At 41.9% G+C, this 144,179-nt stretch overlaps 1 protein-coding gene across 1 annotated transcript; it reads left to right on the forward strand.

The window, feature by feature from the left end:
* The first annotated feature begins 15,716 nt into the window (after positions 1-15,716).
* Positions 15,717-77,670, forward strand: LOC126419471 (odorant receptor 43a-like). Its single transcript, XM_050086659.1, has 4 exons — positions 15,717-16,537; positions 37,761-37,860; positions 71,599-71,754; positions 77,617-77,670. The coding sequence occupies exons 1-4, from the start codon at positions 15,717-15,719 to the stop codon at positions 77,668-77,670; spliced, it is 1,131 nt and encodes a 376-aa protein (XP_049942616.1).
* Positions 77,671-144,179: the final 66,509 nt, after the last annotated feature.

Below are 144,179 nucleotides of genomic sequence, written 5' to 3' on the forward strand. Positions count from 1 at the left end.
GTTTCAGATAAGAAATCACGAATCCTGTCCCACAACTAGGACAGTACTCACTCTATAGGAAATCAATTTGATTAGATGTCTTTTTTAAGGAACGCTGCCAAAAGCCCTCTGGAGATTTATAAATGTGCACTCAGTATGAGATTCCCTGTTGATAGCACTCATTACTTCGCGCGCATAAAGTGCTAGTTTAGTTTCACAAGAACATTTTCTGAATCCATGTTGACTATGTGTCAATAGACCATTTTCTTAGAGGTAATTCATATGGTAGAACACAGTGTGAATTCCAAATCCTACTACAAATTGCCGTCAGCGATGTGGGTTTGTAATTCATATAATTACTCCAAATTACTTTCTTGAAAATGTAGTGCCCTTTGCAACTTTTCAGTGTTTAGGTTTGGATGTTTCTTCGAGCGTGCGGTGTAATACGATTGTTACGTATCGAGCCATTCCGTCAGCGTACTCAGAAAGTAATCTCATAGGTATACAATCAGGACGGTTACTACTATAAGAGATCAAACGAAGGCTTCTCACGACCGATTGTCTTAGTTGCTTGTGTGTCTTACGGATTCTGTGGTAGTGGCCCACGAAGCTTATAGGTTCTAACGTTTCGTCCAGAGCTGCCGTCAGCATCGTAAGAGGTACCTCTGGTTCCGCTGAGCCCGTCGGACGACAGGCATACTTGCCGCGAAAATGGGGGATGGTCGTCAGACATAATGTTCGTCAAACATAAAAGATAACTAACTATGGAACTGTAGTCTGTGAAAGTTTATCGTCTGTATCACGAACTACAACTATACAAGCCGAAAGAGTTTCCAGCCACTAAGAGACATGAAATTTTAAATTCCGCCAGGTTGCAACTAGTGTGCAGTAACCTCCATCATACAGTGGTCAGCCAGAACATTGTAACCATCTACCTACTATCGATATAAATCCGTCCAGGCGACAGCAGTGTCACCTGGCGAAGAATGGCTGGTAGTCAGACGCACGCATGGTGCATGTAATTTAAGAGAGCGTGCTGTCCGTGTGTAGAATGGGGAAGGGGCGCGATCTATGACAGTGGGAGGCCACGACCCTGGGACCACAGATTTACTTCGAAATTTGTACACCTTTAACATGCCATTAAAACTCCATAATGTGCAAGTTGTAAGATGAACTACTCTGGCAATACCGAGAAAATCGTAAGAGAAGTTTTACGCGTCGATCGTATGCCTTGTATATCTGCGCGTGGGTGCTGCACGTTAGAGTTGGTGGTGGCCAAACGACGAGTGTTTCGGGCCAGATAAGCCTAACGTGGAGAAGGCGACGGTTCGATTGCCGGTAAAACATAATTTCTAATCTATTCGGTTTCCATGACTGGTCATATTATTTTATTTATATGACATTTGAGATATCATATAATTTGAAAAAGACTACGTGTAATTGCATGAAGTTTTAGTGAATTTCTTGTTATTTGACAACCTACCATTTTTAATTAAATCTAATAATTAGAACAAACATATTTATAACTGTCAACAAGGAAAAGAAGAAACGCGTAGAGTTTTCCAGAAACTGTATGCCTGTCGTGGTTTGAGAAACGCCTTAGACATGCAGTCTGGTGAGGTACCCGTAACTACTTTGTACCTCGACGCTTCGAGCTACAAATACAAATGCAGGCCTCATTTGGCAGTTAACCCGCGTAGCGGTGAAACATTGCTAATGTAGCAAGAGCGAATGGTGAAGGCGCAAATTTTTGACTGTTACAGAATTTACACCTGTACTACAAAAATGAAGGTCACTCCTGTCCTTTGACTACTGCAGATAACGAACGTCATGAGGATTCCAACCATCGCCTCGGCCACAACTCTCTTGCAGAGTGTGAACACCAACCACTTGACCAGACTGACTTCTTACCGCTGGCATCTTCTCACAAATACATCAGTTACATAGTAGACCTGTAAAACGCATCTTGCGGAATTCTCAGAGCTGTGCATCTTACTACTTCCACATTACGTCGTTTCAACGGCCTATTAAAAGTGTACAAAGTTTCAACCAAATCCATGATCCCCCCCCCCCCCCCCCCCCCCGCCTTGTGAGTTTGGCCAAGAGCAGATTGTTATGGCCCATAGGCTCGGCACGAGTATTCCGAATCACTTGTTCGAGAAGTGCTGTGGTGAGTGTCTTCAGCAAGTGGCGAAACCGAAGTGAAACCACGTCCAGACATCGTAGGCAGGGCAGAATGATAAAACGGGACAGGCGGCGACCTGTGGAGGAACTAACATTAGACTTTTATGCTACCCAGAGTACAAGTATGTCTGAAAACACAGTGCACCGAGCTCTCCTTACGACAGGTCTCCGCAGATGACGACTCATGTACGTGCCAATGTTAACACCTCATCGGCAACTATGACTGAAATGCATAGATGACCAGCGCCGCTGGACGTTATCGTAGTGACAGAGCGTTTCATGGTCTGATGAATCATGCCGATGGGAGTGCGCGAATCTGTCGGCTTCCAGGGGAACAGCTCCTTCACCCTGTACTGTGTTATTAAGACAGGTGGCGGCGACCCCATTATGCTTTGGGAAACACTCACGTGAACCTTCGTGGGCCCAGCGGAGCTCGTGCAAGTCACCATGACGATCAAGGAATATCGTACACTGGTTGCAGACCACGTACATCCCTTCGTGACGATCATGTTTCAATTTTTCAACGAGATAACGCGCCATGTCATAAGCCCAGGAGTGATGGATTGGGATGAGGAGCACAGTGGTGAGTTCCAATTGATGTGCTGCCCTGCATCTCGCCAGATGTGAATCCTATCGAACACGTCTAGGATGTGATTGAACTTGACGTCAGAGCTCACCGCACCCCACCTCCCGCATCCCCTTTTTGAGTTACGGGAATTACGTAACTTGTGTTTACAGGTGTGGTGCCAACTCCCTCCAGCGACCTACCAAGGCCTCACTGCTTCCATGTCACGACGTATCGCCGTTGTTATCCGTGCCAAAGGTAGACGTATCGGCTATTAGGCAGGTGGTTATAATGTTCAGACTGACGAGCGTATCTCACAAAATAATGTTCCAGAGTGTGAATTACTTATACTGTAAGTGCAATGGAAGATTTACCACCTGCCTTCAAGATTAATGTTTCTCAAAATTCGCTTTACGCGAATATCGGTACTGCACTTTTAATAAAGTTAGTCTCTTGATGGTCTGTTTTATATCTTTTCCGCTGACATCAACCATACACATTAGCAGGAAAAGTAAAAAAAGTTAATTTTTTCTTTGGTGTTACTTGTTCCCGCTACGTTCCAGGTGGAGGCTGGATTGCAAAATTTCACTTTACAGTCAAGAAAATTTAGAAACATGTGCAAGTACAGTTTTAAAATATTAATATTATAAAATATTTGCAGTTTTAAATTATTAGAAAGAAATGTTTTAGACTGGAGATGTTCAAATTTGATGATGTCTTTTGAAACAAAAAAAAAAAAAAAGAGAAAAAACTGATTGCATTCCCATAATAAGAACGATCCTGAAGCGAGAAAAGGAAAACGAGAGATTCAGTTCAGTCTGATGGAAATGATGATTGTTAGGGTAGGTATCCTTGTCTGGGAGGACAAGGCTGTCGAAGTTACATTGGGAGAAGCACTTTGTAAGAGTACGGGTGGTTGTATGTGTTGGTACCGGCTCGGCAGGACGTTAGGATTGATAGGCGGGGAGAAGAGACTGTAGTGTCGTTGGAAGTCACGTTTGAGTGTTTTACAGGTTATACAGAGGGGTTCGATCTCCATAACGTGAGAAGAAAAATCAGATTATTTGGTAAAGGATGCGAGTAGGAGAAGCTAACAGTTCATGTATCAATTCATTTCGTTAATAGGCAAATGTACCGCATAGTGTTCTATTACACATCCATATCAATGACAGGAAGCGGTCACAACTGTGAAATTTAATGAATTGCAGTACGGATGTTACGTATGTTCTCGCTCACTTTACGTTTGTGCTGTTGTGAAAGTAAGGTTATTGACTTAGTGATGTCATCGCGCTTATATGTGATGTCATTATTCTTATGAGAGATCTATTCTCTGTTATCAATGGTATCATCATCCTCTCTCTTCTTATCTCTCGTCCCTACTTTCCGATAAATTATAGTTAAATATTAAAAACGTAACAGGCAATGGAAACTGTGAGAACTTCTCCAGCTGTGTTCATGTTTTGAATGGAAATACATTGAAACGCCAAAGAAAGTAGTATAGGCATACCTATTCAGTTACAGAGATATGTAAACAGGCAGAACACGGTGCTGCGATCGCAACGACTATGTAAGACTACAAGTGTCTGACACAGCTGTTAGATCGGCTACTGCTGCTATAATGGCAGGTTATCAAGATCTAAGTGAATCTGGACATGATGTTATAAACGCGCACAAGCGATGGGACACAGTGTCCCCGAGGTAGCGATGAAGTGGGAATTTTCCCGTATGACAATTTCACAAGTGTACCATGAATATCAGGTATCCGATAAAACATTGAATCTACGACATCATTGCGGCTGGAAAGAGATCCTGCAAGAAGGGGACCAACGACGACTGAAGAGAATCATTCAACGTGACAAAAGTGTAACCCTTCCGCAAATTGCTGCAAATTTTAATGCTGGGCCATCAACAAGTGCAAACATGGGAACCATTCAACGAAACATCATCGATGTGGCTCTCGAAGCCGAAGGCCCACTCGTGTACCCTCGATGACTGTGAGACACAAAGCTTCACGCCTGACCTGGGCCCATCGACACCGACATTGGACTATTGATGACTGGAAACAGATTGCCTGGTCGGACGAGTCTACTTGCAAATTGTATCGAGTGGATGGACGTGTACGGGTATGGAGACAACCTCACGAAACCATGGATACTGCATGTCAACAGGGGACTGTTCAAGCTGTTGGAGGCTCTGTAATGGTGTGAGGCATGTGCAGTTGGAGTGATATGGGACCCCTGGTATGTCTAGATACGACTCTGCCAGGTGAAACGTTTGTAAGCATCCTGTGTGACCACCTGCATCCATTCATGTCCATTGTGCATTCCGACGGACTTGGGGAATTCCAGCACGTCAATACGACACGTCACATGTCCAGAATTGCTAAAGGGTGGCTCCACGAGCACTCTTCTGAGTTTAAACACTTCTTCTGGCCACCAGACTCCCCAGAGGTGAACATTATTGAGCATATCTGTGATGCCTTGCAACGTGCTGTTCAGGAGAGATCTCGTATTTATGGATAGCCTGCAGAATTCATGGTTTCAGTTACCTACAGTACTACTTCAGACATTAGTCGAGTCCATGCCGTGTAGTGCTGCGGTACTTCTGCGTGTTCGCGGGGGTTCTACACGATGTTTGCCAGGTGTACCAGATTCTTGGCTCTTCAGCGTATATAGACAATGTAAATGGTAATTCAGTTCCCAGAAAAGTACGAAATATAAATATACCTAATTAAAAATACTCAACGCTTATCGAGGCAGTGGCGTTTTCTATTTTCCAACGAAGACGGCAAAGAAGGAACTCTAACTTTGCAAAACAGTGAGCTGAGGTCGCAGATGAAATCAGACCTATGCCTATGCTGGTGTCACTCATTTCAACAGGGCTACCTGAGGATGTAGCTGTCTCTTTTCAGATGGCCTCTAAACACGTCCACATTTCTGTACTACTACTTAATCCCTACAGTAAGGCCTCATTCATATTTAGCTGAGCTATAAGATTACTGAGGTGGATTAGACGCAGTCTAACTTTCAGAGCAATGTCGAGAACACAGTTTTAATCATTCAAAAGAACAAAACGTTTTACTTTGCACAATATGATGGCACGTGAGTCTGAGACATATCAAAAAGAACAACATGGTCATTAAGATTATTGTCACATATATAATTTGTTTCATTCCGACACTCATGTCAAGAAAACATCACTTGTAAAGACTAAAAAGCTGTGAAGTTTCTCAAGGGAAATGCTATTCCATTTTTCCGTAAAACTGCCATGTATGCCAGCAACAGCCGTCAGCTCTTTTTAAGTCAATTGTGCCACGATATGGTGCGATCTTTTTGATCAGTCTTAAGAACGTGACTGTAGCTAGAATGATTATTAAAATGCAAACAAATTTTTGAAATAAAAAGTTTTTAACTGTATTAAGAAGTAGAAAATAATCTGCCTTAGCATTCTGGGGCGCATGCAGAAGTAAGGAGGTAAATTATTCGTACATCAATAACGTATTGCATGTATCTCATATTTCTCGATATAAATCTAACTTTTCAATAGCGGTTAAAAATTCACAGTCATAAATCTTCAGATCTATCTGCATGGGGTTAGGAACCTGTGTTATTTTATACTTTTTACGCTGATTTAAACGTGTGTTATACTAAAAATTTATTTTCATTAAAATAATTATTGTCCGCAGCTCGTGGTCGTGCGGTAGCGTTCCCGCTTCCCACGCCCGGGTTCCCGGGTTCGATTCCGGGCGGGGTCAGGGATTTTCTCTGCCTCGTGATGACTGGGTGTTGTGTGATGTCCTTAGGTTGGTTAGGTTTAAGTAGTTCTAAGTTTTAGGGGACTGATGACCATAGATGTTAAGTCCCATAGTGCTCAGAGCCATTTGAACCATTTTTTTGAAAATAATTATTTTCCGCTTCTTACTCTTGTGTGTTACTTTTTCAATCGATTTCAGACATCTTGATGAAATTCCAACAGAGACATGGAATACATTTCTGTTTTATTTCAATTTATCTTCTCCTTAATTCAACCGATGTAATATTTCTTCCTACGTCTTTACCCCGAAAATATAAAAATTCACCCAGTTCTGACCTGTATTGTACGTTTCAATCTCTACCTCATCAGCAAGATAGTTTTAAGTGAGTTTAAAAATTTATGCTTAACATACAACCAGAAAAGAGAGGGAGTTGATGGAAACGTGGTAAAATGAGTAAAATACATACAAAAATAGGTGGGAATTGCAACTCAGAATTACGCTTTTATATCGTCCCTGCCACACCAAATCTCAGAACTAGGTATGCTGTGGTCCTTGTGTGTCTTAATGTCATAGTAATTTTTTCTCGGGTTGCAACTGATGCGTGTGCCCAGTTTGGTGGAAACTGCTTCAGGCATTAAAGAAATGTACTTGTTAATCTAATGTTGTCGCAGACTCTTTCTGCCACAAGCTAATTATGTGCTTCGCACCTGTAGGCAATCTAACTCTATCTGCTAAGTACAACCATCATGTAGGAATTCAGTTGAAGATGCAGTGCCCTGCATTATGCTTCTTCATAACCCTGTCTCTACCCCCTCCCTACCCGCCTACAGGTAGGTGAGCCTTACTCCCACACTATTGCACTGTTATCCAGTTCTGTGAGCCTTACTCCCACACTATTGCACTGTTATCCAGTTCTGAATTATGTTTAAAATTTCAAGTCTTTACCTCATCAGGTTGTTAGTTTAAAATCAATTACAATAATTTGTGCCGAACAGGCAGGCAAGAAAGCGAAACCGTTCCTCAGTCTGCGCCCACTACGTATATGCTGCTGTTTCTTTTAAATCAGTTTCTGTTATTAATCGCAAATCTCACAAGAAAACTGAGACATTAGATGGTAGAGTAAGAATCTCCAAGTTGTGAGTGAGTTAAATGCACATATGGCTCAGTTTTAAAGCATATATCCAGTTTACACCTGTATCAAATTGCCCCAAAATATCCTTAAATATCACAATTTCAATTACAAGTAAGTATGGTAAATAAAAACAGATGTATTGTGGTTACAAACTGTAGACAATATTCATACCTTAAAATTAGCTGAAACTAACTTCTAAATGAGGTCATGATAGTGTGATATCAACGAGACCATCCCATCTGTCTTCAGCTCCATAAGTTTGTTGTCATCAGTTCCAACGTAGATATAAATTTGAATGTTAATTATATTGTGTGTTAGAAACTGAATACAATGTATTTATTGCAATTGAGAATTGATCGTTACCAAGAATCAAGAGGTAATTCTGTCTAGAGCAGATATTCTTATGTTACTTAGTTCATGATCTGAACTGGTGAAGGTAGTGCTTCTTTTTATAAACGAAGGTAATTTAGAATTGATTTTTGTACTTAAGAGAAATTCATTGAGGTTTACTAGGAAAAGAAGCAAACCTGTTATCTGATCTGAAAGAACATTTCTTGTTCCAGAACTTCAATAGTATTACCTGTTTTGCGGCAGTGCTTATAAGCAACTTTCTGTTTTCTGATCTGTTATGTACGTAAAGCAGAGTGCATGTGTGAATGTGTATGTCTGGGATTTCCTCTTAAACATCTGGATCAATTTCAACCAAAGGAGAATTTGCAGGCCTCACGAGTATCAGCAGTTTGGCATTTACGACTTCCTAGTTCCAACAATATGGTAGATTTGGGCAAAATCGTTATTTTTCCCAGCCTACCCTGCACGAAAATCTTGTATGTGGGGACAGTGTTGGCCTGCCAAATCAACTTGCTTCACAGGTCAGCCTATACGTCCACACAAGTAGCACTTTGCTGGAGCCCGAAATGTAGGGTACCCAGCACATGTGTGTTCGCATGGTATCAGCCTGCTTTATTGATCTGCTTTGCATGGCGGCCTGCACATCAGGAGCAAATATCTGATTTTCAAGCCCCGCATGTATAGCCCGCCCGGCGTGACCAGTGTCTTGTGGGAGCAGTATCACGGCATGCTTTGTTGAACTGCACTGCAGGGGCTACGCATTACTATGAACATGCTTGGGGACAAGTTGAGAAGGACGGATGAGGTGATGAACAGAGTACATGACAGGAAGGAATGGACAGAGAGAGGGGAGGAGAGGGAAACACATGAGGCAGGTGAAATGTCTATAGTGGAAGGGTGGAAAAGAAAGTGTTGGAGGCAGAGATGGAAAAAGAGATGGGAAGGAGTATATGATCACAGGAAGGGGGCGAGAAGATGTGATCAGAGAAAGAGGGTGGAGGAAATGGACAAAGGATGGGAGAGGAGTAGATGAAGAGACAGAGAGTATGGGGAATAGGAGACACATAGAGTTGGCATGATAAGATGGACGCTGAGAGGGGGGTGGTTCAAATGGCTCTGAGCAGTATGCGACTTAACTCCTGAGGTCATCAGTCGCCTAGAACTTAGAACTAATTAAACCTAACTAACCTAAGGACATCACACACATCCATGCCCGAGGCAGGATTCGAACCTGCGACCGTAGTGGTCGCTCGGCTCCAGAATGTAGCGCCTAGAACCGCATGGCCACTCCGACCGGCGAGGGGGGTGGAAGAGGTGTGTTAAATATATGTTTCAATCGCATATTTGGGAAAACCGATAAGGATAAGTGTTAGTCTTAAATGAGAGTGAAACAACGTAATGCACGAAAGCTTTAATTGCATAGTTCTGTAACTTGTTTAGCACTACATTTACACAGTTTGAAACACTTCTTTAAGTAAAAAAGAAAATTACCTGATTGTGTTGGGTTTCTGTCAGCAGTTGTTACTCAGCAGTGGAAGAAGCACTCTAGAAATATCAAGGCAGTTTCCATAACGTCCATTGGTAAAAGGAAAAGGGGAACTTTGTTCCCACCTTAAAAAAACAGAAGTCGTTAATTGTTGTTGATTACATTAACAACATACTCTTTAAGAATGTAATAGTGTGTAAGTAGTGTGAATAACCTGAAAATACCTTTTAGCACACCCTTAACGATATCAATGCACTTTCAAATAAAGTATACTACCCACCTAAAGACTACAATAAAAATATAAAAATCCAAATTCTTTTAATTGTTGTTGACTTTCACTCTCAACATACTCTTTAAGAAATATTAATGAGTAAGACACTGAACCTCGACAAAGTGAATAGAAAATTCATTGGGCAAAGTGACATCTACAATTAAGACTTACGTTTTTGAGGTAAGTTTACCTGAAAAATTTGAGACATATAATAAATCTGGTAGAAGAATACGTTAAAAACAATAAATATTTTTTTCTAAAATTTAAAATATAAATTAACTGACTAGATTAAAATATTTTCAAAAGGTGGGCATAATGTACCTGTCCCCTTTCCCTTCGAATCCGAGGTTTAACAAAACATTATTATCTACTAATAAGTAGTACACTGGTCCTTCAAATATTTTTGGGTACACAGGTATTCTTCTATCTCCACAAAAGACGTTATCACCGAATATTTAAATCTGATTGGGTGAGACACCTACTTGAAAAGATGTGTTAGTGAAGTAAGGCCGCCGGCCGGAGTGGCCGTGCGGTTCTAGGCGCTACAGTCTGGAACCGCGCGACCGCTACGGTCGCAGGTTCGAAACCTTCCACGGGCATGGATGTGTGTGATGTCCTTAGGTTAGTTAGGTTTAAGTAGTTCCAAGTTCTAGGGAACTGATGACCTCAGAAGTTAAGTCCCATAGTTCTCAGAGCCATTTGAACCATTTTTTTTTTAAGTAAGACCTCGAGCCCCTGACTGCCAATCCACTCTTTGAAAACCGCGCACCAATAGCACTTTCCATTTCCGCAATATTTGCCGTCCAAGTTTGAAGTGCTTCACCCTGCATGTACCTTTACTTCAAAAATTTCATAGTTTCTGCTCGGATACTACATTCAATATGTCAGGCAATATTTTACTTTTATCCTAAAGATTTTAATTCTATTTGATAATGTCATGCTATTGGTCTTTACAATAACATGCCTTAAGACTATTATTTTACTCACCATCCTTCAATTTTGGCTTTCAATAAATTCTAACGTTACTGAAGCGTACGCTGACACTTTTTCACTGATACCTCTGAAACGTTAGCATATCTGAATAGAATAAATGGCAATCCCCTCCCTAGTCGGCAAAGACTATCTACAGATGAAATTCTCTGAAATGTACACCTACAGATTGAGACTCACTGGCGCTTCAGCTTCAACATGGTGTTATGCATTAGAAAGGTAAGATGGAAAGCTGTCGACAACGAGATCATTAGGGGCGATTCATACGTTGGGAGGGGAAAGCTTTTAACCTCCACCGATTTAGGGAATTCGCAAAGAACTTAAATCTGGATGTCCAGATTGAGATTGGTGCATCATTCCTCTTCAGTGGTTAATAACTGTTCTGTGGTACGCACTACAGCCTTCATTAGGGACTACGAATTATCCAATAAAAACTTCCAATTCAATCGTACCTTTTTCCACGGTTTTTGATTCTGTTGCTTGTCTACAACAAAACTTTTGACGAAATGCTTCTAATTATAGTACATCTGTTCCCATACTTCTTGGTCCTACTACTTTACTTTAAAATTATATTTATATATGACTTGGATGCTTAGTGATGTAGACGAAGCATGTTATAAAGACTATTAATAGTTTGGTGTTACAGTCAGATACAGAAAGGAGCGCCTTGGAGATGTTTACGCGTGCTCTACAAAATTGTACCGAGCAAGTGAAAACATTTTCATTATTTGTCAGTGACAGTTGAAAGATACTCGTCAGCAAAGATATAAGGAGCGATCAAAAAGATTCGGTTTGCAGGCGTTGCTGCAGCTGATGTGCAAAGTAGAGTGACTCCGATTCGGGTGTATAAGCATCGACATGTAGATGAGGGATGAGTGTTGGATTCGTGCCTTTACGACTCGCATGCGGTAAACCCAGAAACGTGAATTATGGCAAACTTATTATCAAATGCGCCCAAACACGATCAAAGCGTTGCCTAAGGACAAACACCGGCAGACATCCATCGGAGTATGAAGAATGTGTATGGGGCAGCAAGTCTGTCGAAAACCACCGTCTTGGAATGATGTGCCAAGTACCGTGCACGTCGCTGTATTGCAAATGTTGTAACGTAGCACTTAGCCAGCTCAAGAGGGAGACTCTCGGGCATCCACACTATAGTCACGAACTCTCCCCATGTGATTATCACGGTTCGATCTCTTAAAAAATGAAGGAGCGATGTTGCATGGTGGACGATGATGTACAGCAGGCAGTTACTGACTTCTTCAAGCGGTAGGACACCGTTTTCACCAAGCGGGAATCTTCACCCTGGTGCAACGTTGAGTTGATTGCCGCAGTGCTCACGGCGATTTTGCCTGACTGGCAAATTGAGCCTGAACTATACGACCATAGAATGGAAATTTTTTCATCGTCCTTTATATATTTTGTTCAAGTGAACCATTAATTCGCCACAAACCTTCGGAACGAAAAAAGACAAATATATAAATCCACCTCAAAGCTCGAAATTGAACTAATTACGCAGTGCCACAACATTGGAGTTGTGTGATATCACACAATGTTCTACCAGTTGCTTTTAACGTAACTGCTGAAGGGCCTTCTTAAATTTCAGAATCATCCTGTGAGCGAAATTCAAATTAAAATAATCATAATGTGATCTATTTATGACCCCATCTCTAGTTATTGGATATAGGTTTCGCCTTTTATGCAAAAAGACTGTTTTTTCTCTTCGTAGCCAAACATGTTTCGTCACCTGTGTGCCATCATCAATGGATTTTGTTTAACGAAATTGTAAAAAGTAAGCATATTTTAGGATGTAACTGATCTAACAAAGTGAGTCCTAAAGACAGTTTTTGTTCATTTTCGTTCTTATCGTGATTTTACGTTATATTGTATTGCAGGACCATCAGTATGGTGACCTGCACTGATAACTTGTCATTTGCAAACCAATCACGATTTTTTTGAGTTAAAAAATCAAGGGGTGTGTTAGCTCACTGAAAGACTTCACATTTACATCATTTAGTTTGCAGATGACAAGCTATCAGTGAAGGAGACCATACAGATGGTCCTGCAAAACCATCTAGGCTACTGTAATATCACGGGAAGAATAAAAGACAAACAAAAACTGTCTTTAGGTCTTACTTTGTTAGATCAGCCGCAACCTAAAACACGTTCACTTTTTACAGTTTCGAACAAACAAACGCCACTGATGATGGCACAGTGGTGCCGAAAGATGTTTGGGTAACAAGAGAAAAAAAAAGTGGTTTTGCATAAAAGGCGGAACCTACACCCAATAATTGTAACTGTAAACACGGAAAAAATAGAAGAGCTACAAATCCAAAAGATAAATAGGCCTCAGTTTAATTGTTAAATAACAGTTGACAACTGCGATCAGTCTCCCCTTCATATAAGCACACTATGTGATAAAAAGTACCCGGACACCTGACTGAAAATGACTTACAAGTTCGTGGCGCCCTCCATCGGTAATGCTGGAATTCAATATGGTGTTGGCCAACCCTTAGCCTTGATGACCGCTTCCACTCTCACAGGCACACGTTCGCTGGAAGGTTTCTTGGGGAATGACAGCCCATGCCGGTCGGTGAGGTCTGTCACGAAGTCGGCGCTCGAAAACATCCCAAAGATATTCTATAGAATTTAGGTCAGGACTGTGTGCAGACCAGTCCATTACAGAGATGTTATTGTCGTGTAAGCACTCCACCACAGGCCATGTATTATAAACAGGCGCTCGATCGTGTTGAAAGATGCATCCCCGAATTGCTCTTCAACAGTGGGAAGCAAGAAGTTGCTTGAGCCCTGTGCTGTGAAAGTGCCAAGCAAAACAAAAAGGGATGCAAGCCCCTTCCGTGAAAAACGCCACCGTCTCCGAATTTTACACACACGCTGGCAGATGCCGTTCACCAGGCATTCGACATACCCACACTCTACCAACTGATCGTTACATTACGTACCGTGATTCGTCACTCCACAAAACGTTTTTCCACTGTTCAATCGTCCAATGTTTAAGCTCCTTACACTAAGTGAGGCGTCGTTTGGCATTTACCGGAGTGATGTGTGGCTTATGTACAGCCGCTCGATCATGAAATCCAAGTTTTCTCACCTCCTGCCTAACTGTTATAGTACTTGCAGTGGATCCTGATGCAGTTGGGAATACCTGGTCTGCCTATTGCACATTTCGACCATCTTCAACTGTCGGCGCTCTCTGTCAGACAATAGACGAAGTCGGCCTGTACGCTTTTGTGCTGCATGTACCCTTCACGTTTCACTTCACTATCATATCGGAAAAAGTGGCCCTAGGGATGTTTCGGAGCGTGGAAATCTCGCGTACAGACGTATGTCACAAGTGACACCCAATCAACTGACCACGTTCGAAGTCAGCTCTATCACGATATCCAGTGACTACTGAGGTCGCTGATATGGAGTACCTGCCAGTAGGTGACAGAATACTTTTGATCACATAGTGTATTTAGTGACAGGTCACAAAACTCACCTACCAAAATCAGTGCGAGTGGTGGCTCAATGCGTGCTGTATTCATCAGTGCAATATTTCGCATCATGGCAATGGAAGATCTCCTGGTATAGACGTTGATACAAATCGACAAAATGTGTGTCTCTATTCTCAGTGCCTATCTTTACCACGTAGTTAGTGATACCATCCATCCTATTTCTCTTCAGACTGCTACCCAAACGACACTATATCGCCATAAGGGCCTCTTTTTAAATGTGTATGCAGAATAGCTGATATTTCGTCTGCTCCGCAAATACTCCCAGGGTGGAGTACGAGTATACTAGTGACATAAACTATCGACAAAAGCGTGTTATGCCATTTCTACTCGGTTTGCCTGTACCTATGCTTTGCTCCTCTGCATTCCAATCAAACGGCGGCAAAACGTATGTTTTGTCTGTAAAACGATGTTGTTTTCTATTTTTGCTTACCCTTTGTACCAAATGTCTGTTATCATGCCATATTTTAAATAGTTTACTATTTCTTCAGATCCTCTTCCTGTGCTTGGAGGGCATAGCTTTTTAAATACCGGTACCATCCATACTAGTAGTCTGTAAGCAACTTCTTTTCCTGTTAAGTTCCACTTTCCTAGCACAAAGCCAGATAACAGGAGACTAGCTTTTGCCTTATCTAGAAGCGCCTAATTGTGTGGAGTAATGGGGGTCGAGTTTTTTCCATTCAGGCGTTACAAATGCGAAATACACCCAGTGTCGAAGTTCAAATGGTTGAAATGGCTCTGAGCACTATGGGACTTAACTTCTGAGGTCATCAGTCCCCTGGAACTTAGAACTACTTAAACCTAACTAACCTAAGGACATCACACACATCCACGCCCGAGGCAGGATTCGAACCTGCGACTGTAGCAGTAGCGCGGCTCCAGACTGTAGCGCCGAGATCCGCTCGGCCACTCCGGCCGGCAGTGTCTAAGTCAGATACAAATTCCTGTTGAATCGTAAATACTTGAGTCACAATTTGATACCGACGTCTCTATTCGGCACTACTAATGTTTCAAAAATGTATAAGACGAATATTTGAAAAGTGAATTTCAGGTACATATTTCATACAAGTGCTTCTATGTTCTTTTCGTACTCGGACAGTATGTCCGGCGACACAGAAAGAGGGAGAGGGAGAGAGACCCGTTACTTTTAATTGTGATGATCGATCAGTTTCTGTTATGTAGAGTCAGACGATGAGACCACTTTCATTTTCCATCCAATGTCGTGCTACATTGATTACATTATGTAAGTCAGTGTTGGCTAAATGCACTAAACGCTACATAATGAACTACCACGTTCAGCACTATTCTATAACTTGATACTCATTAACAAGCCGTTTACTTGATGCGATGGCATTTATGTATATACAATGTCACTGCAGTGTCAGTGGCTGTAAAAAGGATGAGCGGCCCCGAGTAGCTCTCAGACGTTCGCCTAATTTAAACGTGCTAGGATCGAAACAATAGTAATCAGCAGGACTAGACAAACTAGATGGCGAGAGAAATACCAGAGAGCATGGAACTGCCTCTATCCTGGGCGGATAGCGGGCAGTCAGTCCTCAAGCTCAACATCCGCCATCTTTGGTTGTGTGGTGTGTGGCCACTACCTGGTTCCTGGATATTTGAGGTGTACGGAGCTTTGGGGCTCGTGCTTGGCGTCTGGAACGCTATAGAGAGTACACTGGCCCTCTACTTCTGTTGGGGAGACATGGATGAGTCGACGATGGTATTCATCAGCACCTTCAGCATCGGCTGCGGTACTGTCAAGATGGCCTTCTTCATGCGCAGTCGGAGACAGTACTACGCGCTGGCTCGAAGGGTGGAGATGCTGGTGTCTCTGCAAAGTGAATTCTGCTCGGCAGACCCTGCCTTGGCTGACATTAGGCAGGGCTCGCAAAGGCGTGCCTCCCGTCTCACCATAGGACTGCTGCTCTTAATGTTGTCGCAGTACCCTTTGTGGTTCCCGATGCCTTTAATTGCGCGTCCAGACGAACGGCGCCTGCCATTCGCTCAGCACGGCTGGGACAACAACACAAACTTCTACGAGCTATCGTACGTCGTACAGTGCGTGATAGGGGCGTGGACCACCCAAATCAGCAACAGTGTGGACTTACTGTTCGTTAGCATCATGATCCTCACAGCTTCGCAGCTGCAGATTCTCACAATACGCATAGCCAGTCTCAAACGTGAGGACATAGAAGTAAAGCTAGAGAAAGGAATCAGTTGCGTGGCAGATCAGACGGAGAATAGTTGCAGTGATAAAATGTATGAAAAATTGTGTCAGTGCATTGAGAGTCACCAGAATATACTCAGGTACGTTAAATAATTTGAGTAATATCTTTCGCACAAAACTGGATGAGCACAATGATGTTAGTCCAAACCATACACGACAATGCTTGATTCCCTGGGAAACAGTATAGTCTATTTTTATTTTTATTGTCTTAAGATTTTTGACTCATCAATCTTCAGCTTCGTTTGATGCAGCCGTCTCTGAATTACTCTGCTGTGCCAACCTCTTCATCTCAAAGTAGCACTTGCAACCTACGTCTTCAATTATTTGCCCTATGTATTCCAATCTCTATTTTCCCCCACAGTTTTTACCCACTATAGTTCAGTCTAGTAACAAGGAGGATATTCCGTGATGTATTAAAAGATGTCCTACCACCTGTCCCTTGTGCTTGACAGTGTTTTCCAAATATTCCTTTCCTCTGGGATTCTGTGCAGAACCTCCTCATTCCATACCTTACCAGTCCACCTAATTTTCAACGTTCTTCTGTGGCACCACATTTCAAATGCTCCGATTTTCATCTTTTCCGGTTTTCCCACTGACCATAATTCACTACCATACGACGCTGTGACCCAAATGTATATTATCAGAAATTTTTTCGCCAAATTATGGTTTACATTTCATACTAGAAGACTTCTCCTGCCCAGGAATGCCCTTTTTGCCAGTGCTAGTATGCTTTTGGTATCCTCATTGCTCAGTCCGTCATGGGCTATTTGCAGCCCGGGTAGCAGAATTCCTGAAATTTATCTACCTCGTGATCACCAATCCTGATGTTAGGATGTTAAGCTTATAGCTGCTCTCATTTCTGTTACCTCTCATTGCCTTCGTCTTTCTTCATTTTACTCTCAATGTATATTCTGTACTCTTTGGACTGTTCATTCCATTCATTAAATCCAGTGGTTCTTCCTCACTTTCGCGGAGGATAACAATGTCATCAGCAAATATTATTATTGAATTCTTTCACTTTGCATTTTAATTCCAGTCTTGAACCTTTCTTTATTTCCGTTATTTGTTCTTCGATGTATGGATTGAACAACAGGAGCGGTATTCCACTGGTATTGTTCTCTCTTGACTCTTGTAGATATTGTGTGTTACCTGTATGTCCCTAAAGATTACCTCTATTATTCTCAGAAGTTCCAACAACTTACACCATTCGACACTAATGGACACTTTTACCAGGTCTACAAGTCCTACGATCGTGTCTCAACTTTTATTTTTAGACTTGCTTCCATTATCAACTACAACATGAGAACTGCGTCTCTAGTTCCTTTACAATTTCTAAAGCCAAAGTGGTTGTATTACAACAAAATTTGGCATTGCTGGCTTCTAATGACCAAACCTAATGAAGTACAATCTGAAGAGCGTTATCGCGAAATCCAGTGAGCTCTTGTCACGAGCGGAAGCTAAAACACAATTACGGTGACTGTAGAGTAATGCACTTCAACCTCCATATAAATGCACTTGGGTCTATGAGTCTGCTGCAGGTGAGGCAAATGATGACAAGGTATTTGGATACTGGGAAACAGATGTATATCTGCAAATAACACGCTTACGAAACGCTTGCACGGTATCTCGTAAACAATCAACGTAATAGTGTGGTAGTCCTTACAGAAGTAAGGCAGAATGGGATTTACTGTCGAGGACAATGTCATTAGAGATGGGAGTAAAAGTGTGGACTGCGGAACCGTGGGGCAGGAAATTCACTGCAACATTCTCAAAGACACAACTCTGATGTTAGTCTTAATTTGATTAGGGAAATCTAAATTAGCATTGCCAGACGTAGATACATTCCTTCGTTTCCTGCGAAATTCCAGCTAAGCGCCATAATCTTTTCATCAGTTTTCCGTGCAGAAAGTACCCACTACAAGGGGCGTTAAAAGGTTTCCGTTCGAAGGCCGTACAGTCGAGAATCGATTTTCCAATCACACAAAATCACCGCGAGCATTGAGGCAATCATTCTACCAACACAAAAGGATGGAGATAAACGTTTGATAAAACATCATTTCCTGCTGTATGAAATAGTCCGTAGCTGCGCGCTGTGCATCCTCGTCGACAAGAATTTTAGACCCTTCAAGGTCTTTTTCAAGGGACTAAAACTGTGGTAATCGTATAGCGAGGGATCAGGATTATAGAATGGATGTTCGAGTGTCTCCAACTTGAATTGTAGCAATTTACGCAGTACGACATTTGCGATATCGAGATGTGCGTCATCATAAAGCAGCAGCATCCGTTGGCGGATCTTTCCTCAGAAGTGGTTTTCGACGGTCAAGCTGGTCAAGCTGCCCCATACGCATTCTCGTTCTCCGATAGCCGTCTTCCGATATTTGTCCTTCCGCAGTCCAGAAAAGAATAACAGCACATTGGCCCTGTTTGCACGCATTTTGTAATAACGTCGTCGGCATGCACGTCTTCTTTCGCTATTTAAAGTCACTATTTCTACTGAGCCTTGTCTTTTTGCCCATTCGATACTCTGATGCTTTCATTGTTTCATTTCTCGAAACTACCCATTCAGCTGTTGTAGTACTCCTTTCCCCTCATTCAATCTTAGAAATTCGCGGTAATCTTCGACTCTTGTAAGTTACCTTTAATTTCCTTCCTCTGTATGTTTTCTTCGGTTTTAACCTACAGCCCGTAACCAATAATTTGGAGTCCACAGCTGCCCGTAGAAATACTTTGCAATTTAATATCAGCGTCGCGCTACTTTGCGGTACGTAATCTGCCCAAAGCCTTCCGTTGTCACCAGGTCTCTTCCACGTTTACAGCCTTCTTTCTTCGCTATGCTGTACGAAAAATTCTGCTAGGCGGCTTCCTATTTCATTTATTTCTCCCAGTCTATGTTCTCCTTATAGTTATCCTTCTCTTCCTTTCCTGCTATTGAAATTCAGTACCCCAAAACTGGTACATTTTGGTCTCGCTTAGCCATCTAAGAAATCTCGTAAATTTTTTTCGAACTCCTCATCATTTACAGAGGTAGTACGTATATAAAGTTGTACTACTATTCCAGGTTTTAATTTTGTATCTATTTTGTCTATGATAATGTGTTCACTGTGTTATTCATAGTTGTTAATAGTGGAACAGTATCAGTTGCAGTGCAGTCTGAATTATTGCCTGATCTCTTCAATGGTCAAGGGTCAAAGTCATCTCTCCTCATCCGCTTACTCCTACTCATACAATTGGGTGCCAGAAAAGTGACAGAAAATCCACAAATGAGAGTTTTTATTGGCTGTAGGAATTAGCGCAGCCCATAGGGTTGCCATATTTATCCTCCAATCCAGGTTAAGTGTTCCACAGTTCTCCTCCTTCCCTCCCCCTTCCCCATCCTTCCCCCTACTCTCCTTTTTATTGTGTGAGTTTCGTCACTTGTATTCAGTACCTCATCTTATCATCACTTCTACCCTGCACAAACACATGACATGTGGCTAAAATTTATACACATTTTATTCAGTAGAACGGCTTTTTACATTTACGTGCCAATGTGATTGAGTTTTAGGTTTGAAGGTATGGTTTGTAAGTTATAACAAGGAAAAAGGGTGAAATTTTGTCTCTGTCTTATCACAATATTTTCTTCGGTAGCAATATTTTAGTACAAAATGTTCTTGGATACAATGTAAGAGGTACAGCGTATATATATGAAGTTTTTGAACATCTTTTACTATCAGAATTTCGTAGCAATATGTCCTGAGACACTTGAATAATAATGACTAGAAGCTTACGTATATACGCAGCTTCGCTTTTTGCGTCCTTGTTTTTCAGGAGACACTTTTTTTAACACAGTTATCATTCTTTAATGGAGCTGTTGTCATGTTACAACATCCTTCTTTGATACCATTTGATAATAAAGGTTTTTTCCCATGGAGAATGAGATATAATAGTAATACTGGCAGAGATGACTAACAGAAGATGAAGAAACCATACTAAACACACAAACACACACACACACACACACACACACACACACACACACACACACACACACGGACGCGCACGAGCGCGCGCGTGTGCCGGCGCGCGTTGTATATGCACACCCATAAAGTGTGCAATCAGCGCAGATGTGCACATAGTATACATATTCGATGTATATACAAATAGTGTGCGGTCAACTCAATCACACATTTATTTACAATATGTCAAACAGTCCACTCCATTTCCTCTTCACTCACATACATATATAATTTTTACAAATAAGTACATCCACTCTCTCACTATCTCCTACGTGAATAGTGTGAGTACATGAGGTACCCGATTCCATCCTCACAAATGAATCGTTTGTTGTCGTGGCATGAGAGAACGATCTTCATTTGCGGTACAGTGTGTGACCTTATGGTCCTGTGATCAAATACCAGTTTGGTTCACCATTGTGAAGACTGAGGTGGAGTACAACCCAATTACACAGAGCAGGCACTTTTATTCATCAGTTCTTAGAGCCATTGAGGCCTCACGATGCAGACCCATTGCCTGTCTTAGGAAGGGATCTAGCTATATGGTACACATTGATTTCAGACCCAAAGCCCACGAATTCCACAATACGTGTGCCTGTCACATCTTTCATTAGGCTGGTATTTCTAATGGCATAATGCTTGCAAACAGTAAGATTATGTTATAATATATAGTAATATTCTGCCATAACGATTACCGGGCATATACCCAGACATATCAAATCTGTCATCGTGGCACCTTATTAATTCTAATGGATTACAACCATTCACCCAATAAATGAGCGTCCCCGTACCTATGTAAGGTGACTACTGGTCGACAAAATGAGTTTTCACATTTAGTACTAAAAGCGGCACATTGGGAGTGTCGGTAGGTCAAATAAACATATAGCAACATGAACAGATTTTGTAAATCATGTCATTATCTCAGTCATCTCCAAAATTTGGACTGGTGGTATAATCCCTTGCCCATTATTCCTCTTCCAGCAATAAAATATTTGATTTTCACAGTGGTTAATTAGATTAGCCATTGTCTGCCAAAAACTGCTGTGTTCTTGAGATAAGAAACGTCTTTTTAAAGTTACACATCTTGTGAGCCCTCATGTCAGTGTTAACATCATTATAGTCCTTAAACCATTGTGACTGCTTGAAGGATATAGCGTGGGTGACTGTAATCAGATCCACACCCAAACTGACGCATTGCTGGACGTTTCTCTGTTTATCCCCCTGCGTTGTAATCATCTTGGGCACAGAACTACTGCTCGAACTAGTCGCTCTGGACCCAGCGACAAACCCCGGTGTGCATCATGTGAGCTTTTGGGATATGGTGGTTCTGCCTCAATGACGTATCCTACACCACAGTTCACTGCCACATTCTTGATTTCACCTAATTCGGTGAACTATTCAACAGACAACAATCGAAACCTTTCAACAGGCAATGAAAATTGGATATTTGTGGTAAGTACTATGGGACCAAACTGCTGAGGTCATCGGTCCCTAAGCTTACACACTTCTTAATATAACTTAAACTAAGACTTACGTACGCCAAGTACAACATTCACATCCATGCTCGAGGGAGGACTCGAACCTCCGGCGACGAGAGCCCCGCGAACCGGAATACTTGCAAAATATTTTGATCAGCTTTATAACTGCCCAGTTTCAATTCATAAGCACACGCTTACATATGAAAACATATGACATATAGAACAATGTGACTAGCATATGAGCAATGGAGGAAATGTGCGTTTTAATAGAGCTAACTTGGGAATTTTACGCGCGCCCGTTTAGTAAACAGTGTGATTTACGAAATAGAAACATCCCGCATGGATGTGTGTGATGTCCTTAAGTTAGTTAGGTTTAAGTAGTTCCAAGTTCTAGAGGACTGATGACCTCAGAAATTAAGTCCCATAGTGCTCAGAGCCATTTGAACCATTTGAATCCAGGAAGCGGAATGTAATGTTGTTGGTGATTCAGTTGAATGAGATGTGTGTTTTTCAATTCTTTGAATCAGGGCACTGACTTAGTCATTTTTCAAGACGAAGTCAGCCAAGTGCCCAACTATGAAATGAGCATCATACTCATTCAAATTTTGGAAGAAAACGGATATGTGTAGCGGTAGTTGGCTTCTCAAGTTGCATGCATTATGTGCTGCACCGAAGAAAGTCCTTGTCAGATGACAAAAAATGGTTCAAATAGCTCTGAGCACTATGGGACTTAACATCTGAGGTCATCAGTCCCCTAGAACTTAGAACTACTCAAACCTAACTAACCTAAGGACATCACACACATCCATGCCCGAGGCAGGATTCGAACCTGCGACCGTAGCGATAGACTGAAGCGCCTAGAACCGCTCGGCCACACTGTGTCAGATGACAGTTGTCTCTACAAGCAGTCTCCGTTTTTCTATCTATAAGGCAGTCCACTGCCTTCTTGTGAATGCGTGCTGGTATGTAAATAAAACGGAGAAACGTTTTTAGCGTATTCTCCATGATAACTACGTACCAGTGTTGAATGCTGAAATGACGGTCAGCCGCACCAACTCATAGATGGAATGCAGCCGTCATTTTCCTGTGGTTATGTCGTCGGAATCTTGGTGTGAAATATTTTCCCCTGACGTCACTCACGTGAGATAAAGGATGTTTGTTTCTCCTGAGGGTCCACGCTTGACAATTGACAAAAGATGACGGTCTGGCAGGGACAAAAGGAAGTAATCAATCTGGTGACGAACTTAATGTGTCTTTAACATGTTTGCTAAAGAGTGCTCAATCCTGTAGACGGTATTTATAGCAGGCAAGTCACTTATACAATTCCTAATTTTTCCCCTCTGATGTCACCACTGAAACAGACATCATCCTAAATTTACGTTTGGCAGAAAATTGAAAATGGCCAACATATATATCACAGGGCATTGTGTTATTTCAGTTCAAATTTCCTGATGTCACACATATCACTTTCCTAATTAACGCCTAGTGCTACATGTAAACAGGTCCCCTGCGAGATCACAGTTTAAACAATTTCACCTAAAATTTGGTTGTAACTTATCTTAGGTCTAGTAGTGGTTTGTTTAAATAATATCTCTCTGACGTTAAGGTTTAGACAATATCCCCCTCCTCCCCACTCTCACCAGTTTCACATCACAGTTTAAACAATTTGACCCAGCTACCTTAAATTTCTAAATCAGGAGTTAAATTTTCCTATGTTGAAAATTGCAGGAAAATTCACGATATTACTTGCCCTGAGTTCAAACTGGCAAGAAATTTTGATGTACTCACCCTAAGTTTAAATAGTGGCAAGCTCACTGGGAGTCATAACTAAGAGTAACACTTGATGGGGGGACAGTTGGTTGTCAGAACAACAGCTCTTGGCCCAAGTTCAAAACTGATTAGCCGACTAGTGGAGCCTGTACGGTTGTCGCTACCGTGCAGTAATGGCTGGTTATTATGTGCTAATGAGATACATCATACTGAAAATACTGCACTAAAATTTTGCCATTCCTTTTTTAATGCAAACCAAAACGACACTAAAATTACGCTTTTTCTCTTTGCATGCGAGCCGGAAACCGCAATAGAATTATACTAATTCTCTTCGAATGCATGATAGTATGCAAATAAAATGGACGAAAACGTATTTTGTTGCCCTTTCTCCACGATAGCTACAAATCAGTGTCGAGTGCTGAAATGACAGTCATCCATGCTACAATCATCTCAGACTGAAGTTCTATTCATGTAAGCTGTTGTTCTACTCATTCTGTTATCAATCTTTCTTTTAATATCATTTTATTTCTCAAAATAATGAACTATTAGTTCAAAAAATGGTTCAAATGGCTCTGAGCACTATGCGACTTAACATCTATGCTCATCAGTCCCCTAGAACTTAGAACTACTTAAACCTAACTAACCTATGGACATCACACAACACCCAGTCATCACGAGGCAGAGAAAATCCCTAACCCCGCCGGGAATCGAACCCCTGAGCCCGGGCGCGGTAAGCGAGAACGCTACCGCACGACCACGAGCTGCGGACCTCAAACTATTAGTTACAAAATATAAATACATATAAACAGTTCTATTTATACATATAAAACTAATATATTAAAATTAGTTATAAATACTACCCTTGTAGGTATAGCTATAGGATAGATGACGGTAAAAGAAGCAAACATACAAGGAAATTTAGCAGCAATGTGTTTCCTGTTGGTGGCCTGTTATAATCTTCTAAAGGGGCAATTTTATGTTACATCTTTGGAGGAGAGAGAAAGATTTAAGAATAGCATGGCACGAGTTTGACCGATGTGGCTCACATGAAACTAGAAATTTCGGAATACTTGCAAAATATTTTGATCAGCTTTATAACTGCCCAGTTTCAATTCATAAGCACACACTTACATATGAAAAGCTAGAAGAAAATTTACCACCAGCTACCAAAGAAATTGAAGAAGATATTAAAACCTTATGAAGCATGTGTATAAGACTCTACTACAGCAGAAATTTTGAAATGGTGTCTACCTAAAGAAAGACATGGACTAAAATTAACCTTCCAGAAAATCTTGAAAACAGAAGCACTCCCAGGAAAGGGTAAGGTGGCCTTCATACATCCAGTACAACTAGTACTAACAAACGTTAGCAACTACAGAGGAATTTCTTTCCAGCCAGTTCCAAATAATACATTACACAATATTATACTAAATAGAGTAGAACCAACACTGGAGAGCGATGTAGGTGAATAGCAAGGCGGTTGTAGGAAGGGCAGGTCATTTTCTGAACAAATGTTTAATCTGAAGTTATTCACATGCCACAGGTTACTGAATTCAAAAGATGTTTGTTGATCTCAAATACTGGTATTGAATCAGTTGACAAAAACTCTAGATAAAATAAAACTGTGCGATTAGAGGCAGGTTGACAGCCCTTTCAAGTTCCTAGAATATTTCGACTGAATGAGCCGTAGGAAAAGGTAAAACGCTCTCTAACGATATACAAATAGAGTATGAGGAGTTTACGAACACTGATTAATGAAGTGGTTCAATAGCCCATTGGTGTTTTGCACTAACTGACCATTCGTCAGATTCGATTGCCTTTGCTGCTATATTTTTCTCATTTTATTTCATTCCTTGCAGTGTTATACTATTAATTACAGAGCATCGAGCAGCTGGCGCCGCAGCATACAGTTTTGAATGCAGGCAGATGCTCGTCTATTGCGCCCTACACAGCCGTTGCGCTTTATAAGCTGAAACAACATTCGGATGTATGCCAAAGGATACATGATTTTGCACTTAAACATTAATTTTATAACTGCCAGGTTTCTGACCTCTTAGCCGTCAAGAATGCGACGCTGTTAACATGCGAATGTAGGAAATCTGTTTCCTGTATTTACCTAACCAAGGTTCTCTTACACAGAGTACTACACAGTATGGTCGCTTAAGAGAATGAAACTACTGCCTTGTACACCAAATATAACATTAGTTCTACGTGACACGAGCCCGTTATAGGTTTCCGGAGGTATACGAGGGTTGTCCAGAAAGTAAGATCCGATCGGCCGGGAAATGGAAACAACTGGGAAAAACCGGCAGTGTCTCTGGTATGCCCGTCGCTCTTTTCAGTTTTGAGTGACCAGTGAACACGTAAATATGCGTACGGAATAGCGTCTCCCGCCACGTACGAGAGCGTGGTCAGATTTCGCTGTGTCATGCAGCCCACATAACACAATTGTTGAGCAGTTACTCCTTCGTGCCAATTCTCGGCCGCGCACTGCAGGGGCAATGAAGACGCTGCTGCAGCGTTTCTGATGAGAAGTGTTTGAACACCCACAGTACAGTCCGTAATTGGCTCCCCCTGAGTCTCATCTCTGCTCACAAGAACCGCTGGCTATGAAGACAAAATTTTTTCACAGACAATGAGCTGGAGACCAGTGCAGATAACTGGCCGAAAGCACAGGCGGCTGCTTTCTGTGACGAGGATATTGGAAATTTGATACAATATTACGGCAACGTTTGAAGTGGGAGCGGCAACTATGTAGAGAAGGAGGTGGAAGGTGTACCTCACTGTTGCAAGTAAAACGTTTCTCGTTTTCACTGTGGTTTCCATTTCGCGACAGATCGGAACTTACTTTCTGGACAGCCCTCGTATAACCATTTCGGAGGTTGTAGGACATTCACATCACTCAGTCAACCTTTCAACCTATGCTCAGACATCTGGGCCTCACATGTAAGTAAGAAACGGGGCAACAGTTTCAACTAGTTTCAGAGCATCCCAGTTACCCGGTTTCAGCTACTTTTGTATTTAATGGTGAACAGCATACTAGCAGAACATGCAGTAATTAGTAAGTGTAGTTTTAACGTTTGAAAGTACTATCCATTCAGTTATGACGTTAAAGTGATCCCATTTCTGCTACAGACACAAAACAGCAACAATTAGGAAACAGAGACCCTCACATGTTTTTCGACGAATACTGCTGTTTGTACGGGATGAACGTCAACAAAACCGACAAACTGCTGGGACTGATTCCTCTCTGGAAATGCAGGAAAAAAGGTTCTATGAACATTTGTCCAGAAATGCATCGTTGCCATGCTTGATGGTGCTGACGAATGACAGTTCTCTGACCAAGTACCGTGTGTCCTTCGTGTGTTGCAGGGTATGTACCTGACGTAGCGTGCTGCAAGCAGCAGAGTGATCCGCAGTTTATGTTTGGGCGTTTATGTGATCATGGGTGCTTTCAGACAGACGATAATGCAGGAAGATGGTGAACTGTGCGTACACAAGATTTGGTGGACTGGGTTCCACAGGATATTGTGAAGAACCATCTTACAAGCTGCCACTCATGTGACCCGCCAATATGGTGTAAGCATAAGGTCAGTTATGTGTATCCTGCATGGCAACCGCTACTATGCCTATCACCTGTAATCCAGTGGAAGCCATTTTGAACATTTGTTGTGACGTGGATAAGCTGGAGCTATGCACTGTGTTCCGGGAAGATTTATTGTCTTTGTACACGCGCCGTCTACGCGTTTATAGGACCTCTTCTTCTCCATTTCCTGTCAGGAATCCGTCACTACAGTTTTTCAATTTTATTATTGTTCACCCTGTGTAGGAATCAGATGTTTCCACAATATTCCAAATAATAATCAGACGAAGGCAGGGGTTCCTACCACAAGAAAAGGGCTTGCGTGGAAAGTATGGTAGCTAGAGCCCCAGTAAAATTTGAAAAGAGTGCGGTTATATAAGGACTTTCAATATTTTTGCAATTGAGATGAAAACGCTTCCTGGCCCATCCGACGTATGCAGACAAGGTGAGACAGCAGAAGACCCAATGCAAAGATGCTGATGAAGCTTTAACGCCATCCAGCAGTCCTTAGGTCGATATTTTAAAGTAAAATCATCAGATAATTAGTCAGTTTGTCTACAGCGCCCACAAAATTCCAGTCATCGCACCTATAAAAACAAAGTGAGCTAGTATTCAGGGGATGTTAAGTGATTCCTCACATAAATTGTAAGTGTTTTATGTTGTACATAGGACATTCAGCATCTGCAGAGGTTTTATTGTGTTGCAATGTTACACGTAAATAACATGCCAGAAATTCAGTGTATTCTACTCCAATGTACCATAGAGCTTTCCTGGAAAAATCCTGGATGTTGCTCCATTATGTCCTTGAAGCGAAGGAAGGCTGGACTCTTGGGGTCGAGTAGTGGTTGAAAATCCACTGGGGATGTTGCATTTGAAAATCCACTGGGGATGTTGCATTTGAAAATCCACTGGAGACGTTTCATGTCTTACGTCTAAGATAAAATGTTCGTTATGTGAGGAATCGTTTGAAAACGCATTGCTAGACTGCGCATTAGAATACATTCGTTTTTGTGGGAAGGATAATAGGAGTTTACGTTTCGTGATCATCCATCTGAAATCTCAACTGCACTAAGGCACACCTACCGCGAAATTCACTGTTAGTTAAAAATAATGCTATCACCCTCCAAAAGAGTATTCATCTGTACCACAGTGGACCATCTGCTTGAATCTATGGAATGAATGTAGCAGCACTATTACTCTGCTAGCTCAGTCACAATGACCACACATCTTTTAAGGACTAAGCTATTTTAAGCACTAACTTTATAACTGACTGTGATATAAGACTCAGTCGTGCAACTGCAGGCTAATGCAAGTTCAAGTTCATCACAAATGATTTACAAATCCTTTGACACTATGTGATCTCTACGTCCGTCGTTGATGTATGTTGAAATGATGGACATTCGCAGTCTAGTGTAACGAACTGTGCTGTCTTCCAACAGGATGAGTTGGTGTGGTAGAAAAGTTAAACTGTGGTACCTTGGTTTGAGCGTGTATATCCTTCGCTGTGATGGGAGTCTAATACATACAGGCATGGTACTTGAGCTACGTTAACCGTGCGTTATTTGCCATAGGGTGATGCAGTTGTCTCTAAACGAAGGGAAGGTTCTACTGTGAAATACTTTTTTACACTTCTAAAAAAATCTTCTCCATATAATCTGGTATACTTCGCAACCTTGGCCAGCAAAATAATTTCAATGCAAGCATGTTTTTGAAGAAATTACACATGCACTCATCATAAATGATTTAGAAACCTGTGGAAACAAGCAATGTATATGTGCGACAACTAACTCAACGCTCTTTTCTGTGACGCTTCTGAATGTCTGAGCTGTGTAACCATCTACAGGAGATAGGCAAAATAATGTGAACAGTGGTAGTAATGGTATGATTCTGTTTAACGGTCAACAACGTATGTAAGACTCGTGTCGCGCTGGAATGTGCGTGTTCAGTACGGACTAGGCATCAGGTCAGGTTGTTTACGAGTAGTGCACACTTCGTATTTTCATTCAGAGGCCGACGTCGACGTGCAGTGGAAGACCTAACAGAGTTCCAACGAGCGCAAATTGTGGGGGCCCGATTAGCTGGAGTATAATTAACCAAGACAGCCAACATATCTTTCAAGAGCAACTGTTTCAATGGTCATCACAGCCTACACAAAAGGAAATACATCATCGTGTGGACGTAATAGTTGGCGCAAATCAAAACTAAATTACAGATATCATCGTACGCTAACACGAATTATGTCAAACCAACACAAAACTACGGCCGCTAAAATGACTGCGTAGCCATCTTCGAGACCCCATGTCTACCGACGCTGTCCACCGAGGACTCCGTAAAGCGAATATTCATGGACGAGCTGCTATACCGAAACCATCAGTGACGACAACCAGCGCAAAGAAGCGTAAAACTTTGTGTCAGGAGTATAAATCCTGGACGGCTGATCAGTGAACACATGTCATAAGGTCCGACGAGTCAACGTTTCCCTTAATTCCAACAACGGGCCGGGTTTACGTCTGGAGAATCCCAAAAGAAGCCTACAATCCTGACTGCTTGATTCCAACGGTTAAGCATGCAAGTGGAAATGGGATGGTGTGGGCAGTCTTATCGTGGTATTCTGATGGTCTCATCATTACTCTCAAAGGCCGTGTTACAGCCGATGATTATGTGAACATTTTAGGTGATCAGGTGCACCCCATGAAATATTGTTCCTCAACAATGACGCCATATTTAATGACGATAATGCGCCTATTGACACAGCCAGGACAGGACAATCGTGGTATGAGGAGCATGCAACTGAACTGCAGCGTCTTTCCTGGCCGTCACAGCTCTCGGCCTTCAACGTTACCGAAACCTTGTGGGCGGTATTGGAACGCACTTTACAGTGCAGATTTCCGGCTCCCTAGTCACTATAGAATTTTGAAGAGTTTCTGATCGAAGAGTGGCGTAACATTCCACTGGAGACTATACAATCGTTATATGCCCGTATTCCAACAAGAACCGCAGCTGGTTTACGGGCAAATATTGGTACAACCACTTATTAATAAACCAATCCCAAGTAAGTACAGTGTGCTCACATTTTATTTTGTCTATCCCCTGTATGTTCCACCACAAATCTGTGACACTTGTCATCACACTTTGATCTTAGAAAATATGTTGAATAAACGAAATCACAAATAGCTCATCTCTACCGCAATACTTCCACGGTTGTAAGAAACACAATATCATGCAATTATTCTCTTTAGGTCTATCCATAAGGTACCTATATTTATCTTCCTTGCTGTAATATTGAGCTCATTATCACACAGGTTCACTTGATGTTAAATCCCTGATGACTGTAGGATAACAAATCCGTTGGAGATGTTGAATGTGCTATGTACTTCGTAAAATACTTATATTATATGTGAAGAATGGCTTAAAATCACCTAAATACCAGTTTACTTCCACTTATGGGCGGTACCACTGGAGTTTTGTGTGTCCTGCAGACCAACTGAGTTACGCTGTATTGACTTTCAGACGCGAATCTAGGACTGTTAAATAGCGTTAAAGCGTCACCAGCATGTTTGCATTGTGTCTTCTGCACTCTCACCTTGTGTACTTACGCCGGAAAAAGTAGGAAGCGTTTTCATCTGAATTGTAAAATTAAATAACTGCGCTCATTTCAAATTTTATCGGGGTTATGGCAAGTGTATATGCCACATAAGGGACTTTGTTGAGGGAAACACCCCTGCATTCGTCGGATTATTATTCAGAAATTCTGCGGAAACATCTGATTTCTATATAAACACCAGTATTCATTAAATCACGTGTGAGGAATTCTCAGTTTCCTAGTTGCTGTGATTTTGATCCTTTTACAGAAACGAGAACATCTTAATTCAAAAGATAGCACTATCACATGTTAGAATTACACCTTATAATTTCCACCTACTCTGCTACAAATATTGTTCCCCAACAAATAAAAAGGTAGTAAAAATTGGGTAACTGGTGTACGCTGAAACTAGTTGAAATTGCATGCCTCGTTTCTCACGCATATGTGAAACCCAGACGTCTGAGTATAGGTTTAAAAGTTTGCTATCATTTTATTGGAGTGATATGAATGTACTATAATTTCCGAAGAGAAATTGGATGTAAATTTCGTCACACACCCTCAGAAACGTATAAAGAGTTTGTGTCACATAGAACTGATGTTGTGTTTGGTGAACAAGGTAGTAGTTTCATTCTCATAAGCTACTGTAACGTGTGGAACTCCATATAAGATAACCTAGTTAGCTGAATATAGGTCAGGAGCTGGAAAAAGATTTCCTACATTCGAATGATAACAGCGTCGTATTCCAGACGACCAAGAGGCCAGAAACCAGGTAGTTATAGAATTAATATTTACGTGTAAAATGGAGTAGTCTGAATTCTTATAAACGGTTCCACTTTGTTCCCAAAACTCCAACTGGCTGATGAGCATTGCCCCATTTCTTCGAGGTTACTGCTCTTTTCATTGGGATACCGCTCTGTGCGTTCCGTTTAAGTGAATTTTGTGAATCAATTAATGATGTGCATCTCAGCAAACATACCAATATTTTGTTTCACTCAGTATCATCGCTGTATTCGATGTAAACTGTATAGGAATCAGATCAACACGTGTGCTATTCTTGCTGTCCACATACGATAAAAAGTGTTGATAATGAATACTACAGCCTTCTATTCTGACTGATGTACATTTTCGTCGAATCAGGTATCGTTCCTAAATGTATGATGAGCCACTGGTTCCTCCAGACTCGTAGTTGAAAACGTCCTCTGTATAACACTGCATCATGTGCTCTGTGACACTTGGGCGCCAGGATTTTGTCAGCAATTTGCTCATATCTGTGGAGAGTCACAGGACACAGCATAGTCTCTGGCAGTGGTTGTGGCGGCGGTGGCGGCATTTCGCCGTCTGGCACACCCGATGCCTGGCAGCCATGTAATACTGGTTTTGGACGACTCTAAGCTCCACGACGCGTGCAAGTGAGACTCTCCCGTTTGTTGTCTGTGTTCTAATGAAGATGACATTGTTCCAACCCTATTTCTACTAAACGTTGATAGTGACAACCATGCAGGCTGAATCAGCGTGCTATTCAGTTTCGAAGTTAAGCCAAGTGCTCTAGTTCTCATAACCATCTGGCTTCCTATCAAATGATGCTCTATATTTCTGACAACCAGCGGCCTTCCAATCATTTAAACTGACGGTGAGTAGATGTCGAATTTCTTGCAATTTTCTGAAATTTCCTGCCATTTTAAAATTAGGAAAAATTAGCTGTTGGGTTTGAAATGTAAGGTACCTCGGCTAAATTGTTTAAACTCTGGTGTTACTCTAGTGAGAAGAAGGAACTGACTTAACTTTAACACCAGAAAGAGATCGCTGAAACATAGCCTGAGTAGGCTTACGGCAAGTTAGATGCAAATTAAGCGTGCCATTGTCTAAACTGTGATATCAGAGAGGAATGGTTTAAACATAGCACTAGGGCTCAGCGTATAAGAAGTGATGTATGTGACACCAGCGAATCTGAATTACAGTAACAGGATGATGTATTATTTATGTGTTGGATATTTTGAATTTAACAACGGCCTAGCGTCAATGGTACCAACTGTTCCTGTCAGATCACCAAAGTTAAGCGCTGTCAGGCTGGGCTAACACTTGGATGGGTGACCATCCCGTCTGCCGAGCGCTGTTGGCAAGCGGGGTGCACTCAGCCCGTGTGAGGTAAACAATACAGCCCGGAGAGCGGTGTGCTGACCACATGTCCCTCCATATCCGCATCCTGTGATGCCTGTGATCTGAGGATAACACGGCGGCCGGTCGGTACCGTTGGGCCTTCCAAGGCCTGTTCGGACGGAGTATGGTTTAGTTTATATTGAATTTCCTGAAGAACTTAAACTTAGGATGACAGTCCGTTAAAGAGTGACATTGGCGTGGAGAATCCAGAATTTCTTCACAGCTATAAATAGCCTTTCCAGTTTCCCTTTGTCTCAAGGGAGTGACATCATCGGAAAAACCATCTTGAATTCTGTATGTAGCATAAGAGCCTAATTGCACCGACATCGACACTGCACCAACTTGAATTCTGTACTTAAAATAACAGCCCTACTTCCACAGTGATGTCAGGGGAAAACCCAGTGGCCATACTGGATTCGATGATTAGTAAAAGTGACCTACTTTGACTAACATTACAATGTGCTGCCTTAGATTTCCCACCAATTTACTGGACAACAAGCGTACTTCCACAGTGACATCCCGGGAAAACCCATTTTGGGTTTTGGAATTTTCTTCTAATTTATACTTACGATTGTAAACGTATTGGGCACAGCATCGAATACAATGAACAGTAATAAAATTTTATATAGAACGGTCTTGATAGAGTAAAAACACTTTTATTCATGAGTGGTGACTTGTTTTTATCTGATGTGGATCGTCTTTTTAGAGTAAAACATAATACAGGGAAACATGTAATATAATAAACATTAAGTTACTAAATTACTCGTTGCTATATTTAGTAATAACGTGTGTAGGCGATGGCATACAGCGGGAACGGTGGACACCACCCACTGCTGTTGACTTCTGACTATGTGGCGGCTTGTTTAAAATTTCTGTTTTCCCTGCCTGATTAAGAGACTAGTTTAGTTCCAGGATATTTTACCCGTGAGGATACCATCCTTCTTAAGACTTACAGTAGAGTTTCATGATCTTGGAAAATATAAATAATATCGTTTTTACTTCCCTTTGACCGTTATCAGTACCCACATAAGAAGGTCATGCATGTTAAAGTAATAAGAACAAATAAGTTAATCACTAGAGCAGGGGTGTTCAAAATTTTAGCTTTCCTTGGCCACACTGGAAGAAGACAAGCATTTTTTGACGAAGTATAATACACTAAACAAACACAAACACACACACACACACACACACACACACACACACACACACAGAGAGAGAGAGAGAGAGAGAGAGAGAGAGAGAGAGAGAGGGAGAGAGAGAGAAAAAGAGAGATGGTCAGAGACATATAGTTAACACTTTTAATAATTCAGTATTTATTAATTTATGATTGTTTATTCTAAAAATGCAAGATGGAATGAATTTGACAATTGATATACGAAATTTCATTCATAAATCTATATATAGCTCTAAACAATCCTCTTGGACGAACATCCGCAACTGAGCATTATACTATAGGTGGAAAATACCGCTTCAGTCGTAAATTTCTTTTATTATCACGAACGGTTTCGGGCCGTCATGATCCCATCCTCCGGTGTCGCAACTGTGATGTGGCCCCCGAGCACCGCGGTGGACGTGTACTAGGCCCGGTTTGCTACCGTAAGTAGAGGCTTAGAGAGCCCGAGGCCGGTCGTAATAATAAAATAAATTCACAACTGAAGCGGTATTTTCAACCTCTAGTATATGTAACTTTTTCTACCAATCGTGTGAGAGGTACTCACTTCAGGAGGACATTGATACTTGCTTCGGGCTGCATGCGGTACGCTAGCTGCGGTTTGGACACCCTGATCTGGACTGTTGAGCCTACAACTTCTGAAAAGTCTCCTGATCCTCTTTTAAGTTATTTAGGCCTCCTCCTCCGTAACTACGTTAAGGTTGTCTGTACTGTTGAGGCATTTAAGGCACCAGAGTCAGGAAACGTTCGTGGTTCATGTGGTGGACATCTCCCTAAGAGCTTAAAATGAATTGCATCTGCCTCAGTAGCTTGAATTTAACTGTTAATTTCACACATGGATATTACCAATGTCATATCGTTAGGTGTAACTTCGTTCTGTAATTACCATAGGGAAAATGTAATGTCCGTTGTTAGTATTAAACATATTTTTTCTCAGTCCACTTCCGATGAAGCAGAAAGCTTAGCACATGCATGGCCTCTCTTTGGCGTAGATTCTCTCCTTTCTACGACAAAACGGCGGAATTAGGCTCACAGTGCTTTGCTGTTCGTCCCTCTAATAAGATTATCCTCCATAGGCAGCAAGTCAGTTGAAATACTCGTATACGAAAAAAAGGATGAGAAATGTGTTGAAACAGGAATAGGTTGCATAGTTAAAACATAAAGCAAGGCTTTAACCTAAGGGAACACAAGAAAGCCGTTCTGTAAATTTATTGTAGGCCACGATATTCCTTTTGACACTGAAATACATCAGTTGGTTTCCATTGTCCTTTTATGAGTATTACAGTCTTGTCCCGTAATCTTGTATTTCTTTACTAGTTCTCACGATATGAAATTAAATTCCTTCATTCACAGCCTAGACTTTAACTCCTTCGACGTGCGAGTACGTAAAAATGATTAAATCATCTTTCTCTAATTGTAATTAACATTTTTCTCATCTGTAAGCTCCGAAAGACGTTAACAATGCTTCTACTCCTACAACCTCTACTCCTCCAACCTCTACTTCCTCCTCCAACCTCTCCTCTTTCAATAACATTGCTTCACGCCTCCTTGTCCAGTTAACTGGCAATAGCTCTTCGACTTGGATTCAAAATTTGATCAGAATAACAGTACTGATACAGTTTTCTTGTATTCGCTTGTACATATAACACTGATGAATGGACCTCAAAATATTTTAAAGACAGGCTGTGCTGCGGCGGTGTTACGACCAGTAGGTGCTACACAGTAAATCACCTTTGCGAGAGTGATCGTTAATGACCGATCAAAATCTTTTAATTGGTTGTTTAGTTATTTGTTCCAACTGTCTAATTCACGATAAACGCTCTGATGTGGAACGTGTCAACAGTACAAATATACAACACTTACAAACAACTAACTAACAAAAGTAATATTTATATGGCTTCATGATGAATATTTACAGCTTTTTTTAAAATGACTTATTATCTCTACTCAAGAACTCTTCTATAGTATAGAAGGAGTTGTTAAGGAGAAAGTTCTTTAATCTACATTTGAAAAAATCTGCTGTTGTTGGGCAGTTTATTTCCATGGGTAGATCGCCAAAGGATTTAATAGCTGCGTGCCAAACCTAGATTCGTTACAGTGTAGTACAGACCACTTTTCTGTCCATTGCTGTGCTGGTGACTATATCTGTTACTCTCGAACTTAGACGGACTGTTGATAACAGATTTAATAAGTGATTAACTGTGATTATGGTTAATATTCTCAACTAGCTAAAGAGATATTTGCAAGCTCGTCATGTGTGAACTCCACAAATAACGACAATTACTTTCTTTTGTGGAATGAATACGTTTTGCCTAAGCGATGAGTTACCCCAGAAAAGTATCCCATAAGACGTCAATGAGTGAAAATATACAGTATATATTAAGTTAGTGATTTTTGTATCAACGCTTCCAGCTTGGGTCTAGATTTAAAACAATCATTAACAAAAGTTCTACACTTTGAATCAGTCTCATAGTTGCTGGTTCAAACGGCTCTGAGCACTATGGGACTTAACATCGGAGGTCATCAGTCCCCTAGAACTTAGAACAACTTGAACCTAACTCACCTAAGGACATCACACACATCCATGCCATAAGCAGGATTCGAACCTGCGACCGTAACGGTCGCGCGGTTCCAGATTGAAGCGCCTAGAACCTTTCGGCCACACCGGCCGGCCTCATAGTTGCTCTTTGGCGTTGAAGACACACAATGATTACTTATGCGTTTGTGATTTTTGGCTAACAACGGTATATGAAGTTCAAAAGCTCCCAAATATTGACATACAAGTGTAGGACAACTTTACACAAATGTCCGTTAGCAAAATCACGCAAACTGCACTGTAATTTAAATTTTATAATCTGTCTTGAATTTTCTACGTGTTTACATTCATACGCTTCTTTCATAACACTGCAATATTCACAAGGTACTATTGCATATTACGAGTTGAAAAACATACGTTATAGCTATTTTAGCACTTACATATTAATTGTATGCATGAGGAAGCAAAGGTTTGCTACATTTTATAATTAGCTAAAGGTTTACAAATTACAATGATCATACAAATGGTGTCAGAATAGCAGTAGGAATATTTAATTATCTTTTCTTCATTTACTTTCATCTTACAGACATGTTACTGTATACCATATAAGACAGAGAAGCATTTCTTGTAAATTAGACGATTATATACTTCAAACATTAAAATCTGTAACAACAAACACTAGCATTATTTACACCACAAATGACGTAGAGTCCTTACTCAACAATTCTCAAGACTCAACTAAAAAATGATTACTGGCAATTCGGAATGTCACAGTTGCCACGCCAAGAAACTTCCAAATCTTCTTTCACTGCGAGTTACTAATTTCTGTCAGACAAAAAAATTTAATTTTGAAAATTTTTTGAGGAATAACAGACATTCAATTCAAAGCTCCGTAATACTGACTTATATTCTCAAGGTTATGGAATTGTTTGTTATTTTACTTTCCGAAAGGCACCATTTTATTGGATTACTAAATTTTCAAAATTTGTTAAACGGTGTATCGTTCACTGAACTTTTTTATTTGCTGTTGCAGGTTCGTCAAGCATTTGGAGAAGACAATGAGTTCCATAGTAATGACACAATTCAGCTTCAGCGTCCTCGTCACGTGTGTGTCATTGTTTCAAGCAACATACGTAAGATCTTCGTTTTGCAATGTTGAAAACACAATTTAATGTTATTGTGTGGAGGTATATGTCAGTATGCCTATACATGGACTGGTAGCTAATTCAGACATGAATGTTGTGTGTTCGTGGGACCAGATGAAATAGTAAATGATGATTGACTTCTTTCTAAGGAATAGCAAAGTTAACGTGTGTCCTTCTGCACTTCTCATTTCACTATCATAGCAGTTGTAGACTGAAGTATAATAAATTTATATTTGAATTTCATTTGCGTTGATTTATTCACATGTAACCAGTTCTGACATGTTGTGAAGAAGCAGTTATGGCCTTCGATAAAAAAAACGGGGGATAGAGACTCTGGCTGGGCTACATTACGGTCTAACCAGGGCTCTCCTAAAGTCGCCACAAGGTTTTACAGACACTGGGAACTGTTTCCTCCACCGCACGCGCGCTGGGTGAAGTGATACTGTCATAGCCTATAGTCCTATCATTTTGGAGTAGATCAAGAAAGTTGTTACCGTAAATATAATATTACAAACAAACTGAATGTATTCGGTAAACATTCTGTGCAAAGAGTCCTAGATACAAGAAAAAAATTACCTTTCCAGTGGATTGCATTCTCGCCCTGTTTAGTGGAGGTGCGTGAATGGCTCTAGAAAGACGTAATTCGGCAGTAATGTGTATTGCGCATGAAGTAAGTGGTCTATGTGCACATTTAATAATAACTGTCACAGTAAGCTGTTATCGAATAATCTCTTTTCATTCACTTTTGTATAAACCTGTCCAGAGTACCCACCATCGGTTTAAAATCTAAGCTTATTAGTTTCAACTTGTTTAGAATGGAATCGCCTGCAGATTGGATTAAAGGAAGACGTCAAAGCAGTTCAAAGACATGCTGCTAGACTTTTATTGATGGGTTCAGCCAACACTTAATTTTGGAAGAGATGCTTCTTGGATTCAAATATTGACACTGGAGAGAAGACCTTCTTTTCACGAAAGACTGCAGAGAAAAGTCAGAGAACCAGAATTGGCGGCTGACTACAAGACGATTCCACTGGCGCCAAACTACATTTCTCCCAAGTACCGCGAAATAAGGTAAGACATAATAGGACTCATAGGGAGGTGGAGAGACAGCCATTTTTCCAATGCTTCACATTCGAGTGGAACAGGAGGCGGAATGACTAGTAACGTTATGAGGTACCCTCCAATATGCACCGTATGGTGTCTTGTGGAGTACGTATGTGTAGATGTACATGTAGATGATGTACAGGAACTGACGGGCATCAGAGAACAGGTGTTGTTGGCAGGGAACGTGAACACGGAAACTGATCTCGGTTTTAACCCCGTGAATGTCAGTAAGTAGAGGTTGTGGCAGATTGTCGATGGAGATTCTCCCTTGTTGGTAATCGACCCTGAGGAGTCTACCTTGGAGGACTAAAGACACTGTTTACTTTGAGCTGCACCCATATAACGGCCCAGCTGGGTTGTAACGTGCCAATGCCGAAGAACCAAACATGATGATGGTGAAATAAAAGGGAGGTGGGCTCTGCAACCGAATACATGACTGACGACCTCTGTTCGTGAGATAAGCTCCTGGATGATACTGCTGCTGGTGCTAGGTATTTGTCCCAGAAACCCGAAAGATGACAACAATTGTGCGGCGTGGCGTGTGAGGAGGGTTGCCAACGGTAAGGTTATCCTGCCGACTGGCTTTTCCATAGGCGACCAGAAGGCAAAAACTGCAAGAGATAATAAGCCTCACCTGGCAGAGAAACTCAGAGAATGAGATCAGAAGACGAACCACGTGCAGAACATCGTGAAAACGCAGAAGGCTTCTCCCAGAGTAGATCGCAGGAAAGAGATTGGTGTATGAAGACAAAGAAAAGCCATTAGCTTCGGTTAGTTCCTCTGAGCAGCAATTTCGAACTCGCTTTTTCGATGATGAACTGCAAGAGGCGATAGATGTCGGACAAGTGACTCAACTGAGCAACATTAGATTAGAAAAAAGTTTTGTCCAGTTTCCTATCATCTTGTATGTGCCTGTATCATTCACTTACTGAACAATAAGTCTTCAGGTCCTGACAAGATCCTAATTTGAATCCCTGAGCTTAAGTACTGATCTCCTTCCATTGACTCATATCTAGCCATCTTCCAAAACCAAAGCCTTTCCTTAAATCTACATCCATACAGGTTGGTGATAGGAAATTCAGCATAGCAGAACATTCCCAACGTTGAGAAGGTCTGCGACAGGTTCTATCGTCGTGGCTTAATTTATGAACTGTCCAATTTACACAGTCCTGAAATGTTGTACGCTCACTACACCAATGATGTCAAAGCTTATGTTTGTGTTGAATTAAACATTTTGAGGTTTCATTTAAAAATGTTCAAATGTGTGTGAAATCTTATGGGACTTCAGTACTAAGGTCATCGGTCCCTAAGATTACACCCTGCAGGGCCCTAGACCGCTTGGATAATCCCGCGCGGCAGGTTTCATTTTATTGATACACTCTGGAGTACACTCTTCATCGCTGCATATTATAAGCATGTCGCATACAGAATGCAATGTGAAGACATATTGCCATTATATTAGGATATGTTAAGTGACAAGAAAAAGAAGAAAAGGAGAAACAGAGGAACAAAGATTGTGAGACTGGAATGAAAAGAGAAGTCATCAGGTAAAATTATGCACTAAGCACCATTAATTCATTGATAGCACTAAGTTTAAGGCATATGAAAAAATGTTGCATTCTAGGAAGGGACCTGGGATGTCAGAAAATTTGACATACATTTTATAGTGAAACAACATCAGCTCTTTATTATTATTGAGTGCTGTTGACAGGAGATCTCAGACTGATTCCATATCTCAGATTTGCAGAAGGCTTCCTATACCATTTCTCACAATGGACTTCTAACCAGCTGCATGCCTATGGAGGATGGTCTCAGTTGTGCGACTGGGTTTGTAATTTCCTGTCAGGAAGGTCACAGTTCGTAATCACTGACAGAAGGTCATCGAGTGAAAAGGGAGTGATACTTGGCGTTCCTCTGCTTTTACTAATCTGTATAAACGATAAAGGAGACGCTCTGAGCGGTAGTCACAGATCCTTTGCAGATGATACAGTCGTTTGCCGTGTAACTGAAAGGAGCCTGTTTCAGCTCCCTATCATAATTTTTAGCTGTAGTACTTAACATACTTTCAATTACTCCAGAAGATTCCTTTTATGATATTTGTTTTACATATTTCATAGCTGGTAGGAGGACTGCATAAGGAACCATCTCACAACTGATTTTTATTTTTCTGTTGCTTATCAGCAGCTTGTCTAATCCATCTTTTCATAAACCACATAGTGAATAAGCTCTGCAATATTTGGATTATTAGGATGCGCACATGAAACAGTAATTATCAAGGCAGTTGTTTTTATTCCTCCATGTCGCTAAATTTTCTTTAACTCTTGTTTTCAAATCTGGCTTGTCTGCTGACGGGGCGGGGGGCTGCAAAGTTCTTTCTCTTTTCAAAAGTATGTCATGAGTCACTCGATCCCGACCAGCCACCCCGTGCCTGAGAACGACGTCATCGGAATGGAGGGGCACGTGCTAACCGCACACCGCTCTCCCGGTTGCAGTCGGGTTTCTTCGCTTTTGAACCGCTAGTAATCCGTCGAGTAGCTCCTAAATTGGCCTCATGAGGCTGAGTGCACACCACACCAGTCGTCCTACAAAGGGAAACTCTCTTGCAGTACCGGGAATCGAACCATGGTCCTCCGTTACGGAGGTGGTCCAACATCTTGACCCTAATCAGTTTCCTGCAGAATGAATAGTTGAAAGCTAGGTAAAGTGTGGGTCAGTTGGAATTTGTTGTAATTATTAGAACTTTTACCAAAGTGGTGTATTTAGTTTCTAGTTTTCTTCTGAGCCAGCTGTAGAAACACTGTTTGCTGGTGTGCCAACCCTACGTACCATCCTCCTGTAGCATCCTATTAGCTAGTACAAATACTTGGATGTTGCGAGTGTCAGATGTTATTGCATTCTCTAGAGCTTCCGTGTCCAATCGTCTCTGGGTATTGATTCCTTGCTAATGAAACGAAGTTAAGAATGAGAAGATTTTAAACCTCCCGCTGCCCCGCCCCTGCAAGGAGACATTTCCTTAAGTTTATACTTTCGTTTTTCCCTGTATTCTATCCAATCACTGAAAGAAAGACCACTGCTTGCAAAATGAATGTCAAGATTTTGATGAAGCCCATTCCCTGCGCCGTCGTGCTGAAGCTTCAAATTTGATTTCGCTGCCGTTTTGTAAAAAGTTATTATTTCAAACATAAGTAAATTCTTTTAACGACTTCACACAACATTGTACACGGTGGAATGGGGATACAGAGAGGAACATCTGCTCTTCCCAAAATCCATGGCATGTGGCAAAGGGTGCATTCCGAAAAATAATAAACCAGATTTGAAAGGAAATCAGGGTGAGTAAGGGTAGAGATGTCTGTGGAACAAAAACTGATCGCTTTTATAGTACAGCCACCAGAAGATCAAAACCAATTGCCAATCGATTTAGGCAAGATACCTGTAAGGTGGAAAAAGTGGCAGTTGACTGTAAATAATGGGAGGTGTGAGGTCTTCTAAAGCCATTAAATTTCGGATACAGGATAAATTACAAAAATTTAAAGGCTAACTGTAGAACTAAACACCTAGGGATTACAATTAAGAACAACTTAAAACTAACGAACGGCATCGAGAAATTTCAGGGAAGGTCAGGTAGTTCTGTTTATCGTGATATATGAACAGAGTATTTCCGACCTAATATGCGAGCTGGTGTGGTAATCATTAAGATGGCAATCATTAAAACAAAGTAGTTTTTCATTGCAGCGCGGTCTTTGCACGAAATTTCAATCAACAATCTCCTTCTCCGAATTCGAAAATATTTTGTTGACGCCCAGCTACAAAGGGAGAAATGATCATCGTAACAACATAAGTGACTTAAGAGATGGTTTTTCCTGCGCGTTATCGTGAGTGGAAAGCTAGTGAAAAAGTCTGAAGATGATTCGCTGAACCCTCTTCCAGACACTGAAGTGTGAACTGCAAGGTAGTCATGTATATGTAGACAGTAATAAGTCAGAAATATCTAAACTAGATTTCAAACTATAAAACGTTTCCAGGGATAGATGTGGTCTCTGTCGACAATTTATAAGTTTTGAAAAGCAGACTGAAGTTGAAGAAATTTCAGACAAACTGCATTTAATGTCAAGCATGAGATGAAAACGCATAGATAATTAAAATTGGAAAGGAAATATTAAGCAATGGTTGACTCAGACATAAAAGAAATACAGCAGAAGACAAAGGTAGCTTTTTGGAATGAACAGTGAAAGAAGCAGGAAAATAACTAACGGATAAGACGCAGCCTAGCAGAGGTATTTGGATAACATAAGAGGTATTAAATTTAATTTAAGAAGGAAAAAAAACATAAAGACTGAATATGAAGCACATAAAAGATCTCTAAAAAAACCAGACCGTCAGAAAATGCAGAATAGCAAAACAGAAATGGCTACACGATGAATATAAAGTTATACAAACTTGCATGACATGTAAGTACATTAAAGAAATATTTGTAGAAAACAAGGGTAGCTGTATGAACATCAAGCGCTCAGATGGCAGTGCAATATAAGCGCAGAAGGAGAAGCTGAGAGGTGGAAGGAATACGTACATGAACTGTATAAAGGAGCGAAATTTAATGGCAATATTATGAAAGAGAAGAGGAAGTAAATGGAGACGAAGTGGAAGCGTGACACTGCGAGACGAATTTGACAGAATACTGACAGGCCTAAGGAGAAACGAGGCACCTCGAGCAAATAACGTCTTATCATAGCAATCAAGATCTTTAGGAGAAACAATCATAATGAAACTGCTCCATCTGTTATGCAGGGTTTATGAGACTGCCGGAACACCATCTGACTCCAAGACAATGTAATAATACCAACTTCAAACATAGCAGGTGTGAATATTGGTGAACCACTAGCATAGTAAGTCATGGACACAAAATACTGACACGCATTATCTACAGTAGAATGGAACAACTGATAGAAACCAATATGGAGCAAAATCAGTGCACGTTGTGGAGAAATGTAGGAAGACGCGAAGTAATGCTGCCCGTATCACTTATCTTGAAAGGTAGACCGAAAAATGCCAAACCACTTCTATAAGATTATAAATTTAGAAAGCTCTTTTGATATTTCTGACTTTAAAGCTTCTTAGAAACTCAGAAATTATCAGCGCTAAACTACATGGAATGAAAAGCTGTGTACGATTTGTACAGATACCACCCCGCCGTCAAAGGACACGAAAGGGATACAGCAGTAGAAAACTGAATTAAAGGAGTTGTGAATCATCCTCCATGTTATTCAGTCTGCAAGCACAGGAAGCAGTAAAAGAAATGGAGGCAAACACTTGACAAAGATACAGTGAGAAACATTAAACAGTTTAAGGTTTTCCGTTTACGATGCAGTTCTGACGGAGCTGGCAGCAGACTTGGAAAAACAGTTGAAGGGAATTGATATTACCTTGAAAAGCATACATAAGATGAAAGTCAACAATAGCACAATAAGGGTGATGGAATGTAGTCGAACTAAACAAAGTCATGGCGAGGTAATTAAATTAGGAAACGAGACGCTAAAAATAATTTCTATTATTTTTAGCGTCTCGTTTCCTAATTTAATTACCTCGCCATAACTTCACTATTTGAGCAGACAATTAACTAACTACGACAAATTGTTTAAAAAGAAAAGAAAAAGGAAAAAAATATTGGAAATTCATGCTGGGAATAACAAGAACAATGTTATCAAAACGCGGTATTTCTTAATATCGACTGTTAAAATGTCATTTGTGAAACCATTTGTCTGGAATGATGTAAAGTTATATGTTAATGCATCTAGTTATGAAGAAATGAACTTTGTTGCTCAACTTGACTAAAATGAGAGATTTATTGATACGGCACACCCTGAAACATCAAGGAATATTTGTTATGTTCTTGTGCCGCTGAAGTGTGCTTGTGTGTGTGTGTGAGGGAGAGAGAGAGAGGGGGTTTTGTGAGAGGTACCGTGAGGGATAAAAATTGTAGGGAGGGACTAATGCTTCTTTACACATAACAGGTTACAAAGGATTTTGGTTGCAGTAGTTATTCAAAAATGAAGATATTTCCACGGGATAAACTATCGCACAGATGACTGAAACTAATATTCGCCCTGAGTACCACAGCAACATCCTCAATGGTACTGATGATCAATGGAATTAGTAATTTCCATTTCAATGGGAACGTTGCCAGTTACTGATTTAAAGGAAGAATGATATCTTAATTAAATCATGTCTTTATCATACATAGTGGGAGGCCTCTGTTTTCAAGTAAGTTGAAAGTCTTTCTCCCTTTACTCGCTTAAATGATACTGTATAGTCTCTATTCAAAGTGTTTCTCTCTTATTACGTCAGCTCTTTTATACCACCTGTGGAACCCTTCCTTTCCTAAAAAGACGTAGGCTTTTTATGATTGTTTCTGCTATCGTATCAGGTTATCAGGTTACTATCTTTGTGTGTTTCTTACAAAGAGGTCTTAATGGGCAATTTGGTTACCAGACTTCACAAACGTATCTCTTGCGTTTGAGTTCTCTTGTGCTCTTCCATCAAATGCCACAGAGTTTCATTATCAGCGTATTTTCATGAATATTTCAACAGTTATTCACATGGAACTTCGTGCTAGTTTAAAACTTTGTGCCGGATCGAGGCTCGAAATCGCGACCTTTGCCTTTCGCCGGCAAGTGCTCTACCGAGGTAACCAAGCACGACTCACGACCCCTCCTCACAGCTTCACTTCCATTAGTACCTCGTCTTCTTCCTTCCAAAATTGATTTTATTATCGCTACCTCGATCTCTTATGTTTTCCATTTGTTCCAGACAGCTCATTATTTCTTCATTTTATCTTATATCTGCTGTCGTTTCTTATTTCCTGTCCACTTTGCGTAATTTCATATTCTGAAATTCGTATTTTTTGTCCTACTTGAGCCATTTTTCTTTGTAAAGTCGTACGGCACGATTGGTCGGGAGACCTCCAAGGCCAGGTTCAGCCGAGTAATTGGAAAGGTTTTTCGTGCCCTCCACGCCTACAGTCGCCTTTCCGTTGGGAAATATGAGAGCTGTGTGGATAAGTATATCTGTCATGTGTAGATGACTGGAATGGTGTGTGTATAGCGCAATGTCATGTTCACGTTGAACGTTGATCAAAGGAGTGAGAGGATGAAAGCTGTTGCTGGTACACATCCCACTCCTCTGGAATGTTGCTCTTTATGTTTATCGTTTATATCCAAATGATCTTTACTTTATTACTGAAAATGGTTTAGGCCTTTTAATTCATTTTGTCGCCCATCAAAAACATCAAACTTCTCTGCGTGCTTGTCCCAACTCTCTTGTTGGTGATTCTGTGAGCTTACTTTCTGAGTTAGCTGGCAGTTCTTAATATTTCTCGATATCTTCTTGTGTTTTCTTTTTCATTGTTTGTTTATAAGCGTGGTTATTTATTTCCATGGCTTCCTGTATTTTGTGATTCCATATTTTCCTTTTGTTTGCTTCTGTTTTCTAAGCTCTGCTTATCATTCATATTTCACCGTCAATTCTTCACACATGTACAGGGAGGAATACAATCATGACCTAAATCGTTTGTGATACAAATCTTTTATCGAGTTTTTCAAGGTCTTTACTGACTAATGACAGATTTGCGTTTTCGCTGACGTTTATATCACCGTCTTCGCGTTTGCACACGTCATCATGTGTAACGCTACACAGTACGTTGTACTGTGAATTATTCTCCTATTACTTGGGAAATAATCAGCAGTGATTGACTATCACCTTATTATCCGTGCAAATGTATGTACGTATCCATCTGTCAATAACACCACTTCCAAACTCACTTAAATCTTGACAACCTGCTATTGTAGCAGCAGTAACCGATCTAACAACTACGCCAACCACAGCGCCGTATGCTGCCAGTTTCCATATCTCTGTTTGAATACGCTTGGCTGTACCAGTTTCTTTGGCGCTTCAGTGTATTTTCATTCGTAATTTTTAAGAACTGTTACGTTATACCCATGGGTTTCGTGTCCGATAAAATGCTTTCAAAGTTTTCACAATCATCTACACGATGCCCTTCAAAAAATTCGTGCACTCGGTACCTGCAAATAAGAAAGTATCAGGCGTATGTGGCATTTATACAGAATGAAAAAATTAGATTGACAGCTACAAGAAAGAAAAGGAACTACGCAATATAGGGGATTAGTGCCGTTGACGATGGAGCAAAACATAGAATTGTAGCAAGACGGCAAGGAAATCAACTCTGCCTTTTCGAGCTGAACCGGCCGACATTTGCTTTAAGTGATTTAGGGAATTCACGGCAAACCTAACCCTGGATGGCTGAAGGGAATTTGCGTTTCTGTCAGCTCAAATATGGGCCCAATATCTTACCACTGCACTATCCAATTCAGTGGCGTCGATCTAAAGCAAGATAGTTCGATGTTACTTTCTTTATGCAGAGAAACTATCGAAGTAATTTTAGTACTGTCGGTTATCCTGGATATCTCTGACGAATTTTGTTGCTCTTACAGATAACAGAAATATTTCCAACCTAAAACTGGAAACTGACGTTTAAGCATTTGCAGTATTTAAATACAGGAGGATCACCATAACGATCTGGATATTGAGAAAGAAACAAATAAGGAAGCCCTAAAATATAAATGAGGAAAGGGAAATTGAAACATTTGAGACATATGCAGAGGACTAATAAACGGATGACAAACTGTTTCGAAGGCAAACTGTTGGGTGAAAGAGGCACAGGCAGAACACTATCAAGTGACAACCGGTGAAGGAGATCGAAGGAATTCCTGCTCTCTTAGGCTTAGACTTTAGAATAAGAGAATGCTGACATGATATTGTTTATTGACTACGGTTTCTTTTCACATCTCATTATTGAACTGACGAATTATTCTCGTACAAGTTTCTTACAGTTACATTTAGCTTTGTAACGTTGGAACCAGAATTCTCACCTCAAAATACAGACACGAGCTCTGTGATGCAAAATTTTCTTTGTAACTGGTGTTGTAGAGACTGAAGAATAGTTATTCGCTTGGACGTGACAGACTCTTACTGCGGTCAAGGCAATCGAGGCATCTGCAGCGATTGAGATTAAATCATGATAAACTGCCTCACACGTTGTCTCTATCAGACAGAGAGACAGTCAGCCTCCTACTGATCACCTGTTCTTTGCACCAGGTACGCTGCCGGATTCCTGTCCTTCGGATAACGATTCAGATATCTGGACTTCGTTATCATTATAAAAAGAAGACAGGGAAAAGATGCTATCACTCAGAGGACTTTTGAGGCGTAAATTTAGTTATATTTCGTAAACAACAGACAACACAAATTGAGGTAGCTCTGTTAGGAAAGTTACTATGGTCCTTCCACAAGTATTGCCATAAACGGTTCAAATGGCTCTGAGCACTATAGGACTTAACATCTATGGTCATCAGTCCCCTAGAACTTAGAACTACTTAAACCTAACTAACCTAAGGACAGCACACAACACCCAGCCATCACGAGGCAGAGAAAATCCCTGACCCCGCCGGGAATCGAACCCGGGAACCCGGGCGTGGGAAGCGAGAACGCTACCACACGACCACGAGATGCGGGCTGCCATAAATGTTCTTATTTTTATTTACACGTCAAGTTCCGTAGGACCGAATTGAGGAGCAAATCTCCATGGTCATGGAACATGTCAGTACATGAAATTACAAGATAAAAGTAATAACAGATAAAAATAAATGTTCGTGAACCCTAAAAAAGTCAGCACATGAGTTTAAGTAAACGCAATCAACAATACAACAAGAATCAGCTTAATTTTTCAAGGAACTCCTCGACGGAATAGAAGGATTGACCCACGAGGAAACTCTTCAGTTTCGATTAGAAAGCGCGTGGATTACTGTTAAGATTTTTGAATTGGAGTGGTAGATTATTGAAAATGAATGCAGCAGTATACTGCACACCTTTCTGCGCAAGAGTTAAGGAAGTCCGATCCAAATGCAGGTTTGATTTCTGCCGAGCATTAACCGAGTGAAAACTGCTTAATCTTGGGAATAAGCTAATATTGTTAACAAGAAATTACAGTAAGGAATATATATATACTGAGAGGCTAATGTCAAAATACCCAGAGTAGTGAACAGGGGTCGACAAAAGGGTTAGTGAACTTACACCACTTATTGCCCAAATCGCCCTTTCCTGAGCCAAAAATATCCTTTTAGAATGGGAAGAGTTACCGAAAAATACAATACCATAGGACATAAGCGAATGAAAATAAGCAAAGTAGACTGATTTTCACGTCGAACGATCACTCACTTCTGATACCGTTCGAAAAGTAAAAATGGCAGTATTAAGGCTTTGAACAAGATCCTGAACGTGGGCTTTCACGACAGCTTACTATCTATCTGAAACCTAGAAAATTGAACTGTTCAGTTTCAGTGATCATATTCCCGTTCTGTGAAATTAAACACTCAGGTTTTTTTGAATTGTTTGTTAGAAACTGTAAAAACTGAGTCTTACTGTGATTTAGCGTTAGTTTATTTTTTATAAGCCATGGACTTAGGTCATGTACTGCCCTATTTGAAACCGAGCCAATGTTTTACACAACGTCCTTTACTACTGAGTTAGTGTCATCAGCAAACAGAAATATTTTAGAGCTATCCATAATACTGGAGGGCATACCATTTATATAAATAAGGAACAGTAGTGACCCCAACACTGAGCCCTGGGGCAGCCCCCCACTTGACAGTACCCAACTCAGACCACACATCACAGCCGTTATCAACATTGTGAATAACGACCTTTTGCCGCCTGTTGCTAAAGTAAGAGGTGAACCAATTGTGAGCTACTCCCCATGTTCCGTAATGGTCCAACTTATGGAACAATATCTTGTGATCAACACAATCAAATGCCTCAGTTAAATCAAAAAATATGCCAAGCGTTCGAAACCTTTTGTTTAGCCCATTCAGTACCTCACACAGAAAAGAGAATATAGAATTTTTAGTTGTTAAACGACTTCCAAAGCCGAACTGTACCTTTGATAGTAAATCATGTGATACAAAATGATCAATTATCCTTACATACACAGCCTTTTCAATAACTTCTGCTAACGCTGATGGCATAGCGATGGACCAAATTATACAGGACAAAAAAAAAGTTCAACGAAGCTCTAATCGAGAACTAATCCACAGTGATAGAGAGAGAGAGAGAGAGAGAGAGAGAGACTGATTACAAAAATTCTACATCGAATATCGTAAAAGCAAAACACGGAAGTTGAGTGCGAAAACTGTAACAGCATGCCCGGTTAGCTGTGCCCAGAGGAAATGTGTCGCGGTCCAGTTTGCTGACCAGTGTGTGGATGGTTTTTAAAGCGGTTTTCCATCCGCCTCGGCGAATGCGGGCTGGTTCCCCTCATTCCGCCTGAGTTACACTATGTCGTCAAATGCTGCGCAAACACTTTATCCACGTACTCGTACACCATACTTACTCTATTATTCTACCACGGAGACATTGGGGTTACATTCGTCTAGTGTGAGACGTTTCCCGGGGGAGGGGGGAGGTTCCACTAGTGGCCGAACCGCACAATAACCCTGAGTATGGTTTGGGGTGGCGGAGGGGTGCGTGGACTGTTGTAGCCTGTCATTGGGTTGTGTACCACTGAGGCTACGGCGGGGATGAAGCCTCCCCGTCGTTTCTAGGTTCCCAGTTCAATACAATACAATACAAGCTGAAACAAGAGCGGCGCATTGTAACTTACATTACTGCTGATGGACTGAAGGTAATGGACATGTGCGTGGAATCTCACGTAATGCAGCGTGGCTAACCAACGTGATTACTGGTAGCTTGCGGTCATGGTACTCGATGTTACACGGGACTGCTCCCAATGTGATGGGAAGTTTGACCTGATGGTTGCAAACAATTGCATCCCACTGAGGCTGGGAGTCTTTTACTAACACAGGTAGCTCCCCAAAGTGCAGTTCCAAGGTAGGCGAAAAGACACCAGTAGCCAAATGGAGGGACGGCTCAGTCGTTTGAAGGTTAAGTTACTCGATATGTCAGCTCTAACTCTCTGAAGCTTGTTAGGAGTTGGGGTCTTTGGGCAACCACTTGCCCTGCTGTTAAAGAAGTGGCAGCCAAATGAAAACAAAACAGATGGAAAAGATTTAGCTCAGTGTTTATTGTTTCAAAAGCAATCGCCACAACTGTTCATAAATTTATCGCACTTGGTCGCAAGACTATCAATGCCTTCATTAAAAATTTTTTCGGTTGCTTACGGAACCACATTTGTACCCAGACGTGCTCCTCTTCCTCCTAGGCTAATCAACGTCCTCGAATGTTTTTCTTCATGGCTCCAAAATAAGGGAGACCGCATGGCGAGAAATCTGGTCCGTATAGAGGATGTGTAAGGGCTTTTCAGCAAAATTTGTACAGCGTACTCGCTACAACCTTGGCAGCATGTGGGCGGGCACTATCCTGCAACGGAATGACGCCATCGATCAACATTGCTGGGTATTTGTATTTGATGGCGCGGTTCAACCAAAGTGTGCACATGGACATTCAGAATTAGCTATGAAACGTCCCCTTTGAAAAAATTAATGCTCTGTTGATAAACCTCTTACATTATTTGATTTTCAAACAGCTGAGCAGAACTGAACGTACTCAGACATTTCGCTCTTTACCTATTCTGATCAACACTAAACTGACACACAATATTTTTTTGCGCAACGCAATCTGACTTTCAATAATCCCTACAAAAGAATGGCCCTGACTAACATTAAACTATACCTTTCACAAATCACTTACCTCACAAAAATCTTCGTTACTCGAACTACTGCAATACAGCGAGCGCCAATACTACCAGTTAAGTAAAAGATTCAAACTACTGAAGGCACTAACTACTGATAGGCATAGTTAGCAAATGAAAGATTTTGATAGAGAACCAACAATGTATTTACCTTAATAGTGTTCAAAGGTCATAATATATAGCAGTTCATGACATCCAGTCTTAGAAATTTACTGTCTCTGATGGAAACACGTCCAGATCATCCGCACTCAAAACTCCGCCATTTCTCTCCCCACGTCCACCACTGCTGGGGGCTCACCTCCAACTGCGCAACGCTACGCGCTGTTAACAGCCAACTGCCCAACACTACAATGGCGAATATTACAACAACAATGCCAACCAGCCACAGACTGCACACAGCACAGCCAGTGATTTTCATACAGACCGCTACGTGGCGTTACCAACATAAAAACCTAAACAGCTTACTTACACCTGCAACGGAATGACGCCATCGATCAACATTGCTGGGTATTTTTATTTGATGGCGCGGTTCAATCAAAGTGTTCACATGGACATTAAGAATTAGCAGTTTCAGAAAACTTTTATAGATCTTAGATATGTGTGTCTCTCACAGTCGCTGCATGATTCAGAAATTCCCTCTTTTGCTTTGTAATCTTTATAATTGTGGCTCCTTCTTTTATTTGTTACAGAGCACGGAACTCGGCTCAGTGCTCAAGTGCATCTGTTTCCTTCCTGTACCCGCTGGCCAGATCTACTTATACTGCTGGTCAGCACACAACATTACCGAACAGGTGGGTACATATTACGATCAGTAAATTGGAACCTGTAACCCTCAACAGCAAATGTTCAGATGAGTAACAGCTGTTCTTTGCCGGTATAACGCCCGTTTCATTGGTCCATATACAAAGTGATCCGCTTTTGGAACTTGTGGAACTTGGTGTTTCCAAATTTCTGAGTTTTTAGGTAGATTACAGAATTCTTCATCTAACTAACATCTGTCTAATATTTTGGTTCCAACTGACAATTAATTAAATTTATATTATTCATAGTGGATGCAGTTGAACTCCTTGACCGTTCCTTGATAGGGTGTAGAATAAGAACCGCTTCCGTTATGACTGGCAGCGGATATTATTCTACAAATTATGAATTACTTAAAAGACTCTCTTATTACATCACGTAACCTAACTTACGCACAATTACTTCTGTGTAATATATCGGTCTTGCAGTTTGATGCTGTCACTGGTTCGCTAATGTGCACGTAAGAGGTGGCGTTCACTTACAGAAATACATCTTGCGCAGGCAGCATTGTCACAGTACGCCATATACGTGGTTTTTAGTATCTGAATTAAACACTGTAAACATGATACGATCAGCTGATTACTGACCTCCTCTGTCAAGAAATGAGCTTCTTTGCATGTGTCTCCTTGAACGGTAACTCCTTGAGCTTCGAGGTCAGCGAAACAACATGGGACACGGACATAGTGTGTGTTCTGAAAGATGGCTTGACAATATTATGACAAGTGATTGATTCCACTTGAACAATAATCTCAGTAAATCCCAGTTTGGATTTGAGATTAGCTACTAAAATAAAAGTGCCACTTACAAGTTCACTCACCAAGTTTTACAAGCACTAAATAACAAAATAGCACCTGTTGTTATTTTCTGCAGTCACGCGACTGTATGAAACACATTTTCCAAGATAAACTGGAATTTTACGGAATTGACAGTTAAGTCCACCAATGGATAACATCATATCTAACCAGAAGAAAGCAGAAAGTTATGCTTAGAAATTCAGACAATCTAATCAGGGAAGAATCTTTCGACTCAGGAAAGAAAAATAAAATATGGTGTTTCCCAAGGCTCAGTCTTAGGTGCACAATTATTTCTTGTTTCTGTAACCGATTATTTCTTGTGATAGACAACAAGCTGGTTTAGTTCCTTTTGCAGGTGACACTAGTATTGTAATCAAAGCATACTTACACCAATAGAAGAAGTGGTAAACGATGTTCTTAAAAATATCTTTGACTGATTTTCTACGAATGATCTCAGTTTCTATTTCAAAAACCCAAAACACATTCACTTTTTCATTATAATTAGCGGGACTGACCGGCAAAGCAAAATGGCAAAGAAAGACTGAGTTGGGGACATATGCAAGGTTGAAAGAGCATGTATGACTAGGGGAAGTGTAGGTACCACCCACTGTATGAACATTAAGGGCTTAGACGACAAGCTAGTACTAAGCAGGGAAGGAAATGCTGAAAGGATGAAGAAATATACAGATAGAAGCGAAACAAACTCGAGGAGAATACTGTAGCAATTGTATGAAGAATTTGACAGATCTGGCAGACCCAAGTGGAAATAAGTATCTTGGAGTGTACGATATTTCCTAGGTATAATTGACGTGCTTGGGAGGGGCAGCCATGATAAAATTATTCCACCTGGTGCAATTATTCCACCTGGTGCAATTATTCATGGTGTGCAAGATAATATGTGCGAGAAAAGCGAAATAACCTCATGTTTCGAGAAAAATTCAGTGATTCCAAATCTAAGAAATGGTGGTGTGACAGGCCTGTATATTACAGAACTATCAGTTTATTAACGCATGGTAGCAAAATAATAACATGAAGTGTTTATAGAATAATGAAAGAAATCGTGGAAGCCAACTTCGGGAAAATTCATTTTGGATTTCGAAGAGATGTAGGAACACGCGAGACGATGCTCATCCTATGACTTATCTAGAATACAGGTTGAGGATAGCAAACCTATATTTGTAACATCTGTAGATTTAATGAAGAATTCCTGGACTTTTTTTGGACTTTTCAGATCTCTATGTGATATCCCTCATAGCTTGCCAACTTAGAGACTACATAACATAAACTACGTGAACTGTGGGGTACAACCCTGTCTCATTCGTTTTTCGCTCCCTTTTGTTTGAAAGAGCAGTTCAAACAAGAAGAGCATAATAGCTTTTGGAATTCGGTGCTTCGGAAAGTTATTCAAGATTAGGCAAATACATCGAATAACAAATGATGAGTACTGGGTATAACTGGAAGAAAGAAATTTATGATACGACTTGACTAAAAGTAGAGATAGGTTCATAGGACACTCCGTCACGCATTAAGAAACAGCCAGTATGGTAATGAAAGGAACTGCAGTGGGATAAAAATGGAGGGATCGTGGCTTGACTACAGCAAAGAAATTCATATAGACGTAACTTGTGGTAGTTATGCAGAGATGAGGAAGCTTGGACGAGATCTAGAATGGAGAGCTGCATCAAATTAGTCTTTGGACTTAACACCATAATGGCAACAACAGTTGCAAAACGTTTGTCGCTTGTGAAAGTCACAATAAACTCAGAAAAGTTTCAAATGCTAAAACTCGTAAATTTTTTGAGAATGATACCGCTCTAGGAGTTTGTGCAGACAAACTGGATTGTAATCTCTCTAGGGCTAAGTAATGAAGGCAGTAGTATAATATAAACTAAAACAACGTCGAATGTACGAAAGTGCATGAAATATCGCTCTCCATTACCAAAACCGAGAACGAGCACCCTTGAATCTCAGTTGGACGGCTCAGACTTCCTTTTCTAATAGAGAAAGTTGGCTCCATGAGTGCAGAGTCCATAGTTCGTCTTGCAAATGAGCCAGATCTCCATTTGATGAGTGGTAACACAAGGGCATACTGCTGGATGAGTGCGACTCCTACATGTCTACGGTGGTCAACTCGTTCCCTACGCTGAAGTCCAATCGGGCACACATGAAACACTCACGGCTGAAGTGTTTCAAACATGAAACCACCATAATTTATCGAAGGCTAGTGGTTGAGCGTTAACTGTATGTGTTGCTGCAAATCATTCTAGCAGAAGAAAAACTGTAAGGAAAATTACATTATAACGTCCCATCGCAACGTAGTCAGCAGAGTATATGCTCGGCTTATGGAAGGATGTGGAAGAAAGTCGGATGCGTCGTTTTCCGAGAAATAACACCCTTATTTACCTTAACACTAGAACCACTGCCCCGACATTTTTGTTCCATAGCAAAATTGTAACTACTCTTTCTTTTCTTATGGTTTTAGAAGATGTATGAGGGCACATGAACTGTAATATTTCTAATCAAGTTTATTTTCAAATAAAAGTCCACATTGTAAATTGCATAGTTTGTGTGAAGAGTAAATAAACACCTAAATCCGCCGACATGACATTTTGTCCCACTGAATAAACTCAGTGCCACTGAGACCTAGAAATTATATCGAATATATTCGCAGTTGCGAATATGAACAACCGTCAGCTGTATAATGGAATGACTAAAATGAAAATTTGTGCCGGACCATATGGCTATCACAGCACGAGTCACCGCCAGACACAAACATCCACATGTCGACAACGAAGCGTCTACAACTTGTACTGGAGTATCCATGGTCTATACTCCTCTATAAGGAAGACGTTTTAATTCAGAATTGCTTGCCCGATGTGTTGTCCGATTGAACAGAACATCATAATTCAGAACAACACAGGCACGGCAATATCAAATTTATCTGCCGACAGCGGGCAAGTGACTTTCCATTATAATGTCTCTCCTGTGCTGCAAAATACGTAATGTAAGGTACGAGTGTAGGTTGTAGAAACATAGTTGGCAACATATGGAAATTTGGGTCTGGACATGAGTCATGCTGCGATAGCCTAATGGTAAGGTGACCGCTAGTGATAAGCCCGAAAATCCGGGTTGAGTCCCAGTCTGGCATAAATTTTCATTGTCGACATTCCATTATACAGCAGACTGTTGTGCATAATCGCAGCTGCGAATAAATTTCATGCGTTTCATACCGACCGCCGTCATCGCAATGCTTGTTACTTCAGATTTGCATTCATGTCCGAAGGTACATTGCCTCGGAGCAACACATGGTCAGCTATACCGTTGCTGCGAGGGTAAGTAAATTACAGGGAGCACATAAAATCCGGGAGAACTTACAATTATTTATTGGACAAGAATGAAACACTGTATAGATATCATATATATGTCATTTTTAAGCGAAACTTTGAAAGTTTTTTTTTCATGTATACCGCCACAGCGTAGTTTGCTAATTTGCCGATAGTCAGCGCATAGCGAGTTCAGGTGTGGAGCGAGCTTTCTGTGTATTGGAGTTCGACAAAAACAATTAAGCTACGGCTGTTTAACGGTTGTTTAGAAACTAGTACGGTCACAAGCCACCAAAAAGGAAGGCCATTTACTACTGACACGACGGGTTGTTTGTGCCCGGTAAAGAGAAGTGGACGTCCCAGTGTGAGTGAATTGAATGTGGAGCGCGTACGAGAGACATTCGTAAGGAGTCCAAAGAAATCGGTGCGTCGCATATCCCGTGAACTCGAATTATCGCCAATGACAGTATGGAAAGTCCTGCGACAGAAACTGTCAATGAAATCGTTCAAGTTGGAGCTAGTGCAGAAGCAGAATGATGACGACAAAGAAAAGCGTTTTGTTCGCAGTTGCAACAAGCGCTGACAATCGGCAAATTACCAAATTACGCTGTGGCGGTATACATGAAAAAAATTCAGGGTCTTTGTTCAAAATGACATATGTATGATATCTTTTCAATGTTTTGTTCCTGTGCAATAAATAATTGAAACTGTTCCCAGACTTTATGTACACCCTGTATTATCCGCAATTTAGTAATATTTTTGTTTATTTTGGTGGTACTGTCGTTTCACGTTGATGACGCATACTTTGTTTCTTTCTTGTTATATCTTTTCAATTTTCAAGCTGCTGCGTTAGTTCCGTTATCGCTATCCTGGTGTCAATCATGGCTGCTCCGCCGTCTATTTGCACCGAAAAAGAGCAAAGTTCAATGATTCATTTTTTGTGGTCGGAAGGCGTATCGGGACCGAAAGCCATCGAAGACTTTCGGTACAGTACGGGAACAGTGTTTTGCCACAACGGAGTGTCAAGGAATGGATTGAAAAATTTCGATATGGTCGCACAAGTGTCACGCACGATGAAGGAGCCGGACGACCGTTTACCGCCACAAATCAAGAAACCATTGACCGTTCACGTGAAATGATTCTCTTAGACAGATGATTAACTGTTGACGAAGTTGCACATTGTCTGCAAATTAGACACGGTTCTGCCTACGAAATCATCCATAACAGACTTGGGTTGCATACAGTTTGTGCAAGATGTGTCCCAAAACAACTCGCACAGTTGCATAATCAAATGCGCTTGGACATCTGCAAAAAACATTTGGACCGCTACGGTAACGAAGGGGACAACTTCATAGACAGGATCATTACTGGTGACGAAACATGGATCCATCATTACGAGCCGGAGAGTAAACGGCAGAGAATGGAATGGAAACATCCAAATTCTCCGTGCAAGAAAAAGTTCAAGACCCAACCGTCCGCAAGAAAACTTATGCTTACGGCTTTGTGGGACGCACAATGTCCAGTGCTGGAACGTTATGGAGAAAGGGGCACAACAATAAACAGCGTACGTTACAGTTAAATGGTTACTGCCAGGCTAAAGCCTGCAGTTCGAAGCAAACGCCGAGAATTGCTGTCAAAAAGGGTTGTGTTGTTGCACGACAATGACCGTCCGCATACTGCTGCCCACACTGCTAAAACGCTCCAGAAACTCAAATTTGAAGTCCTGGATCATCCTCCATATAGTCCCTATGTTGCCCCTTCTGACAGTCACTTGTTTGGTCGACTCAGACTGGCATTAAAGGGCTGTCGATTTGCCTCGGACGAAGCAGTGAAAGAACCGGTACATTCCTGGCTTGCAGCTCAACCGAGAACCTTCTTTTATGAGGGCATCAGGAAGCTTGTACAACGATGGACCAAGTACGTTGAAACTGAACGAGACTATGTCGAAAAATGATGTTCTTGTATGTTTCCGATTTGATTACCATAAAATTTTATAACTACTTTGCGCAGCATAATTGACTTACCCACATATGAATTGTTGTTGGTCTTCTTGTAGTCTACTTCTACAGTGCAGCTACGGAACTGTAAGTGAGGCGTCTTTAACAAAACAAAAATATGTCTAAGTATAATCAACAGGGTCTGTGAACAACTCCCTCGGATGAGAATTTTTTTGTGTTGATAAATATTGAAGAAATTGAATCCGGACGAGAATACTGAAATGCTATTTCAGCTCACTTTGAGTAGGGTGTAGAACGAAGAACAGTGGGAAGCTCGGATGAATCAGAGGACAAGATGAGATTCTGATAAATGTCCACACGTATATAAAAGCGTAGAAAGCAAGAAACAGAACGATACTGAGATTATATATTTTTCTTTTCCTATTTTCTATTGAAAATCTGTTCATTCCAAAATTAACTCTAATTTGACTTATCTCTAGTTGCCGGTTGATACAAAGCACATAGAAAGCGTAACAATGTCGTCACGGTACAGAACACACAGCAGAGGCGGTTTGCCTCAATGGGTCGTGCCAGTGGTGTTATGTTTTACAACATAACAATGATGATCAGAATACAGCTCAAGGCAATGGAGATTGTTATGGGCCTGTCAAGCAGATATGAGTCACAGTTCAATCGTGCTGATGTTCACGACTTGTATTTCCTTTTCTGTTTGCATCTTATTAATATCAATAATGTGTACTTCCTATTTGTGTGTGTGGTCGCTCGCTAAGAGTAAATATAATTTTGGTTAATTTGAATCAGTATTGTCATTACGTAGATACGTAACCCATGAGTTGTTAATCATAAATGATGTAGTAAGAGCCACAACCACAAATTATTTATGGGGCCTTTTCTTTCCATATTACGGAGTCCATTGGATGTCAGTTTCAACTACGTTTCTGAAATCGTGGAGAGCGATCTATCTCTCGGTTGGCCTAGCCGACAGAGATCACGAAAGTGACCAAATAGCATACTACCTCAAGTCAGCGTCTTGCTGCCTCCAATGTCCCTAGGTCTGTTCCATGTATAAACCTTAAAAAATTTTAAAGCAACTGTTAGTGCTGATTAAATTAAGGTCTATGAAAAATTCTACCAGGCAGTTTCACCTTGTGTTCCTTTCTCCTAATCTATGATCTCCTACAGTTTTTCCAAATCATGCTTATCCTGATGCAGTAATCCAGCCACCCACCACAAAGTTTCGTCTGTTTTAACTAACTGAAATACTTCTTATATCTCACCATACATTCTTTGAATCTCCTTGTCATCTGCGGAGCTATTTGTCTTGTGAATTTTTACTACTGTGGAATATGTTGGCTTGAAGTCTGTCTTAGCTGCAATAATGAATTTACTGCGATGTTTGTGGTATTTTACCTGCATTCCTATTTTCTTAATATTATCAGCCCTACGCCTACCATACCTGACCTGTCCTGAAGTGCTGTTCTTTCTGCTGTCACTCTTCACTAATTCCCACATTCTCACCATATTTAACATCAAACTAACCGTTTCCAATTTAAAATTATCTAATGTATCTACCTGATTATGGAAACTAACGTTCCATGCTCTGACCTGTAGAATGTATTTTGTTAATCCTGATGATGAGGTCCTCCATAGTATTCCACACCTGGAGATACAAGGCAGATACCATTTTACCTCTTGAGTATTTTGCCGAAGAGGTTTCCGACATCAATCACTACTACAGCAGAGGAGCATGCCCTCAGAAGAAATAACGGCTGTAGTTTCTCCTTGCACGCAGCTGAGCAGTGGAAAGACAACATGGACCAACATCGGCTTCAAACCAAACTGCAAACTGAACTGAACTTCTGGCTAACTATAGAAAATGGTACTCCTCCTCCTTAGGAACCATGGGCTAGTGTTGCCACTCCACAGATACCCCTCCAGTGTGATTGCAAGAATGGTACGTATCGTTGAGGCATGAAAATAAACCCATCTCTTCGTCAAGGTCCATGGTTCATTGGCTTATATCCTTCCCAGTCACTCAGCTGCATATATATATATATATATATATATATATATATATATATATATATATATATATATATATATACACTTAGTTCAAGAGGGTCAGAATCTTAAAATCTTAAATTTGCGTAAAGAATTTCCATTCTATCAGAATGGACGCAACTAGATCCAGCGTGTTCGAATCCCAATTGACATTTTACGTCTTCCTTGCTAGCGTCAGGGTCAGATTTCTCTGAGTGTTTGTTGCAGAGCGCAGTTCCATTAATACATTTATTCGTTCACATGATCTGACCGAAATTTGATCTTATGATGTTATGAGGGAAGACTTCCGTCTTAGAGACGTCTCTCGAGAACAAAGGTGATAATCTGGCAAGACACTTTGTCGACGTTTGTGTGATTACAGCAGGACTTGTACAATGATTCCTTCCTGAGACAGAAGCACTTAGAACAACGGCTGTAAGTACAGAATCTTATAATAGTTGTGCAAATGAATAAAATAAGTGTAGAAATGACTGCTTTAATAATGATCAGCATTCCAAAAGTAAATTTCAAATATTCTTACAAAGAAGAAAATGTCGCCTCAGAGTATTTCTATTTTCAGTACCAAGTTTCTAAAAGATAAATAGATTTCCTTCAGTGTTAGAACTAGAAAATATCATCCAAGTCACACTTCGGATTTCTGAAGGGTTCTGATATTAATATGGCTATATAAACATACAATGAGAATGTACTTAATTCATTAGACAATAAATTACAGGCTACTGGTATTTTCGTGAACTGTCAAATGCATCTGACTGTGCAAATTGGCATATTATTTTAAGTAAATTAACATACAACGGTGTAACAGGGAATGCTGCAAAATGGCACAGCCGATTTCCCTCCCCATCCTTCCCTAATCCGAATGTGCCGATGACCTCGCTATCCGGTCCGCTCCCCAAAATGAACCATCCAATCAATATCTTAAATACAGAATCAAACGTTACTGAAAGAATTGTTTTTTCGCCATTCTCCTTCTTACGGAAACATCATAAACCTCACTGATTATAGAAATAATTCAGAAACAAAGATGGCTTAAAAACTGTTTACTGGATGACCGATTTCAACACACTAAAAGTGCCATCATCGGATCTGAATGTAGATTAACGTTTATAAACCATTTGGATATAACGATGCGTGAGCTGGTCTGCTTCATGCATCGTTATATCCAAATTGTGTGTTGAAACCAGTCATCCAGTAAACAGTATTTAAGCGATCTTGGCCTTTGAATTATTTCTACAACAGAGTGATCGCCCAACTAAGCATTATGTGTTCACTCACTAATTATCTTCCTAACATCTCGTGCTGCAAAAGGCGTTATTCAGGATTTTGACAGGTGTTCACACTGATGTGAATGGACGATTTAGCACACAGACTGTCGTTAACAGGAATACTTTTTAAACAGTTGTCCTCATGCACAGCGCAGAACGTTTCTATGCAATGAATACGTTGTGTCTGTGTAACTGCTCCAGAAAATTCATTCTGTGCGACATCGCAGAAGGTAAGTATGTGAAATACGCAAATATTCCAAGGCTCTTAGCACCAAACAAGCAGCTGGAAGTACAAAGAGGAAATGTTACTGAAATCAGTCATTTTAAAAGGTTTATAATACAAATGGTTCTGAGCACTATGGGACTTAACTTCTGAGGTCAACAGTCCCCTATAACTTAGAAGTACTTAAACCTAACTAACCTAAGGACATCACACACATCCATGCCCGAGGCGGGATTCGAACCTGCGACCGTAGCGGCCGCGCGGTTTATAATACACCGACGGAAAAAAATGACTATACGAAGGAGGAGCTGTGTGATATAAACGAAAGTTAACAGGCGTGTTTCTACATCTGAAAGATGACCTCTATAGCAATTTACTGCCACCTGCATAGGAGTGGCGCTAATAGCGCCACTAAGGGATGCAATTCAGGTTTGCTTTAAAAAGAGTTTATAAAGGTAGTGAGCATTAGTTACGTTACATTTGACGCCGGGAGTTGATGCAGTTAGAAATGACTTTAAGGCGACAAAGGCACCATTATCAACACCTCACTCAATTTGAACGAGGTCAAGACCTGGCTCCAGACGGCCACTTGATACTATCGAGAGGGAAGACCATCGTGTTTGGCGTATGGCTCTGCAACGTCGTACAGCATCTGCAGCAGCAATCTGAGACTCAGTTGGCAGCACAGTGACACAACGAACTGTTACAAATCGTATTAGAACAGATAAGCCCTCGGTCACAAATATTAAGTCAAAATTGACCAGGTTTCGACGCTACTATGAGCGTCGTCTTCAGAATTAGTGTAACTGTTCTAAAACGTATTAGGTATATAATACATTAATAAAATTAAAGTTTTTGCTGACTGGAAAAAGATGCAGTACTTACAAGTCACATATTAAAAAAGATCTAAGCTGGAATGGTGACGTCATGAATAGTTGTAAGTGAGATGGCGAGCCGCTAAAGGCCTTTTCCAGTCAGTACGAACTTTAATTTTATTAATGTATTACACTCCTGGAAATGGAAAAAAGAACACATTGACACCGGTGTGTCAGTCCCACCATACTTGCTCCGGACACTGCGAGAGGGCTGTACAAGCAATGATCACACGCACGGCACAGCAGACACACCAGGAACCGCGGTGTTGGCCGTCGAATGGCGCTAGCTGCGCAGCATTTGTGCACCGCCGCCGTCAGTGTCAGCCAGTTTGCCGTGGCATACAGAGCTCCATCGCAGTCTTTAACACTGGTAGCATGCCGCGACAGCGTGGACGTGAACCGTATGTGCAGTTGACGGACTTTGAGCGAGGGCGTATAGTGGGCATGCGGGAGGCCGGGTGGACGTACCGCCGAATTGCTCAACACGTGGGGCGTGAGGTCTCCACAGTACATCGATGTTGTCGCCAGTGGTCGGCGGAAGGTGCACGTGCCCGTCGACCTGGGACCGGACCGCAGCGACGCACAGATGCACGCCAAGACCGTAGGATCCTACGCAGTGCCGTAGGGGACCGCACCGCCACTTCCCAGCAAATTAGGGACACTGTTGCTCCTGGGGTATTGGCGAGGACCATTCGCAACCGTCTCCATGAAGCTGGGCTACGGTCCCGCACACCGTTAGGCCGTCTTCCGCTCACGCCCCAACATCGTGCAGCCCGCCTCCAGTGGTGTCGCGACAGGCGTGAATGGAGGGACGAATGGAGACGTGTCGTCTTCAGCGATGAGAGTCGCTTCTGCCTTGGTGAAAGTGATGGTCGTATGCGTGTTTGGCGCCGTGCAGGTGAGCGCCACAATCAGGACTGCATACGACCAAGGCACACAGGGCCAACACCCGGCATCATGGTGTGGGGAGCGATCTCCTACACTGGCCGTACACCACTGGTGATCGTCGAGGGGACACTGAATAGTGCACGGTACATCCAAACCGTCATCGAACCCATCGTTCTACCATTCCTAGACCGGCAAGGGAACTTTCTGTTCCAACAGGACAATGCACGTCCGCATGTATCCCGTGCCACCCAACGTGCTCAAGAAGGTGTAAGTCAACTACCCTGGCCAGCAAGATCTCCGGATCTGTCCCCCATTGAGCATGTTTGGGACTGAGGCGCCAGGTGGAAATGGCATGGCAAGCCGTTCCACAGGACTACATCCAGCATCTCTACGATCGTCTCCATGGGAGAATAGCAGCCTGCATTGCTGCGAAACGTGGATATACACTGTACTAGTGCCGACATTGTGCATGCTCTGTTGCCTGTGTCTATGTGCCTGTGGTTCTGTCAGTGTGATCATGTGATGTATCTGACCCCAGGAATGTTTCAATAAAGTTTCCCCTTCCTGGGACAATGAATTCACGGTGTTCTTATTTCAATTTCCAGGAGTGTATATACCTAATATGTTTGAGAACAGTTAGTCTAATTCTGAAGACGACGCTCATAGTAGCGTCGAAACCTGGTCAATTTTGACTTAATATTTCTGACCGAGGGCTTATTTGTTCTAATATAATTCTGACACGGTCACTGATCCTTAGCAGCTATGTTCAAAGTTTTATGTTACAAATTGGTTACTTCAAGGACAGGTCAGAGCCACACGGCCCTTAAGCCGTCGGCACACGGACCGCGCTGTCGAACGTCAACGTTGAGCGCGCTGAGTTGAACGTGCTGCTGAACGCTGAGGAACGATGCGACTTGTGCATACGGTACGTGGGCCCCAACGTGGTATACGCGATCGCAACGCACTCCAGCGGCAGTTGCGGGATGTTTCTATTTCGTAAATCACACTGTTTACTAAACGGGCGCCCGTAAAATTCCCAAGTTAGCTCTATTAAAAGCACATTTCCTCCATTGCCCATATGCTAGTCACATTGTTCTATATGTTATATGCACAAATAAAAACTTCAATGTCCATGTACATGTTTTAAGACGAGAAGGAAAGTATCATGTCCAATCAGTAAGGACGTAAACTTATAAAAGTTCCATTACAAACAGTGCGATACAAATTTTGCGATAGTTCTCCACGTAAGGTAAACATTATTTCATCATTCCCACATTTTAGTAAAACCCCAAGATCATTGTTATTTGATCACTGCTCCCACCCATTAGCAAAATCTTTGCAGCACATGAATTAAAAGCGTATAAAGATGTCTCGCTCCTTTTACTTTTACAAATAGCGAAAGGTGTCATGTAGATTAAGCCAATTCAACAAACTCACTCCTCGAAAAAAAAAGGTGAACTTATATTTACATAACATCAAATATTATAGTACATATTTATATTAAACTAATAATAAAGCATCAGAACCTATTAAAAACGCGAATGTTAGGGGGGAAAAAGAATTTGGATATGGGGAAACTTGAACCACCGCCGTAATACGCAGCAGCAATAACGCTACCCAATACGCTATTTTTTTTCTCATTTTGTTCGATGTTGTTAGTTGCATTTGTTCGGTGCGGATGTCCCAGGACACCCGTCAAGTTCAGTGTTGAGCCGTTGACTCCGTTCTTTTTATTACAGAGGGCATCTAACCCTCTGACCGAACACGCTAGGCTACCGTGCCGGCAATTCAGCGACAATTATACCGGGTGATCAAAAAGTCAGTATAAATTTTAAAACTTAATAAACCACGGAATAATGTAGACAGAGAGATAAAAATTGACACACATGCTTGGAATGACATGAGGTTTTATGAGAACCAAAAAACAACAAAGTTCACAAAATGTCCGACAGATGGCGCTGGACAGCAAAACGTCAGTACTGCTACCGTGACGGGTGAGAGGTACGCCGATATGTTACAGAATCGCATCATCCCCAGCCTGGCTGATAAAGACCTCAGTCCGTGCGATTATTGGCTATGGGGTTGCCTGAAGTCGCAAGTGTATCGTGATCGACCGGCATCTCTAGGGATGCAGAAAGACAACACCCGACGCCAATGCCTCACCATAACTCCGGACATGCTTTACAGTGCTGTTCACAACATTATTCCTCGACTACAGCTATTGTTGAGGAATGATGGTGGACATATTGAGAATTTACTGTAAAGAACATCAACTTAGCTTTGCCTTACTTTGTTATGCTAATTATTGGTATTCTGATCAGATGAAGCGCCATCTGTCAGACATTTTTTGAACTTTTGTATTTTTTTGGTTCTAATAAAACCCCATGTCATACCAAGCATGTACCTCTCTATCTACATTATTCCATGATTTATTCAGTTTTCAAATTTATACTGACTTTTTGATCACCCGGAATATCAGCCACTTCTAACATCCTGCCACTTCCTGAAAGCATTAATCGTAACTATGTTACTAATTGAAATTTAATTATAACGAATTGTAGCAAAAACAATGCGTTTTTGGTGGATCCTCAGTCTGTCGTTGCCTTCAAATGGCATACTCGCATAATACGCAAGTTACAATAATTTTTTTGCAACGAATATGATGTTTCTCATTTTATTGCAACGAATCACACAGTTAACAACGAGTTTTCGAGAGACTCTCAATTTTATGGTGTTCAGAAACGGCATATATACGTATAGGCTTGAAATGAATGCCAATATGGCGCCTCACAACTCCTTACTGAAGGGAGATGGGCGTGCAAGTGACGTAGGTGACGTTGTGCCATCTGATTGGTCAACGCTCAGACGCACGCTCAGAATATCTGACATGCTAGACATTGCTCTGCACATTCGGAAAGACTCCCGAACGTGCCATTCCACGTTATGACGTCAGAAACTCGGCACGATCAACGCTCAACGTACGGATGCACGGTCCGTATGCCGACGGCTTTAGTCTGCATTCGACTCACCCTAAAAGACCGCCGTTTGCGACTTCAGTGGTGTCAAGCGAGGGGTCATTGGGGGGCAGGGTGGACGTCTGTTGCATTTTCTAATAAAAGTTGGTTCCTCCTCGATGCCAGTGACGGCCCTGTCTGGTTAGAAGAAGGGCGGTTGAGGGCCTCCACCAATTTACCAGCGTGCTAGACACTCTGGACCTACACCTGCATTTATGATCTGGGGCGTGCTTCCTATGAGAGTAGGAGCGCTCTCGCGGCTACCCCGCGGACCCTGAGTGCAAATTTGTGCCGCAGTCTGGTGATTCGACCTGTTTCGCCGCAATTCATCAACAAAATTCCAGGGGTTTATACCAACAAGATAGCGCTCGGCCACATACTGCTGTTGTAAACCGACATGCACTACAGTGTGTCGACATATTGCTTTGGTCTGCTCGATCACCAAATCTGTCTCCAGTCGAGTACATGTGAGACATCATTGGATAACAACTTCGGCATCATATACAAACAGTGTTAATCGTCACCGTACTGACCGACTATATGCAACAGACGAGGAACTATATCCTACAAACTGACATCCGGTACCTGACCAACGCAGTGCATGCACGTTTGCATTCAACATTCTGATGACTACATTGGTTATTAATGTACCAGCATTTCACATTTGCACTAGCGCATCTCGCGCTTCCATTAATCTGTAATCTTGCAATGTTAATCGCTTAAATAAGCTGCCTAGAGAAATGCATTCCCTAAATTTCTTTACTGCACATTAAATATTTTCTGGTGTTACGATTTTCTCCGTTAATATACATATACATATATATATATATATATATATATATATATATATATATATATATATATATATATATATATAATCCCAGTGCCTATTTTAATTATGCATGTTTCTTTTCTTTTCTGGTGTTGTTGTTGATGATGATATAATTAGCCTTGTGCAGAATAAAATGAAATGTGTTTCATTCTATGTGACTGTCTCACATATTATCACTTTGAATTTTTCATTTATCACTCCTTTTGTTGCTGCAGCTCTTTTGGGATTGTTTACGATGATTGCATCAGCAACATTGAACTCTATTTCTGCTTTATCAGTCTGTGGAGGAAGTTTATGTGTGTTCAGGGCACAGAGAGAGAGAGAGAGAGAGAGACAGAGAGAGAGAGAGAAAGAGAGAGAGAGAGAAGAAATGAGCGAGTGAGAATGGGAGTGATTTCGGAATTGAATCGTGGAACTCCAATTGTAATTATTCCCCATCCCAAAAGAAGATTCATCATGTACTTGCGAGGTGCCAGGGCTAGCAGTGTATTTAACACTAAATTCTTCTAGAATCTTCATTTGGAAATGATGCTCTTAAGCCCCCCCTTTTCTAACTCCAACTTTTGCTGTTGCACATGCATTAAGAAGAAACGCAAACTGACTGTAATCGACCCTGCAAGTGGAGTAGAAAAGAGTTTGGCACCTGCAATAATTTAATTCGATAGAAATTAATTTGATAAAGGAAAGTTTCATTAACGTAGTGAGAAATGAAAGGGTTGCTTTACCGATCCACCGAATGAAAGTTCTGTCCAAAATAACAATTTGATTTATTATGACTAAACTCAAAATAATAAACAAAACACATGAAACATTTACAATACGTCAAATTGGATACTCAAATAAATGCTGTGAAGGTGAAGCTGTCCATAAACTAGATTGCGACATTTATGACCAAGTGGTATTTGGAGCCAATTCCTTGCAACTCAAATCTTAAGAGAAACACCCAGCCAACCCAACATTAATTGCTGCTACAGTAGTGAGAACTAAGACAATGAACACCCAAGAGAGAACCACATTAGAAAAGACGGGAACAGGCACGCTCTGCTGAGCTCTGATTGTCACATAGCAAAATTCCCTGATTTGCCGGTGCTGTGGATTTACATCACCAAGCTGTCTTCTTAACTGCAAGGACACGATCTGGCATACCGCAGGCGATGGCTGGTTGCTTCGACGTCCCGTCGTGGTGATGTTAATGTCACGAGTATAGCCCAAAACAAATTCTCCTGGTCTGGTTGTTCCAGACTAAAGACTTCCAAGCAACACAAATACGCCTCTGAGGGAGACGAAGAAGGCTCGTTACACAATTACTGATGATACAGTGAGTGATTTTAACAAGCAAAGTTACACAGTAACTCCGATACAGTCAACTTTAGCCAAAACTGCTCAAGACGGACAACATAGGCCGCCTGTACGTAGAACGCTCAATTGCCGGCTGTACTCGGAAAGTTAAGTTGAAGTCGATACTTCAGCAGCTTCGTCAAACAGTTACAATTAAATGAAAGTATATTAGACAGCCAACGGAAGGCAGGCTGTCCAGAGCAGCGAGAGCTCAGTCTTGTAACCTACTCCAACCGAAAGGTGAGAACCGACTCCCTCAAGAGCACCCATACAAGCCGAACACAGAACATTCCCGCCCCCACGACAGTGGCCGTGGTTAAACGTTCCAATCAGCAACTCGAAAACCGGCGGAAAATTCCACTCTATTGCCGACGCACTACTATTCCACCAATGGAGATACTTGGCGCCAATTTCTGCGCCGATTTGGCTACGACACGGAGCTATCCCCTGAGCAAGCCAATGACAGTTATGATTTTGCCGAAAACGTGGGAATTTGCCTACCAAGACTGCCTGGGGACACAAGTCATTCCCACGCCTCGCTGGTAGCCCGCCAGAAAGTGTTTACGCTATGTTTCTGCGAAGTAACGGAATCTCTAGCCCAGCTGTTCCGTCAGGCCCCTGTGGGCGTGTCGCCCCCGCTCTAATGACAACGTCGGCGTCTGGAAACCATCCACCCGACTCCCTCACACACGTCGGCTTAACCCTTGAAAGATCAGCAGATCCCGCCTGTCACTGGACCACCTGGGTGACGAGAGACGCTGTGTGGGAAGTCTGCGTGTGGAGGAATGGCAACTTTTTACTGCATGCAATTAAAGAGGAAAATCGAATTACTCAGAGTAAGATAGAAATATGTGAGGGGGCTCATGCCAACTCTCAAACTCTCCACCCTTTCTGGCTTTCCTTTAGTAAATATTTATTCGCTTTCATGCACTTTGTTTACCCATACACGGGGCACGTGGGAGTACAGCCTCGCAATTCTCAGTTTTTCTAATAATGTAACCAATAAGGGATGTATTGTCCAGCGATTTCAAATAGAAGTCACAGCTTGGACTATTATCTATAAGACATCAAAATTCCAGCTCGGTTTCATCATTAATAACAGAGGAATAGATAATTTAGTTAAATAAAAAATTTCTGGGTTTTTACCACACAAAAGCGATGAGTGTGGGTCTTTGCCTTATTTGAGATAAACATGGATAAAAATGGATGACTGCTTAATTTAAATACTTGAAATAATCCTCTGTAATATTGTTGTATTGCAGCCAAATTATTCAGAGCAATGTTGAACTGAAATATCTTGCAAAGTGGAAGATAATGTTTAAAAACTACATTTTTTCCAGCACGAAAGGAGTATCATTAGGGTAACCTAAAAGAAACCATTTACCGAGACTAAGCTATCTAGGTAACGCCCTCTGACTCTTCCTTGCAGTCACAGATTCTTGCTCTTCCTCTTTTTCTGCTTCCTTGAATACTTCGTAGCTAAATAGTAAGACCATATCTATATAGGAGCTACTGTCATGATGTGAGAAGTCTGAATCTGACTGAATTAACAATCATTTTGATTTGTTTACTTTCCTTTTTTTTTGGCATTGATATAATGAAATCCAGCTTACGTCATTTTAATTCTATAGCGCTCTCTTCTTTCTCTGGCATATTTTTCTTTCTCAGTAGCGAGCTTTTATTTTCCCATGCATTCTGCTTCCACTCTTTTTTTAATGGGTGTCATAATTAGAAGCTTTGCCGGAAAGTTGTCCCTAAAGACCGAGAAATATTCAGGTGAGATATTCTCACGCAGTGTGTGTTGAATATCACCTTCCGCCGGGGATTATCAATGAAGAATTATCACTTTTTTGTAACTGCGGCAATTTACCCCAGAACACCTACAGGGATATACCCCATCGTGCCATTTTCATAAAAATGCGACATTGCTGAATTTCGGGGTCCAACTAGAACCATTTTTTCCATGTGAAAGTGCGACTAAAACGCAGTAGTGTCAACAAGTAATTTGCTGATTCTCCCTCTCAAACCGCATATTATACATAGTTGAAGTAAAACATCGGAAAAGCTACTTGTACATAATAAAAAACATTTTCTCACCTCTCGAGCGAGCTGCCGGGATAAACTTCCATGCAGCAGTAAGTTACAATAAGCCTAACTTGCCGCCTAGTGGTCATCTCCTGAATCCATGGCAGTTAATTCAAGAACTCGGTGGGGGTTTTTACCCAACGCGGTGTTTTACCCTCACTTACCCTACGTCTGCAGGTAACAGCGACCCACACTATTCCTGAATTCGGTTCCCATTTCATCCCTTGTTACAGGTAACTGACACAATTGAGCCATAATTCTATAAAACTTTAGTCTCCTGCCTTAAGTTTCGTTCAGCTCATGAAACGAAGGACTTTTTTCTACTTCACTAACGACGTTAATTACAGCCCCACATGACGAACGAAACTTCAGCAGGTGTTTCATTATCCGCAGGCGGAGGCAGTAACGCTGGCGGCGTACAGCTGTTCCTGGTTGAAGGCGAGCCATCGATTCAAGCGCTCTTTGAGGATCCTCATGAGCCGCGCCCAGAAACCGCTCGTTCTCACCGCTGCACACCTCTACCCCATGAACAGAGAAGCGTTCGTTTCGGTGAGTGCATAAAGAAATATCACATTTCATTGGTCCGACAAAAAATGCCACTTGTAGAACTGCACAAAAGAACTCGTGCATGTATTTTGTATAACACCAAATTATTAAACTTGAGCTTGCTGCCTACCAGCATAGTAACCGAGGGAAGTGACACATTACTTAAGATACTGGTGTCGTATTCATCGGGAATCCGGTTGAAATGGCCATCCGATTACCTAGATTTATAAAATGTCGAATCAAAACACCTTCAACCGTCCAAATTTACAGTTCTTGTTTTATTTGTGCGACCAGTTTCAGCGCTGCATTACGCCATATTCAGGCCCCAGACCGACGTGTACGAAGAAATCCCACCTCTTGTCCAGTTGAAATAGGGGCCAACATTCAGGGAGTGGTTTGCTTAGATTTATTCTTATCACAGCGATCCCTTCGATCATTACTTGTCGACACAAGTCAGCAAGTGAGTATCGAAAGGATAGCTGTGTTAAGAAGGAATCTGCGGATACAACTCACTGAATGGTGGCCCATATTTTTACGTGTCAATAGGAGGGATCCTACCTACACGTCGGTCAGGGGTCCAAAGATAGCGTAATGTAACGCTGAAACTGGTTGCGGATATAAAATAACAACTGTAAATTTAGACGGCTGAAGGTGTCTTTATCCGGAATTTTATTCTGAATTCTCGACGTTCAGCAACCATCTTCATAAAGATGGACTTACAGGGACATTTAGTTTTAGGTTTCTATGCATTCCATAATTTGGCTCAGGCTAATGCTGGGAAGGTCCCAACGAATCAACATCGCTACCCAAGGCAAGACTGCCTTTCGTCTATAACTATTTCATCATCTATTCGACGTCAAACGCTGATCTCTTTTCCTTCCTCTTTTCCACAACAATAAAAAATAATATAAATATCTAACGAAAATATTGAAGAAATGTATGATGAGATGAAAGAAATTATTCATATAACTGAGAGAGACGAAAATTTAATTGTTGTGATGAACTGGAATTCGATAGTAGGAAAAGCAAGAGAAGTAAGAATTGTAGAAGAATGTAGACTTGGGAAAACGAATGAAAGATGAAGCCACCTAGTAGAATTTTGCACAGAGCATAATTTAAACATTGGTAACACTTGGTTTAAGAATGGTGTAGAAGCTTGTATTAGTAGAAGAGACCTGGAAACACCGGAAGGTTTGAGATTGATTATATGATGCTAAGACACAGATTTAGGAACCAGATTTTAAATGGTAAGATATTTCCATGGACAGATGCGGATCCAAACCACAATTTATTGGTTATGAACTATTGATTAAAAGTGAAGAAACTGCAAAAAAAAGTTGGAATTTAAGGCGATGGGACCCGAATGAACTAAAAGAACAAGAGGTTGTTCAGAATTTCAGAGGGAACGTTAGGCTACAGTTGCCTAGAAAAGCGGAATTAAACATGGTGGAAGTGACAATATAGTGAAGGCAGTAGAAGATCAAATAGGTAAAAAACAAGGCTTAGCAGAAATCCTTGGATAACACAAGCGATATTGAATGTAACTGATGAAAGGAGAAAATACGAAAGTGCAGCAAATGAAGCAAGCTAAAGGGATTACAAACGTCTAAAAACTGAGACTGACAAGAAATGCAAAATGGCTAAGCAGAAATACTTCCAGACAAGTGTAGGGGAAGAGTAGACACCGCCTACAGGAAAATTAAAGAGAAATTGAGAGAAAAGAGGACCAACTATATGAATAACAAGAGCTCAGATGGAAAACCAGTAGTAAGCAAAGAAGGGAAAGCTGGTAGGAAGAAGTGGCATGTAGTGGGTGTATACAATAAGATGAAGGAAATAGTATAATAATGGAAGAGGACTTAAATGAAGATGAGATGGGAGATGTAATACTGAGAGAACGATTTCACAGAGCACTGAAAGACCTAAGTTGAAACAAGACCACTGGAGTAGATGGCATTCAGTGAGAGCCACTGATAGCCTTGGGAGAGCCAGCCAGTGCAAAACTCTTCCATCTGGTGATCAAGATGTATGAGGCAGACCTTAAGAACAATGTAGTAATTCCAATTCCAAATAAAGCAGTTGCTGACTGGTGTGAAAATAACCGAATTATCAGTTTAGTAAGTCATGGTTGCAAAATACTAACACAAATTTCTCACAGAATAATGTAAAAAATGGTAGAAGCTGACCTCACAGAAGGTGAGTTTGGACTTCAGAGAAACGTCAGATCACTTGAGGCAATACTGATGCTATGACTTAGAATATAGGTTAATGAATGTAGAACATGCGTTTGCAGCGTTTATAAATTTAGAGAAAGCTTATGACAACGTTGACTGGAATACTCTCTTTGGAATTCTGAAGGTGTCAGGCGTAAAATGTAGAGAGCGAAAGGCTGTTTACAACTTATATAGAAACCAGATGGTAGTCATAAGAGCAGAGGGGCATGAAAGAGAAGCAGTGGTTGATAAGGGTTTGAGACTAGGTAGCAGCCTTTCCCTAATGTTATTCAATCGGTACACCGAATCTTCAGTGAAGGCAATCGAAGAAAAATTTGGGAGTTGAAGTACAGGGAGAAGAAACAAAAAACCTTGAGGTTGGCCGATGACATTGTAATTCTGTCAGATATAACAAAATACTTGGAAGAACAACTAAATGGAATAGACAGTGTATTGAAAGGAGGATATAAGATGGATATCGACAAGAGAAAGTCAAGCATAATGGAATTTAGATGAATGAAACCAAATAATGCTGAGGGAATTAGATTGGAAAACGAGACACTTAAAATAGTAGACGAGTTTTCTGTTTGGGAAGATAAATAACTGATGATGGTTGAAGTAAAGGGGATATGAAATGTAGACTGACAACGGCAAGACAAGCGTTTTTGAAGAAGAGAAATTTGCTAACGTCGCTTACAGACTTAAGTGCCAGGAAGTCTTTTCTGAAGATATTTGTCAGAAGGGTAGCCATGTATGGTAGTGAAACACGAACAGTAACCAGTTAAGATAATAAGAGAATAGAAGCTTTGGAATGTGCTGCTAGAGAAGAATGCTGAAGGTTACAAGGGCAGATCACGAAATCAATAAGAAGGTCGTGAATAGAATTATGGAGACAAGAAATTTGTGCCACAAGTTGGCTAAGAATCGGTTGACAGGGTCAATTTAGTTATGGTTGGTTGTGTGTGGGCGGCGGGGGATCAGGTATGAAAAAGGTCAGACGATACTCTACATTACTTTTCAAGCTTCTTAACCCTCAACAGAACTGACTTACCGTATTTCAGTAGATCAATAAATTTCCTGTCAGTCGTCTACTATTTCATTAGGAAAAGTACAGGTGATGTATGTGTCCGTATGTTCAATTTGCTTACCAATTGTTACTAAGGTGACCCTGCTGGGCTTTCTGAAACTTTGGGACAGAGCTGATGGAAATGTAAATATGATGCCTTTCTCACTGCTCACACACTACTATCCCATGGATCACTAACCTTTACATAAATACAATTGACACCTGGTGAACAAATTACTAAATTATATATCTGGGTGGGAAGTGGAAAATGGTTAGAATTTAAGACAAACCCACTTGCAGGCGATAATGCTGAACTGAGTACTGTGAATGAGTGAATCAGTGTCAGCAAGGATTCTCCAGCGCAACTGGGAACTCCCTCACACAGAAGTAATTAATGACAGAACAGGTCTTGGATGTAGACTTCCGCAACTGGGGCTTGCTGAAGCATATATCCAACTTAAACCTTCAAATTGGGGGCATTTTACGCCCACCTTTCGAAAATATCGTAATCTTGTTATGTACACTACATTTTAAAATTTTGAATAAAATATCGATTGTTTTTAACGATTAATTATTTAAGACTCCATAAGTCTTCTAAATTTTTCAGCAGATCTTAACCCAAAAATGTAATGGTTAATACTGAATGCGACATTTCGCTACGTATGTCATTTATTTTCAGTTTTAAGGCCCTTTGTGAATAAAAGTTAAAAGTCAAAGACAACTAACGAAATTTGCGTTTTAAATAAACTGTAGTGTTCTTTGAGTCGCCTCCCGACTGCATACACTTTGCAGAAAATGCTTTAGTATTTTCAAGACTGTCCTAAGATACACTTTGGGGCTCTAGGCCCTACATAAATATCAGTGCCTGTTTAAAAATATGTTGTTAATAAAAGTTAAAAACAATCGTTCCCCATATTTTGTGGTGAGCATAATAAACTGCCTATTGGTACTGCACATTATGAAAATTTCATTAGCGTTGGTAGGATTAACCCTGATGTTTCCCAGTGGTTAAGATTATGAAATGGCAATAAGCCATCTGCTATAATGGTAGCGTAAATTATTAATTAATGCAGTACCTTGGTTAAATAGTCTTGGGTAGTTTTACTTTTCATTTAAATTTTATGTATTTTCTGTTTTCCTTAAAAACAATTTCATCATTTGTTGCAAATCCTTAAATTACAAATAACGAAGACAATGTTAATAACAGTTGTATATAACTGTCACTGGCTGTGAGAAAATCCAATTCGGACTGAATTTTAGGTGGCAGGTGTCAAAATTGTAAGCAATACTAAATTAAGAAAGAAATGAAATGTCTTTTATTTTTTCCTCGAGGATGGACTCTCACACGATGGTAGGCCCGAGTGTCAAATCCCGTTTTGAGAACATGAGTATCACTTGCAGTATTTTCCAGCTTAGCGTTGCTCAAAGGAAGTATAGTGTCCCTCAAGTAAATTTTTTGGAAAGGAAAGAAAGTAAGTCCAGGCTCTGAAGAAACCCACACATTCACTTTTCTTTCCTATTGCTTACGGATTTGAAACTTATGTTATAAGTGTTGAAAATACTATGGAAGCCTCATATCAAAACTCACATTCATTCAGTTATTAAAATCTCAAAAAGGACCGCTTGAACCAGATGCACTGTGTCACTGCTTCTGTGAACTCGCGTGCACACATCGTGCCCCAAATTTCGTAAGTCAAAATGTGACAGCTAATCACTGGATCTGACAAAAAGAAACTGGATGAGGGAGAAAATTAGTTGGAAATGTGTATCTCATGCTCAGTGCTGTAAAAGAGGAAGAGCAACAACATACAAGAATTACCCAGATCACTGTTTAGAAGAGCGACCTTATTTTGTGTACACAAATACAGATACAAAATGTGATCACTCACATAGGTTAACAATGGTATGCATTCCCTCTAGATAGTTAGGAGGAACAACATACCGCTCTTTGAAACACATGAAAGGGCGACGAGTGAAATTTGTTGGTGAAATCGTTACAATCTATTTTTCCAAAACCTGTTTCACTAATGTCCCTCCTTCTTTGGGTCATCTTCTGTAGTGGAAATGCTATAAATTTCATGCCTATTTCAGGCATTTACACATAAAAGTAACAACTAAAGACGCATAAATTAAAGAAAGATATTATACTCAAACTTCTTTAAGGAGAGTTATGTTCTGAAAACAGGCAAAAATACTTAATTTGTATATTATCATAACTGTCATTATCGAAGGATCTGTGTTCTAGCCGTTGGTGTGTTAACAAATGATCATATGGCAATCTTTCCATGTATTATGGGCTTCAATGATCTTCTCTTGAGCATGTTCCCATCGATAGCTGAACATGTCTTTGAGTTCAGATGGCTTCTCTTTAGAAACATCTAACTTTACTTTTGGTGTTTGGTCGAAAGAGTATTGTATTTAACTGTTCTGGAGATATCCATTTTCATGTCTTGAAGAGCTCTATTTTAGGTACTCTGTCATTTCTTGCATTAAAATACAAAAGTTAATGGAACCTCCTCACACATAGGTATTTAACTCTGGAATACTTGTTTTTGGAACTTATACATTTCTATTTTCTTTTTACAGCTGGTGAATGCATCATATTCATACTACGCATTGCTGGGTCAAATGACTAAATGATAGAATCATTCCCTAATTTGGAACCAAGGTCTCCAGTGGTTTATGATATTACGGTTTTAATAGATGTACCTGTATATTTCAAAACTTCTTTCACTGATGGCATTCCGTCACGACACTATATGATGTAACAAAAAGCTACAAAATATCAGACATGTTCATATTAAATAACAATTGAAAAGACATCAACTAAATGTATGGGTAATAGTGAAACCTATCAAAGGATAGACGTAAATTAAAATAGGGAAAAAGTATATGTAGAAATTTATAGTAATTTCAGTTAATGAGCAATGTTTCTTTACTGAATGTATACAAAGAATAATTATTTAGATGGAAAGTATCTCACAAAATTTGTGCTTAACTTTCATCTATCCAAATAAGAATTTCAAATTGATTTTCTATGGAAGCTGCTATAAATGCTACACTGTAAGAGGTTTTGTAATAAACGCTTGCTGGTGTAACAAATGTACTGAAGACTCTCAAGCTGAAATTTTAATCACCTTTACTGCTTTCTCCTTGTTGATAGATAACATCACACTGTTAGCTCTTCTCATAATTTCTCCTCTAATTAAGAAAAAATTAAACATTTATTTCATTTAAGAGAAAACATTGGTTGCTTACCAAAGACAGTAGTATTGAACTACAGGTGCCTTTCCAGTACTGCACAAGATGGTGTTCTCACCAATGTGTTAAATGTGTCTGCAACAGTTTGTAACCTGAACACATGTAATCACAAGTTTCTTGAGTTGATAGCTCTTGCTGAAATTGAACATTAATTTAATTGCCACTATAATGCATTTATTTGTTTTTGTGGCTAGTAGATGTAATAATTTCATTTGATTTAGTTATATACTCAGACTTTATTATCCTGAATTTGAATAGCTGGGAAATTATATCATATGTAATTTAGGAGCTGGGAAATTATATCATAAGTAGTTTAGGTACATTTCAATATCAATTGAGACTAACATGCACTATTTTGATCAGTTCTCTGATATTTCATCTCTTGTAATTATCTTACACTAGGAGATGTCCTTAGAGTAGCAAGTACAAGTCACTGAAGTATGAAATTAACTTTGGTTATCTACATTATATTGTCAGATTTTTATGTCATATGCTGCATCTGTTCGTGTATGAAGTATGTTGTGTTTCACTAAAAGGATTACGACAAATTACATCTTCACACTGTGATCCTAATTACGCCATACTGATATCTGTGTGAATAAAAAAGCCTTTAATTTCATCAGGTATGAAAAATTATTGGTATTTTCCTAGTTTACTCTCAAATTCGTCTTGCCTACTGACAGTAATATGAGTTACCTGTTTATTTAAAAAGTGATTGAGTTTTGCGATTGTATAATTATAATTCAAATAGGTCATAATAAAATACATGCATCCTCTGATGATCACTGTGTATGTGTGTTATCTAGAGGTTAGGGGCCCCAAATGGTGACGTTATCAAGCACTTACAAATATTAAAAGAAATGAATGTGGATAAAAAGGTTGAAAATATTGTAACACTCTGATGAGTACACCCACAAAATGACATTCACTCACTCCCATGTCAATCGCTCTAACACACACAATCTCTCCATCTTACATTCATATGGCAGTGGAGAAAGGGTGAAAGGTGTGTGCCACACACCACAACCACCACACATTGGAAGATCCTCCTGCTGGAGCAAGAAGCCATTCGTCGTAGCGCTGTGTAAGGAGCAACTTATCACAACTGCATGGCTAGAAGGAGGTGCGCCTCGGCCGCGTTATGGACTTTACTAGAGGCAGCTTATTGTCTGTCACATCCAGCCACTATTCTTCCCACCGACGCATGACTCTGCACCTCAACAGTGAAGTGAATGCGTGTAGGGGAAGACACCCTGAACTAACTGAGGATCACGACACGCCTCCTTCGCTGCCAAATCTTCACTTACTTTCCCCGCAATACCCATGTACCAGATCAATAACGACAGGATAAATGGATATCGTGCTTTACTTTAACCTCGTACAGTTCTGCGATGGTTTCATATTAGCGAAGTTGCTAAATTTTAGGCAAAATCTCTTTTTAGCCGTAGCTCTGAAACTAAACATTTACGGACCTATGTTTATGTGAAATTCTTTTCTTTAGTTTTACTTGTAGAATAACATATTAAAATATTTGTGTATCTTCGTGGATCAACCTCTACAGCACCTATAAATTTAGCAGAATATTTACAGTAACATATATACATATATATGCTCCAGGCTCGAACTCTTAACGATAGTCTGTGAACGAGGGTAATGAGCGAGTGGCACTACATTTTTGGTGTGTGGTCTCAGTCTGATCAGAGACATGCTGGGGTAGTCTTCGCAGTTGCACAGACCACTGGGTATGAATCCCAGTCAAGATCTAATTTTCAACTTGCACCATAGATTTCAATCATCATCCGCTCGCAGCTGTAAATCCTTTGTGTCATATTCATATGAATTAATTTGCGCTTTACGCTGAAGTATAGCATTTATGGAATCACATTACTTTCACTCACAAAGTTATTATTTTTGAACAGGCACTTTGGAGCAAATTTATAATACTATCTAATCGTAACAGAAGGTATATGATTGCGATATCAAGTTATCTTTTACAGACAAATCATAATATCAAAGAGCTCCTATAAAACATGACAATATTTACAATATTCTACATTACTGTATACAATATGTTCAAGAAGCAAGAGGGTACAGTAATAGTGGAACATACAGAATGAAGTACTAGGGTTAAGGAAGGGTGTAAGACAGGGATGTATTCTTTCACCCATGCTGTTTAAGCTATAATCGAAGAAGCAATGACAGAAATATAACAAAGGTTTCAGAGTGAAATTAAAATTCAGGATGAAAGGATATCAGTAATAAGATTCGCTAATAACATTGCCGTCCTTAGTGAGAATGTAGTGGTATTGTAGGATATGTTGAACGGGATAAACAGTCTAATAAGTGTAGACTGCAAATTGAGAGTAAATCGAAGAAAGGCGTAATTAATGGGAAGCAGCAGAAATGAGAACAGCGAGAAAGTTAACATCAGGTTTGGTGATCAAGAAAGGAAACAAAGTTAAGGATTTCTGCTACTTAGGCAGGAAAATAACCTATGATGGAAGGAGCAAGGAGGACATAAAAAGCAGACTAACACTGACAAAGAGGGCATTCCTGGCCAAGAGAAGTCTGCTAGTGTCAAACATAAGCATTAATTTGTGGTAGAAATTTGAGACTGTACGTTTGGAGCACAACATTGTACGGTAGTGAAACGCAGACAGTGGGACAATCGGAAAAGGAGAGAATCGAGACATTTGAGATGGGGTGCTACAGAAGAATGTCTAAAATTAGGTGAACTGACATGATAAGGAAGGAGGTGGAAAACACTGCCAAGAAGAAGGGATAGGACGAAAGGACAATTTTTAATACATCAGGGAATGACTTCCATGGTACTAGAGAGACCTAGAGAGGGTAGAATCCGTAGAAGAAGACAGTGACTAAACACATCCAGTAAATAATTGAGGACATCAGGCTACTCAGAGAGTAGCACAGGAGAGGAATTGGTGGCAGGCCGCATAAAAGAAGATATAGCTCTAAGAAATTTAAAATAATTTACTTAGAAAGTTTATATAGATTAACTTATTAGTTAAAAGGCACAATGAAACATTCCGCTATTCTATCGATCCATGTTATTTGTTAATGCTGTGTAGTGAAAGCACTAATCTAACTGATATTCAAGTATTCACTTCCATAATTTTTGTAAAATATGTGTATTGATAAGAAAACTACAATCTTTTATTATGCCTATGCTACTAGCTCATTCTTACTAACAGAGCGCTGTCATCTAATATGTGTCAGATTACGTGATTTGCACAATAAAATAATTTAGAAATTTGATTACATCTTGAGATTAATTGTGGTACTGTCACGATAAACTAACCTTGGAAATGTGTTCCCAGATGATTATTTTTTGTTGTTTGTAGCAGGTACACAAATTCTTGATTGAAACAGTGAAATATGTCTTTATCAATTAGGATATTGTAACAATGAATGACCAGTGGTGAGATTAGGATGTATAAACATATGAGTATCTGCGTATGTAGGAGAAGGAAAGGACCTGGGAGGGGGGGGGGGGGGGTGAGTTGCTTTTATTTCTCATGTGGCACTGCAAAATATATGCTAGAAAAATTGAATTTTTATGCCACTATTGTGTCTTATACGCTGTTACCTAGAGGGGAAATTATTTTTTCTTCTCTTTTCTCGTAATCGTAGCTCTAGCTGCTTCTGCAACCACCTTGTAGTTGGTAGCCTTGTTTTTCATCAGCCCAATACACCAGTTACATTGTCCATGTAGCCGAGCGGTCAGAGGTGCTACAGTCATGGACTGTGCGGCTGGTCCTGGCGGAGGTCCGGGTCCTCCCTTGGGCATGGGTGTGTATGTTTGTCCTTAGGATAATTTAGGTTAATTAGCGTGTAAGCTTAGGGACTGATGACCTTCGCAGTTAAGTCTCATAAGATTTCACACACATTTGAACACATTTTTTGCAGGGCCCACTAAAATCTATGCAGTCTTTGTTACACAGATCTTTTAGCAACTACAGGTGTTTTATATTTCAGCAATAAAGTCACAACATACATAGAAAGATGCATTAACACTCCTACATATTTTCTATGGCAATTCAAAGTTTTTAATAGCCTGCAATTGCTGCACTGAGGTCTGAAAAGTAATTATTGGCAACAGAATTTACTCATATCAAGAATGTAAGCAGACAGAAGCGTTCTCTATGTATAAGCACAATAACATAAAAATATCACCATATGTTCCCTGTGGGTATTTATAATAATACATAATTCTGAATCAGGATTATAATTACACACATTTCCATTTATTGAAACACTTGGTGCTTAATGTTTATTACGATTCAAGTTAAGTTCTAACTCACATCAGTGTGATGTTTTTGTATGAAAATTGTGGCTAAGTGAAAATAATGAATCAACTGAATACTTCAAGAAATGTCACTCAACTAAGTAAACGAGACTTTTGGGAAAAATTAGTTTTGTCATTACTCCCTTACAGCGATTGTAGCACATCGCAGTTCATTTGTTGCTGAATTAAAACTATTTCGCTTTCCATGTCAGCAGGCGAAACATCAATTTGCCTTAGTAATGACTAATACTTATTGATAGCCCCCTCAATATCAGTGTTCACTGGTTTTCTCTCCAGTGAAACATTTGTTAATTAATTCAAATCACACGTCAAAGAGAATTATAATAAGAAAGTAGAATAATTCTAGCATCGCTTAACTGACTTGTGATCCCACTAAAAACGATGCAACTTCATACTGTCTGATAAAGAGAGCAGAGAATATATCGTTATGAATCCCAATGCTCCAAGACTTCGAGCTCAACCATAGCGACATAAGAATATCGATCCTCTTCATTCTATCGTAAATTCTATCGAAAGCCCAGCACATAATTTCACAAACTGCGAAATCGTCGCGAAAAAACACAGTGACCAGTATGTGTAATAAGTTTCCTTTAATTTACGTCTATGTTCATAATCTTCTTTGTTTAACAGATTACCGATTTCGGTCTTTAATGACCATCATCAGATATGTTTCATAAAAACAAAGTCCTAATGTACTGCAGCCATGGTGGCATCGTCAAGTGCTAAATGCGGAATCAGCACCAGAATCGTCAAATACATACACTCCTCGAAATTGAAATAAGAACACCGTGAAGTCATTGTCCCAGGAAGGGGAAACTTTATTGACACATTCCTGGGGTCAGATACATCACACGATCACACTGACAGAACCACAGGCACATAGACACAGGCAACAGAGCATGCACAATGTCGGCACTAGTACAGTGTATATCCACCTTTCGCAGCAATGCAGGCTGCTATTCTCCCATGGAGACGATCGTAGAGATGCTGGATGTAGTCCTGTGGAACGGCTTGCCATGCCATTTCCACCTGGCGCCTCAGTTGGACCAGCGTTCGTGCTGAACGTGCAGACCGCGTGAGACGACGCTTCATCCAGTCCCAAACATGCTCAATGGGGGACAGATCAGGAGATCTTGCTGGCCAGGGTAGTTGACTTACACCTTCTAGAGCACGATGGGTGGCACGGGATACATGCGGACGTGCATTGTCCTGTTGGAACAGCAAGTTCCCTTGCCGGTCTAGGAATGGTAGAACGATGGGTTCGATGACGGTTTGGATGTACCGTGCACTATTCAGTGTCCCCTCGACGATCACCAGTGGTGTACGGCCAGTGTAGGAGATCGCTCCCCACACCATGATGCCGGGTGTTGGCCCTGTGTGCCTCGGTCGTATGCAGTCCTGATTGTGGCGCTCACCTGCACGGCGCAAAACACGCATACGACCATCATTGGCTCCAAGGCAGAAGCGACTCTCATCGCTGAAGACGACACGTCTCCATTCGTCCCTCCATTCACGCCTGTCGCGACACCACTGGAGGCGGGCTGCACGATGTTGGGGCGTGAGCGGAAGACGGCCTAACGGTGTGCGGGACCGTAGCCCAGCTTCATGGAGACGGTTGCGAATGGTCCTCGCCAATACCCCAGGAGCAACAGTGTCCCTAATTTGCTGGGAAGTGGCGGTGCGGTCCCCTACGGCACTGCGTAGGATCCTACGGTCTTGGCGTGCATCTGTGCGTCGCTGCGGTCCGGTCCCAGGTCGACGGGCACGTGCACCTTCCGCCGACCACTGGCGACAACATCGATGTACTGTGGAGACCTCACGCCCCACGTGTTGAGCAATTCGGCGGTACGTCCACCCGGCCTCCCGCATGCCCACTATACGCCCTCGCTCAAAGTCCGTCAACTGCACATACGGTTCACGTCCACGCTGTCGCGGCATGCTACCAGTGTTAAAGACTGCGATGGAGCTCCGTATGCCACGGCAAACTGGCTGACACTGACGGCGGCGGTGCACAAATGCTGCGCAGCTAGCGCCATTCGACGGCCAACACCGCGGTTCCTGGTGTGTCCGCTGTGCCGTGCGTGTGATCATTGCTTGTACAGCCCTCTCGCAGTGTCCGGAGCAAGTATGGTGGGTCTGACACATCGGTGTCAATGTGTTCTTTTTTCCATTTCCTGGAGTGTATAAATCACATCACATCACATGCACTAGTCATGTTTGTAGTTTTACTGACAACATGACTCGTGCATGAGACGTGATTTACATGTATTTGACGATGCTGTTGCTGATTCCGCATAACTAAAAGTGCTGTTGCTGAGTCCGCATAACTAAAAGTGCCATTGTGATTTCTCAGAATTTCTGCAAAATAAATACTAATTTTCGTTAGTTTCATGTTTTTCTTACACTAACTAGCACTACTCCTGTACCCAAGCATCCCACTAGTTCCATAAAAAATTTTGTGAATTTTTGTGTCATTTTCTTACAGCGGACGACTCCAGAAGATATTTATTGCTGAAAGTTTTTCAGGCATTTCTCTTTAGAACGTTAGGGGCGTCTGTCTGACTTCTGTATTAGTGTGGGGGTGGAAATTGCATCTTGCAGGAGCCACATGGTAAAGGGTACATCTCAGATTAATCCTAATCCTAACATACATCACAGAAAATGGTGACCCTGTCAGGATAGGTAAAATAGGTAAGCTACCAGGATAGGAAAGTGTCAGGATTGTTAGGTACGGCAGGTGGGAGCAGTAGCCCTTTGAAGAACTTCCTTTCATTTATTAAATAGCTGTTTGCAAAGATTGGGATCAGGATAGATGCAGGTAGTGAAGAAAACAGAATTGTAGGGAAAAGGGCGTGTGTTATTGTGTTGGAAAATTTTGCATTTTTTTACGATTTTTGTGTAGCTGTTAGGGCATAGGATTTTCAGGTCTACGGCACAGACACAGAGTGACACAGAGACGCAGCGTGACTCAGCATCATGTAAGTTAGAATTAAGAAACCATATTTTTCTCCCTTTGCAAGCGCACAGGTGGAGATTGGAGACTGTAGCAGAGCAGACAGAACATTAGCCGAGAAGTCACGACGTTGTTGTTGTTGTTGGTGCAACAAACTGGTAAGTGGTATTACAATTTTGTAGATAGGGTTGTGGTGTGTTGAAAGAATTTCCATGTTAACGAGAGCACAAGCTAAAAGGTTACGTGAGAGACAGCAAGTAGACAAAATGGGGGAGAATCAACCAGATAGACAGCAAGTAAACGATCTTATTGAGAGTAGGACAGAAGGTGCACCTGAGAATAGGACAGACGGTGAATCAGAGAATAGGACAGTCGGGGAGCTGCAGAATCAGCAGGCTCAGTTATACCGGGATAAAATTGAGACAGATCAGACAGATGGGAATCGAAGGGACGAGAACATCGAATTTACAGAATATGAAATTCCAGGTAGGGCACATTCTGAGCCAGAAACAGACAGCCCACGTAGTGAATGGCAAAGATTAGAAGCGAAACGAGCACAGGGAACGCGTTTGTTTGCTGCATATTCAGGGACAGAATACGCGTCAATACAGTCAATGAACCGGCAGTTAGCTAACGTTCAAAGAGAAGTAGACAGTGAGGAAGAGGGGGAACATTTAGAATACATCGAACCTATCGTACATATTCTAAATATGCCCCAACAACAGACACAGAATTTTGCGGAGTTACGAGCGCCAAGAAAAGTTTCCGTAACAGACGCAACTGTACTTGCAAACACGAGACATACACAACAGAGAGAGCAGAATGCGGAGTTGTTTGCGCCACGTAATGGTTCAATGACAAAGGCAACTAGTCCTCAACACAGACAGCACGGGTTATTGCAGTTATCAAACTTAGAAACGCCACAGCATAGGCCAGTAAACGACGTAACTGAGCGAGTAGAAAACAATAGATCGAGAATACATAGTTCAGCAGAAGGTAGTGTTACAGGACAGGACGCCATCATGGAGATGTTACAAAAAATGAGGGCTAGTATGACGAAACAGAATCAGGATATTAATACACAGATAACGAAACAGAATACACAGTTGACAAAACAGTATCAGGAATTGAACAGGATAATCAGGAATTGAAACAGGATAATCAGGAATTGAAACAGGATAATCAGGCTACTAAGACACAGATCCAACAGGTTAAAATCCAGATGGAAGAAGGGATCGCCAGAATTGATAGTCAGATCACTCTGATAAACAAAGACGCGAAAGAATCTAGAGAAAGAATTCAGGTACTAACACAAGGTCAGCAGCAATTACGCACTGACGTGGACAAGGTCCAATTGGACATCGTAAACGTTGACAAAAAGGTGGAACGTTTTACGAAAATAGCCACTCGAACAGCAATACAAAGAGAGGCAAGGTCGCAAAGGTTGCAGTGAAAAACTATGATCAGCGGATCAATAAAATAGAACTAAAAAACAAAAATCAGTTTGAAAAGCTTCGAACAGAGTTCATACAAACTATCGAAGAAAAGATCGAGACCGATTTCACCTCTAGCGAAACAACTGACGCGTCAAGCATTAATTCAGTACACGAACACGCACCGTCTAAGAAAGTTCAAGTAGAACCAAGGCTAGACGTAAAACTCGCGCAGAAATCGAAACAGGAAACCCTGATTAAAGTAATACGTGACATGCCACAGGACCAGGCATAGTATCTAGAAAAACGGAACACATACATTCAGCCGATATCAATCGAAAGACAGGCAACTAAACCAGTAAATTCAATGACACAACATAATAGCAGCACAGGTACTATACCGCGAAAGACGAGAGTAGAAACTCACGAACAACACTTTTGTTCACCAATGATACGACATGACGTGGATATGTGTCAGGAAATTGAGAATAGGCAGACAGGCAGTAGATTACCAGAGAATAAACACGATGACACAAGAAGTGGCAGATTATTTGAGTCCGTGAATCAGCCACAAAGCGGATTTATGAGTAGATACAGACCACTTCCTTACAGTTAGAAAATTTCAACATTTCAAGGAAGAAGGCGGTAGCTTTCATGCACGCAAATTCATCGATCAGTTTCAAGTAGGCTTACCAAACCACTGGAGCGTAGCCTACAAACGTGACTTCATTTGTGTACACATGTCAGGGACAGTAGCACAGGTGATGCAAAAGATCGCGGCTACCTGTACGTGTTACCTACAGTTCCGAACAGCACTTCTCGAAAGATACTGGTCTAAGGAGGAGCAAAACAAAATTAAATACGAGTTACTTCAGATGACACCATATGAAAACTCAGGAGAGAAAAGCGTGGTAAAATTCTTTGATTCAATGGACAAAAAGAATAAATGCCTAGACAAACCATACAGTAACGGAGAGCTGATACGTCTATGAAGAATGAAAATACCGGTAAAGTATCAACAGGCGACAGTAGGAAAAAATGAAAATACCGAAGAATTCAAAGAGGTTTTAAGGGAACTTGAATTTATATTTAAAGAAGACGAGGTGAAAGAAAAAAGAAAGGAAAGGGAACAGCAAATCGAGAGGACTAGGAACGAATATTCCAATAATAGTAATCGTAATCCTATCACCAATAATTTAAGGCAATTTAACAGACAAGGACAGTGGCACAATGGAGACAATTGGCATAGAAACGATAACCAGAATAATTGGTACCGAAATAGGAACGGTAATGGACACTCATACAGTGGCGGATATGGGTTTAGGAATCAAAATGCCAACGGTCAAGGGTACTTTGAAAGAGGTCACGATCTCAGAAACAGCAACGGGCGAGACCAGGGCGCGAATAATTACCGAGGAAATTATGGTCCACAGAGACCAGAACAACACAGCAAAGAGAAACCAGATGTAGAAGTTAGGCCACCGAATACTGTAAAACATAAATATTGAATTGAAAAATGCGGAAGAGGTTAGGCAAACTAACGTCCTCCCTATCTTATACTAACCACTAAACAAAAGTTAAATTAATAGATCAACAGAACAAGACATTTATTAAAAGAAAAGACACACAATACACACTAACAATCTGTTGTAGTATCAAGTACACTACAACATGCCCACAAACAATAAATGGTATACAACAATCAAAAGAATGAAGAAGTGGTAGGCTATAAATATGATAGATGTATGCTTTAATTAAATTATCATCTGAGATATAAATAATAATTTTCTTCATTTTTATAAACATTGTATTGTATACAGTCAAAATCTCTTGTTGTTTGTATAAAACAAAACATTGTAAAAAATTTCTCTACACGAAAAAAGGGACATCGCCACCAACACCAATCACCAGCTCCCTTAACACCAGATGCTTCGAGATAGCGATGGGGAGTGTACAGACATGTTGAGAAAGCACTTAGGACAATAACAACAACATGAAGACCAACGCCACACTGGGAATGCAGGTTGCAACCAGGTTGGACTTCAGGAGGACAACGCGCTGCACGGACATTTCATATGTCACGACACTGCTACAAAACAGAAGAGCGTGGGGAGAATCATAATATGACGAGACGACAATGAAGGTACAAAAAATTACTAAGATCTACAAACTCATCAAGTAACATTTGGAAAGGCAGTCAGATCCTACAAATCCTATATCACTCCTACACTAAAATTCACATATTCCTAGCCCAAGAAGAACAGAAGAATGCAAGAAAGAAGAGAAGAACGCCGGCCGCGGTGGTCTAGCGGTTCTAGGCGCGCAGTCCGGAACCGCGCGACTGCTACGGTCGCAGGTTCGAATCCTGCCTCGGGCATGGATGTGTGTGATGTCCTTAGGTTAGTTAGGTTTAAGTAGTTCTAAGTTCTAGGGGACTGATGACCACTGTAGTTAAGTCCCATAGTGTTCAGAACCATTTGAACCATTTGAAGAGAAGAACAGAAGAAGCAAGATGAAGAAGGGAAGAGACAGCAAGATACCTTTCTGTCCTATCCTACAAAGCAATTTGCTACAAACGTCTTTCCATGAACTTTGAGGCATGGCAACTACTACAACAACCTCTCCAAAAATAAACCTTGAATCGTCAAACAAATACAAGCGAACGGCAAACGGAATATTAGGTAGTACCAACCAACATTATCTAGAAATAGATTCAGCAAAATGAACAGTATTCTCCCTACCACATCATCAAATTGCCATACTGAACCAGGTGTGAAGTACCAAGACGTCACGGCACAATATTGGGTGACGGTCGTCGGTAGTCAACTACAATCATCGAACTGTCATACCGTCCCAGGTGTGACAGCAGAGCAGTACCAAGACCGTTAATGCAGTAAACCACAGTCATCATCATCGGTTAAAAGTACCTCTCCATGATGACAATGTCAACAAGTAAGACCCGGCATTGCATGCTAGAGTGTTTCTCTCATAATTTGTGACACCCATACAAATGAGTCGACGCCTTCCAGTATTTCAGTGGGGATCGTCAAGCACAGAAACTGATAAAATACAAATGTAGAGTTAAGAAAATGATATATTTGTAAAAATATTTTTTTCCTTTTATGTAAAAGTAATTATTTTATCATATATGTAAAGCCCATAATGTGATAGAGACCTTAAAATACTATGTAAGGAAAATTAATTAGTTGTTGTTGTTGTGGTCTTCAGTCCTGAGACTGGTTTGATGCAGCTCTCCATGCTACTCTATCCTGTGCAAGCTTCTTTATCTCCCAGTACCTACTGCAACGTACATCCTTCTGAATCTGCTTAGTGTATTCATCTCTTGGTCTCCCTCTACGATTTTTACCCTCCACGCTGCCCTCCAATGCTAAATTTGTGATCCCTTGATGCCTCAAAACATGTCCTACCAACCGATCCCTTCTTCTAGTCAAGTTGTGCCACAAACTTCTCTTCTCCCCAATCCTATTCAATACCTCCTCATTAGTTACGTGATTTACCCACCTTATCTTCAGCATTCTTCTGTAGCACCACATTTCGAAAGCTTCTATTGTCTTCTTGTCCATACTAGTTATCGTCCATGTTTCACTTCCATACATGGCTACACTCCATACAAATACTTTCAGAAACGACTTTCTGATACTTAAATCTATACTCGATGTTAACAAATTTCTCTTCTTCAGAAACGATTTCCTTGCCATTGCCAGTCTACATTTTATATCCTCTCTACTTCGACCATCATCAGTTATTTTACTCCCTAAATAGCAAAACTCCTTTACTACTTTAAGTGTCTCATTTCCTAATCTAATTCCCTCAGCATCACCCGATTTAATTTGACTACATTCCATTATCCTCGTTTTGCTTTTGTTGATGTTCATCTTATATCCTCCTTTCAAGACACTGTCCATTCCGTTCAACTGCTCTTCCAAGTCCTTTGCTGTCTCTGACAGAATTACAATGTCATCGTCGAACCTCAAAGTTTTTACTTCTTCTCCATGAAATTTAATACCTACTCCGATTTTTTCTTTTGTTTCCTTTACTGCTTAATCAATATACAGATTGAATAACATCGGGGAGAGGCTACAATCCTGTCTCACTCCTTTCCCAACCACTGCTTCCGTTTCATTAATTAGTATAAATAGATAATATCAAAAATCCCTGTAAAGCCAAGTTAGTTTCTTATATAAAAAAGGTTTTGGTTAATCATAGGTTGAAAGAGGATAGAATAAAGAAAAAACATTTCTTCACTCTTAAAACAGTGACCCAAAAATAATGCCTCAATAAATAAAACAAAGTCACACAACAGAGCTTTTGTGAACATTCACGTGAAGCTTAAGTAAAGAAAAGATATGTTGTTGTGCTCTTCGGACCTGAGACTGGTTTGATGCAGCTCTCTATCCTGTGCAAGCTTCTTTATCTCCCAGTACCTACTGCAACCTACACCCTTCTGAATCTGCTTAGTGTATTCATCTCTTGGTCTCCCTCTACGATTTTTAACCTCCACGGTGCCCTCCAATGCTAAATTTGTGATCCCTTGATGCCTCAGAACATGTCCTACCAACCGATCCCTTCTTCTAGTCAAGTTGTGCCACAAACGTCTCTTCTCCCCAATCCTATTCAATACCTCCTTATTAGTTACGTGATCTACCCACCTTATCTTCAGCATAGAAAAGATATCACCACACTAAAACATGATACACTGTACATTAACGAGTTTAGAAAAATAATATTGTAAAAACAATTTTTGGAAATGAAAAAGAAAAACAGTGAGATGTACTGGGAACAACAGAGAATAACAACGTTTGTAAAGTATATATTTGCCTAACTACAAAACATAAATCGTAGAATTAAAAAATAGAAACGATAACTATAAAGAAATCATTAGAAAAAATTGTTAAGAATGGCTGAGAAAAGTTTACTATAAAATCTAGAAGAACAATTTTTGCCTACTTTGTCAATGTTTTTCTAGGCATTGACAAACCCCAGACAAAATTTTTGTCAGAAGGAGGGAGGTATGTAAGACGTTGTGATCTTCTGACCTTCATTGCTTACATATTCCGCCCTCACAATCATATTCTGCACATCGAGACGCTTCATTCGAACCCAAACTCGACAAGATAAAGTCAATGTTGTGTGAATTCATGTAAACGACATGCAAATGACAAGTAAATTGCAAATGCGCACCAGGGTTGAAATACTCGAGGCTGGTGTACACACACACACATTCAAGACATGACGGTCACAAAAGCTTTTAGTTCGGGAGAGGCAAACCACATGCCAGGATGCCCGTCCCTTCAGAGGGCGAGTCAACCTATCTACGTCGGCTGGTGACCGCCTGTAGAGCAGACAGTGTTTGCCCGAGTGAAAGGGGGAACGACCCCGTGTTCGGCTTAAAAGCAAATTCTGCTACATTGTGGGGGAGTGCCCAGCCTACACATTCTTTACAAACATAGCACGCAGTTTCAGAGGTTTTCACAGGGAGACAGCAAACGCCAAATGCCGATGCTACAGATTTCTGGATTGGTCACCTTAAACAAAACGTCATTCTCCCGTTTTAGAAGAGCAATGCTGATTGGCAGACGATATTCCTGATGCCTTGAGCTGAAGGAGTAATGGAAGAGGCCAAAACATATACCCCTTCAAGTGGAGAGGGGCCGTTCCGTTGTCGCTCTTGGAGCGAGAACACGTAACGAGAGCGTGTGCACTCTTACGTGTACTCAAAGAGTGAGGAACAAGTCTCTCCTCAGTACTTCACTGGGAGAGCACCTCTGTCGAGTGCGACTGTATATTGAGTCCTAGCGATTAAACGTTGTTCACTGTGTTGGCCACTACACTTATTGTGCAGTGTGAACAGACAGAGTTATAGTTAAATGCCTGCGAGCGAATTTTTGAGTGGCATCGTGGTGGACTGGTTATCTGACTGGTGTACTACGCCAATAGTTAGACTAGGGGCGAATAGGAGTCCTTGGCTTCATCAAGGTGTAGGGAGAGTTTGATTGGCGAAGGTCAATCCAGATAGAACGAGAGTTATCTTATTTGTCAGCAGTGAGCGGCGCAGACAGCAGTCATCATAGCTTATGGTATTGTGCACTACAGCTCTTGTGAGTCCCATATTTCCTTCCACAACAGTACACTTCACTGCATTTCACACGCAACAGCCTCCACCATACCTAGCAACACTCTAACGGATAATTATTCAAGTTGAGTAGGCGCGGCTCTCAGCCATTCTGCCAAGTCAATAACAATCTTAAACTTTGTATAGAAATTTCATTAGCGAATCCTATCCTTAAGAGGTAACTTCACATTCCGAAAGGAACCCGGAAATAACGTGTTCGGTTCATAATTAAAAGTACCATTGTGATTTTCTCGGAATTTTTGCATAAAAAATAATAATTTTCGTTAGTTACATGTTTTTCTTACACTAACTAGCACTACTCCAGCACCCAAGTATCCCACTAGTTACGTAAGAAATTTTGTGAATTTTTGTATCATTTCCTTACAGCGGACGACTCCAGAAGATATTTACTGCTGAAAGTTTTTCAGGCATTTCTCTTTAGAACGTTAGGCGCGTGTGTCTGAGTTCTGTAGTAGTTTGGGGGTGGAAACTGCATCTTGCAGGAGCCACAGGGTAAAGGGTACATCTCAGATTAATCCGTTGCCCAGAATGACAGAAGAGCACCCACACGTTCATCACCGACTATGTGAGCAACTTTTCGCTTTCCACCGAGGCATGATCCTCGAGATGAATAATTAGTTGCCTGTTCTTAATACTCGACTGTTACGATTTCTTCGATTTGGTGGATCGTTCTTTCCTCAGCCGTTGACGCGTGTGAAGCAATTGGTGTGTGTTGCTGCCCAGAACCAATAGCCTTCTTCTGTAGTAATTTGACAGTTGTGACTTGTGTTTTCTGCATTCTTTTAAACTTGTCGCGAGTGGTGTGTGATGCTTTGATCTTGGCGAGGCCGTGTCTGAAGTATAGGTATTTTGGTTTACTCGTCATCGGCCGATATTTTCTATTATTTTTGGAGTTAGATCTGACGGTTGCCTTTCAGTAAGATTGTCGGTCGGTCGTGAACGTCCCTAGGTTGTGCTACCTTCTCTTATCTGACCTTCAACCTTGGCTGCCTGTCCCACTTCACTACACCCATGAGGGACCTTCTCAGGCCGACCATTGGAACACTTCTGAGCAGCACTGATGTTGTTGTTTGTGATTGTCATTTTATTTGGTAGCTGGTACTGTGCCAGGCCTTCAGCCGTGTGTTAATATTGTCTGTTTTATGTTTAGTATATGGGGCCTTCAGCCGTCAAGATACTTCAAGTTTTTTTACGAGCCGGCCGGAGTGGCCGAGCGGTTCTAGGCGCAGGTTCGAATCCTGCCTCGGGCATGGATGTGTGTGATGTCCTTAAGTTCCATAGTGCTCAAAGCCATTTTTGATCTTTTTTTAGGATGTTTTTCTATTTTACTGTGTAAAAGCTTATCTTTAAAGCCTCTCTTTTATTATGTAAAAAAAAAATTCTTTTTTATTGGGCCTTCAGCCGAAAAATTATTTGGAATTTTCCTTAATATGGCCTTTAGACAGAAATTTTAACTGCTTGACTTTTAAAGAATTCCTTAGTTGATCTGAAATATTATTTCGGCCTTTAGCCGAGAAGATATATAATTTTGAAACTTCCTGGCAGATTAAAACTGTGAGGACGGGGCGTGAGTCGTGCTTGGGTAGCTCAGTTGGTAGAGCACTTGGCCGCGAAAGGCAAAGGTCCCGAGATCGAGTCTCGGTCCGGCACACAGTTTTAATCTGCCAGGAAGTTTAATATCAGCGCACACTCCGCTGCAGAGTGAAAATCTCGTATTGTAATTTACTTTAAATCCTGGTGTTTTAAAAGCAATCATTTAAACTTATTCTGGAGAAGTTACTTGGGGCCTGAGCCGTGTGTTGATCTTTGTTGTTTTAAAGAGAAAATTGTGTATTGCTTTGAGGAATAAAGTTGTGCCTGTTCTTGTATAACTAATTGACCTTGACCCCTTTCCACAACCTGATTCGCTCTGTCCTGCGAAACCAGATGTCAGCCTTAGTTCACAATGGGTGTGAAGCCCCTCCCTCCCATTATTCTTGGACACCCGAAATATCGGAGATGCGTACGGCGAGGTGAATGTTCTTATGACCCTCTAAGCGAGCCTTTTATCTACAGCTCACGCAATACGCTCATCCTAGGTGAAGATATCAGGTAGAGGGATCGCTTGACAGGAAGATGGTCGGAAAGTAAATCCGGTATTCATCACTATTACTCACACCTAATTTATCTGTCAACGCTTTCGAGAAACCACGCAGTATCTGAAGGAGAGCCTCAGCCTGGTCAAGAGGTAAGTTATCAGTGCTGAACTCCGCTCCACTGACGTTAGTAATACAGAGACCTGCCCTGCTAGGATTGCGGCACAAGCGAGTCTTCATCTCAGACCGTAAGACGAAATAGAATTTATCAAGGGCATAATCCAAAACTAACCCCGTTTTATTTACAAAATCACACACTAAGAGAAGATCGGTCCCTAAATCCTGCGCCACCAACCCTCTTTCGGTCAAGAAAATTCACCGATGCGACAAGTAATGAGCACAGATCAAAGGAAGAGCTTGACCATTAACCGTTCTACAAGTTTTATAAACGGGCTTTAAATTAGGAAACTTACAAGTGATCCGGTATCGGAAGTACCACTCACGACTTATCAAGGAAGGCTGCTGCCGGAATCTAATAGCGGCTCATGATTGACATACGCCCACAAAAATGGAAGAGCATTATGGTTCACCCCTTTTGCTTTATTACGTGCACTCGGAAACGTGGAAAAGATGTCGCGCCGTTCCTGCCTATGGCGCCAGCTGTCGAAGCGCCTTTTTCGGCTGACCTCGAACTGGCGAGCAAAGTGCCACTGCCAACCCCAAGTGATAACAGCTACCTTGGGAGAACCTCATCTTACTAGCAGGAACGGCACCCGAGGTGGGTTTGGCATAAGATTGAGAGCGCCTTTTCCCAGTCTCTCCTTTGATTGCCCTGGTTAACCCCTTCCACAAGAGTGACTAATTTATCCAAGTTACGAAAGGTAGTCTGCCTCTCGGCAAACATGAGCATGGAACGATCCTCCGGATTAATCGCTTGCAAAATGGTGGCAACAGTCTCATGCTCAGCCCACTCTAGATAAATGGCCACGGCTGTCCCACGAATATACTCAACTAGGTTCTGGTAATCATGTTCAACACGAAAAAATATTGATTAACAAATTAGCTCCTAACCCTACCTGACAGTCGTTCCCACAGCACGAGGGTGTGTACTTCCCTTAAACTACCATTCCTCGCTAAAACCTCACTAATCGTTTCGCCCAAGCACCATTGACACAAAGGATACATAAACTGGAAAACAGTTTCCCACTTCACTTTAATAACGTTAACTTGTTCCTCTAAGAAAACAGTAACCGACAAAAATTTAACCAATCCCTGTTGAGTACCGACAGCAAGGCATTCTATCCCGCCCACAGTGTTCAAAAAGGGATCAGGTAACAAGCGAAACTGGACTATGGGTTTTCTATAACGCCACTTCTGTGTCCCAGAGGAACGGCTTAATTTCCGGTAACCACCGGATTCTGTGGTTAAGTAAACCCCTGATCACTCTCCAAGTCACTCAAACTAGTTTGCGAATTTATCACTCTGTTACGTAGTGGATGAACCGTGGATTTGAACTGGGAATCCGTGACTACTGAAGACAGGTCTTTAGCTCTACGCAACCAGTGAATAATTTGCACCTGCATGCAGTACAGATGAACGCGCTATGGGGAACTGAACCGAAGAAACTTGAAGGTCTGCTCGATGTCTGACTGGGAAGCGGCGCAGTGGTCGATGACCACGCTCACCTGACCAATACGCTCCGCAATCCCCTGCAACAGAGCCCCCACAACTGTGTAGTTGATGATGATGATGATGTTTCGTTTGTGGGGCGCTCAACTGCGCGGTCATCAGCGCCAATACAAAGCCCAAATTTTTACACAATCCAATCTAGCTACTGTCACGAATGATGATGATGATGAACTGATGAAGACAACACAATCACCCAGTCCCCCGGCAGAGAAGATCCCCAACCCGGTCAGGAATCGAACCCGGGACCCCATGATCAGAGGCAGCAACGCTAGCCACTAGACCACGAGCTGCGGGCCAGCTCCGTGAAGATGGGCCGATAGCTCTTCCAAGCCCCCATTCTCTGCCAATCCTCGAATTTTATTCTTGTATCTCAACTGGTTCATGCGAAGGCAGCCAACAGTCATCACGACTCGAGGCTGCGTAATAGACGAATGCACCTGAAACCCAATGCAAGTCTAAGACGGAATACAGGTATTATGATGTAATTAAATAATTATATGTGGATGTTCAATATAACAACAATCCTTCAGCTGCCAGAAATAATCACCATCAAGCTACGAGAGTGGTACACCCTACTGCAATATGGTTACCTGGGAGTGGAAGGAAGGGCAAAATAAGGGTTGAACATCATTCGTATGAAGATTTTTACTAACATATGACAGCCAAATAATTTTATTAATTAGCCTAACAGTACTTTCACATATTAAGACAAAACTGTCAATTTAAATAAAATTACTTTAAAACAGTTACTGACAACCGGTCAACAATTTATGGAATTTTCAGTGAGACCATATAATAAGTTATAGTGTTAAGTAAAGTTTTCTCCCAACTCTCCGAAAGTCATTCATGTGAACATTAAATATGAAAATTTAAATTTACAACAAATGTTGTTGTCTTCCCAAAAATGTACAAATCTTGTGAGCCACTGGTTACTATTGTTGAAATATTTACAGCAAATTTTAATAAGAGAAGCAAGATAACACTTCAACACTCAAAGTTACTTGAAAGCTTCTGAGTGAACAGTGTTCAAATAGGTGGTCCACAGACATTTATTTAATGTATTTGACAAAAATACAACAAAACCTAAAAAGATGTTCATTAAAAGGTAACAAAAAAGAAAGCTCCTTCATATGAAACACCATACGTCGGGCAATATTATGGGGTCGAACAGACCCGAAATTACTTAAGAGAGGCACGATACGTTGCTCACTACATTCCTTTTGTAAGCAACCTGTGGGAACAAGCCCCAAGGCACAAACATAGAAAGAAAGCCTAGTGAACAGAGAAAACATTGTTAAGTAATACAAGTAAAAACGTAAATCTTCAGATTACACGGGGGCATTGCGGACAAAAGAGTTGTCAAAAATTACTAAAAGGTAGTAAGGTAACTGGCGAAGGCAATGACTCCCGTAGTTGCCCGTGAAGTGAAGAAGTTCAGCTGCCAACCAATCTTCAGCTTCAAATCACGTTTAAAACTTAACCGCCCCGCGGGACGGAAAACATAGGTGGCAGAAAGACGCGAACGGTTGGCTGATGAACCTCACCAAGATAAGCATGGCTTGCAAGAATACCCACCAAAGGACCTGCAACCAGCTTTGCCCCGGCAAGGCGGAAAAGCTTGCGGGCTTGAAATTACTAAAGAAAGCGACTTGGCGATTTAGTGCACAACGTATACCAGACTAGAAATATATTTTTAATATCCTAAATAATGACGCATTAAACACCGAAGTCATTCACAGATCACCGTCAAATCACTAATGTATGGCACTGCATGTAAGTTGAAGGAGTTTTGGGGGGGGGGGGGGGGGGAGGAGGAAAAAAAAGAAACGGGATTACTATAACAATTACCAAATGTTTTGATACGAGTGACACGCTCTTCAAATTACCTGTCCAGACGCAGGAACAGAGAACAACAACAACAGAACGCTGAACGGAATCCGATGTAAAAGCAGCAGGACACAAACACGCGCAGGAAGCGAACCAGCCACAATTATAACTCTCACATCGCAGAGCAAGGTCAGTCTTTACGAATGCAGCATGGTCTCGACCCCGAAGCAACGAGCTAAACGTAGCTCAGTGGGCATAAAAAAACGCTGTGCGATGACGAACAGTGAAAAATTTGGATCCCCCAAAAGAAGTATGGATGGCGACGACCCACCGCTCACCTCCAGACCTGGTCGTCCAAATTAATAATGTGTCCACTCCCTTCGCGGCAAACGTGCCACGCCCCTTTCACGTAAATGATTTTGTTCCGCAACGCGTAGTGGCCGCCCAGTTAGAGGCGCCATGTCACTGACTGCGCGGCCCCTCCCGCCGGAGGTTCGAGTCCTCCCTCGGACATGGGTGTGTTTGTTGTTCTTAACACAGGTTAGTTTAAGTTAGTTTAAGTAGTGTGTAAGCTTAGGGACCGATGACCTCTGCAGTTTGGTCCCTTGAGAACTCACACACATTTGAACAGTTTTGATTGTGTTCCAGGAACGCGAGCAATCGATCGAACAACGGTTCACTGAGAACGTAGTATAAGAAAGATAATTTGTAGGGCTACACATATTATAACAGTGTAATAAGCCATTCAACTGTTAATGAGAGAGCCTGACATCAGCTATAAACGAGATAAACTGTATCGGCAGCTCTTCGTACAGCGCGTAATGACACTAGACATGTAAGTTTCTGCACTGTCTATACGTGTGTATGATCCAATCATGGAAAATATGGAAATGAAGTCCCATGCTTCTTTACAGAGCGTAGGGGAACGATGCGGGAGACCCGCACCGCCTTACTAGGCAAGGTCCTAATGGAGGTGGTTTGCCGTTGCCTTCCTCCGACCGTAATGGGGATGAATGATGATGATGAAGACGAAAGACAACACCCAGTCATCTCGAGGCAGGAAAAATCCCTGACCCCGCCGGGAATCGAACCGGGACCCCGTGCTCGGGAAGCGAGAACGCTACCGCGAGACCACGAGGGCGGACGATCCAATCGTGAAAGACATAAGAATAAAACTTCCGTAAGTCTCATAAAACAATCTGAGCAGTCAAATTTTTATACACAAACTTTTCATTGTCTCTAAACAAAAGTGTCATTTTAACTCACTTTTTTTAGCATATACAGAATCGATAGAAACTTTCTAGATACTAAAACACAACCATCACGGAAGTCGACATAATAATGAGAGGTGAATCATTGTAGACAAAGGACGAATGGTAAGTGGAGTTTTAAATCCAGGACGCCAATGCTAGTGGCGCGTGGGGAAAGCACCGAAGAATCTTAGCAGAAGGAAAGACGTGTTAGTGTCCATGTATGAACTACTCATTGATTTCGTAACAAAGCGATCTGATCTGAGAAACAGTATCAGAAACACTCGAATGCCAGAGTTTGGTATCTTTAAGATCCGATATAGAGTGTACAGTAGAGAAGGCGGAATAGTTAACTGCATAGGGACCACGAACAAAATAATTTACTAAGGTTATGCTACTGGACCAATCGAGGGACTGATGACTGTGAACGGATTTACGACAAAGAAAATTAGCCGGATTATATTAGAAAATTTTTTGTGTACAGGGATCCGATAGAGTATAGACATAAAATTTAGATGGCAACAATTCATTATTATGAATTCAGAATGACATAGTGATTGGAATTCTATCCTCGATAATCGCTAGTATTAATTACAATGCCATTACATATATTTAAAACTCATCCTCGCTTGTTAAAAAGAAATCGAACGCGTGTGTACTAGAACTGTGATCGTTAAGAACTAAATCCTAATTGTACTTTCGTCGCCATAGTTTGTGATACTTTTGTATTCGAAAGTCGGTCTCGATTTTTTCTACTGTACTAATGGTTGGCGAAAAATATGGATCCTGAAGGGGAGTGCGGCTGAAAATTTATATCTTAGCCTTCTTCAGTGAGTGACACGGCTCAGAGTTAATGAAACTTCACTTGCTTTGATTTTGTATTGAGAACAGCCGTGATGAAAGACTTTTTTTTTTTTTTTTTAAATTTGTGGTAAGGTCTTATGGGACCAGGGTGCTGAGGCCATCGGTCCTTAATCCTACACACTACTTAATCTAACTTAAACTAACTTACGCTATGGACAACAGACACACCCATACCCGAGGGAGGACTCGAACCTCCGACGTGTGGAGCCGCAGAGACCGTGACAAGGCGCACGGAGACCGCGCGGCTACCGCGAGCGGCGGTGAAACATAACTTGCATCATACGCTGGAAGAAATATCACAGACTGGTGATCAATAAAACTGTGAAGCAATCGGTCTAAACTTTGCAGTACTTTCCCTTCACGATAATCAAGATGTAATTTGGTGAGAAACACTGTATAATACAGGGGTTTACAGAAGCAAACTTAACGTCTCATCCTTTCCTAAGTCTTCTAGATTTCTAGAAATGTGTTTGGCAAGATCTGTCGCGAGAAGTGGGATGTTTGTATGATCGTTCCACGATTCAAGTAGATAAAGTAACATGTATGCATTATAAAATGTAATTAAAAACGAAAAACAAGCGCCGGCCACTGTGGACGAGCAGTTCTAGGAGCTCCAGTCTGGAACCGCGTTTGCTGCTATGGTCGCAGCTTCGAATCCTGCCTCGGGCATGGATGTGTGTGATGTCCTTAGGTTAGTTAGGTTTAAGTGGTTCTAAGTCTAGGGTACAGATTACCTCAGATGTTAAGTCCCATAGTGCTTAGAGCCATTTGAATTTTTCCGAAAAGCGAGTCTGCCTCACAGAAAGAGGTAGAATTAGAATTCGCCGATGCTGCCTCGGGCATGTTCAAATGGAGAACAGTATCAGATTTCTCGAATGTTCTAGAATACATTATGTTTCAAAACAGTGAGGGTGCATAGCCTATGGACGGTTTATCTCGAACACTACGCTTTCAATTCGCTATGCTTCACATTGTGTTACCGGTCATCCGGGAGGTGTCACGGGAACGTTAAGAAAATATACTTCGGGATATAAGTTCAGGTATGGGTCATGTCCTATTGAAATATTATTTTATGATTTTTAAAACAATTTTACATGACGAATAGGTGCACGCTACAGTCTGTACCCGGAGCGAGTCTGTACCCGGAGCACGTAAAGAAGGTAACGTTGTGGAGGAAACAGAAGAGTAGGCAAATAGAAGCCTAACGAGTTTAACGGCGGGGGAACGTGAGTGCGTGAATGATTGCACGCTTGTGTGTGTGTCCATTTTTGCGTGTATGTGTGTGTGAATGTTTAAGTGAGAAAGAGAGAGAGAGAGAGAGAGAGAGAGAAAGAGAGAGGGGGCGGGGAGGGTGGGAGGGAAGGAGGGAGTGGGAGAGAGAGATAGAGACAGAGAGGATACCGAATGGTGGGCGAGAAATATGACGAAAATAGAAAGCGTGTACTCTTCTGTACTTGGCAGTTCACAGTGATTAAAAAAATAGTCACGTTCGATTTTGGAACATCTAAAACTCTTTGTAAGCTTGTTAACATCTTCGTCCGTTTATCTTTTAAAAGTCACTGATACGAATTTTTACGTAAATGACGGGATTGTAGAAAGAAATATTAATAATTAACATATCTCTGATGATGCGGTCGTTGAAATCTGAGAGAAAGTTCTCGTCGGGGAAGAGCGCGTGACGCAATCGGCTGTGTTCTCTTACGAAGAAACCGGCAGATAATTTGCCTATGCGATTTAGGTAAATAATAGTAAACCTAAATCGCGATTAAAATAATCTTGCTCGTGAATGCGCCTCCAGGGTCGTGAACACGGCACCACACACGCTGTTAAGTGATCGACTTACTGACCGAACAGTTGTTTGGCAACTATTGTAGACCCTCCATTGAAGAGATGAAGGATGTTAAATTACACTTTATCTATATAAATGTGTGCCCCTACTGGTATTAAGTAAAAATATTTTATTTCGCTACTCGCAACGATATTTCACTCAACACACCATTTAAAAGTTGCTGAATACGTTTTCTGGGATTATGGATTTCTTTTCTCCTGGAGAAGAATCGCATGCGAAGTGGTCTATGGACTGAATTGCCCAGGCATGGATTCGAGTCCTGTTCCGGCGCTCAGTTTTGCAACTTCCGGGCATCTTGAGAAGGGATACTCTAGTGGAAAACTACGCAGTTATGTAAACTGAAGTGTCATCATTTTTAAATATCGCATGCAGCAACAGAGTTGAATGTACCATTGACCTACTATACAGTCTCGAACATTTAGTTTTGTTTATGTCTTACGATTGTTTATACTATGTAACGAAGAAATAAATATGTGAGTTCGTCACCTGCAGTGCCACTGCATAATTCACATCTCGCGACGGCAGCTGCAATTTCAAATGAAAATTTAAACCGCGGTTTTCATATTTATATTCACGCCATGTTCTACATTGATTTCTTAAGTGAATTCGGTGGCCTTTCACCGTCTCTCTCGCCAATACCTTTGCCTTCCCGTGCAGTCACTTTCGCAACTCCATTCAAAAAGACAGCAGCAGGTGTGTTGGTGTCATTCGTGTTCGGCGGTAAGTGAAATGACCGAAGAACGAACGGGAACGCCTGGGAGCAGCAGCTTTCCTGGCAAGACAGTGGGTGATCGGTTCTGTAGATGAGCATTCGGTTGCTGTTCCTGGGAGGGGGGTTGGACCTTCAACGGCTCGTGGCTCTTCCGAGACGATGGCGTCCTCGTCTTCTCGATGGGCCTGGCGACCTGTGTGGAGGGCGCACTGGCGGTGTGTTTCGCGCGACGGTGGATGGAGGACACGACTCTTGTCTTGACCAACACATTCACAATCGGCAGCGGCGTCATAAACATCTGCCTCTCCGTACGTTGCCGCGAGCTCTACTGCGCCCTTCGTCTGGACGCGCTGATGTCCTCTCAGGGCTAGCACTGCGGTAAGGACCTTCCAACGGAGAGAGTCCTTATTCACATACGCAGCGCGCTTCTCGCTGACCGGCTTCCTCCTGTTGCTGGTGGAGGTGTGACTCTGGCTGCCGATGCCTGCCCTTGGTCCAGCACGACTGATATGCCAACGGCAGCGACCGCTGCTGCGAAATGTCCAACGCCCACCAGTGCTGTAGGGTCTTCTGTCGGGGTAGGACAACGTTATCCTCGACTGCCAGCTGTTGGCCTCAGCGGTTCTACTCACAGCTCGAGATGCTCATGGCGAATCTGAAAATCAAGAGGTAATCGGCCGTGGAGAAATCTGTCGGGCTCAAAAATGACTAGAAAATGTGCAAAGATGAGCTGTGGTGCATAGAAAGTCAACAATGAATCCTCAGGTACGTAAGATACTGAAGTACGATTATGATGAAAGACATGAAGTGAAGGATATCTCTCCCGCTTGTGTTAGTCACTGGTGAATCTGTTCAGATGTATCGTCTTGGCCTATGGAACGTTTTCTCTGATAATGTTAAGTCCAGAGATACGTTGGTCGTCTTTATATGTGTCCCTGGTTTCACGGAGTCTTGCCGACAGGTCGAACGTTGCGAATGACAGCGTGAAAAGAAGGCGTGATATTCAAAGATAATCTTTGTCAAATGTAAACCTTAACAAACGAACTGGCATGTGTCGAAGTCGTTCGCCTCTCATGTTTCAAAGTCTCCATCCATACAGTCCGAAGATTCAACAGCAACTAAGAGACAAATCCGCCGGGATGAGACAAGTACCCGGTAACCTCCATTATAGCTCGCAAAATAATGTAACCGCTTGTGAGTTATATGTTCTGTAGGGGCAGCCACCTATTTCCCAGCTGCTACCCAGATTAATATTTTCTGTTTCTCCATAACCTCATAACGCAAATACATGAAATGCGCTTTAAAGAAGGCTAGTACCTCGGTCTCTTTCCTTTGATGATGCATCTCAAGCACAAAAATACGCAAATTTTAAAATTTGTTTTATCGTTAAGTGTTGCTGTTGCCTGTCAGGGGTAGGTTGAGATGGCAGCGGTGCAGTGTCCATCTCTGCTGAGAACATCCATAAAAATGTGCAATTAGTTTCAAAATGTTAGTCTGAAAGAATGTTTACATGTTTCTTTTAATTATTAAAAATGAAGATAGTACACTGATTATATCAAAAAAATAATGAGAGGAGAGTTGCGCGAACAGCCATAGGTTTGATGAAAGAGCAGGTTTCTGTGTCCGTTGTCATAGTCAATAAAATTCTTGTGCGTATGTGACCGCATTGTCAGCGGCTAAAATTCTCCAACGTTTCGCCCACTGTTACAAATGGTGCTCGTCCGGGCACTTTTACAATTGTCAGTTAGGAAAAACACCCTGAGGAAAGCCAATTTTAAAGGCCGTAAAGTCTGAGAATTTTACGCACTGAAAATTTGGTCTCATATCTAGAAGAATTTTGCTGACAGGAACCGGTCTGTTCAATTAGCGCCACTGAAGTGCTCCTATTCAGTGCTTTACACCGTAGCGAAGAGGCGCAGCAATTTACTCATAAAACTCCAAGAGGAAGTTACAAAGACGAATCAAGACGTACGTTAGGTCGTTCCAAATATACAGTTATCTCTCTTATGACAACCACGGTAAGAATTACAAAGCTCTGGCCTAATATAGCTATTTTCCCGTTTACGAAAGGGTGTGGAGTCCCTTATGGTGAATTTAGCTGAAACTTCACGCCTTAAGTAAGTGCTCCTGGCGTTACAAGTGGTGATTTAATTTTAGCGAGAAGAAAGTTTAAACGCAGTGAGTGAAAGAATTCGGGAAGTGACTTAATGGAAGGGACCATGAGAACAGTGAATTATATTCGTGTGACGTGGAATACAAGCAGCAGAGCGGTGGTCATCAATCTTGTCTGCGCAATAGTTAACGCTGTCGTCGTGAGGTGGCACCTTGAACCTCATATCTCCGATCTTATTAATAACTGATAGCGTACATAAATTAAATGTTAGAGGTCTCCAGAAATGAGGAGACGATAGGTTGGCCGCTGGCCAACTGCTAAAAGAAGTCAGCGTTCAGTACCGTTCGCGTCGATTGATCTCCGTTTCTCATTGCTGGCACCCTCAGCGACGCCAAAGTTGTGACACTGTAATAGCCCGGCGAAGTATTTTTGTACTTTCTGTGTTAGCAGATGATTAATCGGACAATAACAGCAATAGTACTTACCTTCAAATGTATTATGCAGTACGAGACATGATCACGTATGCTTAGTAAGTGTATTGAGTGTCATTTTTCTTCTACTCGTTGCATTACATTACAACAGCATTTCCTTAATACAAACATGTACCGGATTTGATGATTTTCTACTCTTTAATGCGCATTCAAGAGTCCATATTCCTTCTGTTTGGAAGTCATACCATAGGATTGCTGATCGCTTCGAAACAGTCACGCCCATTAGTTGGCAGCACACGAAAATAAAACTAAAAAATTTCTCCTCACACAGCCTCTAACCTCGCGCTTCTTTCCAATCTGTCCTTGCTGTAAGCAGCTAATTTAGCTTAGCTTACGGATGATTTCACCAACGTCAATTAAAATAAAACACCTCCTAACATATTAATATCTCTGTAAGTATTATTTTTTTTTTGTTATTGAGAAGGAAAAGCTCTTAATGACAGCTGATCTTTTTCGGTTCGGCTGTTACTTGCTACACGTACAGTTTTATAAAATTATTATTATTATTATTATTATTATCAAAAAATTTGCTGAGAACTGCGGGTTGCAGGAATACTAGGACCACATGCGGACAGCGGGCCGCAGTCTGATGATCACTGCGCTAGAGTGACGTGACGTAGTTATTGGAAATATTAAAGACAGAAGAGGCAGCGGGAGTCACTGTAACAGGTTGAAATAGTTGTGGAACGTCAACCTTATAAACAGAGGTCGCCTGGCTCGGGAGGCGTGATGTGATGACAGTAACAGCAACTATATGGGCCCACGTTATTTACATCTACATCTACATCTACATTTATACTCCGCAAGCCACCCAACGGTGGCGGAGGGCACTTTACGTGCCACTGTCATTACCTCCCTTTTCTGTTCCAGTCGCGTATGGTTCGCGGGAAGAACGACTGTCTGAAAGCCTCCGTGCTCGCTCGAATCTCTCTAATTTCACATTCGTGATCTCCTCGGGAGGTATAAGTAGGGGGAAGCAATATATTCGATACCTCATCCAGAAACGCACCCTCTCGAAACCTGGCGAGCAAGCTACACCGCGATGCAGAGCGCCTCTCTTGCAGAGTCTGCCATTTGAGTTTATTAAACATCTCCGTAACGCTATCACGGTTACCAAATAACCCTGTGACGAAACGCGCCGCTCTTCTTTGGATCTTCTCTATCTCCTCCGTCAAACCGATCTGGTACGGATCCCACACTGATGAGCAATACTGAAGTATAGGTCGAACGAGTGTTTTGTAAGCCGCCTCCTTCGTTGATGGACTACATTTTCTAAGGACTCTCCCAATGAATCTGAACCTGGTACCCGCCTTACCAATAATTAATTTTATATGATCATTCCACTTCAAATCGTTCCGCACGCATACTCCCAGTATTACTATTCTGTAGTCCAAGGCATCTTGATCTACGTTAACATCCATAAACAAAAATCTACACTTTGGTATGTGACAGAGGGTAATTCTGATACCACTACCGTTTTCAACCCCTGCGTAACAAATTAGTGAATGGTGAGCAGGAGGAGCAAGAGGCTGTAGTCCTCCGTGTGAAACATAATTTCTCCGTTTTCTCGTCTTGGCCATATCGCGAGAAGCGTGTGAGATGATGTAATATGCTGACCGACTATTCTTGGAACGTAAGTTCTTGGAATTTCTACGATACACTAAGAGGTTATAGGATAGCAACATGCACATTTACAGATGGCGGTAGTATCGCATAGACTAGGTATAAAAGGGCAGTGTATTGTCGAATCTGTCATTTTTAATCAGGTGATTCATGTGAAAAGGTTTCCGACGTGATTACGGCCACACGATGGTGATTAACAGTCTTTGGGTGCGGAATGTTGTTTGGAGCTGGACTCATGGGATATTGCATTTCGGAAATCCTTAGGGAATCCAATGTCTCGAGATCTACAGCGTCAAGAGTGCGTAGAGAATATGAAATGTCGGGCGTTACTTCTCCTCACGGACAATGTAATGGCCGACTGCCTTCCCTTAACGACCGAGAGCAGCAGCGTTTGCGCAGAGTTGTCAGAGCTATCAGACAAACAAAACTCCTGAAATAAGCGCAGAAATCAAGGTGGGACGCACGGCGGACATATCCATTAGGATAATAGATATTTGGCGTTAACAGGCTACGGCAGCAGACGATCGACGTTAGTGCCTTTGCTAACAGGGCGACATTGCCTGCAGAGCCTCTGCTGGGTTCGTGACGATATTGGTTTGATACTAGAGGACTGAAACAATGTGCGCTGGTCAGATGAGTCCCGTCTTCAGTTGATAATAGCTGATGGTAGGGCTCAATTGTGGCGGAGACCCCACGAAGCCGTGGACCCAAATTGTCCAGAAGGCACTGTGTACACTGGTGATGGCTCCTTAGTGTTGTGAGCTGTGTTTAGATTGGATGGGCTGGGACTTTTGGTGCAAGTAAACCAATCACTACCGGAAATGGTTATGATCCTCTATTTGCAGACAATTTGTATCCATTCACGTGCTTCATGTTCCCAAACAAAGATGGAATTTTTATGTATTATAATGCACCATGTCACTGGGCCACAGTTGCTAGCGATTCGAGATTATTCGACATGAATTTCATCGAACAAATATTGTACGTACTCGAGAGATCAGTTCGTGCACAAAATCCTGCATCGAAAACATTTTCGCAATTATGGACGTCTTTAAAGCCAGCATGGCTCAATATTTTCTCAGGGGCCTTCCGACGAACTGATGTGTCAATGCCTAGTCGAGTTTCTGCACTGCATCTGACAAAAGGAGGTCCTCCATGATATCAATAGGTATCCTATGAGTTTTTTCACCTCAGTGTTAACATCTCAGTAAGGCGTAACGCCTCTCTTGTAGCGTCTGCCAATGTAGCTTGTTGATCGTCTGCATTACGCTACCACGCCCATTAATCGATAAATTTTGATATTATGTTATTCTCCTACTAACCCAGTTGAATAGGCGACGCAGACTATTGAGTGATACTCAATCACTCAAAGGAATGCTTTCTATGCCGTTTATTTTGCGAATAAAATCATTAAGATTCTTCCATTGGATCTCAGCTTGGGATCTGCTTTCCCTATAGGTTGTTTCATGTGCTGATTTCACTTTAAGTCACTCCAGATCATAGGATTTTACTGTTGTTAGCGTTTCTGAATGTTAACCGGTAATACTCCAATTGAAACCTAACGGTTGTCGTGGCTCGTTGGGCCTGTATGCCAGCATGGTAGCACTCTGCTGGTCAACGTCGGAGCCGACGTCCCGCTGCATGAATAACGTCCGCATCATCCACGTACTGCTTCCCGTGGAGTGCCTCCTTCATTGGGCCAAACCGATGGGAGTCGGAAGGTAGGAGATTCGGGTTGGGCTGGAAGTGAAAGAAAAGTGCTGTGACGTTTTAAGAGTGCCACTCAGGTGGGCAGACTTGTGTGAAGCCTTGCGTCGGCATGTACACAGAGAAAATGGTTTTGCATTTTTGTGCTGACGAACACGCTGAAGTCGTTTCTTCAATTTCACGAGGGCAACACAATACACTTCAGAGTTGTACGTTGCACCATGAGGGATGACATCAGACAGAACAGCCCCTTCAGAAGACCGTCGGCATGACTTTAACGGCTGAGGTGAGGCTTTGAACATAAATGGTAACTAACTGCAAGTAATTACTTATTAATTTTAAAAAAACAAGACAACTGTTTGATAATCTAAAAATAACAAAACTGTATCGTTGTAGATCCCGCTGAATGTGCCTTTGAGTAAGAAAAAGGCGAAACGCATCCGGGAAAAATTAAGTTGCAGCAAGGAAAGGCAGTTTTATTTAAAAAAACAAATGTCTGGACATTCTGAATGAGGAGAGGTGGTGCTAGCACTGCGTGGATTGCCGATTTGTTTCTGGTTCGAAATGATGAACCCATCTTTCATTGCTTGTGACGATACTTGACAAACATTTATCACTATCAGCCTTGTAAAGCACAAACCATTGTGCACAGTAGGCCCTTTGTTACTTTTCATCGTCTTCTGTTCGGTGGCGAGGAACGCAGCGACAACACAGCTTTGAGTAGCCCAACTGGCGGACAAGTGTATCAGCAGACATCCAGTTGAGCAGCGAGGTGTTTGATTGTGATCCATCGATCACCCCGAATGAGAGTGTCCGCAAGTTCAAAATATTGCTTAAGTCACAGCTGTGAGCGATCGGCCTGCACGCGGAGTTCGGACAAGTTTTAGCAATCTTGAAGGCAGACGCCTCGCCCTACGACTCAAAGTGCTTTTGTTCATTGCCAGGTTTCCATAGACATTTTGCGAGCGACTATGAATATCTCCGGCACTCTGATTTTCCGCCAAATTAAACCAATACAGCTCCCTTCTAGGAACGCACCTCTGTTACAGACGCCATTTTAAAAGCTACGAATAGCGCCGCCACCTATCGGAACTTCATAAAACTATAGAGGCTGAAGCGAGAACACTCCCCGATGCCCCACAACAAATCTAGAATATTTATCCAAACACATTGAAACCATTTTATTGGCAGTAATGTTGAAGTCTGGGACTGCCTTTGTCAAATTCCTTTGACAAACGTTAACAGAAATTTAGTGGCTTTGAAACAGTTCAGAGTGTCGACAAAAATGGAAAAAATAACTACTTCTGTAATGGACATGATGATACAAGGGTCTGAGAGAGAGAGAGAGAGAGAGAGAGAGAGAGAGAGAAACAGAACACAAAAATGGGAAAATAAATATTTCTTTATGGGAAATGATGATACAAGCTCTGATAGAAGGAAAAAACAAAAAAAAAAGAATTACATGTAATAGTTTGAGGAAAGGATGGCGATGGCGGGGTTGGGAGGCTGATAAATTACTTGCTTCGAGTTTGGCAGAAAACAAAACTAGAGCAATCCACGAAACGTAGACAGAAACAGAAAAAAAGTTGAGGGTAGACTGTAGAAAATATTGAAGGGGGAGGAAAAATTAGATTCAGAAAGGTTAATATATGTTTTACAAGAAAAATATTCCGAAATGGATATGCCGTACAAGAATATAAGAGATGGTATGTTATCTATGGTATCTCTGTTACAATAAACGTTTTAACAAAAAACAGATTTGCTAATTATTTTATAAACGGATCGTTTGTACTATGGGAAGACAAAATAAATACTTGTGTTTGAAAGTATGTTTGTCAAAAATTATTTTTGTACTGGGTTTACGCCTACTTGTATCTGGAATGGTGCTATAATCAGTACAATAAATTCACAAAAATCCTCTACAAAACAGTAAAGGGAACTAGATTTTAAAGAGTTTAAGATCTGTTGCTGTGCCCAACCGCGTCTAACTTAATTTAATCTTATCCAAAGAGTCTGACTCCAGCTTGATCGTAGTACTGATGAAGTGTTAAGCTTACTTTGCGTCTTATTTGAGTAAATAGTTGAAGGAAAAGCAGATGTGGGTGAAGACAATGAAAGATAAATTAGTAGAATTCGTAGTAGATATTCCAGATAATCCACAGAATATAAAAAGAGAAAAAAACAATATCAGTAATGCGAGGGATGATGCAAGATTCAGAGAAAAAATAAAGCAGAATAAGAATTACACACGTTAGGGTGAGGAGAGGGTGTGCGGAATGAATACATAAGAAACGAAACAATAAGCTGTTACATTAGCTGCTTTTAATGTGGGAGACAAGAAAACAAGAGCCTGCTACTGTATGCAGAGAAAACAGAAAATCCCGCAGGAAAGTCTGTAAACAAGATTAATGCATAAACTTCCTTTTTTTTTAGATATGGATTCTCCCGGTAAAGTAATTAATATGAAAGCAAATAGAATATGGTGATAAATCAGGGGAATAATATAAAAGAATTCCGAAAGATTAGTACGTGCATCACAAGTGAAACTTACTGAAATTTATACGTGGTACAGGAATGTAAAGTGTGATATGGGAACTTTGGTACCATTGATATCCATTATTTACAAATAAATAGAACTTAGTCTTTGCAATACATAATTGATCCGATGTAGTTAAAATACAAACTCGTAATGGCATACTGAATAAACTGACAACTGCAAAGTGGGGCGCCAGCTCGATCATATTGCATGGCACGGCACTTGCTACATGCTTCTCGGTTGCTGAGAGTGGATGGTCAGTTTGGGAAAGATGTCGTCACACTGGAAAAATAGACGCGGTCCTAAGCGACACCTGCGGGAAGATAACTGGCTGCCTGAGACCTCCTATTGTGGATCATTTATATTCATTATCTGGTATTGCACTACGAAATGTCAGAAGATCATTCCCGAGCTTGAAAGAAAGGAGCAAACTGATGAATGATTGGCATCATTCGCTACACAGCTCTTAACCCATGCCAGAAAGGCTTAAATCTAGACGAAGTTTCATATTATCAGTACAACCAAGTGAAACTTCCATCAAATCATAAAGGCAAGCGAAGTATCCAGAATCCCTTACCACAGAGGAAGTTCTACCCTACAGTCACATCTAGACCGGCGGCGCTTGAAAACGTTGAGCCGACTTCGTACGGGGCACGCAGCGATCAAAACAACTTATGGAAAGATGGGGCTACACACACACTGGCAAGTGCGAGTGTGGTGAAACACCAACAATTGAACATCTTCTAAAATGTCCGTTAGAGGATGTACGCAGAGAGGACTCAAGAGGACATCCTGATTTATATCGAGAGAGCCACAGCTTATACCGAATTCTGGATGAGAGAAATATGATATAGTTTATATTTTTGATTACATATTTCCGTATTTGACTAGTATGTTTTTATACGAACATGCCTATCTCGCATTTTAAGTTATATACTTGGCTTGTTTCAGTTGCTCTATGTAGTTCGTACGAGAATAAATAAGAATAAATAACTTACCTAATAATTTCAGAGAGACTCACATTATATGAAAAGACAAATGAAAGAGACCAATATGTCAGTGTATTGCTCAATACCGACATCTTTAACTGTTTCAAGCATGGCGCTGTAATCGATACAAACAATTCGCAAAGTGCTGTTGTATGAAGGAATACACTATTAGATATGAAAAATTATGAATGGTTTTAAGGTATTAACTGAAACATAGTTGCACGAATAATAATGCAATAAATTATTGAGAAACGGATAATGAGACTTGTAAATGTAATTGTCGTGCTTTCTGAAGAGGACAAGACACATAATAGAATTAAGAGAAGTCTCTCTTAAGCAATTTGCAGTCACGGCCAAATTCAGATGAGTCAGACAATGAAAATTTGTTAGGAGTTACACAGCTGCATCCATGTAATTGGAATTACACAATGAATTTCTAACACAAGCCAACATTTTTGAGATGTTTTGGCCAGTAGGTTGACATCACTGAATAAATAAATAGATCCATTTGTTAGTTTTAACCTTGTCAGACTTGATTCTTTCTGGACGACGGAAAATTTTTCTTTATGTGGTAATGCTCTTAGGTGATTTTTTTAATGACTTTCGATGCAAGATTTTTACAGAAGTGTATACTCATTTGCAAAACGTACTTGATACACTTGGCTTCATTTTATGTACTAAAATAAGTAATTTCAAATTATTTGCTGTTGTAATAAATAGTAAAATGATCATTCGATAAATACTATGCAAAGTAACAGCAATGATATTCAATTATTGAGTGCAATGTGGCGAACCGGCCACATCCGTGTATTCTGATGGTCATGAGCTGTGGCACTGTTGCATTGTCTTGTTGATAATTTCATAGTGTTGCGCACAGTTAGCAGCACTGGCGCGTGATGAAAAGGTTGAACTTTCAAAAGTGTGTAACCCAGATTACAACTGGCGCAATAAATTCTTCATTTACAGCTAAGACACAGTAAAAGTTAATGTAGACAGTTGTGGTAAGAGGGTCTGAAATGCCTCATGTCTGTGATTCCTTGTCAGCCAATTATTCTCTGTATAATCCGTTTGTAAGAGACAGTTTTAGGTTACAGAATACTGTTTATTGGCTCAAAAACGACACGTTTCTCCCGAGCAAGGCATCAACACGTTCTCGCGATTTGAGTCATGAGTCACAATGCAGATTAAGTCTGACGACTCACATTCTGACGGCGATGTCCTACCCGGGTGAAACGCACCGTTCTTGAGGCAATAAAAAGCAATCTGCAACCTAGGACTATCTTATAGTATTAATCACAACAGAAAGTTGCTGCTACACCACGGCGCAACAATGGACTGGAATAAATTTAAAAGTACAAATTTGAATCACGTCAGTTTGAACCACAAAGTTTGTCGACTGCGCATTAGCCCAGTGGCTTTCATTTGCACATGATCTGAAATCCACAACGACTCTTATACCGTTGTAATGTACTAAACTCTTCCCTTAACATCCACTTAAAAGTACAATGTCTCAATAGTTTCCCTTGAATAATATGCAGAATAGAACACATATTTCCTAGTAATTCACATTATCACTTCAAGGGTCACAACTGTAACCGAATATTACTAATTACTTTACCAAAAAATCCTAAGGAGCACGATGGCATTTACCCAATGGTGTACTTCAGCGTAATAAAAGGACCTGTAACGTCGTTCGTTAATCATCCTTAATCACAGAAACACGTAATCTCGTGTTGGATGAAGATTTCATCACGGACTAGTTGTAAATGCTTCTCGGGCGAGACGTCGGATGTCTTTGTGAAAACTCCACAATATTTCGTCAGTGCAACTGACCGACATCGCCATGCGCGGCGCACACACTGCTCAGGCTGTTTTTTCCTTCATTGTCATTTCATTCCCCCGCCCCACGGGGGCTTTTTTACATAAAATCCACATACATTAAAATGGCACTCGATGAAGACTTAGCACATAAACACTGGCGGCACGAATAGCACAATTAAAAACGGCGTGCACGGTATGAGACGACGACACTGAACACACACTGCACTTACGTTAGATACACAGCAAGCACCAAAAGACGACGAAGTAACTGCATTAAAATTTGAAGGGCCTGCCAAGGGAGGGGAAGTCTGGAAGGAGGGAGAGAGGACAGAGAGATGGGTGTTTGACACAGGAAGGGGGTCAGGAAGGGGGGAAAGGGGTGGTGCTGGCAGCACACAAAAGGGCAGGAGATGGGAGCAAGAACTGGGAAAGGAGAAGTGAGAAAGACAGGGGGAGGAGAGGGGAAATAGCAAAGGGGAGGGGAAGAGGAGGGTCAGAGTTGGAAGAAAGGATAAAGATCACAGTGAAGCACATCATCGGGAACAGGGAGGTGTTGGAAGTTCCTTTGAGAGAGGAGGTGGAGGGTGGAGAGATGAAAAGAGGGAGGGACATGTCGGTAAATGCACAACAGGTGTGGAGAGCAGAGGAAAGGAGACATCAGACATAAGGGGGATTGAGGTGGAAGTTGGTGTAGAGGATACAGACATATTGAAGGAAAAGGAGGAGATATGGGAAGGGGAAGAGGTGACAGAGGATTCTCGTAGGGGATGGGAGAAGGATACAGAAAATGAGGCAGAGCATATTTTGTTGAAGGATTTGGAAAGCTTTATAGAATTTAGGAGGAGCGAAGATCCAGGCAACACTGGTATAACAAAGGATAGGATGGATCAAGGAATTGTAGATATGGAGGATGGTGGAAGGGTGCAGTCCCCATGTCTGGCTTGACAGGAGTTTCAGGAGGGAGAGTCTACAGTGGGATTTGTGTTCAATGGTAATGAGATGGGAAGTCCAGGTGAGGAGACAGTCAAGGGTGAGGCCAAGGTATTTCAAGGTTGGGGTAAGTTGGATAGGGCGGTCATAGATTGTGAGGCAGAAATCAAGGAACTGGAAGGAGGGTGTGGTACATCCTATAATGATTGTCTGGGTTTTGGAAGGATATATTCAAAGGAGCCATTAGTTACAACAAGCAGTAAACTGGCTTAGGTGGGTTTGGAGGAAGCGCTGGGACTGTTGAAGGGGAAAGAAAGGAGGCTAGGAAGGAAGTGTCATCAGCATATTGGTGGAATGGATGGGTGGGTGTGGCTTGAGCATATCCGCCATGTACAGAAGATAGGAGAGGGGAAAGGATGGGGCCTTGGGGCACACCTGGAGTAGGTTAGACAATATATGAATTGGTATTATGAATGGTGAAATAGGAAGGACGGCGGGAGAAGAAGGAGGCAGTGAGACAGATAAAGTTAATGGGAAGGGAGTAGGTATGGAGCTTGAAAAGGAGCCCAGCATGCCATACACAGTCATAGGCATTCTGGAGGTTAAGGGTAACAAAAATAGGAAGCGACAGGAGCTAAGTTGGAGGGAGAGGAGATGGGTGAGGTTAAAGAGGTGGTCGTCAGTGGAGAAGGAGGGCCAGAAACTACACTGGGTAGAAGGGAGGAAGTGGTGCTGAGTTAGGTGGTGATGGATACGGAAGGAGAGGTTGGACTCAACAATCTTACTGAACATGGAGGTGAGGAAGATGGACCAATAGGAGGGGGTGTTGGAAGATGATTTGTTAGGTTTAAGGAACAACAGGATGCGGGAAGTCGTTCAAAGGTCGGGGTAAAACCCAGTGGAGAGGATTGTGTTGCGCAAAGTGGTAAGGGCGCCGAGGAAAGAAAGTGGGCATTCCTTTGAGATGGCGGCAGGTAATTCCGTTGTGACCAGGGGTAGTGCTGCGTTTGGTTTAATGTCATGTGCTGCAATAGGAGTGTTCAATTCTGAGGGCGGTAACTGGTCCAGGTACCAAAAGCTGGGAGCAAGCAGCGTGACAGCGGTATCTGTGCGGTCAAGCACATTGGGGAAGAGAGAGTAATCAAACAGAGAGTCATCGGATATGGAGAAGACTTCGTAGAGGTGGGAAGCAAAAAGCTTAGCTTTTCTGAGGTTCTCAGGGAAGGAACCGTTGTCATGGAGGAGTGGGTAATACGGGGCAGGATGGCTACCAGTAAGGGGGTTTAACGCAGACCAGGAGTTGACAGGGAGGGTGGAGTTGAGTCATGTGCATTTATGGCGCCAGCCTCGCCGTTTCGTTGCTGTCAGAATGTTTCGAAAGTGTCTTTGTAATTGCCGGTGGCGGAAGAATGTGTCCTGGTCACGAGTATTATGGAGGAAGAATGGTATGTTCAGGCTGTGACCGAAGCCTCCTATTTGTGACAATCAGAGAAGAAACTGCGCAGGCGAGAATAAGCCAAATGTCGGTCACGAATAGCGCAGATATGCAGACCGGTAGCGAGAAAGTACGCTACCCGTCGGCCGATGAACGAACGCGCAGAGGCGTGTCAGTCGTACTGTGCGCTGCCGTCGGCCGCCCCAGCCCCCTCTGTCGGGAGCCTCCAGCCGAAATACGTGTCCGCGCTGGCGTTTGCCCGTCCACGCAGCTGTCAACCAACCCTTCAAATACCTATGTCGCCATCGCAACGTCATCTCTCGTACAACCAACAGTTCTTTTTTGGATTCGCTGTGATTTTAACATGGCCAGCCGTGATGACTTGGTATCCTGTGTTCCTGTTAAGAAAATTAGTCGCGATGCGAATTTACACTCCTTTTTTTAATAATGCTGTCCTAGTGCGAAGCCGTCGATGACAGAGTTCCGCTGTTTTTGTACTCCACACATCGTCCTGTACCGAGGCACTGCTCGACCACTGCAGATTTCTCTGACTGATCTAGACGTGTGTGTCGTCGATGTTGGACACATGTATCCTCCACGGTGAGACAAGTTGGTCCAACGTGTAACATCCCGCACCTGCAGGGAATCTTGTAGACACCAGGCCTTCATAAACCAAGATTATCTTTCACTGAACATTACGTTTCAAGGACATGTGTTCATCTTTTAATTACTATCGTAAGCTTGTTTTTACGAAATATGACGTGCTCACACGGCTCTGCGATATATGTTAAAGACATAAAATCAAGTACCTGAAAATAGTATAAAAGGCCGGAACCTGAATTGCTCTTAAATAAACAGTAGAACAGTCAAATTACAGTGTGTTCCTTTGAAAATATTGTATGTTACTCAGCAGAATTCTTCGGGAAATCGATGAGAAGGATATTGCTGCGTAATTGTACAGATTGTTATTTCACATCTCTTACAAACGGGAGTCACCTGCTGTTCTATCCAGTCGCTTAGTATTTCACGCTGGGCGTCAGATTCGCGGTAAATTCAAGCCTAGTAAGCGGCCAATGACGCGGAGACTCTCTGTAAAACCGGATTGGGATTCCATCCGGACTTGTACTGTATATTACTGTATATTTTCTCAAATCCCAGTGCCAGGGATATGTATTTCTATGACGTCCATATGGGAATCTGTGCGTCGGCCAAACAACGGTATGTTTGTACGATCCTCCTGCGTGAATTTTTTCTTGAAGTTGGAATTTAAAGCTTCCCTTCTGCTGTGTTGTATTGACAACCCAGACTGATCGTTGAGTTACTGCATAGAACCCTTTGATAGACTTATTGGTTTTATTTACGACTAGAATTTTTTTGGGGGCTCAGCAATATCATTAACTAAAATATGATGGCGGAAGTTATTGAATACTGTGCGCATTGATCTTTTTACAGGCGCACGAATTGCTTCTGACTTTTGCTTGTCGACAACTGCTCATTCGTTTTTGAACCATGAGAGCAACAATTTCTATTTTCTCACCGTATTCAGAATTTTATTATTAATGACGAAGGATCTTCTCCATCCTTAATCCACTTACTTGGCACAAACATATTCAGAGCGCGATTGTAATATCACTGTGAACATTACCCATAATTCATGTACACAGGTGTCCAAAATTAAAGAAAGAAAATGCTATTTCCCCATACTCTGTCTAACTCACGATATAATCATACAAACTGTCAACATAAGTCCTTAGGATCGTGTCCTACACGGAGGATGGCATTCCGATAAACGGAAAACCACGCCAGCAATGATGTCAGGGCACCTATCAAGCGGAGTAGTGTTTGTAGGGGAGTCCCACATCCACAGTTGCTGTGCACACAGTCACAGGCTGTGCAGAAAGGCACAGGTAAGAGCCTACAGACTCTCTGCTGTGGAGGACGATAGGAACAGTGGAAGTAGGAGAGTCATTAACTGATGTGGTCCGAAGGCTTAATGTGAATCGTTGTGTTGTTTCTCGGATGAGGTGACAGTGTATACAGACCGGAACTGTATCCCAGATAACAGGACAGGGTCGAGCACGTGTGACATCAGAAAGAGAGGACCGTTATTTGACTGTAAGGGCACGACGGTAGCGCCTTATTACTGCACTGCAGCTGGCGTGTGACCACGCAGCATCCGCTGGACGTGTCGTATCGAGGTAAACGGTGTACAGAAGGCTTCAGCAGAGTGACCTTTATTGTTGGAGAAGTGCAGTATGTTTACCTCTGGCGTGTCTTCACAGAAGGGAACGTCTGGAGTGGAGCCGTCAACATGACGTCTGGACGGTCGAATGTTCTTTTCACAGATGCGTCTCGAGTTGGTCTGGAGAATGATTCGCGACAGATTCGTATCTGGAGAGCACGTGGAACACGTTTTCGGGAACCAAATATCGTGGAAAGAGATCACTATGGAGTACGATCCCTACTGGTATAGACAGGGATTACGTTGACCACTCGAACACCTCTTCATGAAACTGTATGGGTGAGTTAGCAAGATTTAGTTGCTGTCAAGTACCGTGAGGACGTCTTGGGATCTCACGCGCCATCGTTGCGCGCTGCTGTGGGCACAGACGTGGTACTGATGGACGATAGTGCTCGGCTTCACAGAGCACGGGTGATTGATGTTTGTTTGGAAACGGAAGATACTGCACGCATGGCATGGCCTGCTCGTTCTCCCGATTTGAATCCCATAGAGCATGTCTGGGATGCATTAGTGAGACGGTTTGTATCACGTCAGCATCCACTAACAACTCTCCAAGATTTGCGAGCAGCTCTGCAGGAAGAATGGGGGTTATCGCCTCAACATGAGATTTTTTGACATCATTGACGGCATGCCCCGTCGTTGTTAGGCCTGTATTGTTACCAGAGGTGGTCACACCCTATACTGAGCACATTAACCAGTTGTCAGAATATGTGTGCAAATTAGTTAAGTTGGAAGAAAACAAAGAATATTTTTGACTACCGTTATATATGTTGCAGTTGAGTTGATTACGTTCTGTATTCTTTACACTTTTCCTACTTTAGTGTCACCTGTTTATACTGTTTCGTTCCAAAATGAATACAACCTCACAAAATTCCCGTTTGTTGCTTTAGTTTTGGACCCCAGCGTATGTCTGTCATTGTGTTGTTGTTGTTGTGGTCTTCAGTCCTGAGACTGGTTTGATGCAGCTCTCCATGCTACTCTCTCCTGTGCAAGCTTCTTCATCTCCCAGTACTTACTGCAACCTACATCCTTCTGAATCTGCTTAGTGTATTCATCTCTTGGTCTCCCTCTACGATTTTTACCCTCCACGCTGCCCTCCAATACTAAATTGGTGATCCCTTGATGCCTCAGAACATGTCCTACCAACCGATCCCTTCTTCTGGTCAAGTTGTGCCACAAACTTCTCTTCTCCCCAATCCTATTCAATACTTCCTCATTAGTTATGTGATCTACCCATCTAATCTTCAGCATTCTTCTGTAGCACCACATTTCGAAAGCTTCTATTCTCTTCTTGTCCAAACTATTTATCGTCCATGTTTCACTTCCATACATGGCTACACTCCATACGAATACTTTCAGAAATGACTTCCTGACATTTAAATCTATACTCGATGTTAACAAATATGCCTGTCATAATGGAACTATATGATGCACATTCATTCTCTGTGTGAGATTATAGTAACTGCTTACCTTCTTTCTCTAGCAAAAATACTTTTATAGTCTTCGTGATGGACTTAATAACAACTTTAGTAACCATCGTTGTATTGAAGACTCATGAACAGGAATCCCTGTCGATAAGGTAGGCCTGTTTGTAGCTGAACGGTCTAAAATATTCCAATTGCGTGGAGGTTGTGTAGCAAGTTGTTCAAGGTAGTTTTAGGAATACTTGCAAAAAAGTACTGCACCAGACTGTCTGTCCGTACCCTCCGCAGTAAATCTATAGACATCCCAGTTTATTCGGTAGGTGAAAATGGCGTCCAACTAATACTGTATGATTTGGGTATTTGCGTACTACTTAACGTAGAGTTTCCTAGAATGATTGTACAAATGAATGGTGGAATGAGATGGCCGGTGAAAGCATACGACAATTATCTTGAGTTCACCTAGGCCTGCCACTCATGTCCAGTTAACTTCACAGTCAGACTTGACTTCGCAGACAGCAATTAATGCTCCCCGTCATATGGCGTCTGATCCGTAATTCTTAAGTACTTTTCTTTCGTTGCTAAAGATTTCGGAGCATTCTACTGCGGATATAAGCCCACTCTCGGTTCCGAAAATAATTTGAGGGTTGCAGCGTTCCTGGAGGGGAGTAAGTGGAGGCACATTGTAATGCATACGCCGACAACTTGCTGTTAAAATTTTGACAGTTGAAGAGTCTTTATCTTCTACACGATCTGATTTCGCTCTCTGTATATCGATTGGAAAGCGTTTATCAGAGGAAGTGAAACCACCACTTAGCCTAAAAATCTCCCATGTGCACATCACCAATGCTATGCTACCCGAGCAGCTGCGCTCTTTGTGTAGTAATCCCATGACTCATCGAGGAGAGTCCTGCCTCCAACCAATGGCATAGATTAATAAATCTGCAGCCTTGACCATCGCAGAATCGACGGAGCTTTTGGTTAATACACTCAACTTGGCTCACAACCAACAGACCCTGGTCAACTCTGGGTATGATGCTGCATATTGTGTGTTCTGCTTGCAATACACGAGCGAAGCCAGCAATCTTTATTAGTTCCGCCAGTCCATACAAGCTGAGGATGGCCTCAGGACCCAAGTCACAGGACTTTATTAGTGCCCACATGAGCAGAATTTTGCGGACTGCTGTACCCTGCACCATAGATAGCCACAGGCAGGACCTCCTCCACATCTCGTAAAAAGTTTGTTATACTATATACTACGATTCTAGCTTGCTACCCACCATTTCCCCATCCTTACAATTCCTCTCTTTCATATACAATCCATATATCAGCCCCGTCGTACAAAACTGTATCTTGCTGTCAGGAATGTCCGATAGTACAGACACTAATCGTATGTACTTACATATCTGCGATAGCCTGACGGCTCCATGACATTAGCTTCAATGTGGTTGCACTAATATCGTTAGAACTCTTACGAGTACCAAAAATTTGCGTGTAGGGCTTAATGGACGAGGGACACTGCATTGCAGAGTGCGCTAAGTTGAAAACTTAGTCTGAATGGCCATATGAGTTAACGCTCATAAGAAGCGATGGAGCGGGTTTCGAATCGTGGTAGGACACAAATTTACAGCTTACCGTAGCATTTCTAAAACGCATTGTACAACTGGAAGTTACTAGTTTCTTACACACCCTCTCCTTTTCCTTCCCATTTCTCTATTCCATATATGTCTTTTTAACTTTTCACATCTCCTGGTGTGATAACAAATCAGTCTTTCACAGAACCTGGTGATTCTCTACCCTAAGTAAGCTGTTGGCGAATGTTACTTAGTTAGGGATCCTTAGCAAACTGTTCAGCCAAATCTGAAATAATTCAGGAATTTCACTAAAAACAGGTCGCATTGATCACGATTCAACACACATTCGGTGTCTTCCTCACTATCGTTGAACATTCGATCAAGACCGTCAGCGAGCTGTTTAGAGATATCCTGAATATGTCTAACCATGAAACGGAGCGCTGACAGCCCACCTTGCTGTACGACCAGTCTTCTGCAGGCTAGCTAACGCCCATCAAGGGATCTGATTATCTGTCTCAACTAAGATAGATAGATGTTCTAAATGGAATGAAAGTTTATACAGAGCGTAAAGCATTGCCAGAGCTTCTAGTCCTTGGACGTAATTACTAGCTTCCAGACCTGATATGGCCCTGGATGCATATGCAAAAGGACAAAGATCGCCTTCACACCCATGCAATATCACAGCTCCCATTCAGCGTCCGTTTGGAGTATATAAATCTTCGTCAGAGTTGGGGATTGCTAACACTGGTGCCATACTAAGGGAAAATTTTAGCCCTACAATGCAGATACAGGGTCTCAGACGTCATTGAAGGTCCTACTTTTTAAATTAACAGGATTCTTCCACTTATCCTTCGGCATCCTTCTTATCAAGTCAGAGCTAAATTGTTTTCTACGCTTTTTGCATAATTCAAAATATTTGCCGAAACACCATTAATGTAGTGTTTCAGAAGCCTCCTTACAATTATCCATGTTCCTTGCTCCATTTTGACTTCTACATTTGTTTGGAAGAAGTCATTAATTCAACGATAACTGTAGTAGAGGCAGTGGTGGTATTAGCAGTACCAGTCGTAGCTGTAAATGTTGTAGTAGTATTAGAGCAAAAATAAAAGGAGTTATCTCTATTTACTGTATGTCGGTATACCTTTGAGATTTCTCCAGTTACAAGAGTTATAGTTGCATAGCGTTTTTGTTGCCTAAGTTGCCCAGGCTGCCTTTGTTACGTCCATGCTGCTTTATCACGCACAGTATTGTTGTGATTTACAGTCGTCTACATGCAGCTTAATTCCTTCGCTACACCATGTCATTATCACAACGGAAGCTGACTCTGAAGATCAGTTTTACGACCGAGTTTGCACGACCAAAAGCATTCGAAATAGAACAATTTTACGAGGTGACTTTCGTATCGATTATCATGAACTAGTAGGGATTCACTTCTCCATCGTGAGTAGCGTGGTCTACGTGTAACAGGTATCCGATATGGCTTCTGAAAGGATTCTCGATATGACGAACGGCCTTCAATTTGAACATTCCGATTAATACTTCTACCCTGTGAAAGTGGAACAGAGGTTTGTTCGTGTAATCGAGTCGCCTGTTGATGAGCCATGAGAGATGGTGCTCGTAGAATTGAGACCCTACGGCACTGTGGCAAGATATACGGTGCAAAAATGGGCACACATTACTGTGAATGGGATCATTCAAGTGCGTGTAAGCCGTACTTATCATCTCCAATACTACTTGACCATCGGCAGATGTCATGCCATCGTAATTTGCGATGGCCAGCCAAAGTCTAATTCGGGATGCGGGCTAGAGGGATTTTTCAGATAAAACTGTATGCAATGTTGCATCACACAACTGTCAATGGGGAAGAAGAATACATCGCACCGTTTGACGGTGCTTCCGTCGTCATGATTTGATCCTTCAGTATGTCTCATCTGATCATCCACTGTCGACAGAAGCGTCGCGTTCAGCCTCTGATACTGCATACTGCAGCAGGGCACTTCCGAAAGAGTCTTCTGATAGTTTCGTGATGTTATGATTCTCCAATGGGTTACAAGGCACCAAATACTGATGAACACTGCAGTGCAGATGTCATCTGCCTTTGTCTTTTATCGGTCCCCCAGCCATTTGCCAAAGGGGGAGCTGACCATCACCAATCTCTTATGCTGATCAACAGCGATTTCTAGATCTCTACGGGTAATCTGGCTACCTACATTTGGAGTGTCCTGCACCAAGTCGTCTCTACAGACCAGAAGCGTTTATTCGGTAACAGCAACATTCAGACAGACTCACTGATTACGGTGATGTCGTGGCACTGGCGGAGTTGCACTGAGTGCACAGGGTCTTAGTGTTGTTGGACTTTGACCAAGCTTTCTATAGAGTATGTCACGACTACCTTGAGAAGGTGCTGGGACAGCTGTCCTTGCATCAGTCCTTCTTAAACACTGGCAAGCGCATTCTGTGTGGCGCGACTTCAGAGGTTACTATCAACGAACGTATAGGATGCAAAATCACTATCGCCAGTTCTGTGAGGTAAGGTTCGGCCTGTCATTAGTTATGTGTGCTATTTTCATGGGGCCTCTGTTACACCGACTATGACTCTGGTTGCAGGGTCTTCTGTTGACAGACCTCACCTTCATATGCTATGCACATACGGACGATCTAGTGTTTTAGTGCGTATGCCAGATGAACTAAGATCACTGGAATGTATTGCTGAAAACAGTGCCACAGACAGAAGCTGCTTTAGCTTGGGAAAGTCTAGGGTGATGGTCATTGGTCTTATATCCACTCCGAGATACGATGAAACGTTTGGAGGGTCCTCAACAAGTGTGACAGTCTATGGATTGCGCACCTTACCTGTACACGCCTCCTACAAGGCAAACTTATGGATGTCTATAGCAACTTACTGTGATCTTCGAACTTGGTCCAACAGGTGGCTGTCTTCATCTGTCTGGAGTCCAGGATACCTCATCTGGCAATGGTCTTCCTAATGCCGATAACACACAGTTTACAGGGATCCTGCTTCTCCACCATTGTGGGAATAATCATCAAAGTGTGATAGGATACGCTTACCATCCATACCATAGAGGGCCGTCTAGGAATGGTCAGTGTTTGTTAGTAGACCACCATGAAGAAGATGTGGACTCACCGCCAACACAGCTTCATGAGAGCTCTGAATGAAAAATTAGCCCCGACCTCTCATGAGCCACCAATTGCAGGGGCGCATATTTCACTGTTGTTATCTCACCTTAAGTCTTTTTGTGGATTTCAATAATTTTAGCGCTCACCTGCCGAGTGAGGTGCATGTGATGTTAATTGTCGGATGATAGGAAGCCAACTCTTCCATCTCAGCTCGCAGATAGAGGAAAACACACTGGGATTCAATCAACCAAAGGGGCCAACAACGATTGGAATTGCTGCAGCGCTTGGCTAATAATCGGGACCGGGAAGATGATGTTGGGCAGTTCGTAAGAAGCATCGCAGCGTCCATTAGGAAACTACCACGTCACCTCATTAATAAAGCGAAAATTGACATTTTAAGCTATGTTATGGGACTTGACAGTTCTTCAGAATCATCTCTTGTGCAACTACCTGTCAGCATCAGCCCTTCCGGCTCGTCTTCCCTTTCATCCCCATTCGAACGAACTTCATCGTTTGGAGACGGTACGTACACTTTTACCCCATTACCGATGGGAGTGCGGATGCAGTGTCTAGTGTTAGTTACGCCATCAGGATGGCCATTGCGTTGCATTTATACTTAATTTCGTTTTCTTATTGTTTAATTACTTTCTTTAGCCCTAGAAGGACACCATTCTATGAATGAAGATGTTTTGCTTAGCCTCCCTCCCACACCTACAAGAAAATAAAAAAAATACCAAAAAATAAAAAATATAGGAGACGGTTCAGGGGTAGGGAGAGGGCCCCAGGTTTCGACGCCTGCCCACCCTGTCTCCAGGGCTCTGAAGCTGACTGCCCTACCTTTTTTATATAAAAATCAGACATATACAAAAAAAGCCTTGTGGAGCTTAAAGTCAATAGTGTCCCACCGGCCCTTGCCTTTTGTTTCTAATTACTTTATTTGATGTAAATATTTCTAACTTATCATTTCCTCTAGTGTGATAACTAATCGGATCTTTACTGAAACTTGGTAATTCTCTACCCTGAGTAAGCTGTTGGTAAATGCTACTAAGTGAGGGATCCTAAACCAATTGTTCAGCCAAATCTGAAATAATTTTCAATCTCACTAAGAGCCAATTACAGTGACCAGAATCCTGCACACATTCTGCGTCCTTCCCACTACCATTAAACATTCTACGGAGGGAATCAGCCAGCTGATTAGCGCTATTCTGAATATGCTTAACCGTTAAACGGAACGCTGACAGCCCACCTTACTATACAACATACAACTGCTGTAATGAAACTATTTAGAATTTAGACCCTCCTGAAACTTCTCGCATACCTGTTGACAATATCATAAAGAAGGCATCAGATCTTTCTTATAGATGGAAAACCTGTAAAGGTAAGGACGCCTGGGTCTGCTTCATCTCTTACGAAATGCTAGATGAAATCATCAACGGTACAGATATAGAAAACAGACGAGCAGCAGTTTCACATGATAAAACATGTACAAACGTTTCACTTGTCGAAATGGCTCGGTTCTTAGTCTTTTATTGCAGTATGGTGTTGAGAAAAGTTGGGATGTTACTGTACGAGAATAATTCTCGGATGATAAGGCAAATCCCAGTATACGTCAGTACATAGAGTAGAGGATATAAGGAGAATAACAAGATTCGCTGACTTGGTCACACATAAAGTTCTACCTGTAGACGACAAACTTGCAGATGTTCGCTATGTATGAGAACTGTTTTGTGACAACTGTAGAAAAAGAAAGATTGGTTCAAATGGCTCTGAGCAGTATGCGACTTAACTTCTGAGGTCATCAGTCGCCTAGAACTTAGAACTAATTAAACCTAACTAACTTAAGGGCATCACACACATCCATGCCCGAGGCAGGATTCGAACCTGCGACCGTAGCGGTCGCCCGGCTCCAGACTGTAGCGCCTAGAACCGCACGGCCACTCCGGCCGGCAAAAGAAAGATTCCTAATGCTTCGCTCGTAATTGACGAACTGTTACTCCCACTCCGTGGAAGATGCGGTTTTCTCCAGTATATGCTCCACATACAAGAGAGAAATTTTCATTTACATCTGAAGACCCTGTAATTTCAGTCATAATTTTTTTCTGCAAACAGTCGTCGCTTATCTCTGCTACGTTTTTCGACTGCGCTATTACCAGCGTTGTCTCATGAGGAGTTCGAGTTAGAATCATTACACATGCTGTATCAAGTTTACGACGCTTCCTTCTTGAACCGTCTACACTGGTTGATGGAAAGGGTCTAATTTTCTTTGCTGGAACATAGTCATGAAAGGCATTCGGCGAGTCTGGGGAGTCTGAGGATGTGTGCAGTGGGTGTGTGGTTGAATGAGAAAGTCTGGACGCTTCATTCTCATCCCTTTGAGGTTCAGGCTGGTCGGTGACAGATGAGACAGGAAAGTCACCTTCGGTAAAAACATGTCTATCCATTGGGCGTAGTCCACTTGCTCGGAAACCATAGTCGCTGCCCTAGGGAAGGCTACTCCAAGTGAGGTCATTATGTACTATGGTTTTATTGTCTCCCAGGATTCTCCCTTAGTTTTGTTGCAACTGCTGACCCAAAGTATGTATTAAACGGTTTGAAGAAACCACGTTCAAAGGCTGCATGCGGTGTGTGCGATGAGATGGCAGCGATAACATGATTATCCCATTTTTCAAGCAATTTCTATGGCGCCTTGACTTTTGTTGTGGCCACAAAGTGCTCCATCCATCTACAGAAAACTTCCGCATTCATCCATCCCTTCTCTTGGCAACAAAATATTGCCCCAGGAGGTGCTCCAAAAGAAAGAGGTTCCATCACTATCTTCCTAGGACAGACGAGCAGCGGTGTCACATAGACTCCTGAAGCACTAAGAGCGTAGAATCCTGTCACATTTTGCGCTCGTTCACAACTTCTGATAGTTCCTCCTTGATGTTTTCCTTTCTTAGCAAGCCATCCTTTCTTACCAGCCGATCTCTGGTCCATGTTGAAGCGAGTGTTGATTTTATTGGCCTCTGCTATTTTGAAAGCTAGCTTCATCAAACTCCTCCCGGTCACACAGAAAAGAATGATAAACTACTCTTTGAAGGTAAACAAGACGTCAATTACACTGAAGAATATTGATCGTGGCAAGTTTAATTAAGCTCTGAATTAACTTAATTCTATTACTGCTACATTTTCGCAAACATTTAGTAAGGCAATTGAAATTACAGACCCATAAAACAAGCTTTTCAGGTGTAGCAGATGCTGAACAAGGTCATATTCGGCTGCAGGAGGCAAATCCATTGGACGGTCAATGGGAACGTCAGATTCTGTCGTCTTCTTGTGGGAAATGTATCTCTCGACAGTCGTTTTGGGAATAATGTTATTCACCGTCGACACGTCAGCACCTTTCCCGTTGTTATCTGTCCGCCCTCGTTAGCTGAATGCTGCGGAATGCCACGCCAAGCGACCAGGTTTCGATTCCCGGTTGGGGCAGGAGATTTTCTCCGCTCAGGGATTGGATGCTGTGTTGTCCTCATAATCATTTCATCCCCCTCTCCGATACGTAAGTCGCCCAATGTGACGTCGAATGCGATAAGCACTTGCCCTCGACGGCCGAACTTCCCCGAATGGTGGACTCCCGGCCCACAATGCCGTACGCTCATTTCTACTGCTGTTAATGCCAATGCCAAATCATGTTTTCATTTAGCATATTTTCCTTTTGCTTTTCTGGATTTCCTGGTGGTCATCTGGACGACTATACGAGTTGATAGACTGGTGTGTAATCTGGACCAGTGGACCAAATTACACATTTCAGTGTGGTCCAAATTACACGAGAGAGAACAGCTCAAAGAATGTCGAAGCAGCATTACACCATCACAATATATTTTGAATATACCAGTGAACTTACCTTAGAATTGTTCTGTGGACAATACATTACGCTACAACTGGTCTCAAAAAATGAAATGAACGTGTGGCATCGTTGGCCGGGAGGACCCTATTCTGGGAAGTTCGGCCGCCAATTGCAAATCTTATTTCGTTCGACGTCATATTGGGCGACTTGCGCGCCGGTGATGAGGATGAAATGATAATGAGGACAACACAACACCCAGTCCCCGAATGGAGAATATCTCCATCCCAGCCGGGAATTGAACCCAGGCCCGCTTGCATCGGAGGCGGACACGTCACCACCCAGCTAAGCAGGCGGACAGCTGGTGACAATTTATAAGTAACGCGTGCCGCGAGAACACACCACCCTCTCAGGCCGTCTTTTGCACTCGAGTGACGGTAGATGGTGGTGGCACATGCTTTGCACGGCCGATCAGAGAGGTATCTGGAAAGTGATGGCGTCTATCGTGCTTGCACCGAAGTAAGGATTGGTCCGAATTACACGTTGGTCGATATTACAAGGACTTCCCTACTATTCAAGTGCAGGGAGCTACAACAAGGTCTGTACTTTTTCGTCCCATCTGCTGACGTCTTGGGAATGACTATGACACCTGCTCCCAAAGGCTAGTGCTCTCATCTAATATGCACTGTTCAGTTACGAAGTCGTCCATAATTGGCGGTAAATAGCCGATCAGTTCTAGGCGCTTCGGTCTGGAACCGCACTACCGCTACGGTCGCAGGTTCAAATTTTGCCTCGGGCATGGATGTGTGTGATGTCCTTAGGTTAGTTAGGTTTAAGTAGTTCTAAGTTCTAGGCAACTAATGACCTGAGATGTTAAGTCCCATAGTACTCAGAGCCATTTGAACAATTTTTTTTTTTTTTTGGGTAAATATCGGAGCACAGGAAACAGTTTACTGTATACAGCTGCTTCACTCCATGTTGGAATTCTATGTTTCATTAAGGGCATTATGTGCCTGGGGCCCTGAGGATTAAATAGATTCTCGAATTCCGGAAATAATATTCCCATTTCCACCTTCACTGTTCCCTCCAAATCCTATAGCTTTACACATAACGCAATTGTCGTGGCGGCTTGCATGTTGCTATGGTCCACACGTGTTGTAATCCCATCTTATTCATCAAAATTGTTTAATCTTGCTGCCAATAATCCTTCGGTTAACTTCAACTGATGGGCGGCAAAGTTATTGACCATGATAGGTACCGCTTATCCACCATCCATTAATCGCACATGTACAAAACTTCATCATATGGAAGACGATGATGCATCCAGCACACCATTGTCTGCTGCTGCCTGCATCACACGCAAGGTAATAGGTAGTACGGGTCTGTACCCATCTAAAGTAGGTTCCCATTGCGATCTGGCACTATATGGTGCGAATTAAGTCTTAGTGTTTTTGTCTACAGTTTAACTGGTTTGTTCCTTAAGCCACACGAACCTAGCGATAGGGTTTAATATATACCTAGTGACAGTTTAGCCAACTTGGAACAATGTCTTCTTGAGTTTGGCATGATATTTGAATAGAAAGTCTAGCTATAGGACAACGCTATTACCTTCACTTATATTAGACACCCCTTCCATGCATTCCTGAAATCGTTTCGCACCAAACTGAAAAGAAAACCCGCTGAAACCAGTGACCTCACGTCATTATCTCCCACCCCACGGAAACTATAGCATGATGGGTTTAACGGTTTTCTACCTACGATGTATAGACTTGCCATTGACACTTGCATTCCTGTGTCCAACAAGTATGTATGGTTCTTCCTCTTGCGAATCCTAGTACGCCACATTTCACATCCGCACACGGTTCTGCAGCATTTCAATTCAATCGAAATGCCACGCGATGAGCTTGGGGTCCTTGTTTGCGTTTAATTCCGGAACATTCTGTCCCTTTTCATTCGAGTCCTTGCTTCCACAGCCCCGCCTATGAAGCTCAACCACGGTACACATCGCGCGTTGAAGCTTACGTTCAGTGCCTTTGGCCGTGCCCTGGGATGCACACTCATGTAACATCTCATTTAAGCTGATAGAATACCTCTTACGCATTCTGTCATTCTTCTGTCCAGTAGGCAACCTAATGGCAGCGTTAAGGTTGGGGTACCAGCCCGAAACCTCGTAGACGTATCAGTTGGGAGGCTTGTCAGGAAAGCGTCTAAAGCCTGCTTCATCACTTCCCATAGGTTTCCGAGCTTATCTATTAACTATTCTTATTCTACCAACGATAGTTTTCACTCACTTACTGTGTTTCTGTGACGTCCCTCTCAACTACTCCTGAAAAAAAAAGAACTTGATGCTTTTCTATATCGTATAGTGTTGCTTGAACATCCCTTCTCCCTCCCACTCCCTCCCCCGTTCAATCGTAACTTAGCCGTTTGTAACACCAGACTATCTATCCGAAAGCCAACCTTTGCTTCCATCTTCAGATTATACATGGAGGACAATATATCCTCAAATGGCTTGCCAAAAAAGGGAATAATCAAATTAGCAGCAGCTGTATCGGCCATGGGAATAGATAAACTGGATGATGCCCCACAGTCTCTCACATAAATCATTCGATTGTGCATCTCTGTTTTATCTGACTTCAGGTGTGCTACCTGATTTATTAACGACTGAAAAGCTTCAGTCCCAGTAACACCCTGTCCCTCCAGACTCTGTCATTGCAGAAACTTTACCAACAAAACAGCAACTCAAGGACAATATCCAAACCCAGTTATAGAATACTAGCTTAAAACTTATGTCTAGTTATTAGTCACTCCGACCCATTACACTGCCTTGCAGTATGCCCACAACGCTGGAATGTAAAATGTTCCAATGATTCCGACTCTCTATCGTAACATGTTAAACTGTGAACACGTTTTTTGGTTCCAAATGTAAGTTAAATGAAATTTTCAGTATCTAGGTATGGTTGTGTTTCAGTTGAAGTGGCTGCTGAGATGGAAACTTTGAGATAAATTTCATCTGTAAAAGGAAAATCGTATTACATGATTGGCTCAGAAACGCCAAGGGTCAGGTTGAGCCACCTAAGCGGAAAGGTTTCTCCTGTCCTTCATGTTTTCTGGCAGATGTTCTCTGTGAAGTGCAAAGTTACGTGTTTAACTGTGTCTGGTAAGTGTAGGTGGTGTGTGTGTGTGTGTGTGTGTGTGTGTGTGTGTGTGTGTACGTCTGTGTGTGTGTGTGTGTGTGTGTGTGTGTGTGTGTGTGTGTGTGTGTGTGTCTAGTGTGATCTCATTTTGTGTTGGACGATAGAACAGAGAAGGTCTAACCAGGCACCGGCACATAGAGTTCTCCTCTCGAATATCACTGTGTGGTAAGTTCCGCTTAAGATGCAATAGTGTGAGGACGTGTCGTGAGCTCCAACTTCAGGCACCTTTGAGAAGTTTTGCGTCATCTGCGTTTGTGTTTCATCTGTGTGTGTGTGTGTGTGTGTGTGTGTGTGTGTGTGTGTGTGTGTGTTTTTGTGTGGCTGTGTTATTATGTCTAACATGTTGTTGAGTGTTCATTCGCTATTAACCTATCGGTTTAACTAGCAAAATCTCTGCAAGGTTCCAAAGAAGAATACCCTGGAACTTGAATTCGACAAGTTCACTGGAGGTACATGATTAGATATTCTATACAGTAGGAATCACAAGAGATTATGTTCACACAGCGTTTTATGTCTTGGGACGGTATAACATTTTCATAAAACGGCTAAATCCTGAGTTATTGGAACGGCTATTAATGAACATAGAGGTGGAAGTATGTTTTATCATCACGACAGAACTCTCCAGTACTATATATGTCACCTGTTCAGGTGTTTACTATAAAGCTGTTCATGTCTTTGATCAACTGCATCAAGTAGAAGACTGCTTTCAGAAACAAGTACTAACCAAATATAGAGATGTTATAAACATTACAAATCAACGCTTCTCCAGTCAACATAGGTTGCCATTTTTCAGTGACAAGCACGCATAAATGCAGATAAAAATCAATATTCCGTCCCATATCATGGTTGCAGCATACATAATACAGGTTTGATATTCAACCCGAACTTTCACGTGCTTTAGGTGTAATAAAACGGTGACCTTCGTCAAAACTGTCCTAAAGGGGTTTCCGTTTTGCAAAGCTCTCTGCAGCCATGTAAGAAATTGGCCTTAGCCTTAGCAGATGAAAATTTCTCAAGTGCCGAAATTCAGCCCAGTCCATCCGGAACCGAACAAAACTCAGGCCCATTACGTAATAAAGACATTCCACCACTGAAAAGCAGAACCAACATCGAACGTTCTATACGAAAACCGTTGCTTCACTGACTGCCACTAAGAGACGACGAACGTGCGGTGGAAACAGTGTCGATGGCGGCATTACCGAAACTGGCAGTCGCCTAAAATGGACACTCAAGTGCGTGCGTCTTTTGCACTATCCATTCTTATTATAAAAAGTATTTATGTATTTATGTATATCCTCATCTTATCCTAAGTCAGTGGACCGATATCGACCAAACGTGGTACATATATCACTTCTTGCATGGGAAGAATCAGTATGGGGATAAGAACGATGTACGTATCAAAGAGGAGAAGATGGAAGGGAAAAAGTAGGGTAGTTCACAAAGCACTAATTCCCAGTATTTATCATCAGTATTTGAGAATGGGTGACTCCCAACAAAGTTTACACATAATGTAAGGCCTTTATGAAACTTCTGCCCGCTGACATCCCCTATTAAATGAGGAAAGAAAATAAGAATATCGCCTACAACATTTTCGCTCTTTATACAGTGAAACTTCCGCATCACACGTGTCCTTAAAATTTATTATTTCTCTGTTACTAACTCTATTCTCAACACATTTCGCAGAGAATATCCGCAGTAGCAAAGTTATATCATTGTGCTACGTGTAGTTCTGGAGGTATAGCATAGAGTTCGAACTCTGGGTAAACTGGAGGGCAATATTGTCGACAGATACTGGTGCATTACGTTTAAAAATATGTTTGACATTCGTTAAAATTATGTGAGACGTATGTGAGATGTGGGTACTTTGGTGAGGCCATGGGTAGGAATCTCCTCCTAAATTCCTGGATCGATTTCCACAAATCTTGGTACACGTGTTACTTACTGTCTGCAAAAAAGTACTGTGGGGGTAAGAAGCAGCATCCTCCTACTGGATGGGTGTCATAAATGGGAGAAAGAAGTGGGAGGAAGAGATGGTCAAGCAGAGATGGGGAAGAAAGACATGCACACAGATAGAGGGCAGAGGAGACAGATATTAGGGGGAAACGGAAGTGAACAGAGAAAGGGAAAGAGAAGATGGATTAAGAAAGGGGGAAAGATGAGATGGACAAAAGAATAAAAGCGGAAGGGATGGACAGAGAGAGGGGGAGGAGGAAAGAAACAGAGAAAGGGAAGTGGTGATGACCAGAGAAATAGTAGAGGATGAGATGGACAGAGAGAGGGAGAGCAGGAGGTGGGCAGAGAGAGGGAAGGGGGAGATGGATAGAGGGAGAGAGAGATGATAAATAGAGACGGAGGAAGGTAAATGGGAAGGAGGTATGGACTCAGAAGGGGAGGAGGCGATGGAGTGAGAGGAAAGGGCCGGATGACTAAGGGGGAGGAGCATATGCACAGAGAGAGGAGTGGGGAAAAGCTCATGCCCAGAGGGAGGGCCGGTAGGAGATGGACAGAGCGTGGATCAGGAGACAAAAAATGTGAGGGGGGCGCGAAAATGGCAGGCAGAAAGTGAGTAAGAAGGAGATGGACAGAGAGGAGGGTGCAGGAGAGGGATAAAGAGAGGGTGAATGAGGAGATTGGCTAATAGAACTGCAATAAATACATACCAGGGCAAAGCTAGATAATAAAGTTTTCAGTGACTCAATGGCACAAGAGTTCAATCAATTATTGGAACGACTACATGAAATAGTAGCCTCATCTTCCATAAGTTTTTCCGACCACATTGTACACCAGCGAACAGAATAAGGTCACGCCAGTAAGGAAACCACTACACTGCTGTAATGCATACATGGGTCTGACTCCGATACTGCCCTCTTACAAGAAGTGACAATACACAAACATTCTCTTACCAAATTTGCGCGGCTGCATGCCCGAAATTTAATGGATTATTCATTACGCCGCGAGAAGTTGAAAATGCACATTCTCTTACCAATACGTATGTTTTTGGATAGGGTCCGCCATTAGCAAAACAGTTTTGTTTTTTAACCCAAAGATGTTTCACTTCAGTTGCAGCATCATCAGTGGGCTTTTATTCTTCATCTGTTAAAGATAAAGTGTGTTCATTGCTGTTTGTATACACGTTGCTATTACTTTTTAAATCTTAACCACAGATATTTTAAAAACACATAAATTACGAATTCATACCTTTTTACCACACGGTGTGGTTTTTATGATTAATAGCTACATGTATACAAACAGCAAAGAACACTCTTTATCTTTAACAGATGAAAAGTAAAAGCCCACTGAAGATGTTGGAACTGCAGTGAAACATGTTTGAGTTAAAAATAAAATTGTGTTTTGCTAACGGCGGACCCTATCAAGAAACATACCTATTGTTAAAGCAAACACGGAAGAAAAGAGCTTCAACCTCTAGATGATTATTCTCTTACCAGTCTACCAGCGACAACATTCCAAGACTGTCAGCATATGCACACAAACAGGAAGAAAGTGACAGCCAAGAAGTAAATGCAGAGTAGCTGAATGGAAAGCCACCCTATTAACATGCTCAGAAACACAGACGAATACGTGGTCAATATGACTTGCCTGCCACCTTCACCTGCAGGACGAAGCAGCATCAGAGCAAGTAGTAGCAGAAAATTATTCAGCGCAACTTAAAACACACCAAAAGAAAGAAGTAGAGTAATACACCCATAGCAAATGATGATGAAAGTCACGAATCCGACACTGTAAAAGAAACAGAAATTGAATGATCCAAAGACGTAAAATAATCGTACTGAATGCAAAACAAGCTAATCAAGTAACGCCGCAGGCATACACAACTACTACCCCTAACAGACTCACGCCTGATTTAAGAAGAGCTGCACTGCAGTAATGCATACATTAGTCTGACACTATTATTACCCTGTTACAAGAAGTGACACAAATAACCTCAGATTTGCCTTGGTTCCCAACAATCGTGAACTTCGCCTTCTGAATGTTCACTCTGAGACACGGAAGAGAAAACATCGGCGAGCTACCACAGTGTCAACACTTTCTACCCAGCTAGTGCTCACGCACTGTAAGCAGTGACAGTTCGTAAAGGTGTCTGATATATTTCCACAGGCTCTGCCAAAGCGTATAAAGTTTTGCTACCCTGCGATCACCACCACTGACCGTGAATATTGCGGCCCGCGCTGTTACACAAACTTCCCAACACCAGAGGCATAATACTACAGTGAATACTGATACACTTCATGAACCAATCAGTGACATGATTACCGACGCAATCATCTCACCTCATAACGCAAAAACACACCAACATGTTCCTGCTATCGATGAACATGCAACAAGGGACCTGTAGCTCTCACAGAAACGTCAACGAGACTGCGCGGAGAAGAAAGGTCACGACAACCATCGAAGAAGGAACTATCATCCACTAACACGTAAGTTACAATGATAACCTACAAGCAACTGAAGACAAAGGGTATTTCATCTTATTTGTTAAAAGAAGAGATAAAAGCACAGGCAGCCTTCACCCTATGACACTAGGCAAACGCAATAGACGGGAATGTGGGTAATTATTCAAGTAAATAACCAATACTACGGTGGCAAAGATTTAGATTGTGTTAGGATTAACTGTAAATGCTTTGGCTAACATTCTTTCTTAGACAAAGCAAATTTGGAGGCATATGTTCCGATGTTTTCACTACTAAACATGGCATCATGAATAATTTTGAAACCTCTCTTACGGAGAAAGAATTGCTAACGGAAATAACGTGTTGCTGCGAAGTATTTGGCATCAGGAGGTTTAGTAAAACTGTGAACCTGAACAGCCTCTTATAGTGCTATGTCGCTTGCTTTTGGGTTATAGCAGCAAATAGTGCAGAAACACAAGATGTTTGTGCTGTGCAGGCCCACACAGAAGCGATGCCTCTAGGAGGGCCAATCAACCAACCCATATTATTGTGCCGATTCTCGTGTTGCCCTACCCGAACCGGTCCAATGTATGTTACATACAAGGCAAAAAAACCCTCATGTCTCTGAATAATTTTACCGTTTGAAAAGCATCAGCTGTGTTTGAGCACAGACCTCATGCGAGTGCAATAACTTCCACCTCAAACATTCCGAGACAGGGTATAGAATTTCCGCCCCATCCCAAAATGGTTCAAATGGCTCTGAGCACTATGGGACTCAACCGCTGAGGTCATTAGCCCCCTAGAACTTAGAACTAGTTAAACCTAACTAACCTAAGGACATCACAAACATCCATGCCCGAGGCAGGATTCGAACCTGCGACCGTAGCGGTCTTGCGGTTCCAGACTGCAGCGCCTTTAACCGCACGGCCACTTCGGCCGGTGCCCCATCCCACTCAACCGTGGCTCAACGCAGTTATCAGCACAGCAATGTACCATCCAGAACCTTGACTTCCTCTAGCTCAAATGGGTCCCAACCCATAACCACCACAACATCGTAGACTCCGCATCAGAGTGATGTTCAGAAATACTCGACAACACCATTTTACGTATAATTATGGCTGTGAAGAATGATATACCGTACCAGCAGGGCACTGATGGGCGCACGCCAGTATTACAAACTGAATCCAGTTGCCAATTATAAATACACTCCTGGAAATTGAAATAAGAACACCGTGAATTCATTGTCCCAGGAAGGGGAAACTTTATTGACACATTCCTGGGGTCAGATACATCACATGATCACACTGACAGAACCACAGGCACATAGACACAGGCAACAGAGCATGCACAATGTCGGCACTAGTACAGTGTATATCCACCTTTCGCAGCAATGCAGGCTGCTATTCTCCCATGGAGACGATCGTAGAGATGCTGGATGTAGTCCTGTGGAACGGCTTGCCATGCCATTTCCACCTGGCGCCTCAGTTGGACCAGCGTTCGTGCTGGACGTGCAGACCGCGTGAGACGACGCTTCATCCAGTCCCAAACATGCTCAATGGGGGACAGATCCGGAGATCTTGCTGGCCAGGGTAGTTGACTTACACCTTCTAGAGCACGTTGGGTGGCACGGGATACATGTGGACGTGCATTGTCCTGTTGGAACAGCAAGTTCCCTTGCCGGTCTAGGAATGGTAGAACGATGGGTTCGATGACGGTTTGGATGTACCGTGCACTATTCAGTGTCCCCTCGACGATCACCAGTGGTGTACGGCCAGTGTAGGAGATCGCTCCCCACACCATGATGCCGGGTGTTGGCCCTGTGTGCCTCGGTCGTATGCAGTCCTGATTGTGGCGCTCACCTGCACGGTGCCAAACACGCATACGACCATCATTGGCACCAAGGCAGAAGCGACTCTCATCGCTGAAGACGACATGTCTCCATTCGTCCCTCCATTCACGCCTGTCGCGACACCACTGGAGGCGGGCTGCACGATGTTGGGGCGTGAGCGGAAGACGGCCTAACGGTGTGCGGGACCGTAGCCCAGCTTCATGGAGACGGTTGCGAATGGTCCTCGCCGATACCCCAGGAGCAACAGTGTCCCTAATTTGCTGGGAAGTGGCGGTGCGGTCCCCTACGGCACTGCGTAGGATCCTACGGTCTTGGCGTGCATCCGTGCGTCGCTGCGGTCCGGTCCCAGGTCGACGGACACGTACACCTTCCGCCGACCACTGGCGACAACATCGATGTACTGTGGAGACCTCATGCCCCACGTGTTGAGCAATTCGGCGGTACGTCCACCCGGCCTCCCGCATGCCCACTATACGCCCTCGCTCAAAGTCCGTCAACTGCACATACGGTTCACGTCCACGCTGTCGCGGCATGCTACCAGTGTTAAAGACTGCGATGGAGCTCCGTATGCCACGACAAACTGGCTGACACTGACGGCAGCGGTGCACAAATGCTGCGCAGCTAGCGCCATTCGACGGCCAACACCGCGGTTCCTGGTGTGTCCGCTGTGCCGTGCGTGTGATCATTGCTTGTACAGCCCTCTCGCAGTGTCCGGAGCAATTATGGTGGGTCTGACACACCGGTGTCAATGTGTTCTTTTTTCCATTTCCAGGAGTGTATATTAAGCACACTCCCCACTCCCTAAAATCTGCTACCATCCAATGGAAATGAAGATCGCCAATGTCAAACAAGGACAGCCTTCCACATTTTCTGCTCGAAAGTAAAGTAGAAATTCGTGCCATCGCAGAAACGTGGTTAAAGCCGAACGAACAGTTATTACTCCCAGGCTCCTTTGTCATTGAAGACGTTAGAGATGATGACTATGGCGGTGCAGCATTGTTGGTAAAGCAACAGAACCCACTTTTCTGTTGTCAGCACAGGCACTCAGCATAACACACTGAAAATGATGGGTATCCGATTGTGCATCAAGGACTCCCATCTCAATTTGTTCTCAGCATACAAAGTACATAATGACAGAAGTTGCAAACAACAGATAAAAATAATAATGGACGCCAGCAAGACAATGCGGGACCATACACGTCCAGAAGTGCTATAGAGTGGCTCCAGAAACACTATTCTGAGTTTAAACACTTCTGCTATCCACCAAACTCTCCACACAAAATGGCTCTGAGCACTATGGGACTTAACATCTGGGGTCATCAGTCCCCTAGAACTTAGAACTACTTAAACCTAACTAACCTAAGGACATCACACACATCCATGCCCGAGGCAGGATTCGAACCTGCGACCGTAGCGGTCGCGCGGTTCCAGGCTGAAGCGCCTAGAACCGCTCGGCCACACTGGCCGGCTCTCTCCACACACGAACATTATTGAGCATATCTGCGATGCAGTGCAACGTGCGGTTCAGACGAGATTTCCACTCCCTTCGTACTATTATGGATTTATGGACAGCACTGCAGGATTCATAATGTCAGTTACCTCCAGCACAACTTCGGACATTAGTCTGCTTGCTCGCGGGGGCCTTACACGATATTAGGAACCTGTACCAGTTTCTTTGGCTCTTCCGTGTACATAGTCGTCAATATGGACTGAATTGGTAATATTCCAAATGTGTACCAACGGCGATTTATGGTTTCTTATCGTGTTACAAGTACGATTATTATAGCACACCACCTCTGTGCGTCCTTACATTTTCGTCTTGTTCACTCGTTCCAGTATGCTGGTACACTGTGGATGAAATATTTGTTTTATAGCAGAATCTTTCCTTCTTTAAGTCTATGTAACTTCGTACCAGAGGGCGACTTAGGCTAATGAATACTCTGTGTTTTCAAAACAAACTGTAGCATAACATTTCCAATGTTCAGACGGCTGTATGAGCCCTTTCTTTCGTCGATTTCTATAAAGCCCATGATTTTGTCGGCCGCCAGTAAATAATGAGAATAACGAAGAAATGGGTCTGAAAGAAAAGGTAATGCTAGTCATTCTAAATGTGATCACTAGCGTGTCCGCGGGGGTACATGTGAAAGGCAGTTAACAAAATGTTTTGAACATTCAGCGGGGTATCCAACATGAGAGTCCGCTCTGGGTTTCTCTTCAGGCTGTCGCTGAAGCTACCATTATGATTTTTTAAGTACTCGCTATCCGGTATTTCAATGTCTGATCAAATGCCGTGTTCATGACGTGGCTATTCTAATAAGAAATGAAGACGAGGCATTGAGAAACATAGCTTAACATCGGAGGAAGAACTTGGTAAATTTAAAATCGTAAATCTCAGGGGATTTGGCAACTTGAATGTAGCATGGTCGCGAGTTGAGGATAGACACAAAACATTAGGAGGCATCTTAGATGGGGGTCTTCTGAAGATGGCAGCAATAATTGGATATGTGTCACAAACAAAGCGAAAGGGGTAACTATGGAAAGTAACTAGGGCACCGTCAACCTAACTGAAAGAAATTAGAATCGTCAACACTTCTGCTTTCTCCAAAATATACTACGTTGCGCTATTCTCTCCAATCCAAAAATGCAATGAAACAGGATAAGACAAGTAACTACCAGGAAATAACACTTTTGTCGTGACCACAGTTTTTATTGACTTTGTTACACCTTACGCTTTTCGGCCTTATGCCATTATCAATATATGGAACATATATCACACCACGTCCTAGAAACCAACAAATAGTAAAACTGAATCTATCCAACATATATAGAGAAAGAGTATATCATAAGTCTTACTCCCGTGACATGTAGGCCGTAAGTTTGATCTTCGCACTATCTGACGATATCCTGTGTTTCTATATGTTGGATGGCTTTATTTATTTTTGTTTATTTGTTGATCCACAACACATTGTGTATCATCTATTTGATCCTCTGAAAACTGCATAACGCCGAGACGGATAAGGCGTAACGAAGTCAACAGTAGCTGTGGTCAAGGCTGAAACGTTATTATAGTTTAAGTGAACAATGGGGACACATCTCTGTCACATACATATGGAGGATAAACATATCCAAGCTGTCATATCATACGCTAACGTAGTCGAAATAGTGTGGTAGGCTTGATCTAGCTCACATCAACAGAAAAGCAAAGGCGTTGTTCCTCAAGACAATACTAACACTGCTAAATGGTAGTCTGAGCGCTATAACAACAAAGCGTCTCCAGTCTGTGGTCCCAGCATGTATACATCCCCCAATAGACAGAAGAAAAATTACTACAAACTAAAACAAAAAGAATTCTACCTCCACGTCAGTAACGCAGACGCTCGTCGCTTTAATAGGAACCAACTGACACGAGATTTCGAACGGGAACGGAAGTAGGAGGAAGAACCGAAGAATACAGAATACAAGCAATGGACCCCGACTGCGAGACTGTATGGACAAATATTTTAAAATACGTGCACCTGACGTTACATATGCACAGTACGGAGTTCTTAACATTACCATTGCAAAAAACGGAATCTCCAAGGAATATAGCTTAATGAAACGGATAAATGCCTCTAATGTGGATTGTTGATTCCCATCTTCATCATTTCAACTTCTTGTGGTCACTTACGTGGCCGTAGATGGATCAGGAAAAGACCTGACCTGCGGACAAGAAGCTCCGAAACCATTTACGTGACGTCCTAACTGAATCCTATCAGAAGAAATGACACTGTAATGTGATTACTAGGACATTACTCTCAGTTACAGAATTAACATCGAAGGGAGTGACAACTTTACGGAAGTAACTACTGGGACAAGGCTTACTGGTGAAGCAGAAGTGTCGATAACACAAGAAGGTTATTTGGCAACATGCTGCAAATAACAATTGATAAACTTGGAATAGGAGAGTCCATTGGCGGATTGATGCATGACAGGAAAGAGACCAATATACTTTACAAGAAGAAATTTAAATTAGAAAACAACTTTACTGGTAGGGAACGTTATTTTATTGCTATGTTTTTGTTATTTAGCTTATTTTAGACGCATATTTTTATTGTGATTTTTCATGTATGTAAATACCAGATGTTAATAAAGTAAGAAATGGGGGGTGGACACCAGATTTAACGCCACCTTTCACCGCAGGGATCACCATCAACAGTGTCACTTGCCCTCGTTTGATGAGACAGTGCAGAGAAGTTTAGAATGTAATCCAGGAGATTAGCACGAAGACTCGACATCAGCGAGTTTGCACCGCTATCCCTCCTCCAATTTGCCTTAAAGGCAAACGGGTAGCAACCAACAGCATGGAGCGTATACAAGCAGTCATCCATCCAAACACTGACTACCACCGACGTTGCATAATTCTGGTAAACTGACGAGCACCTCTTAAATAAAATTCTTCAGGGTATCAGACCGCATCGTCATAATTTAAAATGCGCCAACGTTTCGGCCAGCGTTGCAGCTAGCTTTCATCAGGGCCTTACGTTAACGTAAGGCCCTGATGAAGGCTAGCTGCAACGCTGGCCGAAACGTTGGCGCATTTTAAATTATGACGATGCGGTCTGATACCCTGAAGAATTTTATTGAAGAAGACAACGGCCGCGGAAGCCTACGCTTACATTTGACGAGCACCTGCGTATTCAACGAAGAAAAGCTGTGGGCCGAATTGTGCTGTCACCCTCTTTCAGGTCTCCATCACATACTAGGCGTTGTGGGGTAAAGACTCCAAGCCCATCTGCATAGCGCGAATTACTTCTACAAGTTGCACTTCGAAGACATATGTAGTGAATACTCTAGTTGTTTGAGGTGAGTTGTAAGGATTATGGTTTCAGTCTTGCCTTAGTTTGACTTTGGTTAAATTCCACTTAAATCATTTCGTTGCGCTATAAGAAAGTTACTACCATTGCGAAACTAAAGACAATGTCATTCAGATTGCAGTTTATTTATGTATGGGACCAATATCATATACAGGGGCAATGTTTCAGAGAATTGAAAATGTAGTCGCAGTCTTTCATAAGCTCGCAGGATAAGGTTTAATGTAATGGAAGACTTTCAATCTCTCTGTTTTAAGATGGCATGTGAAATATAATATTCTGTAGACGAATAAACTGTTTAACTATCTTGACTGTCAAGATCCTTACACACAGAATGGCAGACTGAATATTCTTGTCTGTCACCGTGCATCTACATTCACACTATTTGGCCCACTTACGATATAGTACATTTGTACGGAGTGTGATAGGTGGAGACCACCATACCAGGCCATACTGACGCCACATTTCTGTCAGTTGTGTAGCTGTGTAGTTATTGGGAGATAGTGCTGCAAAAAATGGTTCAAATGGCTCCGAGCACTATGGGACTTAATATATGAGGTCATCAGTCCCCTAGAACTTAGAACTACTTACACCTAACTAACCTAAG

The sequence above is a fragment of the Schistocerca serialis genome, chromosome 9 (genome assembly GCF_023864345.2).
Source record: "Schistocerca serialis cubense isolate TAMUIC-IGC-003099 chromosome 9, iqSchSeri2.2, whole genome shotgun sequence".
NCBI classification, from domain to species: Eukaryota; Metazoa; Arthropoda; class Insecta; order Orthoptera; family Acrididae; genus Schistocerca; species Schistocerca serialis.

Bases quoted from the DNA above. Each gene is read 5' to 3' on its own strand.
- LOC126419471 (XM_050086659.1), top strand. From the start codon at position 15,717: ATGGCGAGAGAAATACCAGAGAGCATGGAACTGCCTCTATCCTGGGCG. The intron at 16,538-37,760 runs GTACGTTAAATA...TTGCTGTTGCAG, and splicing joins AGTCACCAGAATATACTCAG to GTTCGTCAAGCATTTGGAGA. The intron at 37,861-71,598 runs GTAAGATCTTCG...CATTATCCGCAG, and splicing joins CATTGTTTCAAGCAACATAC to GCGGAGGCAGTAACGCTGGC.